This window comes from Bombina bombina, chromosome 5 (assembly GCF_027579735.1).
Source record: "Bombina bombina isolate aBomBom1 chromosome 5, aBomBom1.pri, whole genome shotgun sequence".
Lineage (NCBI taxonomy): Eukaryota > Metazoa > Chordata > Amphibia > Anura > Bombinatoridae > Bombina > Bombina bombina.
In genome coordinates this window covers 70,767,077-70,911,255 of record NC_069503.1, presented here as the reverse complement: position 1 = coordinate 70,911,255, position 144,179 = coordinate 70,767,077, and the positions used below count along the sequence as shown (strand labels likewise).

Genomic DNA, 144,179 nt, shown 5'->3' with positions numbered 1-144,179 from the left:
TACATTTATTAGAGAAGTGGTGAGGTCCGCTCTGCAGATTAGGGGTTAATACTTGAAGTTAGGTGTCGGCGATGTTAGGGAGGGCAGATTAGGGGTTAATACTATTTATTATAGGGTTATTGAGGCGGGAGTGAGGCGGATTAGGGGTTAATAACTTTATTATAGTAGCGGTGAAGTCCGGTCGGCAGATTAGGGGTTAATAATTGTAGGTAGGTAGCAGCGACGTTGGGGGGGGCAGATTAGGGGTTAATAAATATAATATAGGGGGTCGGCGGTGTTAGGGGCAGCAGATTAGGGGTACATAGGGATAACGTAGGTGGCGGCGGTGTGCGGTCGGCAGATTAGGGGTTAAAAAAATGTAATCGAGTGTCGGCGATGTGGGGGGGCCTCGGTTTAGGGGTACATAGGTAGTTTATGGGTGTTAGTGTACTTTAGAGCACAATAGTTAAGAGCTTTATGAACCGGCGTTAGCCCAGAAAGCTCTTAACTCCTGTTTTTTTTCTGCGGCTGGAGTTTTGTCGGTAGATTTCGAACGCTCACTTCAGCCACGACTCTAAATACCGGGTTAGAAAGATCCCATTGAAAAGATAGGATACGCAAATGGCGTAGGGGGATCTGCGGTATGGAAAAGTCACGGCTGCAAAGTGAGCGTTAGACCCTTTCCTGACTGACTCTAAATACCAGCGGTAGCCCAAAACCAGCGTTAGGAGCCTCTAACGCTGGTTTTGACGGCTAACGCCAAACTCTAAATCTAGCCGTCAGTTAATTGTCTATGCTGATTTTTCTTAAAGGGACATGAAACACAAATTAAATAAATCAAACAACTGCAACCACAATCGTAAATTATCATAAGATCACTGCTTCTTGCCTTCTCAAACCATCTCAAATATTAGATAATACAGTTAGTGAACAAACAATGAAAGGGTCAATTTATTAGTACTGAAATGCTCAGCGTTGTATCTCATATGTAGCTAATACTTTGTTAATATTATGTAACTGTTTACAACTAAGTTCTGTTAAAATAACAATTCCCATTAATAAAAAACATAATATAATGCTGTATCCTGAGATATTTTAGGACACAACAGAAAAATCTCTCACTTTTAAATAAACAGTTTGTTTCCTCCTTACTTATCCATATGATAATCACACCCTGAGGGGGAGGCAGGGACTCTGTATTCATGTGACACCAGAGGGGACAATAGACATCTATATGAGAACAAAAGTCCAGGTGTGACCCTCTCATTGTCTCCCAACTGACAAGTTGTACTCATGTGAGTCACACAGAGAAAGGTGACACTCCCACATTAGTATAAATATCTGTGTAACACTCAGTGATATCACAGGAGGAACCAGAGAGACTTCATACTTACAGAGCTTCTGCTAAACGGTAATGTTCAAACCCTGACATAAATCTTTATTAACAGCCTCACACTGTTGTGTTTTATATAATGATGAGAAAATATTGTTCTGGATTTTGTTATGACAAAGATAAAATATTTCACTTCATATAAAAAACTGAGTTTAAGTACATTTGAGTTTTTTTAATTTAATTTGTTTTCTGTATTTAAGTTCTTTCATTTAAAAAGCCCAATTTAATACATAAAGATTTACAGCAGTTTGTAGCAGAACCAACCCATATTTTCAAGCTTGAGGAGCTGTGTCCAATAATACATTTGTGGGGGGTTGTTCCTGTTATCCAATGAGCAACATACCCTTAAGTATCAACCAACCTGAATCCTGCATTTCCCTATAGGTTATAATTAACTGTAGAGCCCAGATAAACCATTTTCAATTAATATTAGTCTGAAGCTGCTATTTGCTCCAGTAATAAATATCACTCAGCTTATAGCCCTGTTGTATCAGTCTCATCACATATACTGATCTAATCATAAATATCTTGTGATCTGCATATTATTTTATTTCTAATGAGGTTATTTTATAATACATTTCTTATTTCTATTAGCTGCACCTGTTCATCATCAGAACGTTTAGCCCACTGATCTGTGACTGATTCTTGTTGTTAGTAAAGACCTTAGTAAGTGTATTCTGCACCTTCAGCTGCTGCTGTTTATGTCACATGATCACAGACTTAAAGGGACAGTGTCCTGTAATTTTAATTTTCACTTAAACAAGAAACCCCAAATATTTTTCATTATATAAATAGAACATATAATTTAACAACTTTACAATTTACTTATATTATGATACTTGCATTATTCTCTATGTATCCTTTATTGAAGCAGCAATGCACTACTGGGAGCTAGCAGAGCACATAAGGTGAGCCAATGGTAAGAGGCTTGTATGTGTCACTAATCAGCAGCTAGTGCTCCATAGGGCATTATAAGCTTTGTCACAAAGGTCCCCAAGGGAATAAAGCAGATTTGATAATAGAAGGAAATTGTAAAGTTGTTTAAATTTGAATCATAAAAGTTTAATTGTGACTTTGCTGTCCCTTTAATGTGTTTCTAATGACTTGTTTTACCGGTGTATAAAATAGTATAAAGTGTATGGGAAATTTCACCTTTAGCTTTATTTTTATTGAAAAGAGTTCTGGCATACAGCATGTAAACAATTACATACAGATAGTTTGGTATTATTCAAGGTCACACTTAATAAATTTAAAATAGATATTGTCAGAAAAACACGTTATACAACATATGAACATAGGAGACATTAACTTCAAGAGTATATCATTATGAGCGACACAATTATATGCAAATAAGAGGTGACTTTCCAAGATGTGATAAATTGAATTATGAAATATGGGCATATGGTATACAGGTATACGATATGTTCATTGCACTTATTTACCTAGGCTTTCCCACTGTCTGTTGCCCAAACTCTCTCATTTTTAACTAAACTAAACAAATCAAGTTCCAAATAGGTCCAGAAGTATGTGAGCAGCTGTCTTAATAGGACAAAATCGCAACTAGATAGTTCTCCGCTAGATATGAATGATATGTGTAGATGGGCGTGCTACTCAGCACTGAAAAATATGTGTGGGAGGGGGTGTTAGATAATAATTCACTGAAATAATATCCCTGTCAAGGTGTGTCTGAAAGAAACAATAGTAGGGAGGGTCATCTTGTTAACTGTTGAAATATTCTGCCAATAAACATCAGTCTAGTAGCTGACTGAACAAATGAACCAGCCAAGACAAAACAGATGAAACTCAGAGTTAAGTGAGCAACTGCCTCAATGAGAAAGTTTTGCATTATCACAATGGATCCCTAAAGAGTATTGATGATGTATGAGGTTAATTAAAACATAAGATACATGTGGCTATAAATCATAGCAGAGATGTTGTACTGCACAGAGATACGTCTGATAAAAGTATTATTCGCAAGGGGCATATTGTTAATTGATAGAATACTATTCTGAGCAGAGTGCTACTAGTAGGACATCATTCCCTTTGCCAAATTCCACCTCAGACCATTACAACTGTGGCATGCAGAGTCAGTGGAACGGCGATCATCGAAATCTGTCTCAACAGATTTCTCTGGACTGCCGGTCGAGGGAGTCTCTCTCTTGATGGCTTTGTCCAGATAATCTGTCCTGAGGGACATCATTCCTCAGACCATCCTGGGTGATTGTAACCACGGTCGAGAGTCTGTCAGGATGGGGAGCTGTTTGGGGTTCCAAGAAGGCTCAGGGCCTGTGGAGTCAGGAGGAGAGTTCTCTCCCAATCAACAACCTAGAACTTCGAGTGATCCTCAATGCTCTAAAGGATTGGCCCCTACTGGGTGCATACCAGTTTATCAGATTCCAATCATACAACATAATGTTAGTGGCTTAAATCAACCATCAGGAGGGTACGAGAAGTTCCATAGCAATGAGGGAGGTATCTCAGATTCTTGATTGGGCAGAGGCCCACAACTGTTTGTTTTCAGTGATCCAAATTCCAGGTGTAGACAACTGGGAAGCGGATTTTCTCAGCAGACAATCTTTCCATCCTGGGGAATGGTCTCTCCATCCCAAAGTGTTTGCAGAGATTTGCAGCAATTTGGGGACACCAGAGATAGACCTGATGGCATCCCGTCTCAATACCAAGCTACCCAGATATGGGTCGAGGTCCAGGGATCCCCAGGCAGAGCTAATAGATGCATTAGCAGTGCCATGAAGGTTCAATCTAATTTATCTGTTCTCGCCAATCCCACTCCTTCCTCGGGTGGTGGCTCAAATCCGACAGGAGCAGGCGTCTGGGATCCTGATTGCTCCGTGGTGGCACGAAGGATATGGTTCGCAGATCTAGTTAGGATGTCATCTTCTCTTCTGTGGAGGTTACCTTGTCGCAGGGATCTCCTGGTACAAGGCCCCTTCCTTCATCAAAATCTAGATTCTCTGAGGCTGACTGCATGGAGATTGAATGCTTAGTCTTAGCCAAGAGATGATTTTCAGAAAGTGTTACTGACACTCTCATTCAAGCTTGTAAACCGGTTACTCGTCACATCTATCATAAGGTGTGGAGAACCTACCTATTCTGGTGTGAAGAGCATGGATTTTCCGGGCACAAGGTAAGGGTTGCCAGGATCTTTTCTTTTCTCCAGGATCGACTGGAGAAGGGCCTATTGACTAGTTCCTTGAAGGGACAGATTTCAGCCCTATCTGTTTTACTGCACAAGAGGCTCGCTGAGCTTCTTGACCTGCAGTCTTTTGTTAAGGCTCTGACCAGGATCAGGCCAGTGTATAGATCTACTGCTCCTCCTTGGAGTCTGAATCTTGTTATTAAGGTTTTGCAGAGGGCTCCGTTTGAGTCTATGCATGAGATTGACCAGGCCCGGACTGACCATTGGGTATAGCGGGCAAATGCCCGGTGGGACGTCGGCTCCCTTAGCCCGCCCACCTATTAATTTCCCCACACTCTTTAAAAGCTAGTTGGTGTATTACTTGTGGGCAGACAGTAACTAAGTGCTGCCCACAATGTTTTGAAAGTGGACTGAACAGAGGAAGTGGGTGGAGCAGATGATGATCTGCAAGTCCTCGTGAGCTGTAAAGCGTGAAGAAGATTGCAGGTATCAGTCCCAGTATAACGGCACAAATGCAGCATTTTTTTTTTTTTTTTTAAACCTCAATAGTAATAATTAGAGTGGGCTCAGGAACTAAGCAGCTTGATGCAGGACAATTAAGACTGCCTTGATGACAGTGTTAGTGCCGGGTACTGGTAGTGTCTGTGTAGGCTCGCATATAATTTTATTAGCTTTCAGCTTGCTTAGATGTAGAGAACTGTGTCGTGTGGGGAGGTTAGACTTAAGTTTTGCCTGCTCATATGACCTGCTGAACGGTGCTCTTGCTGTAACGTAAATCACTCCCTCTGGAATGTTGGCTTCTCAGTTCCTGCTACTTTCCAAAAAAACAAACAAAAAATAGGGCTTTCTCTAACATCCTCTCCCCGCATGGTGCTGCTGCCCTGTCTGGCTGTCATATCAGCACACTGCCGTAATTAAGGTCCAAGAAAAAAACAAAATGCAACAGCACTACACTGGTGATGTGGGAGATGCCTATACTTGGAAAGGTATTACATTTTCTTGGACTAGAGTGCTGATGCAAGTACAAACTGATGTAGATTTGTCAAATAAAGTGAATTTGGCAAAAAGCTGCATCTGAATAGCACTTCACACTCCCTTTAACTTATAATGAATATGACATCATTATCTGGAGATGTGATAAGATGATGTGTTAATATAGTTTACATATTTAATCTAGATTCTATAACTATAATTTGAACTGCAAGTCAAATCTCGGCAAACATATCTCAAATTCTGTTTACAATGTAACAGCTATACCAGTGATATATTATTTTACAGTGAATCCTGAATACACTATAATTGCAGGACTTCTTAACAGTATACATTACAGTTACAATATAAACAGCTGACAAGTAACTTCAGCCAAACTATATATATTAACAGATATACTTAATCAATATTTAAGTGGTTCAAAAGGACAGTTTATTATATTCCTCTATATTTATTTATTCAATGAGATAAAAATTTACACTAATGTTACACCAGATATCAGTGGTGGCACAGAGCAATTAATCACAGTATATGCTGTGGGCCTGACACACAGGCCTGATGGAAAATGAAATTAGATTACACTAGCAAACTGATGTAAAAGTTTTAGTTTTTTTTAATTTACACTAATGTTACACCAGATATCAGTGGTGGCACAGAGCAATTAATCACAGTATATGCTGTGAGCCTTACACACAGGCTGACAGGCAGGCAAATGCAATTAGACTACAAAAAACAAAACAAAAAAAACACTGAAGTTCTAGCCCTAAAAAGGGCTTTTTGGGCTGAAGTTCTAGCCCTAAAAAGAGCTTTTTGGGGTGCTGTCCTTACAGCAGAGATTAGATGAGTCCTTCAGGACTGTAGTGGACACTGAATACACTAGCCTAGCTATCAATTTCCCTATAAAATCACCAGCAGCAGCACTAAACCTCCTCTCACTAACAATGCAGGATCGTAATTAATCTAAAATGGCTGCTGCCCAGTAGCTGGGAGGGTCTGGGAGGGGATGTCTGCTGCTGATTGGCTGAAATGTGTCTGCAGACTGTGAGACACAGGGTCAAAGTTTCCTCAATGATGACGAATAGGGGGCGGATCGAACATCCCATATGTTCGCCCGCCGCAGCGAACAAGCTAAGATCGCCGGGAACTGTTCTCCGGCGAAATGTTCGCGACATCACTACATACAGATGTACTTATTAAATCACACTATAAAGCCTGGGTACATATACACACAGATATGTACTTTTAAAATCACACTATAAAGCCTGGGTACATTTACACACAGATGTACTTATTAAATCACACTATAAAGCCTGGGTACATTTACACACAGATATGTACATATTAAATCACACTATAAAGACTGCGTACATTTACACACAGATGTACTTATTAAATCACACTATAAAGCCTGGGTACATTTACACACAGATATGTACATATTAAATCACACTATAAAGCCTGGGTACATTTACACACAGATATGTACATATTAAATCACACTATAAAGCCTGGGTACATTTACACACAGATGTACTTATTAAATCACACTATAAAGCCTGGGTACATTTACACACAGATATGTACTTATTAAATCACACTATAAAGACTGCGTACATTTACACACAGATGTATTTCTTAAATCACGCTATAAAGCCTGGGTACATTTTGCTGTTTGTTTAATATGAACCAGTATTTTACTTACAAAAGATTCCTGCTTTAATAGAATGTATTAGGGACAAACTGTTGAAGTTCCTTACGGCTAGATTTAGAGTTCTGCGGCCAAAGGGGTGCGTTAGCTACGCTGGCTTTTTTTCCCCTGCACCTTTTAAATACCGCTGGTATTTAGAGTTCACAGAATGGCTGCGTTAGGCTCCAAAAAAGGGAGCGTATAGCATATTTACCGCCACTGCAACTCTCGATACCAGCGGTGCTTACGGACGCGGCCAGCTTCAAAAACGTGCTCGTGCACGATTCCCCATAGGAAACAATGGGGCTGTTTGAGCTGAAAAAAAAAACAAACACCTGCAAAAAAGCAGCGATAAGCTCCTAACGCAGCCCCATTGTTTCCTATGGGGAAACACTTCCTAAGTCTGCACCTAACACCCTAACATGTACCCCGAGTCTAAACACCCCTAACCTTACACTTAACCCCTAATCTGCCGACCCCGCTATCGCTGACCCCTGCATATTATTATTAACCCCTAATCTGCCGCTCCGTACACCGCCACAACCTACATTATACCTATGTACCCCTAATCTGCTGCCCCTAACACCCGCCGACCCCTATATTATATTTATTAACCCCTAATCTGCCGCCCCCCGCTATCGCTGACACCTGCATATTATTATTAACCCCTAATCTGCCGCTCCGTACACCGCCGCAACCTACGTTATCCCTATGTACCCCTAATCTGCTGCCCCTAACACCGCCGACCCCTATATTATATTTATTAACCCCTAATCTGCCGCCCCCAACGTCGCCTCCACCTACCTACAATAATTAACCCCTAATCTGCCGACCGGATCTCACCGCTACTCTAATAAATGTATTAACCCCTAAAGCTAAGTCTAACCCTAACACTAACACCCCCCTAGTTAAACATAATTTTAAATCTAACGAAATAAATTAACTCTTATTAAATAAATTATTCCTATTTAAAGCTAAATACTTACCTGTAAAATAAACACTAATATAGCTACATTATAAATTATAATTATATTGTAGCTATTTTAGGATTAATATTTATTTTACAGGCAACTTTGTAATTATTTTAACCAGGTACAATAGCTATTAAATAGTTAATAACTATTTAATAGCTACCTAGTTAAAATAATTACAAAATTACCTGTAAAATAAATCCTAACCTAAGTTACAATTAAACCTAACACTACACTATCAATAAATTAATTAAATTCAATACCTACAAAATAAATACAATGAAATAAACTAACTAAAGTACAAATAATAAAAAAATATTTACAAACATTAGAAAAATATTACAACAATTTTAAACTAATTACACCTACTCTAAGCCCCCTAATAAAATAACAAAGACCCCCAAATTAAAAAAATGCCCTACCCTATTCTAAAATTAAAATAGAAAAGCTCTTTTACCTTACCAGCCCTGAAAAGGGCCCTTTGCGGGGCATGCCCCAAAGAATTCAGCTCTTTTGCCTGTAAAAAAAAACATACAATACCCCCCCCCAACATTACAACCCACCACCCACATACCCCTAATCTAACCCAAACCCCCCTTAAATAAACCTAACACTAAGACCTTGTCTTCACCGATCGATCCAGAAGAGCCTCCGATGTCTTGATCCAAGCCCAAGCGGGGGGCTGAAGATGTCCATGATCCGACTGAAGTCTTCATCCAAGCGGGAGCTGAAGAGGTCCATGATCGGGTTAAAGTCTTCTATCAAGCGGCATCTTCAATCTTCTTTCTTCCGGATCCATGGTCATCCCGCCGATGCGGAACATCCATCTTCACCGACGACTTCCCGACGAATGACGGTTCCTTTAAGGGACGTCATCCAAGATGGCTTCCCTCAAATTTCCGATTGGCTGATAGGATTCTATCAGCCAATCGGAATTAAGGTAGGAAAATTCTGATTGGCTGATGGAATCAGCCAATCAGATTCAAGTTCAATCCGATTGGCTGATCCAATCAGCCAATCAGATTGAGCTTGCATTCTATTGGCTGTTCCGATCAGCCAATAGAATGCGAGCTCAATCTGATTGGCTGATCCAATCAGCCAATCGGATTGAACTTGAATCTGATTGGCTGATTCCATCAGCCAATCAGAATTTTCCTACCTTAATTCCGATTTGCGGATAGAATCCTATCAGCCAATCGGAATTCGAGGGACGCCATCTTGGATGACGTCCCTTAAAGGAGCTTCATTCGTCGGTAGTCCGTCGGGCCAGCAGGATGTTCCGCGTCGGAGGTCTGCAAGATGGATCCTGAAGAAAGAAGATTGAAGACCCCGCTTGGAAGATGACATCGCCCGGATAGAAGACTTCTTCAGCGCCGCCTGGAGGATCACTTCATCGGATGGAAGATTTCTTCAGCGCCCCTTGGAGGATCACTTCTGCCGCTCCGGATCTCCTCTTCGGTTCCATCGGTGGGTCGGCTGGCTGAAGACGACTCAAGGTAGGATGATCTTCAGGGGGGGTAGTGTTAGGTTTTTTTAAGGGGGGTTTGGGTTAGATTAGGGGGTATGTGGGTGGTGGGTTTTAATGTTGGGGGGGTTGTATTTTTCTTTTACAGGCAAAAGAGCAGTTTTCTTGGGGGCATGCCCCGCAAAAGGCCCTTTTGAGGGCTGGTAAGGTTAAAGAGCTTTGAACTTTTTTAATTTAGAATAGGGTAGGGCATTTTTTTTATTTTGGGGGTCTTTGTTATTTTATTAGGGGGCTTAGAGTAGGTGTAATTCGTTTAAAATTGATGTAATATTTTTCTAATGTTTGTAAATATTTTTTTTTTTGTAACTTAGTTCTTTTTTATTTTTTGTACTTTAGTTAGTTTATTTCATTGTATTTATTTGTAGGTATTTTATTTAATTTATTTATTGATAGTGTAGTGTTAGGTTTAATCGTAGATAATTGTAGGTAGTTTATTTAATTAATTTATTGATAGTGTAGTGTTAGGTTTAATTGTAACTTAGGTTAGGATTTATTTTACAGGTAATTTTGTAATTATTTTAACTAGGTAGCTATTAAATAGTTATTAACTATTTAATAGCTATTGTACCTGGTTAAAATAAATACAAAGTTGCCTGTAAAATAAATATTAATCCTAAAATAGCTACAATATAATTATAATTTATATTGTAGCTATATTAGGGGTTATTTTACAGGTAAGTATTTAGCTTTAAATAGGAATAAGTTATTTAATAAGAGTTAATTTATTTCGTTCGATTTAAATTATATTTAACTTAGGGGGGGGTGTTAGTGTTAGGGTTAGACTTAGCTTAGGGGTTAATACATTTATTAGAGAAGCGGTGAGGTCCGCTCTGCAGATTAGGGGTTAATACTTGAAGTTAGGTGTCGGCGATGTTAGGGAGGGCAGATTAGGGGTTAATACTATTTATTATAGGGTTATTGAGGCGGGAGTGAGGCGGATTAGGGGTTAATAACTTTATTATAGTAGCGGTGAAGTCTGGTCGGCAGATTAGGGGTTAATAATTGTAGGTAGGTAGCAGCGACGTTGGGGGGGGCAGATTAGGGGTTAATAAATATAATATAGGGGTCGGCGGTGTTAGGGGCAGCAGATTAGGGTACATAGGGATAACGTAGGTGGCGGCGGTGTGCGGTCGGCAGATTAGGGGTAAAAAAATGTAATCGAGTGTCGGCGATGTGGTGGGGGGCCTCGGTTTAGGGGTACATAGGTAGTTTATGGGTGTTAGTGTACTTTAGAGCACAATAGTTTAAGAGCTTTATGAACCGGCGTTAGCCCAGAAAGCTCTTAACTCCTGTTTTTTTTCTGCGGCTGGAGTTTTGTCGGTAGATTTCGAACGCTCACTTCAGCCACGACTCTAAATACCGGGTTAGAAAGATCCCATTGAAAAGATAGGATACGCAAATGGCGTAGGGGGATCTGCGGTATGGAAAAGTCACGGCTGCAAAGTGAGCGTTAGACCCTTTCCTGACTGACTCTAAATACCAGCGGTAGCCCAAAACCAGCGATAGGAGCCTCTAACGCTGGTTTTGACGGCTAACGCCAAACTCTAAATCTAGCCGTCAGTTAATTGTCTATGCTGATTTTTCTTAAAGGGACATGAAACACAAATTAAATAAATCAAACAACTGCAACCACAATCGTAAATTATCATAAGATCACTGCTTCTTGCCTTCTCAAACCATCTCAAATATTAGATAATACAGTTAGTGAACAAACAATGAAAGGGTCAATTTATTAGTACTGAAATGCTCAGCGTTGTATCTCATATGTAGCTAATACTTTGTTAATATTATGTAACTGTTTACAACTAAGTTCTGTTTAAAATAACAATTCCCATTAATAAAAACACAATATAATGCTGTATCCTGAGATATTTTAGGACACAACAGAAAAATCTCTCACTTTTAAATAAACAGTTTGTTTCCTCCTTACTTATCCATATGATAATCACACCCTGAGGGGGAGGCAGGGACTCTGTATTCATGTGACACCAGAGGGGACAATAGACATCTATATGAGAACAAAAGTCCAGGTGTGACCCTCTCATTGTCTCCCAACTGACAAGTTGTACTCATGTGAGTCACACAGAGAAAGGTGACACTCCCACATTAGTATAAATATCTGTGTAACACTCAGTGATATCACAGGAGGAACCAGAGAGACTTCATACTTACAGAGCTTCTGCTAAACGGTAATGTTCAAAACCCTGACATAAATCTTTATTAACAGCCTCACACTGTTTGTGTTTTATATAATGATGAGAAAATATTGTTCTGGATTTTGTTATGACAAAGATAAAATATTTCACTTCATATAAAAATCTGAGTTTAAGTACATTTGAGTTTTTTTAATTTAATTTGTTTTCTGTATTTAAGTTCTTTCATTTAAAAAGCCCAATTTAATACATAAAGATTTACAGCAGTTTGTAGCAGAACCAACCCATATTTTCAAGCTTGAGGAGCTGTGTCCAATAATACATTTGTGGGGGTTGTTCCTGTTATCCAATGAGCAACATACCCTTAAGTATCAACCAACCTGAATCCTGCATTTCCCTATAGGTTATAATTAACTGTAGAGCCCAGATAAACCATTTTCAATTAATATTAGTCTGAAGCTGCTATTTGCTCCAGTAATAAAATATCACTCAGCTTATAGCCCTGTTGTATCAGTCTCATCACATATACTGATCTAATCATAAATATCTTGTGATCTGCATATTATTTTATTTCTAATGAGGTTATTTTATAATACATTTCTTATTTCTATTAGCTGCACCTGTTCATCATCAGAACGTTTAGCCCACTGATCTGTGACTGATTCTTGTTGTTAGTAAAGACCTTAGTAAGTGTATTCTGCACCTTCAGCTGCTGCTGTTTATGTCACATGATCACAGACTTAAAGGGACAGTGTCCTGTAATTTTAATTTTCACTTAAACAAGAAACCCCAAATATTTTTCATTATATAAATAGAACATATAATTTAACAACTTTACAATTTACTTATATTATGATACTTGCATTATCTCTATGTATCTGTTACGGGTTACCCTTAGTCCTCGCTGAGAGATGGACCGCTTAGTAGCCTGGATCCCTATTGCTAAAGAGGGGAGAAGCTGCTTTCCATAGTATTCTATATGAGTCTCGCAAATATAGAATAATCTCCCTTAGCTGCAGTACAGCTAGGATACCCTTCTGCCCACAAAAACGAGTCAACGCTGCGATTGAGGGTCAAACAAGAACTCAGGACTGGGATGCCCAGCCTGCTTTTTATAAAGGTTACATGCACACAGGGCACTCCCAGGGGGAGAGGGGGGGAAGCACAAAATCCCCCATCACACATTTAGATAGAGAGCACTGTCCTTTGACAGGCCACAATAGGATTACAGTACTTAAGATAACAAGTTTACAAGTTCATCTTATCAATTAGCAGTCTGGCTCCAGAGGTGATTAGACAATGGGATTTGTTATCACTAAACTTAGAGCTGCGGCCAGCAAACGTGTAATTAGACAATAGTTTTCTAAAAGCTGAAAAAAAAGAGTTAACTCTTTATGAAATGATACTTGTTACGGCTTTCTTGGAGCCCTTCATAGGCGCTGGCTTGCTGGTTCAGGCATTGCTGCTGGGACATAAGCTCTGCACAACAAAATAACTAATGCTTCTGTAACAGTGCTCCCTTTCTGTGGAACACTCTGGCAGACACGGTCTGACCCCTTTTCGGGCAGACTAAGGCTGTCCAGACCGCTGGTTATGCGGGGGCTGAGGTCGGTTTGTCTGGACAACCCGTCGGCGTTGCCATTCTGTTTCCCAGGTCTGTAAGTAATGGTGAAATTGAAGGTTGCAACGATAAGCTCCAACGTAATAGCCTGCCGTTATCTCCAGAGACCCGGTTCAGCCACACCAACGGGTTATGGTCGGTGACCAGGAGTGAACTCCTGACCATATAAATAGGGAGTCAATTTCTTTAATGCCCACACCAAAGCCAAACACTCCTTTTCGACCGCTGCATAGCTGACTTCGCGGGGGCAGGAGCTTCCGCTGATGTAGGCAACTGGTATGCTCCCCTCCATCTTCGCCTACTTGGCTGAGGACGGCTCCCAGCCCGAACATGGAAGCATCTGTATGGACGATAAAACGTTTGTTAAGGGCTGGGGCCGCCAAGACAGGAGCGTTAATTAGAGCATTTTTGAGAGCCTGGAAAGCCGTTTCACAGTGGGGAGACCACAGGACCTGTCGAGGTAAGTTTCTTCTTGGTCAAGTCAGTCAGGGGTTTGGCAAGTGTGCTGTAGTCTGTACGAACCGTCTATAGTACCCTGCCGTGCCCAGGAAGGCTAGGACCTGAGTCTTAGTGATGGGGGTGGGCCAATTGGCGACAGCTTCTATTTTGGCCGGCTCTGGTCGCTGGCTTTCCACACCCCACCCGGTGACCCAGGTACTGACATCGGCCATCCCAAAGTGGCATTTTTCTGGCTTCAGAGTCAGGCAGCAGCCCGGATCTGATCCAGAACCATTCCCACATGAGCTAAGTGGTCCTCCCAGGACTCACTGTGGATCGCTATATCGTCCAGGTAGGCGCAAGCAAAACTCTGGAAGCCATCCAGGAGCCTATCCACCAAGCGCTGGAATGTAGCTGGGGCATTCTTCATCCCAAACGGCATTACCCTAAACTGATATAAGCCGAATGGGGTGACGAATGCCGAGCTAGGGGATAGCCTCCGGGGCCAGGGGAATCTGCCAGTAACCTTTGCAGAGGTCAATAGTGGTCAGGTAATTTCCCCTGGCTATACGATCGAGTAGCTCGTCTACCCTGGGCATAGGGTAAGCGTCCGTCACAGTATTTTCATTGAGCCTCCGATAGTCTACGCAGAACCGGTGGTCCCATCTTTCTTGGGGCACCAAGACAACTGGGGAGGCCCAGGGACTATCGGAGGGCTCAATTACCCTGAGCTGGAGCATCTCATCGATCTCCTTCTTCATTCCTGTCCTAACTGCTTCGGGGATTCGGTACGGAGCCTGGCGCAAGGGAGCTTGTCCCGGAGTATCTACCTGGTGGGTGGTTAAAGTAGTGTACCCTGGCTTCGGGGAGAAGGTGAGGTGTTTGGACTGGAGGAGTTTGGTTGAGCTGCTCCCTTTCAGTGGGGCTAAGTCGGTCCCCTATCTGAACCTGCGCCACTATACCTGTGGGGAGGCTCTTTTCTAATAGGTCTGGAATGGGTAAACTGTCGGGGTCTTCCTGAGGGGAACAACATACAGGCCGTCACGTTCTCTGGTCGCTCAAAATATTCCTTGAGCATGTTTACATGGAATGTCTTTCTAAGATTGTTGTCGTGGCAGCTAGCTATCACATAAGTGGTGTCTCCCCTTTTCTCTACGATCTGGTAGGGACCCTGCCAGGACGCCTGCAATTTGTCTGTCTTCACCGGCTTAAGTACTAACACCTTTTGTCCTATGGTGAAGATTCTCTTTCGGGCCCCCCCGATCGTACCATACTTTCTGTCTTCTCTGGGCCAACTGGAGATTAGCCCGCACGGATTTGGCTAATTGCTCCATTCGGTCCCTGAGTTCCAGCACGTATGGCACAATGGGGACACCGTCAGCCTCCATCTCTCCCTCCCAGTGCTCCCGGATCAGGTTTAGGGGTCCCCGTACCTTTCTTCCGTAGAGCAACTCGAAGGGAGAGAACCCTGTCGTTTCCTGGGGCACCTCCCGATAAGCAAATAGGAGGTGCGGCAGGAAGCGTTCCCAGTCTCGGTATTCCTGAGTGAACGTCTTGAGCATTTGCTTGAGGGTCCCATTGAACCTCTCACACAGGCCCGTTCGTCTGGGGGTGGTATGGGGAGCTCAGGAGGGACTTAATTTTGCAAACCTGCCAGAGTTGTTGGGTCAATTCAGCCGTAAATTGGGTGCCTCGGTCGGATAGGATTTCTTTGGAAATCCTACCCGGGAGAACACCTGTACTAGTGCATTCGCTACCGTATCCGCTTGTATGTTGGATAGGGCGACAGCCTCTGGGTACCTGGTAGCGTAGTCCACTACGGTAAGAATGTATCGCTTACCGGAGGGACTAGGGGTAGCCAGTGGTCCCACTAGGTCAATAGCAACCCGGCTGAAGGGTTCCTCTACAATGGGCATATTTACTAGCTGGGCTGTGGGGTGATCGCCTCGCCTTCCTACTCGTTGACACACATCGCAGGTGTTACAGTAAGTTCTAACGTCAGCGTGCACCCCTGGCCAAAAGAACGTGTGAGTAATGCGGTGTAGGGTACGGGTAACGGCTAGGTGGCCTGCTAAGGGGATGTCGTGGCCTATTTTGAGGATTCTTGACGGTATTTGTGGGGCACTACCAGCTGTCGCCTACGCTGTCCCCTTTTCTCTGTCCAGCGGTATAGTTTCCCTTTTTCCCATAAGAATGTTTCGTTATCTGCCCCGCCCCCTCCGGTCTCTGCTCGTTCCCGGTACTTTTGTAAGGTTGGGTCAGTCTTAGACTCTGCCTCGAAAGCATCTGGGTGTCCCAGGGTATGGGGCCTAACCTGTCAGGCAAGGTCGGGGTAGGTCTTACCTGTGTCTCCCGCACTGGTGAGAGCTCTCGCTCCGTCCGGGCTTGGGCCCGTGTAGTCACTGGGTCCGCCTCGTTGTTGCATACTGGAGCATAGGCAGAAGTCATGGGGGCCCAAATCGTTGCCCAGTAGTACTTCGGCAGGTAAATTATCCATTAGGCCCACGTTCACAGCCCCCTTTCCCGCTCCCCAATCAAGATGCACTTTAGCTGTTGGAATTTTGTACACATCCCCCCCCGCCACTCTAACGGCCACAGTCTGTCCGGATCGCTTGTGCTCTGGCACCAAATGACTCTGTACCAGCGTGATAGTAGCCCCTGTGTCTCGCAATCCCTCGGTAGATCGCCCCTCGAGCCATACCCTCTGCCGATGGTGCTGGCGGTTATCTGAGGCAGCATATACAGGGTCTGCCTCGTGAAGCGGCCCCACATATCCCTCCATAGGGGCCTCTTGGTTAACACAGAGGCCCGGGCCGGACGATAGGACCCAGAGGGGTAATTGTAATTCCTGGGTGTCTGGTGCGTATTAAGGGGCAGCTAGCCATGAAATGCCCTGGTTTGCTTGCATCGGTGGCAAGTCGGTCTGGGACGCTCAGAGCTGTTTTTGGGTGGTCCTGAGTGTCGGACGGGCCCTGTGGGCACCGGAGCTCGGAATTCAGCACGAGGGGGTGCACGGTAAACCTCTCTGGGTTCGACCCGTGCTGGAGCTCGGTAGTTCATGGTTTCATGAAGACGGGAGTCATAATGTTCATCGGCCAATTTGGCTGCTTCTTCTAAGGTAGAAGGCCGCCTGTCTCGCAGCCATTCCTTCCCTTGCTGTTCCATGCCATTATAAAAATGTTCTAAGAGAAACAATTGTAAAATTTCCTCCCCAGTCACCGCTTTACTTCCGCTCAGCCAGTGATTTGCCGCTCTCCGCATTCGGTGCGCCCATTCCATATGGGTATCGTTAGGCTTCTTTTCCGTGCCCCGAAACTGTCGGCGATACGTGTCCGGAGTTACAGCGTACCGTCGCAACAGTGTCTCCTTAACTAGCTCATACTGTGTCACTTCCTCAGCACTCAGAGTACGAAAGGCTTCCAGGGCTCGCCCGGATAGTTTCCCAGACAATATCGTGGGCCACTCTCTGTTGGGAATCTGGTGCAGGGCACATTGCCTTTCGAAGTCCGCCAAATATTCATCAATCCCTGGTCTCGCTCTCTAGGAAGGGTCGAAATTGCCGGCATAGGGTATCTTGGGCCTCCCAGGCATTTTCGACAGGGATGATTACCTGCGGGGCTTCAGCATTGCGGTGTGCGTTCGCTAGGTTGAGTTCGTGGGCTCGAGTCTCTCGTATATCCTCGTCCGCCTCCGCCATCAACTGCTGTACCAATTCCATGGAGGGGTTCGGCCCGTATAATGAGAGCCTTTCCCGAACAATCCTGGTTTTTTTCGTCACTAATCGTGGTCGGTGTTTCCGCCATTGTGAAGCTCTGATCCAGTTCGGTCAATTCTGCGATCAGCGCTCTCCTCGGCCGGTGCTGCATACCCCCCTCTGCTTTCAAGTAAATCCTTTAGGGTTGTACGCTTCAATTTTTCGTAAGCGCTCTCCATCCGTTCTGTACCTCTCCTAGGAAATCCAGGAAAATCCCGCCGCTGCCCGCCAAATGTTACGGTTACCCTTAGTCTCGCTGAGAGATGGACCGCTTAGTAGCCTGGATCCCTATTGCTAAAGAGGGGAGAAGCTGCTTTCCATAGTATTCTATATGAGTCTCGCAAATATAGAATAATCTCCCTTAGCTGCAGTACAGCTAGGATACCCTTCTGCCCACAAAAACGAGTCAACGCTGCGATTGAGGGTCAAACAAGAACTCAGGACTGGGATGCCCAGCCTGCTTTTTATAAAGGTTACATGCACACAGGGCACTCCCAGGGGGAGAGGGGGGGAAGCACAAAATCCCCCATCACACATTTAGATAGAGAGCACTGTCCTTTGACAGGCCACAATAGGATTACAGTACTTAAGATAACAAGTTTACAAGTTCATCTTATCAATTAGCAGTCTGGCTCCAGAGGTGATTAGACAATGGGATTTGTTATCACTAAACTTAGAGCTGCGGCCAGCAAACGTGTAATTAGACAATAGTTTCTAAAAGCTGAAAAAAAAGAGTTAACTCTTTATGAAATGATACTTGTTACGGTTTTCTTGGAGCCCTTCTTAGGCGCTGGCTTGCTGGTTCAGGCATTGCTGCTGGGAAATAAGCTCTGCACAACAAAATAACTAATGCTTCTGTAACAGTATCCTTTATTGAAGCAGCAATGCACTACTGGGAGCTAGCAGAGCACATAAGGTGAGCCAATGGTAAGAGGCTTGTATGTGTCACTAATCAGCAGCTAGTGCTCCATAGGGCATTATAAGCTTTGTCACAAAGGTCCCCAAGGGAATAAAGCAGATTTGATAATAGAAGGAAATTGTAAAGTTGTTAAATTTGAATCATAAAAGTTTAATTGTGACTTTGCTGTCCCTTTAATGTGTTTCTAATGACTTGTTTTACCGGTGTATAAAATAGTATAAAGTGTATGGGAAATTTCACCTTTAGCTTTATTTTTATTGAAAAGAGTTCTGGCATACAGCATGTAAACAATTACATACAGATAGTTTGGTATTATTCAAGGTCACACTTAATAAATTTAAAATGGATATTGTCAGAAAAACACGTTATACAACATATGAACATAGGAGACATTAACTTCAAGAGTATATCATTATGAGCGACACAATTATATGCAAATAAGAGGTGACTTTCCAAGATGTGATAAATTGAATTATGAAATATGGGGCATATGTATACAGGTATACGATATGTTCATTGCACTTATTTACCTAGGCTTTCCCACTGTCTGTTTGCCCAAACTCTCTCATTTTTAACTAAACTAAACAAATCAAGTTCCAAATAGGTCCAGAAGTATGTGAGCAGCTGTCTTAATAGGACAAAATCGCAACTAGATAGTTCTCTCCGCTAGATATGAATGATATGTGTAGATGGGCGTGGCTACTCAGCACTGAAAAATATGTGTGGGAGGGGTGTTAGATAATAATTCACTGAAATAATATACCTGTCAAGGTGTGTCTGAAAGAAACAATAGTAGGGACGGTCATCTTGTTAACTGTTGAAATATTCTGCCAATAAACATCAGTCTAGTAGCTGACTGAACAAATGAACCAGCCAAGACAAAACAGATGAAACTCAGAGTTAAGTGAGCAACTGCCTCAATGAGAAAGTTTTGCATTATCACAATGGACTCCCTAAAGAGTATTGATGATGTATGAGGTTAATTAAAACATAAGATACATGTGGCTATAAATCATAGCAGGGGTGCTATATGTGGATAAGTGTTAAGTAGTGATTTGCAGAGATTTTGTACTGCACAGAGATACGTCTGATAAAAGTATTATTCGCAAGGGGCATATTGTTAATTGATAGAATACTATTCTGAGCAGAGTGCTACTAGTAGGACATCATTCCCTTTGCCAGATTCCACCTCAGACCATTACAACTGTGCATGCAGAGTCAGTGGAACGGCGATCATCGAAATCTGTCTCAACAGATTTCTCTGGACTGCCGGTCGAGGGAGTCTCTCTCTTGATGGCTTTGTCCAGATAATCTGTCCTGAGGGACATCATTCCTCAGACATCCTGGGTGATTGTAACCACGGTCGAGAGTCTGTCAGGATGGGGAGCTGTTTGGGGTTCCAAGAAGGCTCAGGGCCTGTGGAGTCAGGAGGAGAGTTCTCTCCCAATCAACAACCTAGAACTTCGAGTGATCCTCAATGCTCTAAAAGGATTGGCCCCTACTGGGTGCATACCAGTTTATCAGATTCCAATCATACAACATAATGTTAGTGGCTTAATCAACCATCAGGAGGGTACGAGAAGTTCCATAGCAATGAGGGAGGTATCTCAGATTCTTGATTGGGCAGAGGCCACAACTGTTTGTTTTCAGTGATCCAAATTCCAGGTGTAGACAACTGGGAAGCGGATTTTCTCAGCAGACAATCTTTCCATCCTGGGGAATGGTCTCTCCATCCCAAAGTGTTTGCAGAGATTTGCAGCAATTGGGGGACACCAGAGATAGACCTGATGGCATCCCGTCTCAATACCAAGCTACACAGATATGGGTCGAGGTCCAGGGATCCCCAGGCAGAGCTAATAGATGCATTAGCAGTGCCATGAAGGTTCAATCTAATTTATCTGTTCTCGCCAATCCCACTCCTTCCTCGGGTGGTGGCTCAAATCCGACAGGAGCAGGCGTCTGGGATCCTGATTGCTCCGTGGTGGCACAAAGGGATATGGTTCGCAGATCTAGTTAGGATGTCATCTTCTCTTCTGTGGAGGTTACCTTGTCCCAGGGATCTCCTGGTACAAGGCCCCTTCCTTCATCAAAATCTAGATTCTCTGAGGCTGACTGCATGGAGATTGAATGCTTAGTCTTAGCCAAGAGATGATTTTCAGAAAGTGTTACTGACACTCTCATTCAAGCTTGTAAACCGGTTACTCGTCACATCTATCATAAGGTGTGGGAGGACCTACCTATTCTGGTGTGAAGAGCATGGATTTTCCGGGGCACAAGGTAAGGGTTGCCAGGATCTTTTCTTTTCTCCAGGATCGACTGGAGAAGGGCCTATTGACTAGTTCCTTGAAGGGACAGATTTCAGCCCTATCTGTTTTACTGCACAAGAGGGCTCGCTGAGCTTCTTGACCTGCAGTCTTTTGTTAAGGCTCTGACCAGGATCAGCCAGTGTATAGATCTACTGCTCCTCCTTGGAGTCTGAATCTTGTTATTAAGGTTTTGCAGAGGGCTCCGTTTGAGTCTATGCATGAGATTGACCAGGCCCGGACTGACCATTGGGTATAGCGGGCAAATGCCCGGTGGGCCGTCGGCTCCCTTAGCCCGCCCACCTATTAATTTCCCCACACTCTTTAAAAGCTAGTTGGTGTATTACTTGTGGGCAGACAGTAACTAAGTGCTGCCCACAATGTTTTGAAAGTGGACTGAACAGAGGAAGTGGGTGGAGCAGATGATGATCTGCAAGTCCTCGTGAGCTGTAAGCGTGAAGAAGATTGCAGGTATCAGTCCCAGTATAACGGTTACAAATGCAGCATTTTTTTTTTTTTTAAACCTCAATAGTAATAATTAGAGTGGGCTCAGGAACTAAGCAGCTTGATGCAGGACAATTAAGACTGCCTTGATGACAGTGTTAGTCCCGGGTACTGGTAGTGTCTGTGTAGGCTCGCATATAATTTTATTAGCTTTCAGCTTGCTTAGATGTAGAGAACTGTGTCGTGTGGGGAGGTTAGACTTAAGTTTTGCCTGCTCATATGACCTGCTGACGGTGCTCTTGCTGTAACGTAAATCACTCCCTCTGGAATGTTGGCTTCTCAGTTCCTGCTACTTCCAAAAAAACAAACAAAAAAATAGGGCTTTCTCTAACATCCTCTCCCCGCATGGTGCTGCTGCCTGTCTGGCTGTCATATCAGCATACTGCCGTAATTAAGGTCCAAGAAAAAAAACAAAATGCAACAGCACTACACTGGTGATGTGGGAGATGCCTATACTTGGAAAGGTATTACACTTTCTTGGACTAGCCGTGCTGATGCAAGTACAAACTGATGTAGATTTGTCAATAAAGTGAATTTGGCAAAAAGCTGCATCTGAATAGCACTTCACACTCCCTTTAACTTATAATGAATATGACATCATTATCTGGAGATGTGGATAAGATGATGTGTTAATATAGTTTACATATTTAATCTAGATTCTATAACTATAATTTGAAACTGCAAGTCAAATCTCGGCAAACATATCTCAAATTCTGTTTACAATGTAACAGCTATACCAGTGATATATTATTTTACAGTGAATCCTGAATACACTATAATTGCAGGGACATTCTTAACAGTATACATTACAGTTACAATATAAACAGCTGACAAGTAACTTCAGCCAAACTATATATATTAACAGATATACTTAATCAATATTTAAGTGGTTCAAAAGGACAGTTTATTATATTCTCTATATTTATTTATTCAATGAGATAAAAATTTACACTAATGTTACACAGATATCAGTGGTGGCACAGAGCAATTAATCACAGTATATGCTGTGGGCCTGACACACAGGCCTGATGGAAAATGAAATTAGATTACACTAGCAAACTGATGTAAAAGTTTTTAGTTTTTTTTAATTTACACTAATGTTACACCAGATATCAGTGGTGGCACAGAGCAATTAATCACAGTATATGCTGTGAGCCTTACACACAGGCAGACAGGCAGGCAAATGCAATTAGACTACAAAAAACAAAACATAAAAACACTGAAGTTCTAGCCCTAAAAAGGGCTTTTTGGCTGAAGTTCTAGCCCTAAAAAGAGCTTTTGGGGTGCTGTCCTTACAGCAGAGATTAGATGAGTCCTTCAGGACTGTAGTGGACACTGAATACACTAGCCTAGCTATCAATTTCCCTATAAAATCACCAGCAGCAGCACTAAACCTCCTCTCACTAAGAATGCAGGATCGTAATTAATCTAAAATGGCTGCTGCCCAGTAGCTGGAGGGGTCTGGGAGGGGATGTCTGCTGCTGATTGGCTGAAATGTGTCTGCAGACTGTGAGACACAGGGTCAAAGTTTCCTCAATGATGACGAATAGGGGGCGGATCGAACATCCATATGTTCGCCGCCGCAGCGAACAAGCTAAGATCGCCGGGAACTGTTCTCCGGCGAAATGTTCGCGACATCACTACATACAGATGTACTTATTAAATCACTCTATAATGCCTGGGTACATATACACACAGATATGTACTTTTAAAATCACACTATAAGCCTGGGTACATTTACACACAGATGTACTTATTAAATCACACTATAAAGCCTGAGTACATTTACACACAGATATGTACTTATTAAATCACACTATAAAGACTGCGTACATTTACACACAGATGTATTTCTTAAATCACGCTATAAAAGGCCTGGGTACATTTTGGCTGTTTGTTTAATATGAACCAGTATTTTACTTACAAAAGATTCCTGCTTTAATAGAATGTATTAGGGACAAACTGTTGAAGTTCCTTACGGCTAGATTTAGAGTTCTGCGGCCAAAGGGGTGGCGTTAGCTACGCTGGCTTTTTTTCCCTGCACCTTTTAAATACCGCTGGTATTTAGAGTTCACAGAATGGCTGCGTTAGGCTCCAAAAAAAAGGGAGCGTATAGCATATTTACCGCCACTGCAACTCTCGATACCAGCGGTGCTTACGGACGCGGCCAGCTTCAAAAACGTGCTCGTGCACGATTCCCCCATAGGGAAACAATGGGCTGTTTGAGCTGAAAAAAAAAACAATCACCTGCAAAAAAGCAGCGATAAGCTCCTAACGCAGCCCCATGTTTCCTATGGGGGAAACACTTCCTAAGGTCTGCACCTAACACCCTAACATGTACCCCGAGTCTAAACACCCCTAACCTTACACTTAACCCCTAATCTGCCGACCCCGCTATCGCTGACCCCTGCATATTATTATTAACCCCTAATCTGCCGCTCGTACACCGCCACAACCTACATTATACCTATGTACCCCTAATCTGCTGCCCCTAACACCGCCGACCCCTATATTATATTTATTAACCCCTAATCTGCGCCCCCCGCTATCGCTGACCCCTGCATATTATTATTAACCCCTAATCTGCCGCTCCGTACACCGCCGCAACCTACGTTATCCCTATGTACCCCTAATCTGCTGCCCCTAACACCGCCGACCCCTATATTATATTATTAACCCCTAATCTGCCGCCCCCAACGTCGCCTCCACCTACCTACATAATTAACCCCTAATCTGCCGACCGGATCTCACCGCTACTCTAATAAATGTATTAACCCCTAAAGCTAAGTCTAACCCTAACACTAACACCCCCCTAAGTTAAACATAATTTAAATCTAACGAAATAAATTAACTCTTATTAAATAAATTATTCCTATTTAAAGCTAAATACTTACCTGTAAAATAAACACTAATATAGCTACATTATAAATTATAATTATATTGTAGCTATTTTAGGATTAATATTTATTTTACAGGCAACTTTGTAATTATTTTAACCAGGTACAATAGCTATTAAAATAGTTAATAACTATTTAATAGCTACCTAGTTAAAATAATTACAAAATTACCTGTAAAATAAATCCTAACCTAAGTTACAATTAAACCTAACACTACACTATCAATAAATTAATTAAATTCAATACCTACAAATAAATACAATGAAATAAACTAACTAAAGTACAAATAATAAAAAAATATTTACAAACATTAGAAAAATATTACAACAATTTAAACTAATTACACCTACTCTAAGCCCCCTAATAAAATAACAAAGACCCCCAAATTAAAAAAATGCCCTACCCTATTCTAAAATTAAAATAGAAAAGCTCTTTTACCTTACCAGCCCTGAAAAGGGGCCCTTTGCGGGGCATGCCCCAAAGAATTCAGCTCTTTTGCCTGTAAAAAAAAACATACAATACCCCCCCCCAACATTACAACCCACCACCCACATACCCCTAATCTAACCCCAAACCCCCCTTAAATAAACCTAACACTAAGCCCCTGAAGATCTCCTTACCTTGTCTTCACCGATCGATCCAGAAGAGGCCTCCGATGTCTTGATCCAAGCCCAAGCGGGGGGCTGAAGATGTCCATGATCCGACTGAAGTCTTCATCCAAGCGGGAGCTGAAGAGGTCCATGATCGGGTTGAAGTCTTCTATCAAGCGGCATCTTCAATCTTCTTTCTTCCGGATCCATGGTCATCCCGCCGACGCGGACATCCATCTTCACCGACGACTTCCCGACGAATGACGGTTCCTTTAAGGGGACGTCATCCAAGATGGCTTCCCTCAAATTTCCGATTGGCTGATAGGATTCTATCAGCCAATCGGAATTAAGGTAGGAAAATTCTGATTGGCTGATGGAATCAGCCCAATCAGATTCAAGTTCAATCCGATTGGCTGATCCAATCAGCCAATCAGATTGAGCTTGCATTCTATTGGCTGTTCCGATCAGCCAATAGATGCGAGCTCAATCTGATTGGCTGATCCAATCAGCCAATCGGATTGAACTTGAATCTGATTGGCTGATTCCATCAGCCAATCAGAATTTCCTACCTTAATTCCGATTTGCGGATAGAATCCTATCAGCCAATCGGAATTCGAGGGGACGCCATCTTGGATGACGTCCCTTAAAGGAGCCTTCATTCGTCGGTAGTCCGTCGGGCCAGCAGGATGTTCCGCGTCGGAGGTCTGCAAGATGGATCCTGAAGAAAGAAGATTGAAGACCCCGCTTGGAAGATGACATCGCCCGGATAGAAGACTTCTTCAGCGCCGCCTGGAGGATCACTTCATCGGATGGAAGATTTCTTCAGCGCCCCTTGGAGGATCACTTCTGCCGCTCCGGATCTCCTCTTCGGTTCCATCGGTGGGTCGGCTGGCTGAAGACGACTCAAGGTAGGATGATCTTCAGGGGGGTAGTGTTAGGTTTTTTAACGGGGGGTTTGGGTTAGATTAGGGGTATGTGGGTGGGGGGTTTTAATGTTGGGGGGGTTGTATTTTTCTTTTACAGGCAAAAGAGCAGTTTTCTTTGGGGCATGCCCCGCAAAAGGCCCTTTTGAGGGCTGGTAAGGTTAAAGAGCTTTGAACTTTTTTAATTTAGAATAGGGTAGGGCATTTTTTTATTTTGGGGGTCTTTGTTATTTTATTAGGGGGGCTTAGAGGTAGGTGTAATTCGTTTAAAATTGATGTTAATATTTTTCTAATGTTTGTAAATATTTTTTTTTTTGTAACTTAGTTCTTTTTTATTTTTTGTACTTTAGTTAGTTTATTTCATTGTATTTATTTGTAGGTATTTTATTTAAATTTATTTATTGATAGTGTGTGTTAGGGTTTAATTGTAGATAGATTGTAGGTAGTTTATTGAATTAATTGATTGATAGTGTAGTGTGAGGTTTAATTGTAACTTAGGTTAGGATTTATTTTACAGGTAATTTTGTAATTATTTTAACTAGGTAGCTATTAAATAGTTATTAACTATTTAATAGCTATTGGTACCTGGTTAAAATAAATACAAAGTTTGCCTGTAAAATAAATATTAATCCCTAAGAATAGCTACAATATAATTATAATTTATATTGTAGCTATATTAGGGTTTATTTTACAGGTAAGTATTTAGCTTTAAATAGGAATAAGTTATTTAATAAGAGTTAATTTATTTCGTTAGATTTAAATTATATTTAACTTAGGGGGGGTGTTAGTGTTAGGGTTAGACTTAGCTTTAGGGGTATAATACAATTTATTAGAGAAGCGGTGAGGTGCCGCTCTGCAGATTAGGGGTTAATACTTGAAGTTAGGTGGTCGGCGATGTTAGGGAGGGCAGATTAGGGGTTAATACTATTTATTATAGGGTTATTGAGGCGGGAGTGAGGCGGATTAGGGTTAATAACTTTATTTAGTAGCGGTGAAGTCCGGTCGGCAGAATTAGGGTTAATAATTGTAGGTAGGTAGCAGCGACGTTGGGGTGGGGCAGATAGGGGTTAATAAATATAATATAGGGGTCGGCGGTGTTAGGGGCAGCAGATTAGGGGTACATAGGGATAACGTAGGTGGCGGCGGTGTGCGTGTCGGCAGATTAGGGGTTAAAAAAATGTAATCGAGTGTCGGCGATGTGGGGGGGGCCTCGGTTTAGGGGTACATAGGTAGTTTTATGGGTGTTAGTGTACTTTAGAGCACAATAGTTAAGAGCTTTATGAACCGGCGTTAGCCCAGAAAGCTCTTAACTCCTGTTTTTTTTCTGCGGCTGGAGTTTTGTCGGTAGATTTCGAACGCTCACTCAGCCACGACTCTAAATACCGGGTTAGAAAGATCCCATTGAAAAGATAGGATACGCAAATGGCGTAGGGGGATCTGCGGTATGGAAAAGTCACGGCTGCAAAGTGAGCGTTAGACCCTTTCCTGACTGACTCTAAATACCAGCGGTAGCCCAAAACCAGCGTTAGGAGCCTCTAACGCTGGTTTTGACGGCTAACGCCAAAACTCTAAATCTAGCCGTCAGTTAATTGTCTATGCTGATTTTCTTAAAGGGACATGAAACACAAATTAAATAAATCAAACAACTGCAACCACAATCGTAAATTATCATAAGATCACTGCTTCTTGCCTTCTCAAACCATCTCAAATATTAGATAATACAGTTAGTGAACAAACAATGAAAGGGTCAATTTATTAGTACTGAAATGCTCAGCGTTGTATCTCATATGTAGCTAATACTTTGTTAATATTATGTAACTGTTTACAACTAAGTTCTGTTAAAATAACAATTCCCATTAATAAAAACACAATATAATGCTGTATCCTGAGATATTTTAGGACACAACAGAAAAATCTCTCACTTTTAAATAAACAGTTTGTTTCCTCCTTACTTATCCATATGATAATCACACCCTGAGGGGGAGGCAGGGACTCTGTATTCATGTGACACCAGAGGGGACAATAGACTTCTATATGAGAACAAAAGTCCAGGTGTGACCCTCTCATTGTCTCCCAACTGACAAGTTGTACTCATGTGAGTCACACAGAGAAAGGTGACACTCCCACATTAGTATAATATCTGTGTAACACTCAGTGATATCACAGGAGGAACCAGAGAGACTTCATACTTACAGAGCTTCTGCTAAACGGTAATGTTCAAACCCTGACATAAATCTTTATTAACAGCCTCACACTGTTGTGTTTTATATAATGATGAGAAAATATTGTTCTGGATTTTGTTATGACAAAGATAAAATATTTCACTTCATATAAAAAACTGAGTTTAAGTACATTTGAGTTTTTTTAATTTAATTTGTTTTCTGTATTTAAGTTCTTTCATTTAAAAAGCCCAATTTAATACATAAAGATTTACAGCAGTTTGTAGGCAGAACCAACCCATATTTTCAAGCTTTGAGAGCTGTGTCCAATAATACATTTGTGGGGGTTGTTCCTGTTATCCAATGAGCAACATACCCTTAGAGTATCAACCACCTGAATCCTGCATTTCCCTATAGGTTATAATTAACTGTAGAGCCGAGATAAACCATTTTCAATTAATATTAGTCTGAAGCTGCTATTGCTCCAGTAATAAATATCACTCAGCTTATAGCCCTGTTGTATCAGTCTCATCACATATACTGATCTAATCATAAATATCTTGTGATCTGCATATTATTTTATTTCTAATGAGGTTATTTTATAATACATTTCTTATTTCTATTAGCTGCACCTGGTTCATCATCAGAACGTTTAGCCCACTGATCTGTGACTGATTCTTGTTGTTTGTAAAGACCTTAGTAAGTGTATTCTGCACCCTTCAGCTGCTGCTGTTTATGTCACATGATCACAGACTTAAAGGGACAGTGTCCTGTAATTTTAATTTTCACTTAAACAAGAAACCCCAAATATTTTTCATTATATAAATAGAACATATAATTTAACAACTTTACAATTTACTTATATTATGATACTTGCATTATTCTCTATGTATCCTTTATTGAAGCAGCAATGCACTACTGGGAGCTAGCAGAGCACTAAGGTGGAGCCAATGGTAAGAGGCTTGTATGTGTCACTAATCAGCAGCTAGTGCTCATATGGGGCATTATAAGCTTTGTCACAAAGGTCCCAAGGGAATAAAGCAGATTTGATAATAGAAGGAGAATTGTAAAGTTGTTTAAATTTGAATCATAAAAGTTTAATTGTGACTTTGCTGTCCCTTTAATGTGTTTCTAATGACTTTTTTACCGGTGTACTAAAATAGTATAAAGTGTATGGGAAAATTTCACCTTTAGCTTTATTTTTATTGAAAAGAGTTCTGGCATACAGCATGTAAACAATTACATACAGATAGTTTGGTATTATTCAAGGTCACACTTAATAAATTTAAAATGGATATTGTCAGAAAAACACGTTTATACAACATATGAACATAGGAGACATTAACTTCAAGAGTATATCATTATGAGCGACACAATTATATGCAAATAAGAGGTGACTTTCCAAGATGTGATAAATTGAATTATGAAATATTGGGCATATGGTATACAGGTATACGATATGTTCATTGCACTTATTTACCTAGGCTTTCCCACTGTCCTGTTGCCCAAACTCTCTCATTTTTAACTAAACTAACAAATCAAGTTCCAAATTGGTCCAGAAGTATGTGAGCAGCTGTCTTAATAGGACAAAATCGCAACTAGATAGTTCTCCGCTAGATATGAATGATATGTGTAGATGGGCGTGCTACTCAGCACTGAAAAATATGTGTGGGAGGGGGTGTTAGATAATAATTCACTGAAATAATATACCTGTCAAGGTGTGTCTGAAAAGAAACAATAGTAGGGACGGTCATCTTGTTAACTGTTGAAATATTCTGCCAATAAACATCAGTCCCTAGTAGCTGACTGAACAAATGAACCAGCCAAGACAAAACAGATGAAACTCAGAGTTAAGTGAGCAACTGCCTCAATGAGAAAGTTTTGCATTATCACAATGGATCCCTAAAGAGTATTGATGATGTATGAGGTTAATTAAAACATAAGATACATGTGGCTATAAATCATAGCAGGGTGCTATATGTGGATAAGTGTTAAGTAGTGATTTGCAGAGATTTTGTACTGCACAGAGATACGTCTGATAAAAGTATTATTCGCAAGGGGGCATATTGTTAATTGATAGAATACTATTCTGAGCTGTGCTACTAGTAGGACATCATTCCCTTTGCCAGATTCCACCTCAGACCATTACAACTGTGCATGCAGAGTCAGTGGAACGGCGATCATCGAAATCTGTCTCAACAGATTTCTCTGGACTGCCGGTCGAGGGAGTCTCTCTCTTGATGGCTTTGTCCAGATATCTGTCCTGAGGGACATCATTCCTCAGACCATCCTGGGTGATTGTAACCACGGTCGAGAGTCTGTCAGGATGGGGAGCTGTTTGGGGTTCCAAGAAGGCTCAGGGCCTGTGGAGTCAGGAGGAGAGTTCTCTCCAATCAACAACCTAGAACTTCGAGTGATCCTCATTGCTCTAAAGGATTGGCCCCCTACTGGTGCATACCAGTTTATCAGATTCCAATCATACAACATAATGTTAGTGGCTTAAATCAACCATCAGGAGGGTACGAGAAGTTCCATAGCAATGAGGGAGGTATCTCAGATTCTTGATTGGGCAGAGGCCCACAACTGTTTGTTTTCAGTGATCCAAATTCCAGGTGTAGACAACTGGGAAGCGGATTTTCTCAGCAGACAATCTTTCCATCCTGGGGAATGGTCTCTCCATCCCAAAGTGTTTGCAGAGATTTGCAGCAATTGGGGGACACCAGAGATAGACCTGATGGCATCCCGTCTCAATACCAAGCTACACAGATATGGGTCGAGTCCATGGATCCCCAGGCAGAGCTAATAGATGCATTAGCAGTGCCATGAAGGGTTCAATCTAATTTATCTGTTCTCGCCAATCCCACTCCTTCCTCGGGTGGTGGCTCAAATCGACAGGAGCAGGCGTCTGGGATCCTGATTGCTCCGTGGTGGCACAAAGGATATGGTTCGCAGATCTAGTTAGGATGTCATCTTCCTCTTCTGTGGAGGTTACCTTGTCCCAGGGATCTCCTGGTACAAGGCCCCTTCCTTCATCAAAAATCTAGATTCTCTGAGGCTGACTGCATGGAGATTGAATGCTTAGTCTTAGCCAAGAGATGATGTTTCAGAAAGTGTTACTGACACTCTCATTCAAGCTTGTAAACCGGTTACTCGTCACATCTATCATAAGGTGTGGAGGACCTACCTATTCTGGTGTGAAGAGCATGGATTTTCCGGGCACAAGGTAAGGGTTGCCAGGATCTTTTCTTTTCTCCAGGATCGATCTGGAGAAGGGCCTATTGACTAGTTCCTTGAAGGGACAGATTTCAGCCCTATCTGTTTTACTGCACAAGAGGGCTCGCTGAGCTTCTTGACCTGCAGTCTTTTGTTAAGGCTCTGACCAGGATCAGGCCAGTGTATAGATCTACTGCTCCTCCTTGGGAGTCTGAATCTTGTTATTAAGGTTTTGCAGAGGGCTCCGTTTGAGTCTATGCATGAGATTGACCAGGCCCGGGACTGACCATTGGGTTATAGCGGGCAAATGCCCGGTGGGCCCGTCGGCTCCCTTAGCCCGCCCACCTATTAATTTCCCCACACTCTTTAAAAGGCTAGTTGGTGTATTACTTGTGGGCAGACAGTAACTTAAGTGCTGCCACAATGTTTTGAAAGTGGACTGAACAGAGGAAGTGGGGTGGAGCAGATGATGATCTGCAAAGTCCTCGTGAGCTGTAAAGCGTGAAGAAGATTGCAGGTATCAGTCCCAGTATAACGGTACAAATGCAGCATTTTTTTTTTTTTTTTTAAACCTCAATAGTAATAATTAGAGGTGGGCTCAGGAACTAAGCAGCTTGATGCAGGACAATTAAGACTGCCTTGATGACAGTGTTAGTCCCGGGTACTGGTAGTGTCTGTGTAGGCTCGCATATAATTTTATTAGCTTTCAGCTTGCTTAGATGTAGAGAACTGTGTCGTGTGGGGAGGTTAGACTTAAGTTTGGCCTGCTCATATGACCTGCTGAATCGGTGCTCTTGCTGTAACGTAAACTCACTCCCTCTGGAATGTTGGCTTCTCAGTTCCTGCTACTTTCCAAAAAAACAAAACAAAAATAGGGCTTTCTCTAACATCCTCTCCCCGCATGGTGCTGCTGCCCTGTCTGGCTGTCATATCAGCATACTGCCGTAATTAGGTCCAAGAAAAAAACAAAATGCAACAGCACTACACTGGTGATGTGGGAGATGCCTATACTTGGAAAGGTATTACACTTTCTTGGACTAGAGTGCTGATGCAAGTACAAACTGATGTAGATTTGTCAAATAAAGTGAATTTGGCAAAAAGCTGCATCTGAATAGCACTTCACACTCCCTTTAACTTATAATGACTATGACATCATTATCTGGAGATGTGATAATGATGATGTGTAAATATAGTTTACATATTTAATCTAGATTCTATAACTATAATTTGAACTGCAAGTCAAATCTCGGCAAACATATCTCAAATTCTGTTTACAATGTAACAGCTATACCAGTGATATATATTTTACAGTGAATCCTGAAACACTATAATTGCAGGACTTCTTAACAGTATACATTACAGTTACAATATAAACAGCTGACAAAGTAACTTCAGCCGAACTATATATATTAACATATATACTTAATCAATATTTAAGTGGTTCAAAAGGGACAGTTTATTTATTCTCTATATTTATTTATTCAATGAGATAAAAATTAAGAGACTCTCTACTTATATCAGTCGCTTGAAACAATTGTGAACCAGCTATACGCAATTATTAGAAAATCTTACAATCCTCAATCCGTGCGCACCAACAGTACATTTCAGTATCTATCTAACTCTAGAATTTTTTTCACATATTAGCCACTATGTATAAACTGTGAAATTGTTACAAGTAAAATATTAATGCAAAGTCCTTTAATTGCAATGGTGTATATACTAACATAATATTTCATGAATCATTCAGAATTATAGGAGTTAAATCGGCAATATTAACAGTTTATAAGATACAATTATAATTGCTGCAAGGTATTGTGAATTAATTCAAACTAACTTTGAGATGTGCTTTGTTATTGAGCAGTACATATAGATAGTCACATCAAGAGCAGCTGACAAGAAAACCTATTGTGGAAACTATTTACCACAGACCAATATTTAAGCCAATATCACAGTGACCTCACAGATGCATTCATTACACCTTAAAGGGACAGTCTACACCAGAATTTTTATTGTTTTAAAAGAAAGATAATCCCTTTATTACCTATTCCCCAGTTTTGCATAACTAACACATTTATAATAATATACTTTTAACCTCTGTGATTATCTTGTATCTAAGCCTCTGCAAACTGCCCCTTTTTTCATTTCTTTTGACAGACTTGCAGTCTAGCCAATCAGTGCCTGCTCCCAGATAACTTCTCGTGCACGAGCACAGTGTTATCTATATGAAATACCTGAACTAACACCCTCTAGTGGTGAAAAACTGTTAAAATGCAATCTGAAAGAGGTGGGCTTCAAGGTCTAAGAAATTAGCATATGAACCTCCTAGGTTAAGTTTTCAACTAAGAATACCAAGAGAACAAAGCAAAATTGGTGATAAAAGTAAATAGGAAAATTGTTTAAAATTACATGCTCTATCTGAATCATGAAAGTTTATTTTGGCCTAGACTGTCCCTTTAAGCCTCTATGTAATGAGATACTAATAAACAGATCTTTTTATTTATATCAGCCATCTGGAATAAACTGTGAATTAGCCACAGATAAATATCTGTGCAATAGATATAAGCAATAGATCCTCTGCTCATATCAGCTATTTAAAGCCAACTGTGCACAAGCTACTACTCTGTACTTGAGGGAATATTCACAATCTTTATTGTGTATGCACAATTGCTATATATTTTTTATATCCAACCAATCTACGATTTTTTGCTCATAATATCCATCTTAAACATTGTGAATTTGTTACAGCAAATTATTGGTGACATTGATATTATTTTCCCAATGTTACACAAAATCTATGAATAATAGTAATTATAGAATATCAGGGACCGACAATACTGACCAGTTTCCTGATAGATTACGTCATATAATTTTTACCCACTTCATAGATGTGTAGGTCCTACTATAATATTGGACCATTTATTTGATTGGAAAATTACAGCTAGATAGTACAACAGTGTTTATCTCAACATCAGGATAATTAGAACTTTCACTGGTCTAAACACTCTAATGTGTTTTTAATATTTATGTTGTTTGTGTTCTATAATTTTAATATAGACCAATAAATGTTAAATTTTAACACATCATCTTATCACATCTCCAGATAATGATGTCATATTCATTATAAATTAAAGGGAGTGTGAAGTGCTATTCAGATGCAGCTTTTTGCCAAATTCACTTTATTTGACTAATCTACATCAGTAATTAAGGTCCAGTCTGCAGATCAGGTTACAGTTAGGACAGGGTGAGTCTGTATATGGCAAGTAATATGTGGCTCTGATTTTGCGACACAAGTTACTGGGATCCTGTTGCTAAAGTAAAAAAAAAAATTGTCTCATACTTATAAATATCAAATAGTAATTAAACCATCATTACCCTGACCCTTCATTTAAATCTATCCTTATTAATTTAGAAACTTGGGTAAATCAAATAGGATGGCTTATTTATCTGTTTAAAATATTGATTCCTTATCATTACTCATTTTAAATGCTACATTTATCAGGTTTGCAGCTTTTAGAAAATAAAAGCCATTAATAAACTACTTTGTAGATCCGTGTCGGCAAGTGTGAAAGACACTAAATTATCTGTTCAATACAATATATACACAAATTCAGTTATTGCATTGATTACGACATGCTTGCTATCTTTTGCTTCCCCCCCCCCGGAAATATTCCTGCAGATGCCCGTGTGTGTGCAGTGTTTGTAGTGTGTAAAGTGAGTGCATTGTTTGTGGGGTGTGTGTGTGTAGTGTTTGTGGAGTGCGTATGTGTGTGCGTGCAGCTTTTTTGTGTGTCTGTCCCTGACTGACTGTGTGCCTGTCTATTTCTTCTTCAGATGTCATCAAGCTGAGGCAAAAGTCGCTCCTTAGGTAAGAAAATGTTTATATCATTAATAGGTTTATAACTATATACAAAGTGTTTTATTGTTAATACAAATGTGTAATTAAAGTGTATAACTGGGTATTACAAGTTTACGTATGACACTGTGACAATTTTGAGTTAAAGTGGGACTTCTAAGAAATTTCATGGGACCACTAGCTTTTGGACAACTTTTGAACCCCTGATTATGCATTTTGCTGAAAATGTATGACTGTAACATGCTACTGGTTTTATTCTTAGCTCTAAGCACAAATAAAGTAGTCCTGGCTTTTAAAATTTGTTTTATATCCTGATTCCTAGTTAAGTAAGATTATATATTGTTTTGTTTTGTGTGTGTATGTGCTGTGTGTGTGTGGTGTCTGCATGTATGTGTGTGATGTATACACAAGACTTGCTTTAGAAGAGTGTAGTAGTGGCAGGTATGCTAAATGATTTCCTCTACAGATATGTTGACAGCCTTTCTAAAATGTAATCGAATAACGCTTGGTAAAATAAAATTCCTTTTATTCCATCATTTAAAAAATATAGCGATGTGACTCACGTGCAGTAAAAAATGTGAAAACAAATACAATCTCACAGACTTAACAGATCAGTCTGACGCGTTTCGGCTGACTGCCTTATTCATGGACTCATTCTACTAGCGTTACCTGTGGAGTTTTATACGCTCCCTCACATTCTCATTGGGATACCTGTGTCTGTGTGCTCTCCTCCCATCTATTGCTATAGAGTGCAATGGAACTCCATCCCCACTTCAATCACCAAATACCATATATATTTCCTTGAGAAATACTTTTAACAGTCGTACACTTCCATAATACATAACTGCCTCTTTACATCATCTTTATGTCATCATTGTATTATACTCAACCTAAAGGGAAACAAGAACATGGATATACCTATTGCTTTGACCTGTGTTGCCTATTGCGTATAATAAAATCAAGGTCTTGTATGTAATCAATTTTAACTTTTGCGCAGGTCTTTCAATTTGTATTCTATATGCTCTTTATTGATTGATGTTTTAAATTTTTAATTTTCAATTTTTGATACTGGAAACATATACACTTGTATACTTTAATTAGCTACCATATCTACTTCTAGTATTATCATTCCTCTAATTCTTTTAATCAGTTTAACTATGGCATCTTATGATACTGTAAATAATATATTATTTCCCTAAAGTGTATTGTATTATATAGTTGAGGAAAGCAATTAGAATCCTTATCTTGATAGTCTATTGTTGACTTCATTCCCAAAAGTTGATATCTTCACCCTCAATATTCATACCCATCGGTTTGCGAGTGTTAAGGGTGAAGATCCAATAAGCTTCTCTACGAAACATTTCTTGGACTCTATTACCTCCTCTAGGCTTTTTGTTAATAACATCAATTATCATCCATCTGAATGAATCTACCACTCCTTGATGTTCATAGAGAAAATGTTTGGCTGCTCCAGTGGTGGTCTTTTCATTATCTATATCATTTAGATGTTCTCTAATTCTGACTCTAGCCTCCCTAGAGGTGCAACCTAAATACTGTATATTACATTTGTTACACTGTATCATGTAGATAACAAATTCTGTCCTACAATTGGTGCATTGTTTACTTTCATACACCTTTTGTGTGTATGCAAACTGAAAGATCTTACTCACCAAAGTGTGACTACACGCTATGCAACTTCTTGTGCCACATTTGAAGTGTCCCTTACAACTTAACCAACTACTCACCTTCTTAGGATTTCTTAAAGCACTAGGGGAAATCATGTTCCCTATGGTCAAATTCCTTCTGGATGTAAATCTACACCCCTTATCTACAATATTTTTCAAAATATCACCCCCCCTCAGAATCAGGATATTCTTTTTAATTATATTGCAAATGCTCTTATACTGACTTGTATAAGTTGTCACAAAAGTAATTTCACTCTTATCTTTATTACATTGTTCAATTTTCTTTGACTATAATAAGGTGGACCTAGGTATTAACCTCACATCATTAAGTGCTTTATTAATGGGACCTTCTGGATACCCCCTATCTCTCAATTTGTTCAATAATACCTTACTTAATTTGTTCAATAATACCTTACTTTCTGCTTGATAAGCTGTTTCATCAGAGCAATTATGTTTTGCCCTAATGAGCTGTGCCTTAGCCAGGAAACGTCCTTCCTTTCAAGTATCAGAGGACTGGTTCATTATTGAATGGAACGATATACTCACTGAGTGTTCCCTAAGGTTAATGGGAGTGATTATAAAATACAAGAATCAGAAGTTAGAGGAATGACTAATTAAAGACATACAAAAAGATCTCAACACTTTCACAGACTATGAACAATATGAACACTTGGACAGTATACTTAGAATGACAATAGACAACCTTAAAAAGGAGGTAGACAAATTGAAATACCGGAAGTTCACTAGGGACTCTGATGATTAAAATTAACAACAGGGTATATCAGTGGAACACACAGTCCTCCAAGAGGAATAGACAACCAAGGAAATTCAAGAAGGGACATGTATCTGGAGTGAGAAACCAGACTATAGAACAAAGGAAAAAGCAAGTGACATTTTCAGACACTGACTCTAATGAGGATAATGATATTTGTAATTTTTTGGACTATACTACCAGTGGGGGCTCCTCAGAAGAAGAAGGCCCGACTAATACTTTTAATGAGCGTCCCACGACAGTTCCATTCAACACTAATGAAGGTCACACTCACCCATCCACCACCACTACCAACACCACCCAGGCAGGGACTATAGGCATCCTCAAGACAGGGGGTAGGGGTAAGAATACAGCTAATAGATATATGATAGCTTCAGGCAGCATACTGCCGCCCCCTACAAATTTTCCCTCAGTAGAGACACAGGTTTTTTAGGAGGAAGAGGCCAGGGAGGTGGAGGAGGAAGAGGCAGAGGAAAGGAACCACTAGCCAAGAGGGAACAGTATACCCTCAGGAGGGGCAAGCAAAACAAATACAAAATATGAGGGTCATTAATCTTTCAGGAGTAACACTGAGCACAGAAGAGATCAAGGTATTAGAGTTAGGTCTCAATTTTGTACCTTCAACTGATTTTGATGTTTTTGATACACTAATGGATGTGAACAGATTTGTACAGGCACTCGCTGTAAAGAAATTTTATTATGGTGAGGCTACTTCAGAGTCTATCAAAACATCAGAATCAGAAGGAAGGAATGTGGAACATGATTACTTCAGGTTTACAGACGCAACTGACTTTCTTACACTAAGCCACCAAGAAAAGGAAAGTAGCATATTAACTAATCCTAAGACCACACATGTAGGGTTAAAGAATAAATAAACATTTTATCCCACCCATTTTAGGGGGGGAGGTATTGGAGAGTTTCCATTAAAGGGATGAAGAAGATTTGGTAAAGCTCAAACTAGAGAGCAACAAACATAAGTACAATCTCTCACATATTGAAAGTCAAGGCCTTAAGAAACTAAAAGAAAGGAAAGGCATAATTATTAAAAATGCGGATAAGGGAGGTACTATTGTTGTTATGGATGAGTTATCTTATGTGCAGGAAGCAAACGGACAGCTTAATGACAGAGAAATCTACCAGTGTCTACCCTAAGATCCAGCTATGCAATTTCAGAAAAGGCTCAAAGATCTGTTGGATGACGGATTAGAGGCAGGGGTGATGGACTTGTCTACCTTCGAGTATCTTTATGTTAAAGAACCAGTGGTACCGATATTCCATCATTTGCCGAAGGTTCACAAGTCCATCACCAATGTCAAGAGGAGACCAATCGTTTCGGGGATTGGCTCCCTTTTAGAAAATCTATCAAATTGGATAGAGTCACTTCTGCAACCGCTTGTTTGGAAACTCCCATCCTTCCTAAGGGATACCAGTGACGTGCAGTCATTAGAGGCAGGTGAGGCAGTGCCTCACCTGTCCTAATGACTAAAAACATTTATTTTTAGAATTATTATTATTAAAAATAAAAAAAAAATTTTGTTTAAATTTTTTCCACCCCCCCGGTCCGGCATACATGGTATCATCCATGTTGCGTAATAGAAGGTAGGCAGTGAGCTGGTCCGCTGCCCTCCATCCATTGCACAACATGCCTGCCTGAGCCACAACTGAGCCAGCGCCACCCACTGGTGCCTAAAAGCTGAGCCCATTGCTACCCATATGCTCCCATTTGAGGCTGCTCTTCTAGCAGCCTCGGGGAGCCAATCATCAGCAGTCTTGTCAGTCACGTCACGTGACTGCTGATGAGGCGGAGCAGTGTGCTGAAGTGCTGGAGGGAACCTTGGAGCCCTCAGCCGAGTCACGTGGACACTAGTGCACTTTGAGAAGCCAGGCTGCTGGAAGGAAGATCCAAGAAGATCTGACGCAATCAGTGGAGTCAAGCAGCCAAGGAGGGAGCAGCACCCGCTGAGGACCGTTACTTGTTGTTGGCATTAGGTAACTAATCTATTCTACTACACTGTTTATCCTGATGAGCCGACCACCGCTTGAGAGAGTAAGTTAAGAGAGTAAGTTACACTATGGTACTGTACTGGTGCTGGTGTAATTTTATTTTCTCAACTTTTTTTTTTAACTTTTTTTTTTTTTTTCTTGCGCCCCCCCCCTCCACCCCGCAGCCCCCCTCGACCCCCCGCGGCCCCCCTCGCCCCCCCTCGGACCCCCCGCGGCCCCCCCTCGCCCCCCCACTGGTACATGACAGTTTTAAATCAGAGCATTGCCATGGTAACCTGGGACAACACTCTGATTTCAAAATGTCATTTCCTGCTGAGAGGGAAAGAAGCTGCCTGTGTGTGTGTAATGCAGTTGCCCGGTGCCGTAGTGTGAAGTGCTCAGTCAGACAGTGTCACCATGTCTAGCAGAGCTGCAGATTAAAGGTATGTGCACTGCTCAATTTGCTTGGTAATGGTACACCACTGCTGACTTCAGAACATGCCTTCCATTTCATCCCCTGTGTCTCCCCCCCACCCCTCCTCCCCTGGGTCTCCCCCCCCACCCCCCCTCCCCTGGGTCTCCCTCCCACCCCCCTCCCCTGTGTCTCTCCCCCCCCCTCCCCTGTGTTTCTCCCCCCCTCCCCTGTGTCTCCCCCCCCTCCCCTGTGTCTCCCCCCCTCCCCTGTGTCTCTCCCCCCCTCCCCCTGTGTCTCTCCCCCCCTCCCCTATGTCTCTCCCCTGTATGTTTCTCTCCCCTCTGTCTCTCTCTCTCTCCCCCCTCTGTCTCTCTCTCCCCTCTGTCTCTCTCTATCCCCTCTGTCTCTCTCTATCCCCTCTGTCTCTCTCTCTCCCCTCTGTCTCTCTCTCTCCCCTCTGTCTCTCTCTCTCTCCCCTCTGTCTCTCTCTCTCCCCTCTGTCTCTCCCTCTCCCCTCTGTGTCTCTCTCTCCCCCCCTCCCCCTGTCTCTCCCTTTCTCCCTCCCCCTGTCTCTCCCTTTCTCCCTCCCCCTCTGTCTCTCCCTTTCTCCCTCCCCCTCTGTCTCTCTCCCCTCTGTCTGTCTCTCTCTCTCCCCTCTGTGTCTCTCTTTCTCTCTCTCCCCCTCTGTCTCTCTCTCCCCTCTGTCTCTCTCTCCCCTCTCTCTCTCTCTCTCTCTCTCTCTCTCTTCTCTCCCCTCTGTCTCTCTCTTTCTCTCTCTCCCCCTCTGTCTCTCTCTCCCCCTCTGTCTCTCTCTCCCCTCTCTCTTCTCTCTCTCTCTCCCCTCTGTCTCTCTCTCTCCCCTCTGTCTGTCTGTCTCTCTCTCCCCTCTGTGTCTCTCTTTCTCCCTCTACCCCTCTCTCCCCTCTGCCTCTCTTCTCTCTCTCTCTCCCCTCTGTCTCTCTATCCCTCCCCCTCTGTCTCTCTATCCCTCCCCCTCTGTCTCTCTCTCTCTCTCTCTCATTGCATCTCTCTCTCTCCCCCTCTGTCTCTCTATCCCTCCCCCTCTGTCTCTTTATCCCTCCTCCTCTGTCTCTCTCTCTGTCTCTCTCCCTTCTGTCTCTCCCTTTCTCCATCCCCCTCTGTCTCTCTCTCCCCTCTCTCTCTCCCTTCTGTCTCTCCCTTTCTCTATCCCCCTCTGTCTCTCTCTCTCTCTCCCATCTGTCTCTCTCTCTCTCCCCTCTCTCTCTCCTCTGTCTCTCTCTCCCCCTCTGTCTCTCTATCCCTCCCCCTCTGTCTCTTTATCCCTCCCCCTCTGTCTCTCTCTCCTCTCTCTCTCTCTCCCCTCTCTCTCTCTCCCCTCTCTCTCTCTCCCTTCTGTCTCTCCCTTTCTCCATCCCCCTCTGTCTCTCTCCCCCATCTCTCTCTCTCTTTCTCTCTCTCTCTCTCCCCTCTCTCTCTCTCCCTTCTGTCTCTCCCTTTCTCCATCCCCCCTCTGTCTCTTTCTCCCATCTCTCTCTCTCTCCCCTCTCTCTCTCTCCCTTCTGTCTCTCCCTTTCTCCATCCCCCTCTGTCTCTCTCTCTCCCATCTGTCTCTCTCTCTCCCCTCTGTCTCTCTCTCTCTCCCCTCTCTCTCTCTCTCTCTCTCTCTCTCCCCTCTGTCTATCTCTCTCTCTCCCCCCTCTGTCTCTCTCTCTCCCCCCTCTGTCTCTCTCTGTCTCTCTCTCTCTCCCCTATGTCTCTCTCTCTCCCCCCATGTCTCTCTCTCTCCCCCATGTCTCTCTCCCCCATGTCTCTCTCTCTCCCCCTGTCTCTCTCCCCCCTGTCTCTCCCCCCTGTCTCTCTCTCTCTCCCCTCTGTCTCTCTCTCCCCTCTGTCTCTCTCTCTCCCCCTCTGTCTCTCTCTCTCTCCCCTCTGTCTCTCTCTCTCTCTCTCTCTCTCTCTCTCTCGCTCTCTCTCCCCTCTGTCTGTCTCTCTCTCTCCCCTCTGTCTCTCTCTCTCTCTCTCTCTCTCTCTCTCTCTCTCTCTCTCTCTCCCCTCTGTCTCGCTCTCTCTCCCCTCTGTCTGTCTCTCTCTCTCCCCTCTGTGTCTCTCTTTCTCTCTCTCCCCCCTCTGTCTCTCTCTCCACTCTGTCTCTCTCTCCCCTCTCTCTCTCTCTCTCTCTTCTCTCTCTCCCCTCTGTCTCTCTCTTTCTCTCTCTCCCCCTCTGTCTCTCTCTCCCCCTCTGTCTCTCTCTCCCCTCTCTCTTCTCTCTCTCTCCCCTCTGTCTCTCTCTCTCCCCTCTGTCTCTCCCTTTCTCCATCCCCCCTCTGTCTCTCTCTCTCTCCCCTCTGTCTCTCTCTCTCCCCCTCTGTCTCTCTCTCTCCCCTCTGTCTCTCTCTCTCTCCCCTCTGTCTCTCTCTCTCTCCCCTCTGTCTGTCTCTCTCTCTCCCCTCTGTGTCTCTCTTTCTCTCTCTCCCCCTCTGTCTCTCTCCTCTCTCCCCTATGTCTCTCTCTCCCCCCCTCTCTCTCTTCTCTCTCTCCCCCTCTGTCTCTCTCTTTCTCTCTCTCCCCCTCTGTCTCTCTCTCCCCCTCTGTCTCTCTCTCTCTTCTCTCTCTCTCTACCCTCTGTCTCTCTCTCTCCCTTCTGTCTCTCCCTTTCTCCATGCCCCTCTGTCTCTCTCTCCCCTCTCTCTCTCCCTTCTGTCTCTCCCTTTCTCCATCCCCCTCTGTCTCTCTCTCTCTCTCTCTCCCATTTGTCTCTCTCTCTCTCCCCTCTCTCTCTCCTCTGTCTCTCTCTCCCCATCTGTCTGTCTATCCCTCCCCCTCTGTCTCTTTATCCCTCCCCCTCTGTCTCTCTCTCCTCTCTCTCTTTCTCTCTCCCCCTCTCTCTCTCTCCCTTCTGTCTCTCCCTTTCTCCATCCCCCTCTGTCTCTCTCCCCCATCTGTCTCTCTCTCTCTCTCTCTCTCCCTTCTCTCTCTCTCCCTTCTGTCTCTCCCTTTCTCCATCCCCCTCTGTCTCTTTCTCCCATCTGTCTCTCTCTCTCCCCTCTATCTCTCTCTCTCTCTCCCTTCTGTCTCTCCCTTTCTCCACCCCCCTCTGTCTCTCTCTCCCATCTGTCTCTCTCTCTCCCTCTCTCTCCCCTCTGTATCTCTCTCCCCTCTCTCTCTCTCTCTCTCTCTCTCTCTCTCTCCTCCCTCTGTCTCTCTCTCCCCCCTCTGTCTCTCTCTCTCTCTCTCTCTCTCCCCTCTGTCTCTCTCTGTCTCTCTCTCGATCTCCCCTATGTCTCTCTCTTTCCCCCATGTCTCTCTCTCTCCCCCATGTCTCTCTCTCTCCCCCATGTCTCTCTCTCTCTCCCCCTGTCTCTCTCTCCACCCTGTCTCTCTCTCCCCCTGTCTCTCTCTCTCTCTCCCCTCTGTCTCTCTCTCTCCCCTCTGTCTCTCTCTCTCCCCCTCTGTCTCTCTCTCTCCCCTCTGTCTCTCTCTCTCCCCTCTGTCTCTCTCTCTCCCCTCTCCCCTCTGTCTCTCTCTCTCTCCCCTCTGTCTCTCTCTCTCTCCCCTCAGTCTGTCTCTCTCTCTCCCCTCTGTGTCTCTCTCCCCTCTGTCTCTCTCTCCCCTCTCTCTCTCTCTCCCCTCTCTCTCTCTCTTCTCTCTCTCCCCTCTGTCTCTCTCTTTCTCTCCCCCTCTGTCTCTCTCTCCCCCTCTGTCTCTCTCCCCCTCTCTCTTCTCTCTCTCTCTCCCCTCCGTCTCTCTCTCCCCTCTGTCTGTCTGTCTCTCTCTCCCCTCTGTGTCTCTCTTTCTCCCTCTACCCCTCTCTCCCTTCTGTCTCTCTTCTCTCTCTCTCTCTCCCCTCTGTCTCTCTATCCCTCCCCCTCTGTCTCTCTATCCCTCCCCCTCTGTCTCTCTCTCTCTCACCGCATCTCTCTCTCCCTGTCTGTCTCTCTATCCCTCCCCCTCTGTCTCTTTATCCCTCCTCCTCTGTCTCTCTCTCCTCTCTCTCTCCCTTCTGTCTCTCCCTTTCTCCATCCCCCTCTGTCTCTCTCTCCCCTCTCTCTCTCTCCCTTCTGTCTCTCCCTTTCTCCATCCCCCTCTGTCTCTCTCTCTCTCCCATCTGTCTCTCTCTCTCTCCCCTCTCTCTCTCCTCTGTCTCTCTCTCCCCCTCTGTCTCTCTATCCCTTCCCCTCTGTCTCTTTATCCCTCCCCCTCTGTCTCTCTCCTCTCTCTCTTTCTCTCTTTCTCTCTCTCTCTCTCTCTCTCTCTCTCTCCCCTCTCTCTCTCTCCCTTCTGTCTCTCCCTTTCTCCACCCCCCTCTGTCTCTCTCCCCCATCTGTCTCTCTCTCTCTCTCCCCTCTCTCTCTCTCCCTTCTGTCTCTCCCTTTCTCCATCCCCCTCTGTCTCTTTCTCCCATCTGTCTGTCTCTCTCTCTCTCCCCTCTCTCTCTCTCCCTTCTGTCTCTCCCTTTCTCCATCCCCCTCTGTCTCTCTCTCCCATCTGTCTCTCTCTCTCCCCTCTCTCTCTCCTCTGTCTCTCTTTCCCTCCCCTCTGTCTCTCTCGCTCCCCTCTGTCTCTCTCTTTCTCCCTCCCCCTGTCTCTCCCTTTCTCCCTCCCCCTCTGTCTCTCCCTTTCTCCCTCTGTCTCTCTCTCTCCCCTCTGTCTGTCTCTCTCTCTCCCCTCTGTGTCTCTCTTTCTCTCTCTCCCCTCCTCTGTCTCTCTCTCCCCTCTGTCTCTCTTTCCCATCTCTCTCTCTCTCTTCTCTCTCTTTCTCCCCTCTGTCTCTCTCTCTCCCCTCTGTCTGTCTCTCTCTCTCCCCTCTGTGTCTCTCTTTCTCCCTCTCCCCCTCTCTCCCCTCTGTCTCTCTCTCTCTCCCCCCTGTCTTTCTCTCTCTCTCTCTCTCTCTCTCTCTCTCTTTCTCTCTCTCCCCTCTCTCTCTCTCTCTCTCTCCCCCCCTGTCTCTCTCTCTCTCTCTCCCTGTCCCTCTCTCTCCCCCTGTCTCTCTATCTCTCCCCCTCTGTCTTTCTCTCTCTATCTCTCCCCGCTCTGTCTCTCTCTCTCTCCCCTCTGTCTCTCTATCCCTATCCCTCCCCCTCTCTCTCTCCCCCTCTCTCTCTCTCTCTCTCTCTCTCCTCTGTCTCTCTCTCCCCCTGTCTCTCTCTCTCCCCCCTGTCTCTCTCTCTCCTCTGTCTCTCTCTCTCTCCCCTCTGTCTCTCTCTCTCTCCCCTCTGTCTCTCTCTCTCTCCCCTCTGTCTCTCTCTCTCTCCCCTCTGTCTCTCTCTCTCCTCTGTCTCTCTCCTCTGTCTCTCTCCTCTGTCTCTCTCTCCTCTGTCTCTCTCTCTCTCTCTCTCTCCCTCCCCCTCTGTCTCTCCCTTTCTCCCTCCCCCTCTGTCTCTCCCTTTCTCACTCCCCCTCTGTCTCTCTCTCCTCTGTGTCTCTCTTTCTCTCTCCCCCTCTGTGTCTCTCTCTCTTCTCTCTCTCTTTTTCTGTCTCTCTCTCTCTCTATCCATCTCTCTCTCCCTGTCTCTCCCACCCCCTCTGTCTCTATCCTTATGTGTCTCATTCTCCCCCGTGGTCTCTTTCTCTGTCTCTCTACCCTCTGTCTCTCTTTGTCTCTCTCTCTCCTCTGTCTCTTTGTCTCTCTCTCCCCCTCTGTCTCTCTTTCTATCTCTCTCTCCCTGTCTCTCCCACCCCTTCTGTCCAATTTACATCTAATATCTAATTTCCTTCATTCTCTTGATATCCTTTGTTGAAAATCATATCTAAATATGCTCAGTACCTGCTGATAGGTGGCTGCACAATAGATACCTCGTGATTGGCTCACCCATGTACATTGCTATTTCTTCAACAAAGGATATATAAAGAATGAAGGCATATCCTAGCCAGTGCCTCACCTGCCTCTGACCTCACTGCACGTCACTGAGGGATACAAAGCATTTGCTCAATATTATGGAAGAATTTACTTGGTCACCTGAGTTCGGATGGCTCACAGTAGATGTGGTTGGCCTTTATTCGGCCATTCCTCATGACAAGGGGCTGGTAGCCCTGAGATACATGATGGACCTTATGAGTGACTATGATTTAGGACTAAAGGACTTCATTTTGAGAACAGTATAGTTTTTGTTATGTCACAACTACTTTGAATTTGGTGGTAATTATTATCTGCAAAGACGTGGTACAGCAATGGGTGCAAAATTTGCCCCAGCCTATGCCAACCTTTTTATGGGTTGGTGGGAGCTGTCCCACGTCTTTGCAGAGACCTATCCGTTTGGGGGCCTAGTGACACGTTATAAACGGTACATAGACGATCTGCTGTTTGTATGGAATGGCACTAAGATCAATTTGTAGCATATCTGAATAGTAACGATGTTGGTCTGGAATTTACATACACTTTTGATAGATCGAAAGTAGACTATTTGGATGTTACATTAACAGGTGACATTACTGATATGAAGGTTAAATCCGCACTATATACCAAACCGATTTCAGCTAATGCCTTGATACATGCCTAGAGCTGTCATCCACGCCATATGCATTATGGCATGGCTAAGGGACAGCTCATTAGGGCAAAATGTAATTGCTCTGATGAAACAGCTTATCAAGCAGAAAGTAAGGTATTATTGAACAAATTGAGAGATAGGGGGTATCCAGAAGGTCCCATTAATAAAGGACTTAATGATGTGAGGTTAATACCTAGGTCTACCTTATTACAGTCAAAGAAAATTGAACAATGTAATAAAGATAAGAGCGAAATTACATTTGTGACAACTTATACAAGTCAGTATAAGAGCATTTGCAATATAATTAAAAGGAATCTCCCGATTCTGATGGGGGGATGATATTTTGAAAAATATTGTAGATAAGGGGGATTGAAGTGGGGATGGAGTTCCATTGCACTCTATAGCGATAGATGGGAGGAGAGCACACAGACACAGGTATCCAATGAGAATGTGAGGGAGCGTATAAAGCTCCACAGGTAACACTAGTAGAATGAGTCTATGAATAAGGCAGTCAGCCGAAACGCATCAGACTAATCTGTTAAGTCTGTGAGATTGTATTTGTTTTTACATTTTTTACTGCATGTGAGTCACATCGCTATATTTTTTAAATGATGGAATAAAAGGAAGTTTTATTTTACCAAGCGGTATTCGATTACATTTACTTGCAACCAGCCTAGGAGAGGGCTGGGGTTTACTGCAACAGGGCAGTTAGCCCGCCCATTGGAGCTCCGGGGACGGCAGTGCAGACATAGCTGCCAGGATCAGTAATTCAGTTACAGGACAGATGGAACAGCACCAAGCTCACACAGACTTCCCCCATTGGCTGCGAACAACCACGTGTCTTAGACATGACGTCAGACGCCATCGGAGGATCATCAAGCCATGGATTAGGTGGAGAGGATACGATTGAGTATGGATGGAGAGTTACTTGCGGCGCGGGTAAGTCTGTAACTGTAACTGTGAATTTGACCGGAGTTGGCAGAGGTGAAACCGTCTTATATTTCCCCTGACACTGTTAGCAGCTAGGACACTTTGAACCACAACGTTACCACGTTGACTTTATTAGCCTTTCTAAAATGTTCAGTTACTCTTTTCTGAATAGCAAAATTGTGTGTGTTTGTGTGTGTGTATGTGTGTATGTATATATATATATATATATATACTCAGGGGTTAGGTTTCAGAAGAATGGTTGTAAATCGAAACTGTAAGTCAAAGGGAAGTGAGGGAGTTGGGTTCCAGGCCCCTCTCTAAATTGACATAAGTAAAACCTAATACATTATTTTTAAAGCTTTGAAATGAAGACTTTAAATGCTAAACAGCATTATAAACCTAATTAAATAATCACACAACAGACTGTATCATCAAACTAAAAAAAAAAAAATGTTTTTACTTGCATTTTTCTGCAAACAGTTCTCTGCATTGTTAGCATGTTAGATAATATTGGGTCTGCACCTTTTCTATGCATTTCAATCTGGAGTGATTGATAGGCAGTTAGGCACCCTCACCTCAAGTAGCTGGGCAGGAAGATAATAGGGAAGTGGCTGCTAGATCTTGTTGCTCGATAGCTAAGGTCTGTTCTGTGTACACAGATTAATTTAAGTCTGCTAAGCTTGCATAACATTGCTGCAACACAAGCAGACAGCTCCACCTACTGGCTATTTTAATTAGTGCACTGCTTTCAATAGCAGTCACATGACTGAAAAAGAAGGTTGTTATTCTGAAACGGCACAAATTGAACCGGCGTAAACTAAGGGCCACCTGTATATATAATGTGTACATACACACACCCACAAATATTCTGTATGGATTTATGACTTTTAAGTCCAAGAGCATTGCTATTCTGGGCTAAAAAATATGATTTATGTGTCATGTGCTTGCATATAAGTGTGTAAGTGGGTGTATGCATGGTGTGCTTGCAGATAGGTGTGTAAGTGGGTGTATGTGTGATGTGCATGCATTATGGCATAAGTGGGTGTATGTGTGATGTGCGTGCATAATGGTGTGTGTATGTTGGGTCTGCAAGTGTATTTCTGTAGTGCTGGATGTCACATATTGGGGTGAATTTACCATCCCAAAAGGCAGACAGGTTTACTAGCAGGGAAAAATTTAACATGGCACAAGAGGATTCTTGTGCAATGCCGTCCCCTGCTCTGTTGGGCCTAGAGCACAGCATGTCAATCACCCCAAACAAGCTGTGTTAAATAAGAAACCGGGGGGGGGGACTGCTTTCCCTTAAAATGCCTGGGCCTATTTTTGGTCCCAGTCCGGCTTTGAGATTGACATTGTTATTGTCTTGGAAGGTTCTTTTTCTTTTTGCTATTGCTTCTGCACGCAGGGTCTCTGACATTGCTGGACTGCTATGTGATCCTCCTTATCTGGTGTTCCATGCCGATAAGGCTGTTATACAAACTAAGGTTGGTTTTCTTCCTAAGGTTGTGTCAAATTGCAACAATTATCAGGAAATCGTGATCCCTTCTTTAAGTCCTAATCATTCTTTGTGAAGGAATGTTTACTGCGTAATCTGGATGTGGTCCGTGCCTTGAAATTCTATCTTCGGGCTACGAAGGATTTCAGACAAACTCATTCTCTGTTTGTTATCTATGCTGGGAAGCGTACAGGTCAGAGGGCCTCTGCAGCTTCCTTATGTTTTTGGTTGAGGAATATCATCCGCTTATCATATGAGACAGCGGGACACAAGCCTCCTCAGAGGATTATGGCTCATTCTACGTGAGAGGTGGCTTCCTCTTGGGCCTTCAAAAATGAGGCCTCTATGGATCAGATATGTATGGTGGCTACCTGGTCCTCCTTACATACTTTTTCTAAATTCTACAAGTTTGATGTTTTTGCTTCTGCTGAAGTGGCCTTCAGAGAAAGGGTTTTGCAGGCTGTGGTGCCCTCAGTTTAGGGGCCGCCTCCCTTTTTATCCTTCCGTTAGCATTCAGTGTCCTCTGGAGCTTGGGTATAATTTCCCAAGTAAGGAATGCAGCTGCGGACTCCCCTGTATCAAGAAGGAAAACATAACTTATGCTTACCAGATAATTTCCTTTCCTTCTGTACAGGGAAAGTCCACAGCTCCCACCCGTGTTCTCCGATGGGCGGCCCTAAATTTTAATTTCTCCTTCTGGCACCTTTTTCACCCTGATATTTCTCCTACTGTTCCTTGGTCCCTCGACAGAATGACTGGGGGATGAGGGGAGTGGGGGAGGTATTTAAGCCTTTGGCTGGGATGTCTTTGTCTCCTCCTGGTGGTTCAGTATTTCCTACAAGTAAGGAATGCATCTGTGGACTCTCCCTGTATGGAAGGAAAGGAAATTATCTGGTTAGCATAATTTGTTAATTTTTTCATTCACTAGATATCCTTTATTGAAGCAACTGCAATGCACTACTGGGAGCTAGCTGAGCACATAAGGTGAGCCAATGGCAAGAGGCTTGTATGTGCCACTAATCAGCAGCTAGCGCACCATAGTGCATTATATGCTTTGTCACAAAGGTCCCCAAGGGAATAAAGACGATTTGATAAAAGAAGGAAATTGGAAAGTTGTTTAAATTTAAATAATAAAAGTGTAATTGTGACTTTGCTGTCCCTTTAATGTGTTTCTAATGACTTGTTTTACCGGTGTATAAAATAGTATAAAGTGTATGGGAAATTTCACCTTTAGCTTTATTTTTATGTAAAATAACTGTTTGCTGTTTGTAATTTATTTTCATTATTAAATTGTACACAGCCTTTTAATGACCTGAGGCTCCGGCTCCTACTTAGCATATGCAGGAGATCACATTATATAAAAATATGAGTCTGTTATTGGCTGATAGCTGTCACATGTTACAGGAGTCTGTTATTGGCTGATAGCTGTCACATGGTACAGGTGCAGAACTACATTTATCAGAAAACAATCTATTGCTCTTTTAAATTCATAGTAAGTTTTATTGCATTGTATTTTTTAAAAAATATGCATCTGTGGTTTTGTAATTCTATATTTTATGGTCCTTTTTAAATGGACTGAATTTGCCAAAAGAACAGATTATATATATTATATTATCACTATATAAACACAAATTCTTTATTTTCTTAACTCTATACAAGGAAACAATTGAAATTAACATTTTAGTGCCTATCTCTCCCACATCCCATTGCAATGTGATTTACGACAACTCTGTATTGACCAAGAGAAGTTAAAGGACTAGGGGTGGAGCACAGGACAAAATGTCTGACAGTGAGAATTAGTAGGAAGTACAATACCAATACTGCAGTATACAATTTAACATATTTAAACAACTGAAATCTAACATTTCTTTCAGGAGAAAATATTGTTTCATATAAATGATAAAAACAAAGATTATAATATATTTGTAAAGTTGTGATAGGGCCCCACTTAAATAGATTTTCTTCCATTATGTTGTATAGATCTGATTCATATTTAAGGGGCAATTATAACACCCACAGAGCTAACTGTACTAAATGCTTGTGGTGAATCAGCATCACATATGTAATAACCTAATCAGCTGATCTGTATCACATGAATTGTTATGTGTGCCTTTAATTATACCATACGTACAGTTAATCAGAACCATTATTTATTATTATCTGTCTAAACCATTTAATATACTTTTTACAGATACAGCCAGAGCACTGAGAGATATCAGGTATTGATGTAACTGGAGTGAATAAGGGAACCTTCTTCTTGAGCACAGACATTGGAGCCTGTTATCAGCATGAACTCATATGTGTTAGGTGAGTAAAATAGATATTATGCTGACTTTAATTACTGGGAAATAAGAATAGATAGCTCATTAAACAAATATAAACTATTATATTTATATCTGCATCTTTAAGAGTGTTTGTGTCAGTGACGTTATAAAGAAGGAGCAACCCCCATTGGGCTGAGGAGGAGGGTAAAAAATACTACTCCCATCTCTGTCCTTTTAGACAGATCATGTCCATCAACTCCCTAACCTCACCCCTTGACCTGGTTCATTACTCAGAACACTGGCAACTCCACCTTCCTCTGCCCTGACCTTGCTCATGGAACACCCATAACTACACTTATGCTTACCTTTTCACTTGTGTGGAACACCCACAACTCCCCCAGTGTTCCCCACACCAGAACCACCACTAGTTTGTGTGCTTAATTTTACAGTAAGTATTATTAAACTAATAAAGTTTTTGGCTGTTTATATAAATTGAACAACCACCGCCAAAAGCTAAAGATTATCATAAGGTCACTGCTTCTTACTCTCTCAAAACATCTCACACTGATTATTAGTCTGTGATGATTAAGACATCATGTTCTCGCACAACTGGTTGAGCATGAGCCGGGCAGGGCTGTATATGCAGTTGCTTGTGCAATGTTATATGAGGATGGTGAATGTCACTTCTCTTGCCCAGAATACAGATGTACTTGTTCCCTGGCTGAGAACATTATCCACACACACTTTGTTTAATGCATAGTTTTACTATGATGTAGTAATGTTTACATTCTATGTCATGCTTTTTTAATTTGTGATTTACAGGTGAATAACTTTAAAAATACAAAACGGAAGACATTTTTGAGTGTAAAAAAAATGTTTTTTAATTGAGATGGATTATATTATAATGAATAAACATTCTTATTTTTCTTTATTCCATTTCTTTTTATGTAGACAAACACGTGAATAGTTCATATCCATCCTTCACTACAGGAAGCATCAGAATTATACCGCAAACTGGAATAGTCTTAGACACTAACGACTATTCACAAACATTGGGGATATCACAGCAGATGTTTAAAGGAGATGATGAATTGGCAGGAACTGGGCAGCAATCATTATGTACAGAGAGTAATTTAGTCATCAAACAAGAGGACAACATTTCTGACTTATCTAGTGAAATTATTATCCCTGAGGACAAACCACACATATTTACTGAGCTTTCAAAACATATTGAAGATAGGAAAAGTCTACAGTCTAGCCAAATGATTCATACAAAAGAGAAACCTTTTAAATCTACAGAACACCACAAAATTCACACAGGTGAGAAGCCACACACATGTACTGAGTGCAGCAAATGTTTTACACAAATTAGTAATCTGAAAACTCATAAAAAGATTCACACAGGAGAAAAGCCTTTCACATGTACAGAGTGTGGAAAAAGTTTTACACTAATGGGTAATCTGAAAACTCATGAAAGGAGTCACACAGGAGAAAAGCCTTTCACATGTACAGAGTGTGGAAAAAGTTTTACACAAAAGAGTGGTCTGAAAACTCATGAAAGAAGTCACACAGGGGTAAAGCCTTTCACATGTACAGAGTGTGGAAAAAGTTTTACACAAAAGAGTGATCTGAAAACTCATGAATGGATTCACACAGGGGTAAAGCCTTTCACATGTACAGAGTGTGGAAAAAGTTTTACACAAAAGAGTGGTCTGAAAACTCATGAAAGAAGTCACACAGGGGTAAAGCCTTTCACATGTACAGAGTGTGGAAAAAGTTTTACACTAATGGGTTATCTGAAAAAGCATGAAAGGAGTCACACAGGGGAAAAGCCTTTCACGTGTACAGAGTGTGGAAAAAGTTTTACACAAAAGAGTGATCTGAAAACTCATGAAAGGATTCACACAGGGGTAAAGCCTTTCACATGTACAGAGTGTGGAACAAGTTTTTCACGAATGGATAGTCTGAAAAATCATGAAAAGACTCACACAGGAGAAAAGCCTTTCACATGTACAGAGTGTGGAATAAGTTTTATAAAAAAGAGTACACTGAAAACTCATGAAAGAAGTCACACAGGGGTAAAGCCTTTCACATGTACAGAATGTGGAACAAGTTTTTCACGAATGGATGGTCTGAAAAGTCATGAAAGGATTCACACAGGAAAAAAACCTTTCATATGTACAGAGTGTGGAAAAGGATTTACAGAAAAGTGTATTCTGAAAAGTCATGAAAGGATTCACTCAGGAGAAAAACCTTTCACTTGTACAGAATGTGGAAAAAGTTTTACAGAAAAGAGTAAACTGAAAATACATGAAAGAATTCACACAGGAGAAAAGCCTTTCACGTGTACATGTGGAAAAAGTTTTACACATAAGAGTAATATGAAAAATCATGAAAGCATTCACAAGGGAAGAAACCTTTCACATGTTTAGAAAGTGGAAAAAAGGTTTTTATTGATATCTGATATCACAAACCACCAAATATTTACACACAAATAAACTTTTATATGCACAATGTACAAACCTTTTTACAATTATCCTAAAGAGGACAAGCTCTCTAAATAGATGCATCAAAAAAGTATATTTTAAATATTACTTTCTAAATCCCAGTTTGACTAAGGGTTGATAGCCCGAAATGTAGTCTTGTATTTTGTACCTGCTCCTGGTGAAAAGGAATAAAGAAAGTTTGAAATAATTGGTTGTGCTGCCTTTCTTTGGAACTTTTGAGGTATTGCAAGGTATGCAGTAACCTTTTTTGACGTGCACAACCTGACGGCTTGAGTGGTGGAACTCATTTGACATTAAATTCCAGTTATAAAAGCCCCAGATTGGAAGTGCTCTACTGCTGTCCTTTGTTCTTCTATATATGTGCAGCTCAGTTTCTCTCATATAAATGTGATAGAATCCAAACACCACACAGGAATATACAGATCTGTCCTCATAGTGACCAGTTTACACAACCATTTACCACCAAAGCACCCCCAGTGTTGTCTATTAATATGCCAGTGTTAGGAGTTGTACGTTTTGATTTACATAGGGGAGGAAATAATTACATTTACAGAATAAAGGAGTCTTTATATGAATAGAGTGTTAGAGAATTATATAAACAAAGACATCAGTCTAAAATGATTGACATCTGGGAGATATATTTAATGTGCACATCATGTGGACAAACCTTTTCTTATAGCAATAGATGCGTAGCATTGTACATGTTATATACCAGAGGAATTACTGAGGGGGAACTGATTTTATTTAATGAGACACAATATCAGTAACCGGTACATACGTGATCATAATCAGTTTAATTTAAATGGCTACTATAACCTACATGTATACTGGGTATGTAATATGTGTGTCATGTGATCATAATCGGTTTAATTTAAATGGCTACTATAAGCTACATGTATACTGGGTATGTAGTATGTGTGTCATGTGATCATAATCAGTTTAATTTAAATGGCTACTATAACCTACATGTATACTGGGTATGTAATATGTGTGTCATGTGATCATAATCAGTTTAATTTAAATGGCTACTATAACCTACATGTATACTGGGTATGTAATATGTGTGTCATGTGATCATAATCAGTTTAATTTAAATGGCTACTATAACCTACATGTATACTGGGTATGTAATATGTGTGTCATGTGATCATAATCAGTTTAATTTAAATGGCTACTATAACCTACATGTATACTGGGTATGTAATATGTGTGTCATGTTCTGTAACTTGATATTATGTCTGTTAGATGTTTTCATGTTAGTTAGAAGCCACAAGAACTGATAATAGCACATACTGTATATATAAAGGGAACATTATATGTCTGATAAATCCCTTTGTATCAAGAGCACAAGTGTTAGGTATATTTATACCATTGTGTGCATATATCATGTAATGCTGCTGTTTACTATATAATGATATACAATGTTTTTTCATGCAAATAAAAAGTGATTTTAATCCAGACCAGTATTATTTTTTTTGTATTATTAAAAACCCAATATCACAGAGTAATTAGGAATAAATCATCAAAAACAAAAGCTAAATCTGATGGTGAAAGTTAAATGCTGATAACTCAGAGCAGCAATTGTTTCCATCTTTCCAATTTACTTCTATTATCTAATTTTCTTTGTTCTTTTGGTATCCTTTGTTATAGAGTAAACTTAGGAGGCTGATATTATATGAGCTTAGGGGCGTGCACGTGTATTTAGCACTCTGTGCAGCAATGTTTGTAACTATGTATAACAATGCTATAAATGTTCTTGCAAACTCTGCTGTCTGAAGATACGTGCACGCTCCTGAGTTAACCTAGGGTTACTCTTTAACAAAGGATATTAAGAGAACTAAGCACAAATTATAATTAAGTAAAATGGAAAGTTTTTGAAACATAATTTTCTATCCAATCCATTTAAGTTTAATTTTGACTTTACTGTCTTTTTAACAGTGCATAAAACAATATCAAATTAACCCCCTACTTACACCAACCCAGATTATTAATCACCAGCAAGACTTTATACACAGGCATTTTCTGTTACTTAAATCTTACTTAAAGGGCACTTTCATGATTCAGATTTAGGGGGTGAATTATCAATCTCCGAATGGAGCTTGATGCCCCTGTTTGTGTGAGAGCCTTCAGGCTCACCAGAAACAGCAGTTATGAAGCAGCGGTCTAAAGACCACTATTCCATAACTTGCCTGCCTGCTCTGAGGCTGCAGACATCAATCCGCCCAATCCTATACCATCAGGCTGATTGACACCCCATGCTAGTGGCCGATTGGCCCTGAATCTGCAGGGGCAGCATTGCTAAATGCTTACAGCATATGCTTTATCGTATCATGTCCGCTCGCACTGTCATAGGTCGGCCCCAGAATGTACAATTTTATTCTCTTTTAATTTCACTTCTGTTATCAAACTTATGTTATCCTGGGAACTGACTGCTGATTGGTGGCTACACACATGTGCCTCTTGTCATTGGCTCACCAGATATGCTCAGCTAGCTCCCAGTAGTACATTCCTGCTCTATAGCTGACTTTGCAGGAGTTAAACACATAGTTATATACAATCAGTGGTACAACAATAAACTGATCTAATATATTTAAACATTATTGCACCTCTAAATCCCTTTAATTAATATCAGAGATAATTAATAAAATTATATTCTAGGCAATCAATATCTTGGTAAATTTGTCACAATGTTATCTTCATTAAACACGGATTCATAACAAGATAGCACAAAGCTAGATCTGACTAAAGTGACAGTAAACACCTTGAGAATGTAATATAAACTGACTAATTATTCCTAGGAAAACAACTTTACCGTATACTTTCATTGTCTAATAGTATTGTTATATCAGCTGTGTGCCGGGATATTATCTGTGTGTCACAGACGTACAATGACTAATAATGCAATAAACACATAGAAATAACTTCACTGACTCACTATTTAATGTCTAATAGTATTGTTATATCAGCTGGGTGGCGGGATATTATCTGTGTGTCACAAACGTACAGTGACTAATAATGCAATAAACACATAGAAATAACTTCACTCACTCACTATTTAATGTCTAATAGTATTGTTACATCAGCTGTGTGCCGGGATATTATCTGTGTGTCACAAATGTACAGTGACTAATAATGCAATAAACACATAGAAATAACTTCACTCACTATTTAATGTCTAATAGTATTGTTATATCAGCTGGGTGCTGGGATATTATCTGTGTGTCACAGACGTACAGTGACTAATAATGCAATAAACACATAGAAATAACTTCACTCACTCACTATTTAATGTCTAATAGTATTGTTATATCAGCTGGGTGCTGGGATATTATCTGTGTGTCACAGATGTACAGTGACTAATAATGCAATAAACACATAGAAATAACTTCACTGACTCACTATTTAATGTCTAATAGTATTATATCAGCTGTGTGCCGGGATATTATCTGTGTGTCACAAACGTACAGTGACTAATAATGCAATAAACACATAGAAATAACTTCACTGACTCACTATTTAATGTCTTATAGTATTGTTATATCAGCTGTGTGCTGGGATATTATCTGTGTGTCAGACGTACAGTGACTAATAATGCAATAAACACATAGAGGTAACTTCACTCACTCACTGTTTAATGTCTAATAGTATTGTTATATCAGCTGTGTGCCGGGATATTATCTGTGTGTCACAGATGTACAGTGACTAATAATGCAATAAACACATAGAAATAACTTCACTGACTCACTATTCGGCCGCTCCGGACACCGCCGCCACCTACATTATACTGGAGTCAAAAGCCATGGCCAACACGGGTAACCATTGTCACCTAAACAATTGAAACAAAAATATATTTTGAAACACATCTAAAAAAAAACCCTCATATTGATGGATATATATATGGACATGTAAAAAAAACACATAATTTATGTAAGAACTTACCTGATAAATTAATTTCTTTCATATTGGCAAGAGTCCATGAGCTAGTGATGTATGGGATATACATTCCTACTAGGAGGGGCAAAGTTTCCCAAACCTCAAAATGCCTATAAATACACCCCCCACCACACCCACAATTCAGTTTAACGAATAGCCAAGAAGTGGGGTGATAAGAAAGGAGCGAAAGCATCAACAAGGAATTGGAATAATTGTGCTTTATACAAAAAAATCATAACTACCATAAAAAGGGTGGGCCTCATGGACTCTTGCCAATATGAAAGAAATTAATTTATCAGGTAAGTTCTTACATAAATTATGTTTTCTTTCATGTAATTGGCAAGAGTCCATGAGCTAGTGACGTATGGGATAGCAAATACCCAAGATATGGAACTCCACGCAAGAGTCACTAGAGAGGGAGGGATAAAATAAAGACAGCCAATTCCGCTGAAAAAAGAATCCACAACCCAAATCAAAAAGTTTTATTCTTATAATGAAAAAAACTGAAATTATAAGCAGAAGAATCAAACTGAAACAGCTGCCTGAAGAACTTTTCTACCAAAAACTGCTTCTGAAGAAGAGAAAACATCAAAATGGTAGAATTTAGTAAAAGTATGCAAAGAAGACCAAGTTGCTGCTTTGCAAATCTGATCAACAGAAGCTTCATTCTTAAAAGCCCAGGAAGTAGAAACTGACCTAGTAGAATGAGCCGTAATCCTGAGGCGGGGATTTACCCGACTCCACATAAGCATGATGAATCAAAAGTTTTAACCAAGAAGCCAAAGAAATAGCAGAAGCTTTCTGACCTTTCTTAGGACCAGAAAAGATAACAAATAGACTAGAAGTCTTTCTGAAATCTTTAGTAGCTTCAACATAATATTTCAAAGCTCTTACCACATCCAAAGAATGCAAAGATCTTTCCAAAGAATTCTTAGGATTAGGACACAACGAAGGGACAACAATTTCTCTACTAATGTTGTTGGAATTCACAACCTTAGGTAAAAATTTAAATGAAGTCCGCAAAACCGCCTTATCCTGATGAAAAATCAGAAAAGGAGATTCACAAGAAAGAGCAGATAATTCAGAAACTCTTCTAGCAGAAGAGATAGCCAAAAGAAACAATACTTTCCAAGAAAGTAACTTAATATCCAGAGAATGCATAGGCTCAAACAAAGGAGCCTGTAAAGCTCTCAAAACCAAATTAAGACTCCAAGGAGGAGAGCTTGACTTAATGACAGGCTTGATACGAACCAAAGCCTGTACAAAACAACGAATGTCAGGAAGATTAGCAATTTTTCTGTGAAACAGAACAGAAAGAGCAGAGATTTGTCCTTTCAAGGAACTTGCGGACAAACCCTTATCCAAACCATCCTGAAGAAACTGTAAAATTCTAGGAATTCTAAAAGAATGCCAAGAGAACTTATGAGAGGAACACCATGAAATGTAAGTCTTCCAAACTCGGTAATAAATCTTTCTAGACACAGATTTATGAGCCTGCAACATAGTATTGATCACTGAGTCAGAGAAACCTCTATGACTAAGCACTAAGTGTTCAATCTCCATACCTTTAAATTGAATGATTTGAGATCCTGATGGAAAAACGGACCTTGAGATAGAAGGTCTGACCTTAACGGAAGTGGCCAAGGTTGGCAACTGGACATCCAAACAAGATCCGCATACCAAATCCTGTGTGGCCATGCTGGAGCCACCAGCAGAACAAACAAACGTTCCATTATGATTTTGGAAATCACTCTTGGAAGAAGAACTAGAGGCGGAAAGATATAAGCAGGTTGATAATTCCAAGGAAGTGACAACACATCCACTGCTTCCGCCTGAGGATCCCTGGATCTGGACAGATACCTGGGAAGTTTCCTGTTTAGATGAGAAGCCATCAGATCTATTTCTGGAAGCCCCCATATCTGAACAATCTGAAGAAACACCTCTGGGTGAAGAGACCATTCTCCCGGATGTAAAGTCTGGCGACTGAGATAATCTGCTTCCCAATTGTCTATACCTGGGATATGAACCGCAGAGATTAGACAGGAGCTGGATTCCGCCCATGCAAGTATCCGAGATACTTCTTTCATAGCCTGAGGACTGTGAGTCCCACCTTGATGATTGACATACGCCACGGTTGTGACATTGTCTGTCTGAAAACAAATAATCGATTCTCTCTTCAGAAGAGGCCAGAACTGAAGAGCTCTGAAAATCGCACGGAGTTCCAAAATATTGATTGGTAATCTCGCCTCTTGAGATTTCCAAACCCCCTGCGCTGTCAGAGATCCCCAGACAGCTCCCCAACCTGAAAGACTCACATCTGTTGAAATCACAGTCCAGTTTGGATGAACAAAAGAGGCCCCTTGAACTAAACGGTGGTAATTTAACCACCAAGTCAGAGATAGTCGAGTATTGGGATTTAAGGATATCAATTGTGATATCTTTGTATAATCCCTGCACCAAAGGTTCAGCATACAAAGCTGAAGAGGTGTCATGTGAAAACGAGCAAAGGGGATCGCGTCCGATGCTGCAGTCATGAGACCTAAAACTTCCATGCACAAAGCTACTGAAGGGAATGACCGAGACTGAAGGTTCCGACAAGCTGAAACCAATTTCAGACGTCTTTTGTCTGTTAGAGACAAAGTCATGGATACTGAATCTATTTGGAATCCTAAAAAGTTTACCCTTGTCTGAGGAATCAAGGAACTTTTTGGTAAATTGATCCTCCAACCATGTTTTTGAAGAAACAACACAAGATGATTCGTGTGAGATTCTGCAGAATGTAAAGACTGAGCAAGTACCAAGATATCATCCAAATAAGGAAACACCGCAATACCCCACTCTCTGATTACAGAGAGAAGGGCACCAAGAACCTTTGAGAAGATCCTTGGAGCTGTTGCTAGGCCAAAAGAAAGAGCAACAAACTGGTAATGCTTGTCTAGAAAAGAGAATCTCAGGAACTGATAGTGATCTGGATGAATTGGAATATGAAGATATGCATCCTGTAAGTCTATTGTGGACATATAATGCCCTTGCTGAACAAAAGGCAGAATAGTCCTTATGGTCACCATTTTGAATGTTGGTATCCTTACATAACGATTCAAAATTTTTAGATCCAGAACTGGTCTGAAAGAATTCTCTTTCTTTGGTACAATGAACAGATTTGAATAAAACCCCAGACCCTGTTCTAGATATGGAACTGGCACAATTACCCCAGATGACTCCAGGTCTGAAACACATTTCAGAAAAGCCTGAGCCTTTACTGGGTTTATTGGAATGCGTGAGAGAGAGAACCTTCTCACAGGCGGTCTTACCTTGAAACCTATTCTGTACCCTTGAGAAACAATGTTCTGAATCCAATGATTTTGAATTGAACTGATCCAAACATCTTTGAAAAATCATAATCTGCCCACTACCAGCTGTGCTGGAATGAGGGCCGGACCTTCATGCGGACTTTGGGGCTGGTTTTAATTTTCTAAAAGGCTTGGATTTATTCCAGACTGGAGAAGGCTTCCAATTGGAAACTGTTCCTTTAGGGGAAGGGTCAGGCTTCTGTTCCTTATTCTGATGAAAGGAACGAAAACGGTTAGCAGCCCTAAATTTGCCCTTAGATTTTTTATCCTGAGGCAAAAAAGCTCCCTTCCCCCCAGTGACAGTTGAAATAATAGAATCCAACTGAGAACCAAATAATTTATTACCTTGGAAAGAAAGAGATAGCAATGTTGACTTAGAAGTCATATCAGCATTCCAAGATTTAAGCCATAAAGCTCTTCTAGCTAAAATAGCTAAAGACATATACCTGACATCAATTCTAATGACATCAAAAATGGCATCACAAATGAAATTATTAGCATGTTGAAGAAGCTTAACAATGCTATACACATTATGATCTGGTACTTGTTGCGCTAAAGCCTCCAACCAAAAAGTTGAAGCTGCAGCAACATCAGCCAAAGAAATAGCAGGTCTAAGAAGATTACCTGAACATAAATAAGCCTTCCTTAGAAAAGATTCAAGCTTCCTATCTAAAGGATCTTTAAAAGAAGTACTATCTGCCGTAGGAATAGTAGTACATTTAGCAAGAGTAGAGATAGCCCCATCAACTTTGGGGATTTTTTCCCAAAACTCCAATCTATCAGCCGGCAAAGGGTACAGTCTCTTAAACCTTAAAGAAGGAGTAAATGAAGTACCCAAACTATTCCATTCCCTAGAAATTACATCTGAAATAGCATCAGGAACTGGAAAAACCTCTGGAATAACTACATGAGGTTTAAAAACTGAATTTAAACGTTTACTGGTTTTAATATCAAGAGGACTAGACTCCTCCATATCTAATGCAATCAACACCTCTTTTAGTAAAGAACGAATAAACTCCATCTTAAATAAATATGAAGATTTGTCAGTGTCAATATCTGAGGCAGAATCTTCTGAACCAGATAGATCCTCATCAGAGATAGATAAATCAGAATGTTGGCGGTCATTTAAAAATTCATCTGATTTATGAGAAGATTTAAAAGACCTTTTACGTTTATTAGAAGGTGGTATAACAGACAGAGCCTTCTGAATAGAATTAGAAACAAATTCTCTTACATTAACAGGAATATCTTGAACATTAGATGTTGAAGGAACAACAACAGGTAATGGACTACTACTAATGGAAATATTATCAGCTTTTGAAAGTTTATCATGACAACTAACACAAACTACAGCCGGAGGAACAGTTACTACAAGTTTACAACAAATGCACTTAGCTTTGGTAGAACCGACATCAGGCAGCAGCTTTCCAGAAGTAGATTCTGATACAGGGTCAGATTGCGACATCTTGCAATATGTAATAGAAAAAACAACATATAAAGCAAAATTATCAAATTCCTTAAATGACAGTTTCAGGAATGGGAAAAAATGCAAACAGAACAAGCCTCTAGGAACCAGAAGCAAAAAGAAACTGAGACTTAAATAATGTCAAAAAAACTGGCGCCAAGTATGACGCCCACAATTGACAAATTTTTTGGCGCCAAAAACGTCTGCAACAAACATGAGCGTCATAGATGACGCAACTACGTGAAAACTCTCGGCGTCAACTACGACGCCGGAAATGACGTCATAAACGTCAACGAACGTAATTTTCGCTCCAAAAATGACGCAATAAATTATAGCATTTTTTGCACCCGCGAGCCTAACAGCCCGCAATTTAGAAAGAAAAGTCAATTTGAAAAATTTTCAGGTAAGAAAAAAATGTATTCATATGCATTTCCCAAAAAATGAAACTGACAGTCTGAATGAAGGAAATATACTGATTAACCTGAATCATGGCAAATATAAGTATAAAACATATATTTAGAACTTTACATATAAAGTGCCAAACCAAAGCTGAGAGTGTCATAAATAAAATAAGACATACTTACCAAAAGACACTCATCTACATATAGTAGATAGCCAAACCAGTACTGAAACGAGAATCAGTAGAGGTAATGGTATATAAGAGTATATTGTCAATCTGAAAAGGGAGGTAGGAGAAGAGATCTCTATGACCGATAACAGAGAACCTATGAAATAGATCCCCAATAGGATGACCATAGCATTCAATTGGCAATACTCCCTTCACATCCCTCTGTCATTCACTGCACTCTGAGAGGAAAACCGGGCTTCAGCATGCTGCGAAGCGCATATCAACGTAGAAATCTAGCACAAACTTACTTCACCACCTCCATAGGAGGCAAAGTTTGTAAAACTGAATTGTGGGTGTGGTGGGGGGTGTATTTATAGGCATTTTGAGGTTTGGGAAACTTTGCCCCTCCTGGTAGGAATGTATATCCCATACGTCACTAGCTCGTGGACTCTTGCCAATTACATGAAAGAAAAGATATTAAACTTTAAAAAACAATTTTTTGGTAAATGAAAGTTCTTTTTTTTTTTTTTTTTTGCTTTTTAATTGTTAATAATCCTTGATGTACATTGAAGTAAAGGTCATCTACATCTATGTTTAATGAAATAAACCAAAAAATAGGTATATGAAAAAATGTAAAATAGAAAAATGGTTACATTTTCATTTATGTTTAAATATTTTTATTATTTTAATATTTCTTGATCATGTACAAAACAGAAAGATTTTAGGAACAAGTTGTACAATATTATCATATAACAATTCCAACATTTCTAAATGTTATGCCTCCATCTCCATCTATAAATCTTAATACTCTGCATATTTCCAGGGGACATATCATGAGTGTAGAGGGTTCTGCCAAATACCTCAATTATCAAATTCTACAAATCGGTTAACTGTATTGGAATTTGCTCTAGACTGGTTGTTACTTATTTATCTCTTTATGAACCTTATAAACCGTGAGAAAGCAATAAAAAAAAAAAAAAAAAAATAGAGTATGGTGAGAGGTTCTTATCTCTAATAATGATCATATAAACACGGCTCTAGAGAGAGCAGAGGCGGGGGTGGGGGGGAAGAGGGGAGTAGACAGTACTCCCACTCCCAGCGGTCCCCCAAAGCCTACAGGAGATGCTCAGACTCGGTGCTCAGGAATCAAATTGGGTTACGTGTTCCCTTCTGGGGGGTATTGAATTGCTAATCCAATAATACCATATTTTCTGGAATGAGGTCCTGTTATTTAAAGTGTCCGCTGCAGATTCATACATGGTATAAGTGTAACATATCTTATTGTGTATTTCTGGCCATGGAGGGGAGCCCACCCTCCAATATTTCGCAATACAGACCCTTGTCACTGTACAGAGAATTCTAATGAACGTGTTAATATATTTATGGAATTTGTCTATGTGTTCGTGTAGCAACGCCTGTTGGATAGTAAGAGTAACCTCTTCTTCCAGCAGCTGACTGATAAGAGTGGAGAGTCTCTGCCAAGTTCTTTGTATCTCCCCACAGTCCCACCACATATGTTTGTATGAACCCAATTCACCACATCCTCTATAGCATAAGTTACTACCATTTGGGTACATATGGGCTGTCCTCAGTGGGGTAAGATACCATTTAAATATAGTCTTTGTGACATTTTCTTTTAAATCCATGCTAATTAATCCCTTATCAGCTTCCTGAATCATTTCTTCCCATTCCTGTACCTTTAAGTATATTCAGATCTTTCTCCCATGCTATTATTACCGGGGATTTGGTTCTGTTTGGAGGTGTCTGCAGTGTTATGTAAATTCTCGAAATGTTGTGTTTGGTCCTTGTCAAGCTCGTACCACATGTCTCTAACACCGTTGGTTGTCTATTATTTGATTCCCTAAGGAAGATATACAGGGAGGAGCGCAATTGGAGATAAAGGTACCAGTGGAGCTTTATGGGTGTAAGAATTGACTGCAGCTGGGTGAAAGGAAGTAATTGCCCCCCCTTCATCACGTCCGCCACCCTGTAGAGTCCCTTGTTTTCCCATTTGGCAACCAGCACGCGAGAGTCACCCGCTAGCAAACATCTAATTGGGGTCATCAAAGAATGCTTGGGAAACAAGTCTGTTCTCTTAAGTGTCTGTTTCCATGTCTTTGTAGTCAGGTCTGAAGTATATGCCTTGGTATGTGTCTTGACTAAGTGAATAGGATGTGAGTCCCATAGGACTGAGTCTCTGTCTTCCCATCCTCCCAACTCCATCTCCAAATACACCCAGGTAGCTTCTTCCGATCTCCTCATGAAACAGGAGTCTTGGGCTAGCCTCGCAGCTTTGTAATATTCCAGAAGATCCGGTGCACCCACCCCCCCCGCCGCTCTGCTTCTGCAAATCACCTGTTTCGTTATTCTAGCTGATTTCGGTCCCCTTATAAAAGCTAATATGTCAGCCTGTAATTTAATAATATCTGATTTGATCAGTTTAATAGGGAGGGCTCTAAAAAGATACAAAATTCGCGGCAACATGTTCATTTTAACTAATGCTACTCTCCCCATCCAAGAGAAACCACATAGTCTCCACTTCAAGAGGTCTTTTTTGAACTGATTAAGGAGTGGGGTGTAGTTATACTTGTATAAAAGTTGCATCTGGACTGGAAGATTAATGCCCAAGTATCTAAGTGTTTTGGCGACCCATCGAAACTCAAAATTAAGTTCAATTATTTTTTGTGTATGTAAGGGGATGGCTACCGGTAGGAGTTCGCTTTTTTCCATATTTATTTTATATCCTGATATGCTAGAGAAATCGGTTAATGTCTTGTTCAAATTAGGGAGTGATATAAGCGGTTTAGTAATAGTAAGTAGTATGTCATCCGCAAATAAGGATATTTTGTATTCAGTTTTGGCTACCCGAATTCCCGATATATCTGGGTGGGCTCGAATTTTGGCCGCCAGCGGCTCAATGCAGAGGGCGAATAGTAAGGGCGACAGAGGACAGCCCTGTCTTGTCCCATTTAGTATGGGAAAGAGACTAGACCTATAACCCCCTGACGTAACCTGGGCCCGCGGGTTTGAGTATATTGCCTGTAAAGCAGTCATAAAAGTGTCATCAAAACCCATCTCCCTCAAAACCACAAGCATATATTTCCAGTCTATTCTGTCAAACGCCTTCTCCGCATCCAGTGATAGGACCAGAGAAGGCGTCTGTGTACTTTCCAAATGGTGGATCAAGTTAATTATTCGCCTTATGTTATCCGGGGCTTCCCTATTCTGTATAAACCCCACCTGATCAGGATGAACCAGGTGTGGCATAATTGGCTTAAGGCGTCCGGCTAAGACTTTAGTAAAAATCTTAAGGTCCTGGTTGATCAATGAGATAGGGCGGTAATTCTGGCATTTTTTGTGGTCTTTATCTGGTTTGGGGATCACCACTATCTTTGCATCTAATAATTCTTGAGGGATAGGGTTGCCTTCCAGGATAAAGTTACAAAATTTAGTCAAGTGAGGAACAAGTGTGCTTTTGAAAAGTTTATAATATTCCCCTGGAAAGCCATCGGGGCCAGCCGCCTTCCCCGGTTTCAAGTCTTTAATAGCTTTTAAAATCTCCACTTTATCTATCGGGGCATTAAGGATATCTTTTTGTTCTGTCGTGAGCGAAGCCAGCTTGCAGTCACCCAAAAATTCCCCCGTTTGAGTCATAGTTTCTGTATTGTGGGTCACCTTTTCCCCATCATAAAGCTTGCCATAGAATTTTGCAAAAGTGTTCACTATCTCCTGGGGATGGGAGGTAAAGTCCCCCCCCTCCGTCTCTATCGAGGCTATAGCCGATGCCCTGCATCTTTCCCTAATCTTATGTGCCATAAATCTGTCTGGCTTGTTCGCATAGATAAAGTAATGTGATTTAAGACGTTGCGCTGCTCTTACTGCTTGTGAATTTAATATTGTTGCTAAGGATTGTTTTTTGTCTTGGAGAGTTCGCAACGTCACTGGATTTTTGGTCAATTTGTGTTGTCTCTCTAGTATTTCAATCTCTTTGTAGAGTTGTTCTCTGTGGGTTCTATTTTTCTTATTAATTTTGGCTTTGAGTTGAATTAATAATCCCCTAACTACTGCCTTATGAGCAGCCCATGAGTATATTGGATTTGTGGTTGAATCAGTATTAATAGTCCAGAATTCTGTCATGGAGCGTAATATATCCCTATGGTCTTGGTCTCGTCTTAATAGGGTATTATCGTATGTCCACGTCCTACATCTGTTAATATCCCTTAGTCCTTCCAGGTCAACTGAAACAATAGAGTGGTCCGACCACACACAGGTGTGTATGCTCGAGCTCCGCAACATAGGCAGCAATATCTGGCTCAGAAAGATATAATCAAGTCTGATGTATGTGTTATGTGCGGCTGAGTAGAAGGTGGTGTCTGTGGTTGAACCATACAACGTGTACCATGTGTCCCTAAGAGTATGTGGCGCAAGCGACTCTTGTATTGCCTTGACAATGCGGTTGTGTCTATGATGTTTAGGAGTCAATTTTTTACTGTGGGAGGGTTGAATTGGAGCCATGGTTATATTAAAGTCCCCCGCTAATATAATCTTAGTTTGTGACCAATCTGTTATGAGATGGGCAATGTGGGCAAAGAACGCGTGCTGATTGTCATTTGGGGCATAAACATTACACAGGGTTACCTCAGTGTCCTGAATTCGCCCCCTCACTATCAAGTATCTACCCTCAGGGTCAGCCAGTGTGCTATTATGAGAGAAACCTACTGATGAGTGAATTAAAATAGACACCCCACGAGTCTTGTTGGGTGCAGTGGCATGATAATGTGTAGTGAATTGCTTGGTCCAGTACTTTGGTAAACTATCTTTGGGAAAGTGTGTTTCCTGCAGAAACACCAAGTTGGCGTTCAATGTCCTATATTGGTTCATTGCTAATCTGCGCTTGATATCAGTATTTAGACCACGAACATTATGGGACACTAATCTAATCCTAGTGTGCATAGGCATGTGTATTGGTCTGTGTCATTATGTGGCATAGACTGTGTGCAGGTATGCAACCTGTAAAGTGGATTATCTTACCCCAGCACCTCTGAACTGATATGGTATATTGCACCTTATGAGTCTTTATCCCGGGGGGACCGCTGAGAGAGGGAGAGAAGAAAACAAGTGAGAAACAACAAAACATCAAACATTCAACAATTAACTGGTCCCCAACAAAGGGACATCTTAACAATGTTTGAAAGTATCTAGGCGTATGAGTGGTTGTCATTCAACCCTAGACATTGGGGGGGCATCTACCTGCCCCTATTGAATGGCAATATAGCGAGCGCTGTCGCAGAGTGTGTCCATCTCCTGGACAATCTGGATCAGTGATCGTAAGGAAAATGTCTATTTTATGACCCAACACTGAATATGCCCAGTTCAAGTAGGTATTGAGGACTATTCCATCAACATAAGTAGCTATAGTAGAATAACAAAGTGTCATATCTATAAAGAACCATGTTGAGGTCCTCAATCTCTATATCTGTGATTGTATAGAGATGAAAGAAAACAGAAAGAGGAAGGCCACTTCACGAGACCTTGTCTCTGATTTCACTTGTTTTTTGCTTCTTGTGGCTGACCTTCTGCCATGTCCTCTGGATATTAGAGCCCGTGGAGTTGCCCCCTCGTGATGTTGATGGCTGTTGCTCCGACAGAGCCGGGGGCTCCAGGCCTAGTATGGCACATACCTCTGGAATATCCTCTTGATTTTTGATGGTTATGGTTTTGGAATCTTTGAGAATGCTTAGGACAAAGGGAAAACCCCATCTATAAGGGATCTGTTGTTTGCGTAGGATGGTAGTTAATGGTCTCAATGAGCCTCTTCGTTGTAAGGTACGCAGGCTCAGATCCTGGAAGAATTGTATTATATTCCCCTGGAACTTAAAAGTTGGGTTCTTCCTGGAGGCCTGTAGTATCTTTTCTTTATCAGGGAAGAAAGTCAGTTTAACTATCACATCCCTTGGGGGAATTCCGTTCTTGGTTTTGGCTTTAAGAGCTCTATGTGCCCTTTCTACATGGAATGTATACTCAGGAGTGGAGCCTGTTATTTGGCTGAAAAGTTGCGCAATGTATGCTGGAATGTCCTTGGTTGTTACATCTTCCGGGATCCCCTTTAATCTGATATTATTTCGTCTGCTCCTGTTCTCCAAGTCTTCCATCTTGTCTTGCATTTCCTGAAGAAGCTGTTGTTGATCGGATACTGTTTGAGTTATCTCATCTACATTTTCCACCATTGCATCCTTTTGGTCTTCCAATATATCAATTCTATTTCCCATATCCGTGAGGTCAGATTTAAGCTCAGCCAAGGTGGATGTTACCGATGTATGTATGGAATCTATCTTTTCCCATAGTTTTTCAAAATTGTCCGTTAGGTCTTTCTTGGACACTAGGGATTGTAAGTCTGCTTTAGTAATAGGGGACTGATTTTCAGCAATTGGTGATGAGGGTTGGTTTGTTTCGTCTCCTGTTTCCATGTCCTTGGTGACTTTAGATAGATGGGAGGTTTTGAAAAAAGAGGACACTGAAGAAGGTGTATTTGGATGTATTATTTTCTCTCCCTTCCCACCTCTTCTCGTAGTCATTGTTTTGCTGTAATGACTTTTGCAGCTGCGGGAGGTAGCTGCTATCTGCTTCTATCTCAGGATGTAGTAAAAGTAGAAGGGCAACTCCAGGAGCAGCAGCCTATATCAGGCCGGGTTAATGTTTCAAGAGGCTTGATGTGGGTTCAGAAAGTACAGAGGTATGCTTCAATGGCTCTTCTTCATTCAGAGGACATATGTAGTTCTGCTGCGACTTTTTGTTGCAGATGGGAGGGCAGATGTCCCCTCACTTTGTTTCTACAAATCACATATTGCCACACTGGGGTTTAGGGTTATATCCAATCCCCTCCCTTTACAGATAGTTGAGAGAGGTATTCAACAGGATAGTGATCAGTCTCCAAGCGTAGCGGGAGGCGGGTTTTGTTATTCTTATATCAAAGATGTCAGCATTCAAATTGCTAGGGAAACTGTCTGTACCCCTCTATTGTAGTGTCCTGGGCAAGGTACAAGACAGTGGATGGTCACACTCTCCCCGGGGAGGTTGCCTTCACAAGGCGATCGCGGAAAAGGGAAGTGGGGTATGACCCACCGTCCTACGGGCGGCAGGAAAAGGGAGGGGAGAGTGGGTTCTCTTAAGCCTGGGACCAAGCACCAAGATGCAGATTATTTAGTTCCTGGTAGTTTACTGTTGTTATCTCAGTTATTGCTCACCACTGACCAAGTCCATTAGATGTATTGCAGAGTGATGGTAGCGATCAAGTACAAGTGGGTGATTTTTATGGCTACTGTTAAATCTATGTCATGAAATGCAGAAAAGGATATTAGCAATATACACCCTGCGGAAGGAAAGGTTTAATTAAAACACCATAAAATATAACACTACACCTTGGACCCTGGGCCCAAAGACATTTACGCTGACGCAGCAGCTATGAATAAGTAAAATGAATTTGATCACAGCCTAAGTGGCAGCAAGCTATACCAGGGTGGGTTGTATGTAACTTGTCAGTGGTGGCCTTATGAGACCTCTGCAGGTTCCTCTGTCTCAATGTGGGCTAGTATAGGTATAATCACACCCAAATGTACTGCAGAGAACAACCAAAAGAAAAGTACAGTTCCTTCAACCCACTTGACTTTGTTGCTGTCCCTTTAAGAGGTGGATCTGGTCAGGTTATAGTGGAGAGTTACCCTGCTCTGGCAATATTCAAAGTGAAGCAAATTAAATTTTCCCACTAACATTCGCAGAAAGTGAGATGATTTTTATTTGTGTTTGTCTGCCATCCAAGTTGTGGTTTCCCAGATCTCTTTAGGAAGGAGGTATAATAACAGTGTTCAATGGGTGATCAGCTATTATGTTGGCTCAGGGTTATATTGTGTACAGAATTGTTTTAGGTTACACTATCTATACAGGATTGTTTGTTTGTTATTCTGCTTCCTGAAATCAGTGCTGCTTGGAAGCGTCTCCCTCCTCTGCTAGCTAATTCTCTGACCCACAAGTTGGAAAAGAAAAGAAAAAAAAATGGCGTCTTTTCGCGCCTTTTATTGATTTAATTTCAGTGTGTCCATGCAGCTATCTGTGACTCTGTGTTTCCCTCTATCTTTTGAGCTTGACCGGAGTATCAAACATTTAGGTCAACATTTAGGTCAACTAGAGAAGCTCCCGGTCACTACTCTGGTGTGTATATACCCCACGCTGCACATTCACTCTAGGTCTCCAAGATGGCGCCTCCTCCCCTGCAGTCCCACAGAGCTCCCGGGACCGGACTCGGTCACAAGTGGGGGGATCCCTCAACTCAGGTGAGTCACCCGTACCCCTGGGCCCGGCTGCTGCGGGGAGTTACCTGGGTCGGGAGGTCTATAGGTGTCTCCGCTGTCGTTCAGCTCCCTTCAGGTATGCGGCGTCGTTACCGGGTACACCGGTTCTCCCTCCTCCGGTGTAGAAATCGGCAGCGATCCGCTTGATATCAGTCCAGCGGGCTGCTTGTTGTTACTGGCCCCTAGTGTCCCAGTCTCTGAGGTGTCTTTGCACTGCCTCTTTCAGTGATGGACTCCATATATCAGGAGTGTTGGCGTCGTCCGGTTTCTGCACTTAAAGTATGTGCTGTTATAATATACCGGAGTATCCTGGAACAGTTCAAATCTTCCTTTAGTCTTATTACAGCTCACTTTCCGCCCTTTTAAGGTTTTTGCTAGGATTTTTATTAATAGTTTTAATGAATTTTCTCTCTCCTCAGCAGGAGCTCTTCAAAAACACGTCTCCTCTGGTGTAGAGTTAGCTCCGCCCCCCTACATTTTCATTTAAAGTGACACTGAACCCAAATTTTTTTCTTTCATGATTTAGGTAGAGCATGACATTTTAAACAACTTTTTAATTTACTCCTATTATCAAATTTTCTTTATTCTCTTGGTATCTTTATTTGAAATGCAAGAATGTAATTATTCAGATAGTACTTTTAATTTTAATCAACTTTCCAATTTACTTTTATCAACAAATTTGCTTTTTTCTCAGGGTATTCTTAGTTCAAACTAAACATAGGTAGGCTCACATGCTAATTTCTAAGCCTTTGAGGGCTACTTCTTATCACATGCTTTTTAAATCTCTTTTTAACACAAAGAGACAGAAAGTACACGTGGGCCATATAGATAACAATGTGTTTGGCACAGGGGGTTATTTAAAGGGACAGTCTAGGCCAAAATAAACTTTCATGATTCAGATAGGGCATGTAATTTTAAGCAATTTTCCAATTTACTTTTATCACCAATTTTGCTTTGTTCTCTTGGTATTCTTAGTTTAAAGCTTAACCTAGGATGTTCATATGCTAATTTCTTAGACCTTTAAGGCCACCTCTTTTCAGAATGCATTTTAACAGTTTTTCACCACTAGAGGGTGTTAGTTCACGTATTTCATATAGATAACACTGTGCTCGTGCACGTGAAGTTATCTGGGAGCAGGCACTGATTGGCTAAACTGCAAGTCTGTCAAAAGAACTGAAATAAAGCGGCAGTTTGCAGAGGCTTAGATACAAGATAATCACAGAGGTTAAAAGTATATTAATATAACTGCGTTGGTTATGCAAAACTGGGGAATGGGTAATAAAGGGATTAACTATCTTTTAAAACAATAACAATTCTATGGTAGACTGTCCCTTTAACATAGGCCTGAAGAAATCTGTCCACATACTGGGAAAGATTTGCACAAAGGGAATCAATCCCAGATATGATGGGTCTTCCCAGGGGGTCTATCAGGGACATGTGAATCTTGAGAAGGAAGTAAAACACTGGTATTTTTGGGTATTTAGGTACAAGGTATTCAAATTCTTTGATGTTAATGATTCCTTTTTGTTTAGCTTTTTCTAATAAATTTAACAATCTATCTTTATATATTTCTGTCAGATTATTTTTCAGAATTTTGTAGGTGGTATCATCATTGAGCAGTCTTTCGACTTCTTTTAGGTACTCCACCTCCCTGATCTGCAGGTTTTATATTGACATTCTTATCTTTTTGTAGTTTTTTTATACTTTCTCTTTCATTCCTACTAAGGTTTTGTTTATCTTTTTCTTCTATTTTTATTTCTTCTATATCTTTGAGTACTTGTATCTCGAAAACTTCCAGATTTCTTTCCTTCTCGTGGATGGGATAAAATTTGGACTTTTCCTTTAAATTTGTGTGTATAAAAGTGTTGTTAGTAGTTCTATTTTGTGCACTAATACTTTCTAGTGGGTGTTTAATAAAATATAATTTTAACGTGAGATTTCTTACACATTTTTTTACGTCTATGTGAGTTTCGAATTTATTAATGCGTGCTGTGGGTGCATATGTGAGTCCTAAGTTAAGAAGTTTTTCCTTATCTTTTGTCAATATTTTACTGCTTAAATTGAATATTCCTGTATTCTTAGTTTCTGTATCTACATTCTCCCCCAGTTGTCGTTTTACCAATTGCCTTTCTGCCAGACCCTTCTTCCCTTCCCTCTGTTCCCTCTTTTTCTGTTTCTTGTTCTTTCTGTGTGTCTTTCCCTCTCTTCTCTGTCTTTCCATATTAGTTATTGTGAAGTGCCCTCTCTCAGAGGGCTTCTCTCTAAAAAATCAAGTTGATAATTTTCTTCCTCCTCTTGATTTTGTAGGGGCCTAAACCTATTGAACATTTAATCTCTTTCACCAAAATCCCTATGATTTCTGTGGGTTTTCCATTCTCTGTTCCTTAATTGGAAACTAGGGTTATCTGTTACATGTTTTTTTTTTTGCAATAATCCATCCTATTCTCTTGTCTTTAGTTCATATGTGTCCCTTTCTTATGATAGTAATGTCAGGGTGCCAGGAATCAGACTGAGACGAGAAGTGCAAAAATAATCACACCTTTATTAATAGCAAAAAATAATAAAAAGTCCACAAGTCAAATAACAAGCCAGGAATCAAAACCAGAGCTAGTAGTCAGAAAAGCCGAGTCAGGAGCCAAAGCGAATAGTCAGACGAGCCGGAATCAGGAACAAGGAAAACAGCAGAGTCAGGAACAAGCCAGGGATCAGGAACCAGGAAGGACGTCAGGCAGCCAGGTAATACACAGGAACTTTCACAAACAGGTCTGAGACAACGCAAAGGCAAAGCATACTGAACAGAGGCCCTTTAAATAATAAGTGATGACATCACAATTCTGAGACTGCATCCTGTCTCACATGGATGATGCACACCAGTCTGGCCATAAAAGGAAGTGCAGGAATTGAGCAGCATCCCCCACAATGCACCATAGTCAGGAAGAGAGGTGAGTAAAATGGCTGCCAGCAGCACATGGCAAACACAACAGGGAAAAAACCCTGACAGTACCCTCCCCTCAACAACCCCTCCCCCGCAGGAGGACAAAAGGCTTATTGGGGAAACGGGCATGGAAGGCACGGAGGAGGGCGGGAGCGTGAACATCAGAGGAGGGAATCCAAGAATGCTCCTCCGGACCGTAGCCTCTCCAGTGAACCAAATACTGTACATGGCCCCTGGACATACGAGAGTCAATAATGCTGCTGACCTCATACTCCTCATGGGTGTCAACAAAGATAGGACGGGGACGAGGCAACACAATTGTAAACCAATTACAAACCAATGGTTTCAAGAGGGAGACATGAAAAACATTTGAGATGCGCATAGCAGGATGAAGGTCAAGAGCGTAGGCCACAGGATTAACCCGTCGGAGTATTCGAAAAAGACCAACATAACGGGGAGCCAATTTATTGGAAGGCACACGAAGGTTCAAGTTGTGGGAGGACAGCCAAACTCTCTCACAAACCTGGTAGGAAGGTGCGGGCAGATGCCTACGATCAGCCTGGAACTTTTGGCGCTGCATAGAACGATGAAGGCAATCCTGAATCTGCACCCACATGGAATGGAGTTGCCGGAGATGCTCCTCCAAAGCCGGAATACCCTGAGACATGAATGAATCGGGCAACAAGGATGGTTGAAACCCATAGTTCGCCATGAACGTGGATATCTTGGAGGAAGCATTAATAGCACTATTACGAGCAAACTCTGCCCAAGGTAACAGTTCAGACCAATTATTGTGGTGATCTGAGACATAGCAATGGAGGAACTGTTCCAGAGCTTGATTAGACCGTTCCACAGCCCCATTGAATTAAGGGTAATATGCCGAGGAGAAGGAAAGCTGGATCCCCATTTGAGCACAAAAGGAACGCCAAAATCTGGAGACAAACTGGCTACCCCGGTCTGACACTATCTCCTTGGGTAACCCATGTAAACAGAAGACCTCCAGGGCAAAAATTGAAGCAAGCTCCTGAGCGGTAGGCAGCTTCATCAAGGGAATGCAATGTGACATTTTAGAAAAACCGTCAACCACCATAAGGATAACAGTATTGCCATTGGAAACAGGGAGCTCGACAATGAAGTCCATGGAAAGATGTGTCCAAGGATGCTCACCATTAGCAATAGGTTGAAGAAAACCCACAGGAAGACGTCGAGGAGTCTTATTCTGTGCACAAACTGAGCAGGAGGCAACATACGCAGCAACATCAGATTGAAGACCTGGCCACCAGAATTGTCGAGTGACAGACCAAATCATTTGGTTCTTGCCTGGGTGACCTGCGGCTTTAGGATACTGGTAAGTGTGCAAAAGTTTAGTTCGAAGATTCTCAGGAACAAAACACTTACCACTAGGTTTCTCAGGAGGTGCATTGGTTTGTGCAGCCAGGATCTCCTCCCCCAAGGGAGAAGTCAAATTAGTAAGTATGGTAGCCAAAATATGATCAGGAGGTATAACAGGAGTAGGTACAGACTCCTCCTTGGACAGAGGTGAAAATTGTCGAGAGAGGGCATCAGCCCTAACATTCTTACTACCAGGCAGGTAGGAGACCACATAATTAAACGGAGACAAAAATAGCGCCCATCTGGCCTGTCGAGGCGACAAATGTTTTGCTTCAGATAGATAAGTTAAATTCTTGAGGTCAGTAAGAATGAGCACTGACACGCAAGTACCCTTGAGAAGATGCCTCCATTCCTTAAGTGCCAAAATTATGGCCAGTAATTCCCTGACGCCAATTTCATAATTGCACTCTGCTGGAGACAATTTCTTAGAGAAGAAACCACACGGATGCAAGGAACCGTCAGGCGTAGGACGTTGAGACAAGAGGGCAGCTACTCCAGTCTCAGACGCATCGACCTCAAGAACGAAAGGCAGGACAGGGTTAGGATGAGCCAGAACTGGAGCAGCAGCAAAGGCAGTCTTAAGACTATCAAAGGCCTTGATGGCAGTAGATGACCAATGGAGTGGATCAATCTCTTTACGGGTCATGTCTGTGATAGGTTTGACCAAGGAAGAAAAGTTTTTAATAAACTTTCTATAGTAATTGGCGAACCCCAAAAAACGTTGAATAGACCGAAGACCAACTGGGCGAGGCCACTGAAGAACTGCAGATAACTTGTCAGGATCCATGGAGAACCCTGCAACGGAGGAAGGTTACTTGAGTCTGATGGAACTCACATTTCTCGAGTTTACAAAACAGGCCGTTCTCACGTAGTCTCTGAAGAACCCGTGTAACATCAGAACAATGAGCCTCAAGTGTGGGTGAGTGTATGAGGATGTCGTCTAAGTACACCACAACACACTGTTGCAACATATCTCGTAGGACATCATTAATAAATTCCTGAAAAACAGCAGGAGCATTACATAGGCCAAAGGGCATTACAAGATACTCATAATGCCCGCTCCTGGTGTTAAAAGTTGTTTTCCATTTGTGGCCCTCCTTAATCCTAACGAGATTGGACGCTCCGCTCAAATCAAGTTTAGTAAAGACCGTAGCTCCCTTGAGGTGGTCAAAGAGTTCCATAATAAGCGGAATAGGGTAAGCATTCTTAATGGTAAGACGATTAAGACCCTATAATCGATACATGGTCTTAACTCGCCACCCTTTTTCTTCACAAAGAAGAAACCAGCCCCTGCAGGAGAGCAGGATTTGCGGATCATCCCCCGCGACAGAGCATCAGCAACATACTCCTCCATAGCACAATTCTCTGCAACAGACAGAGGGTACACCCGGCCCTGAGGAGGAATGGCTCCGGGTGACAGGTCTATGGCACAATCGTAAGACCGGTGAGGAGGCAACGTACCGGCACGCACCTTGTCAAACACGTCTAGGAACTCTTGGTACTCCTCTGGCAATTGAGAAACCGAAAAGTGCACAAGACTTTAACTGGTTTCCGAAGACAAGTGGAAATACATTGCGGGGACCACGACAAAATTTCGGACCTGCGCCAGTCGAGACTGGGATTGTGCTTTTGGAGCCAGGGATTACCCAGAACAACCGGAAAATGCAGAGAGTTTATCACCTGGAACTGGAGGGTTTCAAAATGGAGAGCCCCAACAGCCATGGACAACGGAGCCGTTTCGTGAGTAATGATTGCGGGCTGAAGGGGCCTGCCATCAATGGCCTCAATAGCAAGCAGAACGGACCGAGGCAAAACAGGAATGGAGTGCTTTGATACAAAAGCACTGTCAATGAAATAGCCCACAGAACCAGGTCAACAAGAGCCTGGGTGACTATGGAGGAGTCCACCCAGGAAAGGACAACTGTGACCAAAGGTTTCTCCTTAAGTAGTTTCGGGGACGAGGATAAACCACCCAAGGTCTGCCCCCGACAGGACCTTAGGTGTGAGCGTTTCCCGGCCGTGTAGGACAAGACTTCAAAAAGGTGGCCCTGTAACCCACAATAGAGGCAGAGCCCCTCCCTCCTCCTAAAGGCCCTCTCCTCCGCTTAGAGCCTCGTGAATCCCAACTGCATTGGCTCAGCAGTACCTGGTGACTCGGGACTAGGAGGCATGAGAGAAGAGGGAGGCATGGGTGGGTATGAACACATAGGAGACAATGGAACAGGAGGCTTCCACAAGCGCTCCTTGACAGAGGGCCTCTCTCTGAGTCTGATGTCAATTAGGATAAAAAAAAGACACCAATGCCTCGAGATCCTCTGGTAAATTTCTGGCAGCAACTTTGTCTTTAATCGCATCAGAGAGCCCATGAAAGAAGGCGGCAATAAGGGCTTCATTGTTCCAAACTACCTCTGCGGCAAGCATACAGAACTCAATAGCATACTGAGCAACAGATCTTGTACCTTGCTGAATGGACATAAGTCATTTAGCAGCAGAGGAGGAGCGAGCCGGAACATCAAATGTTCGAAAGGAGGCCACAAATTCAGGGTAATTTGAAATCACAGGTTTATTAGTCTCCCACAAGGGATTAGCCCAGGCAAGAGCTGTGTCAGAGAGTAACAAGATGAGAAATCCCACCTTAGCTCTGTCAGAGGGAAACGCCTGAGGTAACATCTCAAAGTAAATGCCCACCTGGTTCAAAAACCCTCTGCACTGAATAGGATTGCCTCCATATTGCTGAGGTAGAGGTGCAGAACCGGACATGCTCCTGGTAGGACTAGGTGCAGCAGCGGAAAAAGGAGCAGCCATAACTTGCGGAACACTTTGGTCCAAATGTGCAGTGCGAGTCAGCAGAGTTTGCAGGGCTAGTGCAAATTGATCCAAGTGGTGATCCTGTTCATCCATCCTGGAAATGATGGCAGGTAAAGGTGGATTATTAGCACCATCAGGATTCATGGCCTTTGCGTAATGTCAGGATGCCAGGAATCAGACTGAGACGAGAAGTGCAAAAATTATCACACTTTTATTAATAGCAAAAAATAATAAAAAGTCCATAAATCAAAACCAGAGCTGGTAGTCAGACGAACCGAGTCAGGAGCCAAAGCAAGTAGTCAGACGAGCCAGAATCAGGAACAAGGAAAACAGCAGAGTCAGGCACAAGCCACGGATCAGGAACCAGGAGGGACATCAGACAGCCAGGTAATACACAGGAACTCTCACAAACAGGTCTGAGACAACGCAAAGGCAAAGCATACTGAACAGAGGCCCTTTAAATAATAAGTGATGAAATCACAATTCTGAGACTGCATCCTGTCTCACACGGATGATGTACACCAATCTGGCCATAAAAGGAAGTGCAGGAAATGAGCAGCATCCCCCACAATGCACCAGAGTCAGCAAGAGAGGTGAGTAAAATGGCTGCCAGCAGCACATGGCAAACAAAACATGGAAAAAACCTTGATCGTCAGAGAGTGAGGAGGGGGCTGTGTGTGAGGAAGAGGGGGTCTGAGAGAGTGAGGAGGGGGCTGTGTGTGAGGAAGAGGGGGTCAGAGAGTGAGGAGGGGGCTGTGTGTGAAGAAGAGGGTGTCACAGAGTGAGGAGGGGGCTTTGTGTGAGGAGGAGGGGGTCTGAGAGAGTGAGGAGGGGGTCTGAGAGAGTGAGGAGAGGGTCTGAGAGAGTGAGGAGGGGGCTGTGTGTGAAGAAGAGGGGGTCTGAGAGTGAGGAGGGGGCTGTGTGTGAAGAAGAGGGGGTCTGAGAGTGAGGAGGGGGCTGTGTGTGAGGAAGAGGAGGTCAGAGAGTCAGGAGGGGCCTGTGTGTAAGGAAGAGGGGTTCAGAGAGTGAGGAGGGGACTGTATGTGAGGAAGAGGGGGTCTGAGAGATGGGGTCTGAGAGGGTGAAGAGGGGGCTGTGTGTAAAGAAGAGGGGTCTGAAAGAGTGAGGAGGGGGCTGTGTGTGAGAAAGATGGGGTCTGAGAGAGTGAGGAGGGGGCTGTGTGTGAGGAAGAGGGGGTCAGAGAGTGAGGAGGGGGCTGTGTGTGAAGAAGAGGGGGTCAAAGAGTGATGAGGGGGCTATGTGTGAGGAGGAGGGGGTCTGAGAGAGTGAGGAGGGGGTCTGAGAGAGTGAGGAGGGGGCTGTGTGTGAGGAAGAGGGGGTCTGAGAGTGAGGAGGGGGCTGTGTGTGAAAACACCTCACCAGGTAGGCAATCCACTCTCCTTACTGCTTATTTGTTTCAAGCAGTCGCAGCGTTATAAATTCTGGTAAGGTAAGCGCAGAATTTATAACGCTGCGACTGCTTGAAACAAATAAGCAGTAAGGAGAGTGGATTGCCTACCTGGTGAGGTGTTTTCGTCTGCTTGTGATATATGCTGAGAATCTGGGATAAGTAATAATTAACTCAGTAAGCTGTATAGACACACAAGAATATTAAGCTGTGACTGTGGGATTACAAATATCCGTGAGTGTTTAAACACCTTGCCATAATCTCCCACTGAAGATTGAAACAAAGTAAAGAAGTGTGGTGCAAAAGTTACACTTAATAGCAGAGTGGAACGTTATAACTATCCTTTTAAAAGGAACTCTTTTTTCCATGTTTATATTTTTAAGTCAGCTGACTCATTTTGGTATACCAAATCGTTGAAGTGGGCCCACACTTATCTTTATACATGTAATTTCAACCTGTGCAATCTCCTGTTGCAATAAATACTTAGTATAATTATGTATTGGCTTGTATATCTTTTGTATAATATGAATGTATAACTGCTGAAATGTTGAGGAGTTATTAAGGAACCAGATTGGAGTGTGTTAATTTCTATATTGATACAGTTATAATTTAGACCGTATGCTCTGGTGCTGGATATAGGGAAGCAAGCTTTCTCTTTAGGTAAAACAATTCATGTTTTTTTTCCCCTGTGCACTATTTTTCCTGATATATATTGGGATAATCAGGGAATTTAAAGGAGCGGGTCATATATATATATATGAGTAGTGCAATTAGTTGCTATTATATATATATATATATATATATATATATATATATATATATATATATATATATATATATATATATATATATATATATTCACTTATTATGGCTTGCTAATTTTAAGGGAGATGTCCCTGAAGTTTTATATTGGCATGAATGCAGTGTGTCTGATTTTAATTAGTATCATTAACGTGTATATATTTTTGACTTTTTACATCCTGTGCATCTCTCCTTATTTATATCCGTGCTTGATGAGCGCTGCCTGTTCTGTTTTGTGCATTTATTTGTGTTTTTCCAGAGGGGATTAACTGAGTAGCAGCAGGATTTTCTGTCTCCTTAGGCGCTCCTATCCTTCTTACTCACATTAACCCTTTCAGTGGGTGTCCCAGCCTAACCTCATCAACAGAGCTAAGCTGGGAACTTCTAAGTAAGTTTTTAAAAGGTTTTATACTGGATTTTTAGATCAGTATCTGTGCATATTCTTCTTTATAGTAGTGTCTATTACATGCAGTTATATAAAAATTGGTGTATACTGTCACTTTAAATTGTTTTTCTCCCATTTTTCATCTTTAAAATGGTGGGGATGGGGCTTGGAATGGGTGGAGTTGTGGTGGGCGGGGATGGGGCATGGTTAGGGCAGGGTTGGGGGCAGGGGCAGACAAGGGGCCCCATTTTGTCATCCTGCCTTGGGCCTTGCAATGGCTAGGGCCGGCCCTGGGAAGAGAGCTGTTTGAGGGGGGTCAGGGAGGGATCAGGGGATGTGTTAGGTGGGAGGCTGATCTCTACACTAAAGCTAAAATTAACCCTACAAGCTACAAGTGTGGTGCACAGCGGCATTTTGCAGCCTTCTAATTACCAAAAAGCAATACCAAAGCCATATATGTCTGCTATTTCTGAACAAAGGGGATCCCACAGAAGCATTTACAACCATTTGTGCCATAATTGCACAAGCTGTTTGTAAATAATTTCAGTGAGAAACCTAAAGTTTGTGAAAAAGATAATGATTTTTTTTTTTTGATCGCAATTGGCGGTGAAATGGCGGAATGAAATATACCAAAATGGGCCTAGATCAATACTTTGGGTTCTCTACTAAAAAAAATATATACATGTGAAGGGTTATTCAGGGATTCCTGACAGATATCAGCGTTACAATGTAACTAGCGCTAATTTGAGGGAAAAAAATGGTTTCAAAATAGCAAAGTGCTACTTGTACTTATTGCTAGGGTGACCATTTTGCCACTTTAAAAAGGGGACACATGAAAAATACATAAGTCAACACTGTTTTTAGAGCTGTTTAAAGAAATGTTTTGTGTAAGAACCCTGATATATGTATTTTTCATATGTGTCCCTTTTTAAAGCGGCAATAGGGTCAGCCTTGTTATTGTTCTATAACTTGCAAAAAAAAGCAAAGAACATTAAAAAAAATTATAGTATATGATATATTATGAAGAAAATAATGGTATCTTTAGAAAGTCAATTTAATGGCGAGAAAAAAGGTATATAATATGTGTGGTTACATTAAATGAGTAAGAGGAAAATTACAGCTAAACACAAAAAACGCAGAAAAGTAAAAATAGCCCTGGTCTTTAATGGTAAGAAAATTGAAAAATTGTCTGGTCTCTAAGGAGTTAATTTAAATGTATGCAGCTTTACAGGCATTTAACAATTTGTATGTAGTTTTTTTTTTTTTTTACTATTTTCTTATTTTTAAAAAAAAAAATGCTATATGATGCTTATTATAACAAACCACAAAACTGCAGGTCTGTTATTTTAGAGATTCCTGCAAAATGTTATATTTTAGGCTTTTGCAAAGTATGGATTTATGTTAAAAAATGACAGAGCAATATGTTTTGTGTATATGTATATAAGTATATATTATATGTATGTAAGTATATATTATATGTATATAAGTATATATTATATGTATGTAAGTATATATTATATGTATGTAAGTATATATTATATGTATGTAAGTATATATTATATGTATGTAAGTATATATTAAATGTAAGTATATATTATATGTATGTAAGTTTATATTATATGTATGTAAGTATATATTATATGTATGTATGTAAGTATATATTATATGTATGTAAGTTTATATTATAAGTATGTAAGTATATATTATATGTATGTAAGTATATATTATATGCATGTAAGTATATATTATATGTATGTAAGTATATATTATATGTATGTAAGTATATATTATATGCATGTAAGTATATATTATATGCATGTAAGTTTATATTATATGTATGTAAGTATATATTATATGTATGTAAGTATATATTATAGGTATATAAGTATATATTATATGCATGTAAGTATATATTATATGTATGTAAGTATATATTATACGTATGTAAGTATATATTATATGTATATAAGTATATATTATATGCATGTAAGTATATATTATATGTATGTAAGTATTATATGTATGTAAGTATATAATTCTGCACTCCCTGTATATGTATGTAAGTATATATTATAAGTATGTAAGTATATATTATATGTATGTAAGTATATATATATGCATGTAAGTATATATTATATGTATGTAAGTATATATTATATGTATGTAAGTATATATTATATGCATGTAAGTATATATTATAGGTATATAAGTATATATTATATGCATGTAAGTATATATTATATGTATGTAAGTATATATTATACGTATGTAAGTATATATTATATGTATATAAGTATATATTATATGCATGTAAGTATATATTATATGTATGTAAGTATTATATGTATGTAAGTATATATTATATGTATGTAAGTATATATTATATGTATGTAAGTATTATATGTATGTAAGTATATATTATATGTATGTAAGTATATATTATATGTATGTAAGTATATATTATATGTATATAAGTATATATTATATGTATGCAAGTATATATTACAGGGAGTGCAGAATTATTAGGCAAGTTGTATTTTTGAGGATTAATTTTATTATTGAACAACAACCATGTTCTCAATGAACCCAAAAAACTCATTAATATCAAAGCTGAATATTTTTGGAAGTAGTTTTTAGTTTGTTTTTAGTTTTAGCTATTTTAGGGGGATATCTGTGTGTGCAGGTGACTATTACTGTGCATAATTATTAGGCAACTTAACAAAAAACAAATATATACCCATTTCAATTATTTATTTTTACCAGTGAAACCAATATAACATCTCAACATTCACAAATATACATTTCTGACATTCAAAAACAAAACAAAAACAAATCAGTGACCAATATAGCCACCTTTCTTTGCAAGGACACTCAAAAGCCTGCCATCCATGGATTCTGTCAGTGTTTTGATCTGTTCACCATCAACATTGCGTGCAGCAGCAACCACAGCCTCCCAGACACTGTTCAGAGAGGTGCACTGTTTTCCCTCCTTGTAAATCTCACATTTGATGATGGACCACAGGTTCTCAATGGGGTTCAGATCAGGTGAACAAGGAGGCCATGTCATTAGATTTTCTTCTTTTATACCCTTTCTTGCCAGCCACGCTGTGGAGTACTTGGACGCGTGTGATGGAGCATTGTCCTGCATGAAAATCATGTTTTTTCTTGAAGGATGCAGACTTCTTCCTGTACCACTGCTTGAAGAAGGTGTCTTCCAGAAACTGGCAGTAGGACTGGGAGTTGAGCTTGACTCCATCCTCAACCCGAAAAGGCCCCACAAGCGCATCTTTGATGATACCAGCCCAAACCAGTACTCCACCTCCACCTTGCTGGCGTCGGACTGGAGCTCTCTGCCCTTTACCAATCCAGCCACGGGCCCATCCATCTGGCCCATCAAGACTCACTCTCATTTCATCAGTCCATAAAACCTTAGAAAAATCAGTCTTGAGATATTTCTTGGCCCAGTCTTGACGTTTCAGCTTGTGTGTCTTGTTCAGTGGTGGTCGTCTTTCAGCCTTTCTTACCTTGGCCATGTCTCTGAGTATTGCACACCTTGTGCTTTTGGGCACTCCAGTGATGTTGCAGCTCTGAAATATGGCCAAACTGGTGGCAAGTGGCATCTTGGCAGCTGCACGCTTGACTTTTCTCAGTTCATGGGCAGTTATTTTGCGCCTTGGTTTTTCCACACGCTTCTTGCGACCCTGTTGACTATTTTGAATGAAACGCTTGATTGTTCGATGATCACGCTTCAGAAGCTTTGCAATTTTAAGAGTGCTGCATCCCTCTGCAAGATATCTCACTATTTTTGACTTTTCTGAGCCTGTCAAGTCCTTCTTTTGACCCATTTTGCCAAAGGAAAGGAAGTTGCCTAATAATTATGCACACCTGATATAGGGTGTTGATGTCATTAGACCACACCCCTTCTCATTATAGAGATGCACATCACCTAATATGCTTAATTGGTAGTAGGCTTTCGAGCCTATACAGCTTGGAGTAAGACAACATGCATAAAGAGGATGATGTGGTCAAAATACTCATTTGCCTAATAATTCTGCACTCCCTGTATATGTATGTAAGTATATATTATAAGTATGTAAGTATATATTATATGTATGTAAGTATATATTATATGCATGTAAGTATATATTATATGTATGTAAGTATATATTATATGTATGTAAGTATATATTATATGTATGTAAGTATATATTATATGTATGTATGTATATATTATATGTATGTAAGTATATATTATATGTATGTAAGTATATATTATATGTATGTAAGTTTATATTATATGTATGTATGTAAGTATATATTATATGTATGTAAGTATATATTATATGTATGTAAGTTTATGTTATATGTATATAAGTATATATTATATGTATGTAAGTCTATATTATATTATATTCTTACTTAAACAAGAAACCCCAAATATTTTTAATTATTTAAATAGAACATATAATTTAACAACTTTACAATTTACTTATATTATGATACTTGCTTTATTCTCTATGTATCCTTTATTGAAGCAGCAATGCACTACTGGGAGCTAGCTGAGCACATAAGGTGAGCCAATGGCAAGAGGCTTGTATGTGCCACTAATCAGCAGCTAGCGCACCATAGTGCATTATATGCTTTGTCACAAAGGTCCCCAAGGGAATAAAGCAGATTTGATAATAGAAGGAAATTGGAAAGTTGTTTAAATTTGAATCATAAAAGTGTAATTGTGACTTTGCTGTCCCTTTAATGTGTTTCTAATTACTTGTTTTACCGGTGTATAAAATAGTATAAAGTGTATGGGAAATTTAACCTTTAGCTTTATTTTTATTGAAAAGAGTTCTGGCATACAACATGTAAACAATTACATACAGATAGTTTGGTATTATTCAAGGTCACACTTAATAAATTTAAAATAGATATTGTCAGAAAAACACGTTATACAACATATGAACATAGGAGACATTAACTTCAAGAGTATAGCATTATGAGCGACACAATTATATGCAAATAAGAGGTGACTTTCCAAGACGTGTGATAAATTGAATTATGAAATATGGGAATATGGTTATACATTCAATACAGGTATACAATATGTTCATTGCACTTATTTACCTAGGCTTTCCCACTGTCTGTTGCCCAAACTCTCTCATTTTTAACTAAACTAAACAAATCAAGTTCCAAATAGCTCCAGAAGTATGTGAGCAGCTGTCTTAATAGGACAAAATCGCAGCTAGATAGTTCTCTGCTAGATATGAATGATATGTGTAGATGGGCGTGCTACTCAGCACTGAAAAATATGTGTGGGAGGGGTGTTAGATAATAATTCACTAAAATAATATACCTGACAAGGTGTGTCTGAAAGAAACAATGGTAGGGAGGGTCATCTTGTTAACTGTTGAAATATACTGCTAGGCAAACTTCTTCCAATAAACATCAGTCTAGTAGCTGACTGAACAAATGAACCAGCAAAGACAAAACAGAGGAAACTCAGAGTTAAGTGAGCAACTGCCCCAATGAGAAAGTTTTGCATTATCACAATGGATCCCTAAAGAGTATTGATGATGTATGAGGTTAATTAAAACATAAGACACATGTGGCTATAAATCATAGCAGGGTGCTATATGTGGATAAGTGTTAAGTAGTGATTTGCAGAGATTTTGTACTGCACAGAGATACGTCTGATAAAAGTATTATTTGCAAGGGGCATATTGTTAATTGATAGAATACTATTCTGAGCAGAGTGCTACTAGTAGGACATCATTCCCTTTTCCAGATTCCACCTCAGACCATTACAACTATGCATGCTGAGTCAGTGGAACGGCGATCATTCGAATCTGTCTCAACAGATTTCTCTGGACTGCCGGTCGAGGGAGTCTCTCTCTTAGTGGCTTTGTCTGGAACATCTGACCCAGGATGGTCATTCCTCAGACCATCCTGGGTGATTGTAACCACGGACGAGAGTCTGTCAGGATGGGGAGCCGTTTGGGGTTCCAATAAGGCTCAGGGCCTGTGGAGTCAGGAGGAGAGTTCTCTCCCGATCAACAACCTAGAACTTTGAGTGATCCTCAATGCTATAAAGGATTGACCCCTACTGGGTGCGTACCAGTTAATCAGATTCCAAGCAGACAACATAACCTTAGTGGCTTAAATCAACCATCAGGAGGGTATGAGAAGTTCCATAGCAATGAGGGAGGTATCTCAGATTCTGGAATGGGTGGAGGCCCACAACTGTTTGTTTTCAGTGATCCAAATTCCAGGTGTAGACAACTGGGAAGCGGATTTTCTCAGCAGACAATCTTTCCATCCTGGGGAATGGTCTCTCCATCCCAAAGTGTTTGCAGAGATTTGCAGCAATTGGGGGACACCAGAGATAGACCTGATGGCATCCTGTCTCAATACCTGTCTCAATACTACCAAGAGGTAGTAGCAACAAACACTGTGGGGGACTTTAAAAATGCATGGGACAAGCATAAGGCTATCCTACGAAATAGATAAGTTTATACTGTTAGGAAAGGTCGGGCAGACTTGCTGGGCCTATGGCTCTTATCTGCCATCAATATCTATGTTTCTATGTTTCCACCAAGCTACCCAGATATGGTTCGAGGTCCAGGGATCCCCAGGCAGAGCTAATAGATGCATTAGCAGTGCCATGAAGGTTCAATCTAATTTATCTGTTCCCGCCAATCCCACTCCTTCCTCGGGTGGTGGCTCAAATCCGACAGGAGCAGGCGTCTGGGATCCTGATTGCTCCATGGTGGCACAAAGGATATGGTTCGTGGATATAGTGAGGATGTCATCTTCTCCTCTGTGGAGGTTACCTTGTCGCAGGGATCTCCTGGTACAAGGCCCCTTCCTTCATCAAAATCTAGATTCTCTGAGGCTGACTGCATGGAGGTTGAATGCTTAGTCTTAGCCAAGAGATGATTTTCAGAAAGTGTTATTGACACTCTCATTCAAGCTTGTAAACCGGTTACTCGTCACATCTATCATAAGGTGTGGAGGACCTACCTATTCTGGTGTGATGAGCGTGGGTTTTCCTGGCACAAGGTAAGGGTTGCCAGGATCTTTTCTTTTCTCCAGGATCGACTGGAGAAGGGCCTATTGGCTAGTTCCTTGAAGGGACAGATTTCAGCCCTATCTGTTTTACTGCACAAGAGGCTCGCTGAGCTTCTTGACCTGCAGTCTTTTGTTAAGGCTCTGACCAGGATCAGGCCGGTGTATAGATCTACTGCTCCTCCTTGGAGTCTGAATCTTGTTCGTAAGGTTTTGCAGAGGGCTCCGTTTGAGTCTATGCATGAGATTGACCAGGCCCGGACTGACCATTGGGTATAGCAGGCAAATGCCCGGTGGGCCGCCGGCTCCCTTAGCCCTGCCCACCTATTAATTACCCCACACTCTTTAAAAGCTAGTTGGTGTATTACTTGTGGGCAGACAGTAACTAAGTGCTGCGCGCAATGTTTTGAAAGTGGACTGAACAGAGCAAGTGGGTGGAGCAGATGATGATCTGCAAGTCCTCGTGAGCTGTAAAGCGTGAAGAGGATTGCAGGTATCAGTCCCAGTACAACGGTACAAATGCAGCATTTTTTTTTATTTAAACCTCAATAGTAATAATTAGAGTGGGCTCAGGAACTAAGCAGCTTGATGCAGGACAATTAAGACTGCCTTGATGACAGTGTTAGTGCCGGGTACTGGGCAGTGTCTGTGTAGGCTTGCATATAATTTTATTAGCTTTCAGCTTGCTTAGATGTAGAGAACTGTGTTGTGTGGGGAGGTTAAGACTTAAGTTTTGCCTGCTCATATGACCTGCTGAATGGTGCTCTTGCTGTAACATAAATCACTCCCTTTGGAATGTTGGCTTCTCAGTTCCTGCTACTTTCCAAAAAAACAAACAAAAAATATGGCTATATATATATATATATATATATATATATATATATATATATATATATATATATATATATTATACAGGTAGCCCTCAGTTTACTCCGGGCTTAGGTTCCAGAAGGAATGGTTGTAAATCGAAACTGTAAGTCAAAGGGAAGTGAGGGAGTTGGGTTCCAGGCCCCTCTCTAAATTGACATAAGTAACACCTACTGGCTATTTTAATTAGTGCACTGCTTTTCGATAGCAGTCACATGACTGAAAAAAATGTTGTTATTCTGAAACGGCACAAATTGAACCGGCGTAAACCGAGGCCACCTGTATATATAATGTGTACATACACACACCATAAACATTCTGTATGGATTTATGACTTAAGTCCAAGAGCATTGCTAATCTGGGCTAAAAAATATGATTTATGTGTCATGTGCTTGTATATAAGTGTGTAAGTGGGTGTATGCATGGTGTGCGTGCATATAAGTGTGTAAGTGGGTGCATGTGTGATGTGCGTGCATTATGGTATAAGTGGGTGTATGTGTGATGTGCGTGCATAATGGTGTGTGTATGTTGGGTCTGCAAGTGTATTTCTGTAGAGCTGGATGTCACACATTGGGGTGAATTTACCATACCTAAAGGCAGACAGGTTTACTAGCAGGGAAAAATTTAACATGGCACAAGAGGATTCTTGTGCAATGCCATACCCTGCTCTGTTGGGCTAGAGCACAGCATGTCAATCACCCCAAACAAGCTGTGTTAAATAAGAAACTGGGGGGGTGGCTGCTTTCCCTTAAAATGCCTGGGCCTATTTTTGGTCCCAGTCCGGCCCTGAGATTAACATTAAGTTATTGTCTTGAAAGGTGCTTTTTCTTTTTGCTATTGCTTCTGCTCGCAGGGTCTCTGACATTGCTGGACTGCTATGTGATCCTCCTTATCTGGTGTTCCAGATAAGGTTGGTTTTCTTCCTAAGGTTGTGTCAAATCGCAACATTAATTAGGAAATCGTGATGCCTTCCTTATGTCCTAATCATTCTTTGTTGATGGAATGTTTACTGCATAATCTGGATGTGGTCCGTACCTTGAAATTCTATCTTCGGACTACGAAGGATTTCAGACAAACTCGTTCTCTGTTTGTTATCTATGCTGGGAAGCGTACAGTTCAGAGGGCCTCTGCGGCTTCCTATCTTTTTGGTTGAGGAATATCATCCGCTTAGCAAATGAGACAGCGGGACACAAGCCTCCTCAGAAGATTACGGCTCATTCTACAAGAGAGGTGGCTTCCTCTTGGGCCTTCAAAAATGAGGCCTCTATGGATCAGATATGTAAGGCGGCTACCTGGTCCTCCTTACATACTTTTTCTAAATTCTACAAGTTTTATGTTTTGGCTTCTGCTGAAGCAGCCTTCGGAGAAAGGGTTTTGCAGGCTGTGGTGCCCTCAGTTTAGGGGCTGCCTCCCTTTTTACCCTTCCGTTAGCATTCAGTGTCCTCTGGAGCTTGGGTATAATTTCCCAAGTAAGGAATGCAGCTGTGGACTCCCCTGTATCAATGTGAAAGGTATATAGGAGCGCCAAAGGCTTAGGTATACAAGCAGGTTGCGAGTATTAATACACCACTGTGTTATTGGGGTGTGTCTAAAATTCGATATCCCAACCAGCAATAAAATCTTTGGACTAATGGATTAAAAATTGAGATCTAATATTTAATCAACATGTGTTAAAATCATGAAAACAGGGCAGACCAATAATTATACATAAATACAAAAAAATGGATTAAAATGAATAAAATACAATTAGACAATGGAGGAAGTGGATTTTACTGAATCCATAAGCTTCAATTGATAAGTGGTTAGATATCCAAGATGAGCTAAGTGATAAACACCATTAAAAATCAATATATAGCTAGAAAAAATCTAGTGTACAAAAAGTAAGTGATAAACACCATAAAAGATCAGTATATAACTTGAAAAAATCTAGTCTGCAAAAAGTGGGTATCCCCAAAAGTAGGGGAAAAAGAGAAATCAATACCGGTATGATCAAAAAAGATGTGTAAAAATATTTAAAATACAAATATCAGTGATAAAAACTCAATTATCAGTGATAAAAATACAGAAAACAGTGATAAAAATATATATCAGTGTGGATAGTCGACTGAGCAACTTATACCAATTTAGTTAGAAAATTGATAAATACATGAAAAAACAAAACCCATAAGTGTCTAATACAAGAGATAGTGGCCCTAAATGCAAACGTTAATCAAATATGAAATAATATAAAAAAATGAAAAAAATGCTAAACAAATTGTTAATAAACAAATAGAAAATAATATTATAATGTCCAAAGGGGATCCAGTTGGACCTAAACATCAAACTGTCCAAAATAAAGTCCCAATATTTCAATAGATTCCAAGTGATAGAATTGTAACTGAATCCAGGGTATAAACAACGATAATCCTTAAAGTCCATAGTGTCCAGTCCTGTGTCCCAATCCGGTATCAAGACAAAGACCTATAGAAAGAAATAAAAAAACGCTATACAAAATGCCTTTGGGATAGAGTCTAATGGTAAATTGACTCACCCAAATGACGTGGTCCTAGGAGTATGTTGAGCCTCACAAATCTTATTCCAACTTCGTCTACGCGTTTCAGCCCTATATTAGGGCCTTTTTCAAGACATATTGAGGCTCAAGAGATACTAACCTTATATACATATTATCGAGGGAGTGACCTGTATTTTTGGCGCCAAAATTGGTTTTGCCGCAACAGTCGGAGTTCCCGCCGCCTTCACCGCTAACACACGACACATCCGTTTCCTTTGCCGGATGTCGTTATGTCCGGTGCTTCCGGTTGCATTACTTCCGGTTATACGGGGGCATTTTGGTAATGGGCATATTCGGAATAAGTGTCTAAATCTGATACTAATGGTTATACTTTATATCAGGATGTTTATTATGATTTGATCCGATACTCATAATTGTACTTAATGAGTCGTAAGCTTAGAAAATTCGCATATAAATAAGCTGATTTTATGAGCTGATTTTAATTGTGTTATTGTGGGTATAGAAAGTTAACTATGTATAGAATGAATTATATGTTGTTTCTACCAACATACGGAATATCCTAATTTTTAAAAAATTGACAACCTTATCCCAATTTTTGGGTATTTTTTTTTTTTTTTTTTAAAGTTTTCTTTATTGATAGAAATCAAACAGTTACAGCTGTAAAACAATAATACAGTTCAGGTCTCAGTTAATACACAGGCAATATATCAGCAGTGTCGTTCTATTAATTCAAAACTGGGTATATGTACAGAGTTGGTATTCTTGAACAGGTTAGTGTCTAAGGCATTTTAAGTTCTTTACTTTTTCCAGCATACAAATATTCCTCCCATATTAATGCAATAGAATAGTATTCTTCCAGTTTGTTCACTAAACCATAATGGTATTTCTCTAGGGATAATGTTAAGGTTATAGAGTTTATCCATTCCTCTCTAGATGGAACATCAACACTTTTCCATCGTCTTGGAATTAACTGTTTAGCACAATTCAGCATTATATTCAGTATTACCGCTCTAAGCCTACATCTAATCTTGGTTGGCTTGTGGAATAAACACGTCTGTGGGTCTAAGGATATGTTGTGGTGCGTGGCTTTGCGAATCTCAGAGGTCACCAGTCTCCAAAATTCCTGTATTTTTGGACAGTGCCACCACACGTGGAGCAGTGTACCTGTCTGGCCACAATTTCTCCAGCATAGAGCTGGGGTGTTAGGGTAGATCAGGGATAACCTATGCGGTGTTAAATACCATCTACTTAATAACTTCATGTTTGTCTCCCTGAATTTCATAGATGTGGTGGAAGAGTTCATGTGTTTAATTATGGTAAGCCAATCCTTCTCTGTAAGTGGGGAGTTTAAATCTTTCTCCCACTTCTCTGTATATGAGGGTAACTTACGTGAGTGATAATTTAGTAATTGTTGGTAGGTCATAGAGAGGTGGCCCTTAGTTGCCATTTGTGAGAAACATATATTTTCAAATGGTGTGCGTGCTCTAAGAATTTGCTGCTTATCAGGGTGTGTGCTAATGTAATGCTTGAGTTGGAAAAACTTATACCATTGTTGAAAGTGATCAATATTATATTCTATTAGCTCTTCTTTTGTACATAGGGTGTGTCCCCTTAAAACCTTACTAAATGGAATTAGAGTGTGAATCGTGCTATCGGTTTTACCAATACTTTTGTACTTTATTTGGAAAATAGGATTAGTGATAATTAGGGATAAGGGGGATGGAATGGATGATATAGAAGGGAAATGTTTAAGAGCATAGTGCCAAGATTTAAAAGTTTCTCTTGTGAGTGAGGATATTGACGTAGTATATTTTTGTTCAGTTGGGGATATCCAGCAGGCGCTACCTAGATTGGGAAAAGAGGCTAGTGAGTGTTCTAGTGTAATCCATTCCTTATTTATGCCGTTTTTACACCAGTCTATGATTCGTACCAGCTGTGTTGCTAATCTATAGAGTGCTATGTTTGGGGCCCCTAATCCACCTCTATCTTTAGACATATACAACGTGTGCATAGGAACCCTTATCATATGTTCAGACCAGATAAAAGAGTTGAGAACCTTTTGTAGAGTGCGTATATATGAGTCAGGAAGTTGTATGGGGAGGGCTTGGAATGTGTATAGTATCTTGGGGAGTACCATCATTTTTATTGCGTTTATACGACCTATCCAAGATATAGTTTTATGTTTCCACTCATGTAGTTCCTTTTTAAGTGTCTGCAGTAATGGGAGGTAATTTAATGAAAATATTAATGACTTATTTTCAGGGATTTGAATACCTAAATATTTAATTGATTTTGTATTATGGTGATACCCAAAGTCTGTTTGTATCTTATCCACCAAGTTGGGGGGGTTGTAAAAGCTGATAATTTCTGACTTAGTTTCATTAATTTTGAAGAAAGAATACTTGCTGTAGTTTGAGAGCTCTGACGATAATGCTATGAGTGACGTGGCAGGGGATGTTAATGTGAGCATTACATCGTCGGCATATAATGCCATTTTATACTGATTGCCTTGAACCTCAATTCCTTTTATATCTGAGTTCTGCCGGATTCTGGATGCCAAAATCTCCATTGCCAGAACAAACAACAAAGGCGAGAGCGGGCAGCCCTGTCTCGTGCCATTGGTTATAGTTATTGGGGGGGTTAGGGAATCATTTAATCTAATTCTAGCCGAGGGGGAATTATACAGTGCAAATATTTTTTCAACTATTGTTTGTCCAAATCCAAATTTATATAAGGTGGCCTTCAGGAATTTCCAGTTTAGTCTATCAAAAGCCTTTTCGGCATCTATTGATAGGAATATAGTTGGTATCTCATTAACTGTGACGTAGTCGAGAAGGTTAAGTAGTTTTATTGTATTATCCCTGGCCTCACGGGAGGGGGTAAATCCTGCTTGGTTGACATGTATTAGTGTAGGGAGAAGTTTGTTAATACGGGAGGCAATAATCTTAGCGTAAAGTTTTATATCTGTATTAATTAAGGAGATAGGGCGGAAACTTGATGGGGTTGTGGGGGGTTTATCAGGTTTAGGTAGCACTGTTATATGAGCCTCAACCATGTTTTTAGAAAATGGGTTCCCCTCCCCCACCTCATTAAAAAGTTGTAGAAGGAAAGGGGACAAAATATCTTTAAAGAATTGATAGTAATTCACTGAAAAGCCATCTGGGCCTGGGCTTTTACCCTTATTCATTTCCTTAAGTCCTCTAAGAATTTCTTGTTGGGTAATGGGTAAGTCTAGCTCAGTTCTCTGTTCGGGAGTCAGGGAAGGCAGGGTACAGTTCTGTAGGTAGTGTTCTAACTCTGAGTCTTCAATGGATTTAGCGTTAGCAGGAGCGATGTTATATAATTTAAGGTAGTATTCCCGGAATTGTGTACCTATCTCCGGGGTAGTTTGCACCTTTTGTTTTTGAGGGGTGATCAGGTGGTGGATATATGATTTCAATTTTCTCTTTTTAAGAGCTCTGGCCAACAATTTCCCTGCCCTATCACCTTCATAGAAGAATTTTTGTTTAACTTTATGAGTGATAGCCTGTTGTTCTTGGGCTAGGAGAGATTTCAATTGGTTTCTCGTGCACATTAAATCTTGTAATACTTGAGGGTCAGTAGGTGTTTTTTTATGTTGTAGGTCTAATTTAGATAGTGATTTAGCCAATTCAGTATATCTTAAGCGGGCTATTTTTTTATTCTGTGCCCTAATTTTTATGAACTCCCCTCTCATGTAACACTTATGTGTTTCCCACAAGGTGGAGATATCAATGTCAGGGGTGCTATTGATTACAAAAAATTCCTGCAGGGAGCGTGTTAAGGCCTCTGTGTGTTCAGTCTTGTGTAATATTGTATCGTCCAACTTCCATATGAATTCAGTATTCCTAGAATTGGGCCAGTTTAGAGAAAGTAATACAGCAGAATGATCAGACCATGTGGTGGCTTTGATTTGGGTGTTTGAAAGGTGAGGGAGACCTACTTGGTTTACGAAAAAATAGTCTAATCTGCTGTAGATTTTTGTGGGGGCTGAAAAGAATGTGTAATCAATCTTGTCCCCATGGAAGTATCTCCAGGAGTCATAAAGATTGTGTTCCCTTAAGTTTTTCCACAAAAATTGTGCGGTTTTCTTAGAAACGCAGACATTGATATTTGAACTATCTTTTAGTGGTTGAAGAGGGAAGTTAAAGTCTCCCCCCAGTATAACAATTCCTTTGGCCATGTCTACAAGTTTCTGGAACATTCTACGAAAAAATGGGATGTGCTGAACATTTGGAGCATATATGTTAATTAATGAAACTGGGGTTCCATATAGAAGTCCAAAGACTCCCAGAAACCGTCCTTCAGTATCTTTGGTGGTTTGTATGTGATGAAAGGCTGTGTTCCTATGGAATAAAATGCTAACCCCTCTCTTTTTTTGTAGATCGGAACTGTGGTAGTGCTGAGTGAAATGGGGGCCTAGATATTTAGGTTCTCTGTGCCTTTTGAAATGTGTCTCCTGTAGAAACAAAATATCTGCTTTCCCCTAACGTTTTGTGAGATTATTTGTAGTGTGTGTGTCATGGTAGCATATGCCTAACTTTATACCAGTCATTTGAAACTATACCAGAATTGAAACCCTGTAGATACCAATAACCTGCTTTCTTTTGAGTGTAGAAGAAACCTGAGAAAATGAGACCTGCATTGAAAACATAATAAAAAAAAAAAATACAAATACAAATAATAACACATGCCTTAACAGTAAACGTGCAATAATTAGCATCAATTTTCTAATAACACAAACTCAGGGGTATCCTAGAGAAACCGCGAGTATTCTTATCATAATTACTATAAGTAAGTAACACCAGATAACTTAATTTTGCCACCTAGGTGGCCAACAGGAATGTCTTTGACTTAGTCCTGAAACAAAGTCTCTCTATAAAATTATAGGAATCTTCGCCTAAAGGTGATAAACAGGATCATGGAATAATATCACACATAAAACAACTTTACTCACGAATCCAAACAGTCTCATTCACAGAGATTCTGGTTCTGAGTCCTCTTCATCCTTAGATGAGGTAGGGGACCCCATCTCCCCTCGCTGTGAGGGTGTAGCTGTAGAGTTCTGTTTTTGTGAGAGTCTACCTTTTTTTTTAGGTTGAATAGTGCTCCATGTTTCTTTTTTCTTCTGCGCTTGAGATTTTGCACTCTCCGACGGGTGTTCCTGCTGAGTAGATGGTATAGGAGGGGGATCCAAGTCCAGCAATTTACAAAACTGTGGTATTTCTTATGGGCTTGAGCAGTTGACCCATCTGTTATTATGAATAACCATGAGTTGAAATGGGAATCCCCATCTATACGGGATCCTCTTATTTCTAAGGATGGTTGTGATTGGAGAAAGTTCTTTTCTACGTTGTAGGGTGCGGACTGCCAGATCTGCATAGAATTGTAGAACAACACCGCGGAACCTGACGGGTTGTTTTTTCCTTGACGCGGCCATAAGGTTTTCCTTTTCTTGGAAGTTTTTAAATTTAATGATGATGTCTCTGGGGGTGCTGTATCAGATGGTTTGGGCCTTAGCGCCCTATGTGCCCTCACCCATTGTATGGTAGCTGCATTAGGGTAATCCAATAAATGCTGAAATAAAGCTGGTAAATATACTGGAAGGTCCTTAGGGAGAACTGATTCTGGGGCGCCTCTAATTCTTATGTTTTTCCTTCTATTCCTATTCTCCATGTCCTCCATTTTATCTTGCAGCACTACTATCTGTTCTGATTGCTGTTCAATTGTTTCTTGTATGGCTGTCACATCTACTTTAATCATATCTTGGTTATCCTCTAGAGCACAGCTTTCCAAACTTTTCATGTTGGTGACACACTTTTTAGACCTACATCATTTTGCGACACAGTAATTCAGTTGTACCAGCAAACAGGAGGTTAAACTAACTTGTTTTAAGAGATACGGACACAAACATAAATTATATAATAACAAAATGTATTTACAAGTAACAGTATGTATGTGCAAGAATGAAAAAAAAACGTTTAAGAACACTAATAGCTACAAAACATTTTTTTTCAATCCACATTTTTTTTGCTGAAGCTGGGACACACCTACACACTGCCGCCGACACACTAATGTGCCATGACACACAGTTTGGAAAGCACTGCTCTAGAGCTTCCACCCTAAAGCCCACTGTATGTAGATCTTGCTTTAGTTCCATCAGCTCTTCTCTGATACATGTTCTTACTATTTTAGCAATGTCCTGCGTAGAAGCCAGAGAGGAAAGAATATGTGTAGGTATTTGAGTATGCTCCTTATTAGATGTTTCTGGAGAATCTTGTGAAGGGACTGTGAGGTGCGGGGATATAACAGTTGTTTTAAGGCTTTCCAGTTCCTTCCTCTCTGATGGGCTAAAGAATGAGCTGACTGAATGTCCTTTAGTCTGTTGTGGTTTGATTGTTTTAACCGGTTTTACATTTCTCTTAGTAGCCATGATGTGGCAATTGTAGTATATGGCAGATTGTAAATATTCCCCTTCTCGAATGATATTAAGCCTGAGTTGTATTAGTGCAATGGGTTTTGTTTATGCTATTGTGACTGGTGTCTTTAGTGGGTGAGAGAAAAATAAAAGGGAGAACAGAAAAACTCCAGCACTGTTTCCAGTTGCTTGTTATAATCAGGCACTTACTATCTTATTTTGTCCCCTTCCAGCAGCTTATTTCACAATTTTCAACATTCCTCAGACCTTTCCCCACACTTGTCTGAAGTTTTCTTGGGCATAGGACTTACGCCAGCAAGGTCTATTCTGTTCAGATTAGAGGATCGTGTGATTCTCCTGTGAGTGCTGCGCCACTCGATTTCCAAGATGGCCGCCGGACTGCAGTTCTAGAAATCTGTAGAAGTGAGCTAAAGTGCTTATTTTTTGCCCATGTAACTCCGGAGTGGTACCGGAGTGTTCTCTGAGAATTCCCAGCTCTGTTCCATCCAATTCAGTAGTGATAGGTTCATATGAACCTACTGTAGGTCCGGTGTTTTGCGGCTCTCAGTAAGGAGCTCTGGGCTTAAGCAACTGTCATCGTTGCGGCCGACTCCGCCCCCTCCTTTTGGGTATTTTTTATCCTTTGGGGATTTTAGGCTCAAAATACTCCAGGACTTATATGATAAACATATTCTCTATATGTAACGTTAAAAAATAAAATTTTAAAAAATACTAGTTTTTGAATAATTTCTTGAACACATAATCACTTAATTTTGACATACATTCTCTTACACTTTAAACAAATTTGGCAGCTAGTAGCTAATGTGTTTGGGTCTAATATAAATTAGTTTACAACCCTTAATTAGGAGGAGTCCTAATATAGATTTAGTTTACAGCCCTAGTTTCGTAGGGCTATCCTGGGGTTAAAAGACTTTTATTCCTGTCAGAAGGTACGCATTAATACTGTGGGACTAGTGGTTGTTTTAGAATTTAAGAGGGGGGTGGGGGTATTATATGGTTATTGGACAAGAATTAAAACAATTTTATTTAGCTTGAGAGTATTTCTTAAGTTCTTTGTATTGGTGATTTTTAGAATAAATGGACCATTTCAAAATTAGCATTTAGTCCTTTAGGATGGATGCAATCTAAATTAAAGATCCATTTTGATTCTGTCCTTAACATCTTCAGTTCCATATCACCTCCTCTCCAGTCCTTTGTTAATTTACTTATCCCCATATATTTGAGACTTCTGTCACTCCCTCCATGTACTTCCTTAAAGTGTCTGTAGATAGGCAAATCTACTTTCTTCCACTTAATCTGTAACAGGTGCTCTCGGATCCTATCTCTAAGTTTTCATGTGGTCTGGCCCACATATTGTAGGCCACACCCACATTCAATGAGATAGACAACAGATTGATCTGTGCATCTTATGGTTTGCTTGATGTTAAACATTTCATTAGAGACCTTGGACTTGAACGTATCTGATTTCATTCCATGTGTACATGCCTTACAGAGATGACACGGATAGAAGCCATGTAGCTTCTTACCCATGATTCCCATAGAGTTTGTGGATGTCTTATTCTTGGGAATGCTGAGAGCTAGGATCGACTTGAGGTTGTTGGCTTTCCTATAGATGAACTGAGGTTGTTCTGTAAGATGTTCTCCTATAATGTCATCATTCTTTAAAAGGTGCCAATGTTGCTTTATTATATCTTCGATGGATTTCTTACTTTCACTGTATTGGGTATTGTACGGAACTTTCAGACCTTCATGGATACCTTTAGCTTGTTTCGATTTGTAAGTGAGGAGAGTGTCCCTTTTTATACTGCTTATCTCTTGGATGGTTTTATCTATAAATGAATCATCATAACCCCTTTCCAAGAATCTGGCTTTAAGTACCAGGGATTGTTCCATCCACATGTCTTCACTTGAACAGTTCTTCTTTATTCTCATCAATTGTCCCTTGGAGATATTTGAGATCCATTTCTTGTGGTGGCAGCTCGTCTGATGTATATAATTATTGCAGTCCACTTCCTTGAAGTGGGTTGATGTTTCAATTCTTCCGTTTTTCACTCTGATATCCAAATCTAAAAAGGTTATGTGATCTTTGCTGAAAGTGTGGGTAAATTTCAGGTTCAACTGGTTTAAATTCATAACCTCTAGAGTGTGTCTTAGATCTTCCTGACTGCCTATCCAGACTATAAGGAGATCATCAATATATCTCTTGTACAGGACCAGGTCTGTGCCAGCCGGGCAGGAATCCCAAAATATAGTTTCCCATCTGCCCATGTAAAGATTGGCATAGCTGGGTGCGAACCTGGTCCCCATAGCTGTACCACATACTTGACGATAAAACACTTTCTCACAGTAGAAGTAATTATGTTTAAGTATATAGTCTATACCATCAAGTATAAACATCCTCTGAGCTTGAGGCATGTTATCGTCTTTGTCCAGATAGTAGCCCACAGATTCCAGGCATTTTTCATGTGGGATACAGGTATACAGTGATGTCACATCACTGGTTACCAGGATGTAACTGTCGTCCCACTCCATATTTCTTAGTAAATTCAAAACTTCAGTGGAGTCCCCTCAGGTAAGATGGTAAAGTTCTAACATATAGCTGCAAATTCTTGTCTATATACTGCGATAGATTACTGGACAAGGAGCCTATGCCCGATATTATTGGTCGCCCAGGTGGATTGACCAAACTTTTATGGATTTTGGGCAGATAGTAGAACACTGGAATCTTAGGATGTTTATTTGTCAGATATCCAAACTCTTTATCATTTAGGATGCCCATATTGTTGGATCCTGTGAGTAAATTGTCCAGTGTTCTCTTGTAATCACATGTGGGATCAGACCTCAAGATGTCATATGTCTCCTTGTCTTCCAAGATTCTCTTGGATTCCTTAAGGTAATCGATCTTGTTCAATATCACTATCCCACCACCTTTGTCGGCCGGTTTGATAACGATGTCATTGTTATGTTCAAGTTTCGATATTGTATTGAGTTGTTTTGCACTAAGATTCTTTTTGTATGCATTTTTAGACTTTAGTTTCTTAATATCATTACAGACCATAGTTTCAAATGTTTCAATGGCTGGTCCCTTACAATGGGTGGGATAGAAACGAGACTTAGGTTGGAGGTCTGAATGTACATACTGGTCTCTATTCTCAGATCTTTGTGTGGCAGAACCGGTCCTTTCTACTGGAGATTTTAGAAAATATCTCTTAAGGGTGAGTTTCCTCACAAATTCCTTAGTATTGAGATATGTTTGGAATTTATCTAGTCCTCTTGATGGGGCATAGGAGAGACCCAACCCTAATACCATCTTCTCTTCTGGTTTCAGGGTGGTGTCACTCAAATTATATATACCCTTCACTTCGTTTTCAATTTGACCAATATTGTCGTTGGGTCTATCATTCTCAGATCTGGCTATTGACTGTTCCAATTTGGGTCTGTTCTTGAAATTTGACCCTGATCTTCTTCCTCGATATAGCTTCTTTTTATCGGGGTATCTACATTCTCCAACATTATCGGTTTTCTTTTTCCTTTCGGGTCTCTCATTGGCAGGTTGTTATGACCCATCCCTATAAAAGATGAGGATGCTGTATTGGTACCTTCCCTAGGGGACTCTCTAGATGTATCATTCATTTCCCTTGATGTGAGAGTAGCTAGGGAAGAGAATCTGTTAGGCAGCCCCCTATAATTCTCTTTCCACTCTTGTGGTTGTCCCCTATGGCCCCCATGGGGGTAATATTCAGTATTCTGACTGTTATATTGTCGTTGTCTGAACGGGTTTCTCTGTTGGTATTTTGTCATAGTCTCTCCCTGATGGTCAATCTCGAAGTTATCGAATTGTTGTTGGTGCTGTCTATGATCTTCCCTAATCTGACAGGGTTGGGAGAATCTATTTCGATACCCATTGTTATAATTTGATGTGTATTGTCCCCTTCTAAAATCATACTCCCCTGTATCAAGAAGGAAAACATAAATTATGCTTACCAGATAATTTCCTTTCCTTCTGTACAGGGAAAGTCCACAGCTCCCGCACGTGTTCTCCGATGGGCGGCCCTAAATTTTAATTTCTCCTTCTGGCACCTTTTTCACCCTGATATTTCTCCTACTGTTCCTTGGTCCCTCGGCAGAATGACTGGGGGATGAGGGCAGTGGGGGAGGTATTTAAGCCTTTGGCTGGGATGTCTTTGTCTCCTCCTGGTGGTCAGGTTCAGTATTTCCCACAAGTAAGAAATGCAGCTGTGGACTCTCCCTGTACAGAAGGAAAGGAAATTATCTGGTTAGCATAATTTGTTATTTTCTTCATTGACTAGATATCCTTTATTGAAGCAACTGCAGTGCACTACTGGGAGCTAGCTAAGCACATAAGGTGAGTCAATGACAAGAGGCTTATATGTGCCACTAATCAGCAGCTAGCGCACCATAGTGCATTATATGCTTTGTCACAAAGGTCACCAAGGGAATAAAGCAGATTTGATAATAGAAGGAAATTGGAAAGTTGTTAAAATTTGAATCATAAAAGTATAATTGTGACTTTGCTGTCCCTTTAATGTGTTTCTAATGACTTGTTTTACCGGTGTATAAAATAGTATGGAAGGGATATATATTTTATATCACAATATAAAATATAAATAAGGTGCGCCAAAAAATGTAGCAAAAATAATACAATTGTGTATTGTGAGGTGATGGAGTATAAATGCCTCAAAAAAATAATAAAAATATGTTTTGTGCAAAAGAGTCACACCGTGTCGCAGAAATGTTGGTGCTAATCTCTGAGTGTATCCAAGAATTCTATGCAGAGGACTTATTTGAGTGTAATGTGTGTTATAGACAAAAAATAGTGTGTCTCTCAAGATATATAAGAGAAATGGTGTAAAACAAACTGTCAAGGATATACAGTGAAAAAAGAAAAAACTATGAATTATAACCATAAAATATGTACAGCATATCTGGTGATAAAAAGTTATATAACATAGGAGAAATGTCCATACATATATTGCAAAAGCAAACCAGAAAGTTTGTTGTTTCAGGAGGATCTTCAAAGAATACAGAGATCCCGTGTTGTCAGGCTGCTTCTCATGGTGCTGGCGGTGAATCAGGTATCTATAGAGTGAAAGAAGAAAGAGAGCGCCTCATAGTGCAAATATCTCTGTGCAGTTAGAGAGTGTGGTGTTATCCGGTAGAAAGATACTCACAAGTAAAGTGGCACTTTTCGTTAAGAAAGTGCAGACAGGCAGGCTGACATTTACAGCAGTCAGTACGCTGGCAAGATCTGATGAAACGGCCAGGAGCTAGCGGCCGAGAAACGCGTTATTAGCTCCATTAAACCTGTTTTTAACCACTTAGTTTGGACTGTTTTCCATTATTTGCCAGCTTTTAAAAACCTTAGAGACGTTGCAGATACGTTTTTTATCAGCCTACACCAGTTACCCTTTTATAAAGGATTCAATCCATACTGGGACAAAGAAGTCTCTCGCGGAGCACGGCTCCTAATATCACCAGGGTCCTGTCAGTTGATACTTTGACAGCGAGACACCCACGGAACTGCAGTGCACTCTCCTTGCCAGCGTACTAACTGCTGTAAATGTCAGCCTGCCTGTCTGCACTTTCTTAACGAAAAGTGCCACTTTACTTGTGAGTATCTTTCTACCGAATAACACCACACTCTCTAACTGCACAGAGATATTTTGCACTATGAGGCGCTCTCTTTCTTCTTTCACAGTATAAAATAGTATAAAGTGTATGGAAAATTTCACCTTTAGCTTTATTTTTATGTAAAATAACTGTTTGCTGTTTGTAATTTATTTTCATTATTAAATTGTACACAGCTTTTTAAATGACCTGAGGCTCCAGCTCCTACTTAGCATATGCAGGAGTTCACATTATATAAAAATATGAGTCTGTTATTGGCTCATAGCTGTCACATGGTACAGGAGTCTGTTATTGGCTCATAGCTGTCACATGGTACAGGTGCAGAACTACATTTATCACAAAACAATCTATTGCTCTTTTTAAATTCATAGTAAGTTTTATTGCATTGTATTTTTATTATGCAACTGTGGTTTTGTAATTCTATATTTTATGGTCCTTTTTAAATGGACTGAATTTGCCAAAAGAACATGTCTCATTATATTATCACTCTATGTAAACACAAATTCTTTATTTTCTTAACTCTATACAAGGAAACAATTGAAATGAACATTTAGTGCCTATCTCTCCCACATCCCATTGCAATGTGATTTACGACAACTCAGTATTGACCAAGAGAAGTTAAAGGACTATGGGTGGAGCACATGACAAAATGTCTCACAGTGAGAATTAGTAGGAAGTACAATACCAATACTGCAGTATCCAATTTAACTTATATTTAAACAACTGATATTTAACATTTTCTTTCAGGATAAAATATTGTTTCATATAAATGATAAAAACAAAGACTATAATATGTTTGTAAAGTTGTGATATGGCCCCACTTAAATAGATTTTCTTCCATTATGTTGTATAGATCTGATTCATATTTAAGGGGCAATTATAACACTCACAGAGATAACTGTACTAAATGCTTGGGGTGAATCAGCATCACATATGTAATCACCTAATCAGCTGATCTGTATCACATGAATTGTTGTGTGCCTTATCAGAATTATTATTTCATTATCTGTCTAAACCATTTAATATACTTTTTACAGACACAGAAAGAGCACTGAGAGATATCAGGTATTGATGTAACTGGAGTGAATAAGAGAACCTTCTTCCTGAGCACAGACATTAGAGCCTGTTATCAACATGAACTCATATGTGTTAGGTGAGTAAAATAGATATTATGCTGACTTTAATTACTGGGAAATAAGAATAGATAGCTCATTAAACAAATATAAACTATTATATTTATATCTGAATCTTTAAGAGCATTTGTGTCAGTGACGTTATAAAGAAGGAGCAACCACCATTGGGCTGAGGAGGAGGATAAAAAATACTACTCCCATCTCTGTCCTTTTAGACAGATCATGTCCATCAACTCCCTAACCTCACCCTTTGACCTGGTTCATTACTCAGAACACCGGCAACTCCACCTTCCTCTGCCCTGACCTTGCTCATGGAACATCCATAACTACACTTATGCCTACCTTTTTCCATGTGTGGAACACCCACAACTCCCCCAGTGTTCCCCACACCAGAACCACCACTAGTTTGTGTGCTTAATTTTACAGTGAGCATTATTAAACTAATAAAGTTTTTGTCTGTTTATATAAATTGAACAACCACAGCCAAAAGCTAAAGATTATCATAAGGTCACTTCTTCTTACCCTCTCAAAACATCGCACACTGTTGATTAGTCTGTGATGATTAAGACATCATGTTCTCGCCCAACTGGTTGAGCATGAGCTGGGCAGGGCTGTATTTGCAGTTGCTTGTGCAATGTTAAATGAGGATGGTGAATGTCACCTCTCTTGCCCAGAATACAGATGTACTTGTTCCCTGGCTGAGAACATTATCCACACGCACTTTGTTTAATGCATAGTTTACTATGATGTAGTAATGTTTACATTCTATGTCATGCTTTTTTAATTTGTGATTTACAGGTAAATAACTTTAAAAATAGTGTAAAAAAATGTTTTTTAATTGAGATGGATTATATTATAATAAACAAACATTCTTATTTTTCTTTATTCCATTTCTTTTTATGTAGACAAACACGTGAATAGTTCATATCCATCCTTCACTACAGGAAGCATCAGAATTATACCGCAAACTCCAATAGTTTTAGTCATGACTATTCACAAACATTGGGGATATCACAGCCGATATTTAAAGGAGATGATGAATTGGCAGGAACTGGGCAGCAATCATTATGTACAGAGAGTAATTTAGTCATCAAACAAGAGGACAACATTTCTGACTTATCTAGTGAAATTATTATCCCTGTGGATAAACCACACACATTTACTGAGCTTTCAAAACATATTAAAGATAGGAAAAGTCTACAGTCTAGCCAAATGATTCATACAAAGGAGAGACCTTTTAAATCTACAGAACACCACAAAATTCACACAGGTGAGAAGCCACGCACATGTACTGAGTGCAGCAAATGTTTTACACAAATGAATCATCTGAAAACTCATAAAAAGATTCACACAAGAGAAAAGCCTTTCACGTGTACAGAGTGTGGAAAAAGTTTTTCACGAATAGAAAATCTGAAAACTCATGAAAGGAGTCACACAGGGGAAAAGCCTTTCACGTGTACAGAGTGTGGAAAAAGTTTTACACAAAAGAGTGATCTGAAAACTCATGAAAGGATTCACACAGGGGTAAAGCCTTTCACATGTACAGAGTGTGGAAAAAGTTTTACAAAAAAGAGTAATCTGAAAACTCATGAAAGGATTCACACAGGAGAAAAACCTTTCATATGTACAGAGTGTGGAAAAGGATTTACAGAAAATATTAATCTGAAAACTCATGAAATGATTCACACAGGAGTAAAGCCTTTCAAATGTACAGAGTGTGGAAAAAGTTTTACACAAAAGAGTAAACTGAAAATACATGAAAGACTTCACACAGGAGAAAAGCTGTTCACATGTACATGTGGAAAAAGTTTTACACATATGAGTACTATGAAAAATCATGAAAGGATTCACAAGGGAAGAAACCTTTCACATGTTTAGAAAGTGGAAAAAAGGTTTTTTATTGAAATCTGGTATCACAAAACACCAAATATTTACACACAAATAAACTTTTATATGCACAGTGTACAAACCTTTTTACAATTATCCTAAAGAGGACAAGCTCTCTAAATAGATGCATCAAAAAAGGATGATATTTTAATTATTACTTTCTAAATCCGAGTTTGACTAAGGGTTGATACCCCAAAATGTAGTCTTGTATTTTGTACCTGCTCCTGGTGAAAAGGAATAAAGAAAGTTTGAAATAATTGGTTGTGCTGCCTTTCTTTGGAACTTTTGAGGTATTGCAAGGTATGCAGTAACCTTTTTTGGTGTGCACAACCTGACGGCTTGAGTGCTGGATTTCATTTGACATTAAATCCCAGTTATAAAAGCCCCAGATTGGAAGTGCTCTCCTGCTGTCCTTTGTTCTTCTATATATGTGCAGCTCAGTTTCTCTCATATAAATGTGATAGAATCCAAACACCACACAGGAATATACAGATCTGTCCTCATACTGACCAGTTTACACAACCATTCACCACCAAAGCACCCCCAGTGTTGTTTATTAATATGCCAGTGTTAGGAGTTGTACGTTTTGATTTACATAGGGGAGGAAATAATTTTATTTACAGAATAAAGGAGTCTTTATATGAATAGAGTGTTAGAGAATTATATAAACAAGAACATCAGTCTCAAATGATTGATATCTGGGAGATATATTTAATGTGCACATCATGTGGATAAACCTTTTCTTATAGCAATAGATGCTTAGCATTGTACATGTTATATACCAGAGGAATTACTGAGGGGAAACTGATTTTATTTCATGAGACAAAATATCAGTAACCGGTACATACGTGATCATAATCAGTTTAATTTAAATGGCTACTATAACCTACATGTATACTGGGTATGTAATATGTGTGTCATGTGATCATAATCGGTTTAATTTAAATGGCTACTATAACCTACATGTATACTGGGTATGTAGTATGTGTGTCATGTGATCATAATCAGTTTAATTTAAATGGCTACTATAAACTACATGTATACTGGGTATGTAATATGTGTGTCATGTTCTGTAACTTGATATTATGTCTGTTAGATGTTTTCATGTTAGTTAGAAGCCACAAGAACTGATAATAGCACATACTGTATATATAAAGGGAACATTATATGTCTGATAAATCCCTTTGTATCAAGAGCACAAGTGTTAGGTATATTTATACCATTGTGTGCATATATCATGTAATGCTGCTTCTTACTATATAATGATATACAATGTTTTTTCATGCAAATAAAAAGTGATTTTAATCCAGACCAGTATTATTTTTGTATTATTAAAAACACAAAATCACAGAATAATTAGGAATAAATCATCAAAAACAAAAGCTAAATCTGATGGTGAAAGTTAAATGCTGATAACTCAGAGCAGCAATTGTTTCCATCTTTCCAATTTACTTCTATTATCTAATTTTCTTTGTTCTTTTGGTATCCTTTGTTATAGAGTAAACCTAGGAGGCTGATATTATATGAGCTTAGGGGCGTGCACGTGTATTTAGCACTCTGTGCAGCAGTGTTTGTAACTATGTATACCATTGCTATAAATGTTCTTGCAAACTCTGCTGTCTGAAGACACGTGCACGCTCCTGAGTTCACCTAGGGTTACTCTTTAACAAAGGATACTAAGAGAACCAAACACAAATTATAATATAAGTAAAATGGAAAGTTGTTTGAAACATCATTTTCTATCCAATCTATTTAAGTTTAATATTTACTTTACTGACCCTTTTAACAGTACATAAAACAATATCAAATGAACCCCCTACCTAGACCAACCCAGATTATTAATCACCAGCAAGACTTTATACACAGACATTTTCTGTTACTTAAACCATACTTAAAGGGCACTTTCATGATTAAGATTTGGGGGGCGAATTATCAAGCTCCCTCAGGCTCACCGGAAACGGCAGTTATGAAGCAGCGGTCTAAAGACCACTGCTTCATAACTTGCCTGCCTGCTCTGAGGCTGCAGACATCAATTTGCCCAACCCTATGCTATCAGGCTGATTGACACTCCCTGCTAGCGGCTGATTGGCCCTGAATCTGCAGGGGCAGCATTGCTAAATGCTTACAGCATATGCTTCATCGTATTATGTCCGCTCACACTGTCATAGGTCGGCCCCAGAATGTATAATTTTATTCTCTTTTAATTTCACTTCTGTTATCAAACTTATGTTATCCTGGGAACTGACTGCTGATTGGTGGCTACACACATGTGCCTCTTGTCATTGGCTCACCAGATATGCTCAGTTAGCTCCCTGTAGTGCATTGCTGCTCTATAGCTGACTTTGCAGAAGTTAAACACATAGTTATATACAATCAGTGGTACAACAATAAACTGATCTAATATATTTAAACATTATGGCACCTCTAAATCCCTTTAATTAATATCATTAATTATATTCTAGGTAATCAATATCTCTGTAAATTTGTCAAAATGTTCTCTTCATTAAACAAGGATTCACAACAAAATAGCACAAAGCTAGATCTGACTAAAGGGACAGTAAACACCTTGAGACTGTAATATAAACTGACTACTTATTCCTAGGAAAACAACTTTACTGTATACTTTCATTGTCTAATAGTTTTGTTATATCAGCTGTGTGCCGGGATATTATCTGTGTGTCACAGACGTACAGTGACTAATAATGCAATAATCACATAGAAATAACTTCACTGACTCACTATTTAATGTCTAATAGTATTGTTATATCAGCTGTGTGTCGGGATATTATCTGTGTGTCACAGACGTACAGTGACTAATAATGCAATAAACACATAGAAATAACTTCACTGACTCACTATTTAATGTCTAATAGTTTTGTTTTATCAGCTGTGTGCCGGGATATTATCTGTGTGTCACAGACATACAGTGACTAATAATGCAATAAACACATAGAAATAACATCACTGACTCAATATTTAATGTCTTAATAGTATTGTTATATCAGCTGTGTGCCGGGATATTATCTGTGTGTCACAAACGTACAGTGACTAATAATGCATTAAACACATACGGCTAGATTTAGAGTTTGGCGTTAGCCGTCAAAAGCAGCATTAAGAGGTCCTAACGCTGCTTTTTAACGCCCGCTAGTATTTAGAGTCAGCAAGGAAAGGGTCTACCGCTCACTTCCTTACCGCGACTCCAGGCTACTGCAGATCCCCTTACGTCAATTGCGTATCCTATCTTTTCTGTGGGATTTGCCTAACGCTGGTATTTGGAGTCTTGGAAGAACTGAGCGGTAGACCCTCTACCGACAAGACTCCTACCGCCAAAAAAAGTCAGTAGTTAAGAGCTTTATGGGCTAACGCCGGAATATAAAGCTCCTAACTACTGTGCTATAAATTACACTAACACCCATAAACTACCTATGTACCCCTAAACCGAGCCCCCCCCCCACATCGCCAACCCTCTAATAAATTTTTTTAACCCCTAATCTGCCGACCGGACACCGCCGCCACCTACATTATCCCTATGAACCCCTAATCTGCTGCCCCTAACATCGCCGACACCTATATTATATTTATTAACCCCTAATCTGCCCCCCCAACATCGCCGCTACCTTACCTACACTTATTAACCCCTAATCTGATGACCAGACCTCGCCGCCACTATAATAAATGTATTAACCCCTAAACCGCCGCACTCCCGCCTCGCAAACACTAGAATAAATTGTATTAACCCCTAACCTGCCCTCCCTAACATCGCCACCACCTACCTACAATTACCTACACTTATTAACCCCTAATCTGATGACCAGACCTCGCCGCCACTATAATAAATGTATTAACCCCTAAACCGCCGCACTCCCGCCTCGCAAACACTAGAATAAATTGTATTAACCCCTAACCTGCCCTCCCTAACATCGCCACCACCTAATCTCCCGCCGCTACCTTACCTACACTTATTAACCCCTAATCTGATGACCAGACCTCGCCGCCACTATAATAAATGTATTAACCCCTAAACCGCCGCACTCCCGCCTCGCAAACACTAGAATAAATTGTATTAACCCCTAACCTGCCCTCCCTAACATCGCCACCACCTACCTACAATTATTAACCCCTAATCTCCCGCCCGCAACATCGCTGCTACTATAATAAATGTATTAACCCCTAAACCTAAGCCTAACCCTAACACCCCCCTAACATAAATATAATTTAAATTAAATGAAATAATATTCCTATAATTAAATAAATTAATCCTATTTAAAACTAAATACTTACCTATAAAATAAACCCTAATATAGCTACAATATAAATAATAATTACATTGTATCTATTTTAGGATTTATATTTATTTTACAGGCAACTTTGTATTTATTTTAACTAGGTACAATAGCTATTAAATAGTTAATAACTATTTAATAGCTACCTAGTTAAAATAAGTACAAAATTACATGTAAAATAAATCATAACCTAAGTTAAAAATACACCTAACACTACACTATCATTAAATTAATTAAATAAATTACCTACAATTAGCTAAACTAAAATACAATTAAATAAACTAATCTATAATACAAAAACAAACAAACACTAAATTACAAAAAATAAAAAAAGATTACAACCAATTTAAACTAATTACAACAAAATTTTTTTTTTTTTTTTTTTTTTTTTTTTTTTGGTTCAGCACTATGGACAGCACTTTTTTTTTTGTGGATGAATTTATCAACCAATCAGCAAGAACAACCCAGGTTGTTCACCAGAAATGGGCCGGCATCTAAACTTACATTCTTGCATTTCAAATAAAGATACCAAGAGAATAAAGAAAATTTGATAATAGGAGTAAATTAAAAAGTTGCTTAAAATGTCATGCTCTGGCATGCTCTAGCTGGCAGAGACAGGTGGTTCCGGAGGAGGAGCTTAACGCAGGTGCTGAGCGTTTTGCACTCTAGTCCTACTGCAGCTGGTGGAGATCTCTCGCGCCGAGCCTGGATACTGGGCTAGCTTAATGGACAGCCTTTAACATCGCTATCGGAACCTGGGCAGTGGAATAACAACCCACTGTGATGGCAGAATAATTTGAAAAAAGTTTCTTTTCTACAGCTGTTGCCCTTATAATATTACTCTGAGACAGCTCCCACAGAAAGCCGGTATTTATCTCTCCCTCCTCTCCCACCTGTGCTGCGTGAGAGGAGGTGAGCACTACATGTATGCTATCAAGTTGTACTGAGTATACCCCCATCATTAAAGTCACTTGAGAGGTTGGAAAGGCAAAACACTACATACCGGGATAAATATCAGCGTATTGTCTTTTTTTCCTCACCATCTCCCTTTGCTTTCAGGAGACTTGTGCGGTAACTCTCACCCCCTCCCCTCTCTTCAGTTAATCGGAACACCTGAAACGCAAGGCTTACCTCTCCCCCTGCAGAGTCCTGACCCTGGAACGCTGTCCGAGGATCGTCTGGGGCTCTTCTCTCCTCCCCCCTTCCCCACCGGTGCTGCGCGGAAGGCGGGGGTCATCTTGCCGTGTCTTCTTTCTCGGCTCTACCCGCTGTTGACTCTACCCCCTCTCCCACCGGTGCTGCGTGAGAGGGGGCGGGCGCTACCCTGGAACTGGTGTGGCTGCGGAAAGACGCGGCGCAGGCTTTTTTTTGTCTCTCTGGGGATTATTACCCTCTGTCCTCTCCTGTACACCGCTGGTTGTGTGAGTGGAGATGGAGGCATTGCGGGCCGCACTAGAGGATTAGACTGAGACTTCGAGCCGTGAGAGGCGGTTATTGGAGAGGCTGTGCTCCTTATCGGTGCTGGCGTGGGCCCTCTGCAGGGGACTCTTTAACGGCATTTGGGGACAAGAGAAGGAGGTGAGTCCCTTAGACTTGTAAAGGAATCTGGAAAGATTACAGAGAGGGGTTGTGGAAGGGAGAGGAAAGGAAGAAATAGAGAAGAAAAAGTGTTGTAACTTTTCAGTGACAAGCAGCAAAGATTTGTCCTCTCAACATGTTTGGACACTGGGTATAAATTGATACTCCCTGAAAGGAAGAAAGAAAGAATATATACTCTTATAATTAAAGAACTTTATAAGAGCTGGGAAACATTACTTTATCTATATGGACTACCTTGACAGTCTTTTCCTGGCCTATACACCTAAAGAATATTATCTGACCTAAGACCTAGACTTGGCTGGAGAGGGGAGGGGGAAAGGAAAAAAGAAGGGGTACTGAAGGGGAAGGAAAATAACATAACTTGGGGTATTACAATGTTTTAGTTAAAGATTTACTTCTCTGGCTGCATAACTAGTAGGAAAAGGATATAGTGAACACAGAAGGAAACAAAGAGACATTGTTAACATTTGTATCTTCCTATATAGATAGCAGGCCAATCTTTGTAATACTGTGTGTTGTCAGGGAGGAAGATTGATATTGTTTGATACCTCTCTTTCTTTTTCACTGTTTATATGCCTACTTGTTTTGAGGAAATCTGACCGATTAACTAGTTGGATCTGTGAGGGAAGTTGAGGGGAGGGAAGGGAGGGGAAGGGTAGAGTAAGAAAAAAAAAAAAAAAAGAAAGATAATTGTTTTCTGAAAAGCATTGCATAGTTCATCTTTCTTTTCACTTTTTAATGTATATTTTCCCTGCATATATGTTTTGGTAACAAGAGCCATATATATACATCTGGCTCCTTCCTAATATAAAAAAAAAAAGTTGACATTTGGTCTCTTATCTATGGTTCTTTAATAAACATAAGCACAGGGGAGGCTTCTGTATCCTTGAAAATATATTGAGTAAATTATATCCACTGAGGGGATTACCCCTTAGGGTTAGAGAATAGTATAAAGAAGCTGGAGACTTGTATGTTATAGGGTTTACTCTCCTTTCCTCCACAAAATACTAGTTTTTCTTAAAATTAGCCTAATTAGGTTATCCTTGCTGGGGTTACTAAGTATTGTCTTGTTGATATACTGTGACGTAGTCACTGACACTGTGATTTCTGAGATTGGCGATCGCCACTAGTTCTGGTAAATCGTGTTGACGTAGTCTCATACATTTTGCTACCCTCTAGTTCTCGCATTCGTGGCTGGACTTCTTTACTCACATCACTAGTCTTTTTCACCCCCATTTTTTCCCCTTGGTACTGGGCCTCGTGGTGGGTTTTTTTTTTTTTTTTTTTTTTTTTTTTTTTTTTTCCCCTCACTTGATCATCACTTACACATACCTATCCTCACTGGTCTATGCAAGGGCATTCTCTTGCTCTCAAATTTAACACATAGTCACTTTTTAAGCACTATTTCTCACGTAATCTCGGCTCATTCACTCTTTTTTTTTTTTTTTTTATCTCGCTCGTAAATTCTCACTTACTGGCACATGGACAAATTTCTTCACGTTTCACCCAAGACTCCTCCGGCCATGGCAGCGAGGCAGAGAGATAGGAAAACGAAAGGCAATCAAGAGACAGTCATGGACACACATTCAGTTGCGTTAAATATGTCAGCGATACAAGAATTTACTAACATACATAGTCTTGTTGCTAGCATATCTGATGCGCTCTCTCCCAAATTTGAAGCTCTTAGAGCTGAAATTAAACAAGACTTCTGTTCTCTAACACAAGAAGTCAGCCAATTTTCCAATAGGTTACAGGAAGCCGAGCAGAGAGTCTCGGACCTGGAAGACCTAACAACAGTACACAGATCCAACTTAGAAGCTGTGAATACTAACCTACAAAAAATACAAAACAGGCTAGAGGACCTAGAAAATCGCTCTAGGAGAAATAATATAAGAATCATAGGGCTCCCAGAAGAACAACAATACGATAATCTTGTTAATTTTGTATCAGAGACTCTACCTAAAATTCTAAAATTGCCATCTACCTTATATCCTATACCTGTGGAGAGAGCGCACAGAGTAGGCTCTTTACGCCCAGAGGACAAAACTAGAACTAAGCCTAGACCTGTTATAGCCAAACTGTTAAACTTCCAAGACAAACTCACATTATTTCAGTATTATCGTAAACAACAACCAGTTAAAATTGGAGGCATTACAATCCTTATGTTTCAGGATTTCTCAGCAGACACCGCAGCAAAAAGAAGGGAACTTGCTCCTATTTGTACCAAGTTTATACAAAAAGGATATCAAGCAACTATAATATTCCCTTACAAACTAAAAGTTAAAGTTAATGATACAGTTCGTTTTTTTGAGGAGGCTCACTTAGCTGAGAGCCTCTACAAAACATTGAACTCCCCGGTCCGATGACAACAAGTTTAAATAGCAAGACCTCAGATATTGCACAATATGTGGGTTCTCTGTTTTTTTCTCAAGGTAGAAAGATTTTTTTTGCTTAGACGCAGGATTCAGTGTCTATCTTCTCTCGGTGCGGAGAGGGCTCATTTTTTTAGGGTAATTATTCATGGGTTTTTTTTTTTTTTTTTTTTGTGTTGTTTTTTTTTCTCTCTCTCCTTTCATTCTTTTTTTCCTTTTATATATAAATGAATACACTTAGTGAATGTAAAATAGTATCATGGAATGTGGGTGGCATATCCACTCCTATCAAGAGAAAGGCAATTCTTACTCAGCTTCGAAAAATTCAGACTGACATTGGTTTTATTCAAGAAACTCATTTATCTGCAGAAGAATCTTTAAAACTTAAGACGGCCTGGGTAAAAGAAATATATTTCGCACCTAGCATTAAGAGAAAGAGAGGGGTAGCAATACTAATTGGGAAAAAAATTAACACTGAAGTGATACAGTTTGAAGCTGATCCAGGGGGGAGATATGTCATGTTGAAGCTCAAGATCTTTCAGAAGATGTATACGTTATGTAATACATATGGCCCTAATGCATTTGATCCAAATTTTTGGACTTCTCTTCAGTCCAAACTGTTAGCGTACACAGAAGGGTGTTTGGTTTTAGGCGGAGATTTCAACATGGCTCCGCAAAGCCCAATCGACAGATTAAGACGAGATTCTAAACGGCTGAAACAAAAAAAAGACAACTTAGAATGTAAAATGTTTAAAAGAATTACACAAAATCTAGCATTGCGAGACGTTTGGAGACATCAAAATCCTTCTATCCAGAGTTTCACGTGTCTCTCGAAGGCGCATAAAACACTCTCTAGAATTGATATATTCTTAATTGATGAACGCATGTTAATGCACGGGGTAAAATCGGACATACTACCAATCCTCCTCTCAGATCATGCACCAATTGTGCTTGAGTTTCAGCTTTCACATTCACGCCCTGTTTCATCGCGTTTTTTCTTTCCCTATTATCTGATGTCAGAAATAAAATTTAAGAATTGGCTTGTTAACAAATATAAGGAATATGTACATTTTAATAAAGAATTTTTGAACCGCCCTGAATTATTCTGGGAGACTGCGAAGGCAGTCATGCGAGGGGAAATACTATCGTACAATATTGCCCTACAAAAGAAATTCAGATTCAGAGAAAGAGAGACATGTCAATGTCTGACCAACACTTACAATCAGTATTTGCTTGATAAATCGTCATTGAATTGGGCAAAATATGTCAGGGCAAAAAACGAGAGGGATACCTTTGTTTTGTTGCAGGAAACACAAAGAGAATTAAGAATAGAGGCTAAGCTACATAGATATGGGAATAAATCGGGTAAGATGTTGGCCAAACTAATTAAAAATGAGAAAAAACAACCTGTAATAGATAAACTGCAGGATAGAGGGCTACAGATCTCTAAACCGGATGACATTTTAAAAACATTCTACGAATATTATCAGGAATTGTATTCATTTAAAATAAGTGACTCACAGAAATCTTTGGATTTCTGGAGGGATATCAAACATCCTACAATTACATTAGAAATGTCTAACAGTTTAAATGCTCCCATCTCCGTTGAAGAAATAGAGAAAATAATATCTGAACTTTCTTTAAATAAAGCAGCAGGTCCGGATGGCCTACCCAATGAATTTTATAAGATCTTGTCAAGTGAAGCTACCTCACATCTTTCTATTCTTTTTAATAGTTTTTTCACAAAGGGCAACTTGATTCCCTCTCTATTCTCCAGTTCATATACAACATTGTTATTAAAGGGTGGAAAGGATCCCCACTATAAAGAATCTTATAGACCAATTGCTCTGTTAAATTCTGATTACAAAATTCTTACTGCGATTTTAGCATCCAGGCTTCAAGGGATCCTCTCAGAAATTATACACACGGATCAAGCAGGCTTTCTGAATAATCGTAACTCAGCTGCAAAAATTAGAGAAGCACTACTAGTGACAGAATACTTCGAGGCTATGTCTAAGCTGGGGGATGGGGGGGGGGACACACCTGACCTTGCCATTATTTCCATCGATGCCGAAAAAGCCTTTGATTCAATATACTACGAACATATTAAAACATCACTAAGACAGTTTGGTTTCAGGGGCAATTTTCTTGAATTTATTGGGAATCTTTATAAACAGCCTTCAACGAAACTGATAGTAAATAACACCATCTCGTCTTCTATCCTTTTAGGTAGAGGGACAAGGCAGGGGTGTCCTCTCTCTCCACTTCTATTTAATATCTCTATTGAGCCCCTAGCAATTAAAATTCGTCATCTCTTGGATGGTATAAAAATCCGTAGTACTGAAATAAAAATTGGCTTATATGCTGACGACCTGCTGCTTTATTTGGCAAATACTAAATTGAATTTGCCAAAACTTTTTCAGATATTGGAACAATTTGGGTCATTCTCTGGATATAAAGTAAACATGGCCAAATCAGAGATATTTTGGCTTAGGAAAAATAATACCTCCATACTGAAAACTCCTTTTCACCAAGTAACAGACTCCTTTAAATACTTAGGGATTCACATCCCGACAAGAACCTCAGATCTATATGCTTTGAATATCCCTCCGGTAATAAAAATAATTAAAGAAAAGCTTTTGATTTGGCAAAAACTCCCTTTATCACTCTCTGGAAGGATTGCTCTCTTTAAGATGGCCCTCCTCCCAAAACTACTGTATATACTTCAAAATACACCAATAATTCTCTTAGGAAAGGACATTCGATCAATTAACACCTCTCTTATTCAATTCCTGTGGCAAAATAAAAGGTCAAAAATTTCTCTCATGAAACTCTCATTACCAATAGAATGTGGAGGTCTTGCCTTACCTGACATAAGGTTCTATAATTTCTCCTTTCTAGCTCGAAACGTAGCAGACTGGATCTCACATAATAATTATGTATTGAATAACGATCTTGAATCCAGTATCTGCTATCCGTACTCTCTAGATGCGTTAATACATTTAGAACCTAAAGAAATTCCAGCAGAAATTAAAAGGTTCAAAACTATCCTTAATCCACTCAAAGCCTGGCGTAAAATAATGTATTTTCTGTCAATTAATAATAGACTTTCCTATATCTTACCTATAATAGGTAACCCTACTTTCCAAGCAGGTTTGGATTCGGAAGTTTTTAGAAAATGGCATACTGCTGGACTATCAAAGGTTATTCAAATTATAGATAACGAAAGGAAGTGTATTAAAACATTTCAGACATTAAAAACGGAATTTGACTTATCCAATAAGGATTTTTTTGCATACCTACAATTAAGACACTTTGTTCAAGATCTAGTTAGAATAGTGGGCTGGGAGTGGGGATTGGGCACATTGGAAAAGTGGCTCATTTTAACAAGGAATGGTCACATGTCGATTGCACCGTGTTACCATCTTCTGAGCATAAATAAAGCAGCTTCAGTATTGACAAATATGATAGCTCACTGGAACATGTTAATCCCGTGTAGTAATATTGGAAAAAATACTATTCAATTATCAATTAAGAAAATTGCTCAAGTAACACTATCTGCAACCTGGAGAGAGGCACACATTAAACTCCTACACGGGGCATATTTTACCCCTAAGAGAGGCTTTAAATGTACTAGTGTGGGGTTTGATAAATGTCCTAAGTGTTCGCTACAGGCGGCTGATTTAATTCACATGTTTTGGCTCTGCCCAAAGATCAAAAATCTTTGGGCCAAGGTTGAGTATTGGCTTAAGAATGTGCTAAAGATAGCAAGTTTTTCGCTAACACTATATCAGATAATATTCTGTCTTAAGAAAGATCCTGGCAGGCAAATTAATGAAAAAATAGTAATTTCTACCATCCTTGCCACCAGATACTTAATCTGTAAAAAGTGGAAAAGTCGTGTAACTCCAAGCATCTCTGAGATTAAAAATTGCATGAAAAAACAATGTATTTTAGAGCAGAGAGGTGCAGACTTAAATAATGACCAAGACATCAAAAGATTCTTTGATAAATGGGCAGTCTTTCTAAAAATATTTCCTGAGGCAGAAATGAATCACATAATCTTTCCTTTCAGGAATACAGAAATTGTTTTGCTAGGGAACTGGTAAAAACTAGGCGAGGTAGCATTATAATGGTTTTTTTTTTTTTTTTTTGTTCTCTCTGTTGTTATTTTTATGATTTTTGTTTAGTTGGATCACCTCTTTGCACCGGGGGGGATATATGCGGGGAGGGAGGGGAAGGTTTAGGGGGGGTTGAAAAGTAAAACCCCAAGCAATGTCAATGAATAAATTGATTAGACTATACCAATACGCAGATTACTTAATGTATATCTGCATCTATAGTTAAACATAGTGTTACATGAATGGATTTTTGTATAAATTGTGGTTCATGAAACTGTGGTTTATGTTATGTGTTTAATGCTGTTTTATTTGTTTTTGACATTTGGTTGGATTATAAATAAAGGTAAGAAAAAAAAAAAAAATGTCATGCTCTATCTAAATCATGAAAGAAAAAATTTGGGTTCAGTGTCACTTTAAATGAAAATGTAACCATTTTTCTATTTTTAATTTTTTCATATACCTATTTTTTGGTTTATTTCATTAAACATAGATGTAGATGACCTTTAGTTCAATGTACATCAAGGTTTATTAACAATCAAAAACCAAAAAAAAAAAAAGGAAGAACTTTCATTTACCAAAAAATTGTTTCTTAAAGTTTAGTATCTTTTTTTTTTTGTTTTTGTTTACATGTCCATATATATCCATCAATATGAGTTTTTTTTTTTTTAGATGTGTTTCAAAATATATTTTTGTTTCAATTGTTTAGGTGACAATGGTTACCCTTGTTGGCCATGGCTTTTGACCCCCGTCACATCATGCCACAAGAAGTACTACTGAGAGAACATTCTATGTGTTAAAGATGCGTTTCAGAGTGTTGGACCGTTCTGGAGGAGACCTTCAATATTCTCCAGAAAAATGCAATGATAACATTCTTGTCACATGTTGCACAATATTGCCATTGCACAAGGAAACTTAGAGGAGGTGTGTCCTAATGATCCTACAGAAGATGTGTATGTACCCCAAGACATAGTAAGCAGGCACACAACTAGAGACGGTGTGCAAAACAGGATGGAAATAATTGAGATATTTTTCATGTAAGTGGATATGGTTTTTTTTCTAAAAAATTCTTAATTGTTTAAACTAATATTTTTTTTATTACAGAAATCAAAGAATAACATAAGAGTTTTATCAACTTTGAAAATAAGAAATACCATTATTCATTTCTATAGTTTGTGATGTACTGTGAGAGAGCAACTAACCATATCTGTTTATTTTATTGTGTTTACCTTCCATCAATAAAAATAATATTTTATGAATAAAAATTTATAAGGTTTTGAACTTTTATGTATTCAATTTCTTTTTATTAATGTTAATATTGTAACCATATTTATTAGCAACATTGTTAAAGTATTTGTATACAAGAAATACTGTATTAAAAAACACTCTTTTTTTTTTTAAATAACAAATAAAAAAAAATGTTACTCACAAAACAGTAACAAAAAGTGCAGAACTATGAAAATGGAAAACAAACGTATCATGGATTTGGATATCTCCTACTCATTTATTCTATTTTATTTTGGTATTTTGGTTATTCAGAATCCTCTATTAGAATATTATTCCTTTCTTTTTGCAATTTCAACATTTCTTTAAAAAATTCTGTTTGTTCATTTTGAAATGACAAAGCCATGTCTGTTAGTGTTTAAATGACAAAGCCATGTCTGTTAGTGTTTAAATGACAAAGCCATGTCTGTTAGTGTTTAAATAACAAAGCCATGTCTGTTAGTGTTTAAATAACAAAGCCATGTCTGTTAGTGTTTAAATGACAAAGCCATGTCTGTAAGTGTTTAAATAACAAAGCCATGTCTGTTAGTGTTTAAATAACAAAGCCATGTCTGTTAGTGTTTAAATGACAAAGCCATGTCTGTTAGTGTTTAAATGACAAAGCCATGTCTGTTAGTGTTTAAATAACAAAGCCATGTCTGTTAGTGTTTAAATGACAAAGCCATGTCTGTTAGTGTTTAAATAACAAAGCAATGTCTGTTAGTGTTTAAATGACAAAGCGATGTCTGTTAGTGTTTAAATGACAAAGCCATGTCTGTTAGTGTTTAAATAACAAAGCGATGTCTGTTAGTGTTTAAATGACATAGCCATGTCTGTTAGTGTTTAAATGACAAAACCATGTCTGTTAGTGTTTAAATAACAAAGCCATGTCTGTTAGTGTTTAAATGACAAAGCCATGTCTGTAAGTGTTTAAATGACAAAGCCATGTCTGTTAGTGTTTAAATAACAAAGCCATGTCTGTTAGTGTTTAAATGACAAAGCCATGTCTGTTAGTGTTTAAATAACAAAGCCATGTCTGTTAGTGTTTAAATAACAAAGTCATGTCTGTTAGTGTTTAAATAACAAAGCCATGCCTGTTAGTGTTTAAATAACAAAGCCATGTCTGTTAGTGTTTAAATAACAAAGCCATGTCTGTTAGTGTTTAAATGACAAAGCCATGTCTGTTAGTGTTTAAATGACAAAGCCATGTCTGTTTGTGTTTAAATAACAAAGCCATGTCTGTTAGTGTTTAAATAACAAAGCCAGGTCTGTTAGTGTTTAAATGACAAAGCCATGTCTGTTAGTGTTTAAATGACAAAGCCATGTCTGTTAGTGTTTAAATGACAAAGCCATGTCTGTTAGTGTTTGGATGTCATTGGTCCTGTCTGGTAAATCTTGTTGCGCTATTACTACTTCTGGTCTTTCATGAATGTCAGAATCTGTGACCATTGGATTCTGTGATGTATCTAATTCAGGCGCAGTTTGTCCCTCTGGTGTGTCCCTCTATCTGGGTCTCATCCTCATCTTCTGGACAAATTGTATCTTCAGCAAGTGGTTCCAAAGTAATTTCAACCTCCTCTTCTGAAATTAATAAAAAAAAATATCAGATTCAAATAATATAGGTAATATCTGAATCTAATGTAAAAGAAATGGTTACATACCATTGAATAATGACATAGAACTGTATTGCATTGTCTGTAGCAATGCTCTAACACCTGTAAATATAAAAAGTATGATTAGATTTAGATTGTATCTAGACACAGGAATTCTATTTTAACTCATTTCACAGACTCTATAGTAGGGATGGTGAACATTGGAACTCCAGATGTTTCATAAATACATTTCACAGAATGCTTTTGCACAATGAAGTGCAGTCAAGCATCATGGGAAATGTAGTTTTTAAACATTTGGAGTGCCAGATCACCATCACTGCTCTATAGGCATGCTACAGCAGATCATCCATATTAAATTCTCAATACTAATAAAATCAGGATAATCAAGGTTACAAACATAAGTAAAGAAGTGTGTTTGTGTAGTTCTAGATCTAAAGATTAAAAAAATAAAATAAGTCTTATTTGAAGGCTACTCCAGTATACCTTTGCAGCTTAAGTTTCTAAAAACTGACGGCTAGATTACGAGTTTTGCGTTATGAGGGATGCGATAGGTACTTGTACGTTATTTCCATTGCATATCTTTTAATAACATAGGTGTTACGAGTCTCCAAACAACCTCGTAACGCGTCACGGTAACACGATTACTGCGTTTATTTAATAAGCATAATTACGGGCGCTTTAAACATTCTCCCATAGAGATCAATGATAAATGAAATAAGCACAGATTTTTCAGTTAACACTCGATCTTGCGAGAAATACACACTGCTCTGTCATATTACATATACCACATAATGCACCACAAAAACACACATCAAACATACAAGCAACAATCGCTCACGTAACATAGCACATACGCATTACACATTCACAATCGGATAAATAAAATAATGCACACTGATACTCAAATAATACATTTGCATTGCCAATTACGGAACATTAGTACAAATAAACATTTACACCACTTGACAAATACGAGACCATCACAAATCAACATTTATATTTACAGATACTACTTTTGGACAATGTTATGCAAAACGATCACTATGACATCATCGCATTATACACATTACACAAATACAAACTCAATATGAGCATGCGCAAATTCACACAACTAATACACATTGCACGCATACTAATTACTAACAAAGCACACCTGAACCTCCTTTACTTTGCAAACCAGTACATCATTTACATAGGGTATATAAGCATGCTACAAGCATGGCTTCTTTGACTGTGTTGCTGGAGGGTTTTGTAAGATTAGAGAGGAGAGAGATTTAGTGAGTTAGTGTTATTATGAGAGTTAGTGTTAGTGTGAGAGAGTGAGTTAGTGTTATTGTGAGAGTTAGTTAGTGTTAGTGTGAGATAGTGAGTTATTGTGAGATAGTGAGTTAGTGTTATTGTGAGAGTACGTGTTAGTGTGAGAGTTAGTGTGAGATAGTGAGTTAGTGAGCGAGAGTTCATTTGGGTGAGTGTGTTTTGTTAATACTTATATAAACACATTTACACGCAAACACATTCAATACATACATACACTTATCACTAACACTATATACACTCCACACCCCATCCCCTCTCATACTACACTCCATACCCCATTCCCTTTAAACCCATACCCCATTCCCTGTAAGCTTATACCCCATTCCCTTTAAACCCATACCCCATTCCCGGTAAGCCCATACCCATCCCATGGTTAGATTTTGTTTGATTTTCAACTTATTGTTTAGATATCCTCATTTTTGTCTTTTTCTACATATCATGTGAAATATTGGTGTAAAGTGATGTTACATTGCAAGTCGCTAGAATAAGAGGTCCTTCATGTTTTCTTGTCTCTATTAAATTTATAACACTAGTGAAGTCCCTTAGGTAGGAGGGCAATTCTTTAAAGGGACAGTCTAGTATAAATTAAACTTTATGTATTCAGATAGTACTTTTAATTTTTTTTTTTAATTTTTTTTTTTTTCAAAGAAGCTTTATTCATATCAAACAAAAGTACACATCATAAAATATATGCACATAGCACACGTCAACAAATGTTATAATACAATATGTTATTGGGTCAATGAATCACTGAGTTAATCCCCTGTGTTGACTGTTAAAGAGCATGAGGCAAATAGTACATAATGATGTCAGTCTGCAATATATACACAAAGAGGTGAACCAATATTTAAAAACTCATGGTCTAAGTCAGTGTACTTCTTTTTAAACCCTAAATTGAAGCACTTCAGACCTCTCTTGGATATTAAATTAAGTCACTTATAAACAGTTTTGGGGATATGTGCAGATAAAATTTAACATAACACACAGAAAAAACAATTACAACACAGAAGAACTTGTGTCCAGGGACACAGATAACCAGAAAAAATGTCATTCTTATATTTAATAGTACCTACAGCTATTATATTCATGTGGAGTGCGGCACTTAAGTGGGTTGGAATCAATAGGCTACAGGGGGCAACATTCAGCTGACCAACACATTAGAAAGGGTATTATTAGCAAAGGGAAATTTCAGTATTGGGGCTGTTTGGGATGTGTAATGACTAATAAGTGGTGGCGTCTCAACTATATGATATATACCTATCCCCCACCCGCTACCGCGGCCGCCAGCCACGAGTGAGGCAATAAAGAGTGTGTTTAATATGCGCGCCATTAGCATGGATGATGATGCAGCAAATAGCCTAAAAGTTATGAGCTAAAGGAATATTTGTCTCCCCCTGCCTCCAAACAACCTGATATGTCATGGGCTTCCAATAAAAAAAAAATAATGATAAAATTAATAGTGTAACAATTGCGTGGTAAACAAGTAAAACATACATGCTTTGAGAATATATTCAAAACCATAAAGCAACAAATTAAACAGTTGTAGCTGAACCGAACAACACAGCAAACCTTTTAGTTGAGTCCCCAAAATTGTCCCAAATAGAGTCTATTGGAAAAAGTTCAATAAAGGAGTACTATCAGCCCCCAAGGTATATCGGCATGTCATTCATAGCATTAGCACCTGCAAAGAGGGTAGTTGAGCAGGGTTGGGCTTCTCCCCTCGGCAGTTTAGAATGAATGATAGTGATAGCGACAGGGAGTAATGTGAAATAGTTCATAGTCCCTGGAGGGTTATACCAGAGATCAAAGTCCTACCATGTACAGTCTGGGTTGCTATCTGGAACTATGATTAAAGTAGTTGAGCTTAAAGACTCCAGGTTTGCATCCACCTCCTGGCTCCCCCAAAGCCCACGTGGCGCCCACAGCATCTCCGAGTCCTGTTTTACCCGTAGCTGTAATCTTGCTGAGTCGGTGGGGTCTTTAATCATAAAAGTAATAGGAGGTTTGCTCTGCTTACCAGTATTGACGTTCATATATGCCAAGACCCGGTTCTCCCTCTGGGGGTAGTGCAGTGTTGCTCCGTGCGCCATCTTAGAAGAAGTGGCGCTGTGTTTCCTGCTTAGCAGATCCGCCTTTAGGGAGAGGCACATAACTTGCATGAGGTGCTGATATGATGTTTCTGTTGCTCTACTTTTATTGCCTTCGATTGTTGATGAGAGTGGTATATTAGAGCAACCGCCTGGGTGTATAGCAGGTTGCTTATCCTCCCTGGGCTCTATGCTTAAATCTGGCTCACTCATTACGGGTTGCTGTAGTTCCGGCTCCGCGGCTTCAGCGTCTCCTACTCTTTCCATGAGAGAAAGTATGTCTTGTTCCGTGGGAGCTTTATCTATCAGTATTTGCATCAGGGCTTCTAATTTAGTTAATCGAGGGTCCAAGTCAGTGGAGGAATCTGTGGCCCACATTGTAGCTAGCTGTTGTCAGCGACCGCACTCACTGAGTGGCTGCGATGCCCAAAGAAGTATGCTTATCTTTGACAAGAAAGGCTGTTAATAATCGGCAGTTTGTTGTAGGTATATGAGAAAACCAGTTCTGGCTAAGTACCCCTGGAATCCAGGGGGGGGAACGTTGCCTGTAAAACCGCCGTCGCTACAGGCCTTGATCGTCCTATTCCGCTTCCGGGATCATTAATACAGCAACTAAGGTTGTGACCTTGTATGTGATCGTGAAGTAGCTTGTAATAGTATAGGGTGCTGTAGATTTAAAGCAAGAACCGGCGGGTAATTGATTTTTCTCCCGGAGCTACAGAAGAGTGCGACTGCACAGAGCCGCTGCCTGGACACGCCCCCAGTACTTTTAATTTTAATCAACTTTCCAATTTACTTTTATCAACAATTTTGCTTTTTTCTCTTGGTATTCTTAGTTCAAACTAAACATAGATAGGCTCACATGCTAATTTCTAAGCCTTTGAGGGCTGCCTCTTATTACATGCTTTTTAAATCTCTTTTCAACACAAAGAGACAGAAAGTACACGTGGGCCATATAGATAACACTGTGTTCAGGCACAGGGGGTTATTTAAAGGGACAGTCTAGGCCAAAATAAACTTTCATGATTCAGATAGGGCATGTAATTTTAAACAATTTTCCAATTTACTTTTATCACCAATTTTGCTTTGTTCTCTTGGTATTCTTAGTTTAAAGCTTAACCTAGGAGGTTCGTATGCTAATTTCTTAGACCTTGAAGGCCACCTCTTTTCTGAATGCATTTTAACAGTTTTTCACCACTAGAGGGTGTTAGTTCATGTATTTCATATAGATAACACTGTGCTTGTGCACGTGAAGTTATCTGGGAGCAGGCACTGATTGGCTAAACTGCAAGTCTGTCAAAAGAACTGAAATAAAGGGGCAGTTTGCAGAGGCTTAGATACAAGATTATCACAGAGGTTAAAAGTATATTAATATAACTGTGTTTGTTATGCAAAACTGGGGAATTGGTAATAAAGGGATTATCTATCTTTTAAAACAATAAAAATTCTGGTGTAGACTGTCCCTTTAAGATTTAGCACAAAACAATGCTAAATTTAAGACAATAGATAATAAACAGTCACAGTCATTTGATCAGGGGGCTGGAAGAAGGTTCCTAGATACAAGGTAATCACAGAGGTAAAAAGTATATTAATATAACTGTGTTGGTTATGCAAAACTGGGGAATGGGTAATAAAGGGATTATCTATCTTTTAAAACAATAATAATTCTATGGTAGACTGTCCCTTTAACATAGGCCTGAAGAAATCTGTCCACATACTGGGAAAGATTTGCACAAAGGGAATCAATCCCAGATATGATGGGTCTTCCCAGGGGGTCTATCAGGGACTTGTGAATCTTGAGAAGTAAAACGCTGGTATTTTTGGGTATTTAGGTACAAGGTATTCAAATTCTTTGATGTTAATGATTCCTTTTTGTTTAGCTTTTTCTAATAAATTTAACAATCTATCTTTATACATTTCTGTTGGATTATTTTTCAGAATTTTGTAGGTGGTATCATCATTGAGCAGTCTTTTGACTTCTTTTAGGTACTCCACCTCCCTTATCTGCAGGTTTTATATTGACATTCTTATCTTTTTGTAGTTTTTTTATACTTTCTCTTTCATTCCTACTAAGGTTTTGTTTAACTTTTTCTTCTATTTTTATTTCTTCTAAATCTTTGAGTACTTGTACCTCGAAAACTTCCAGATTTCTTTCCTTCTTGTGGATGGGATAACATTTGGACTTTTCCTTTAAATTTGTGTGTATAAAAGTGTTGTTAGTAGTTCTATTTTGTGCACTAATACTTTCTAGTGGGTGTTTAATAAAATATAATTTCAAGGTGAGATTTCTTACACATTTTTTTACGTCTATGTGAGTTTCGAATTTATTAATGCGTGCTGTGGGTGCATATGTGAGTCCTAAGTTGAGAAGTTTTTCCTCATCTTTTGTCAATATTTTACTGCTTAAATTGAATATTCCTGTAGTCTTAGTTTCTGTATCTACATTCTCCCCCAGTTGTCATTTTGCCAATTGTCTTTCTGCCAGACCCTTCTTCCCCTTCCCTCTGTTCCCTCTTTTTCTCTGTTTCTTGTTCTTTCTGTGTGTCTTTCCCTCTCTTCTCTGTCTTTCCATATTAGTTATTGTGAAGTGCCCTCTCTCAGAGGGCTTCTCTCTAAAAAATCAAGTTGATAATTTTCTTCTTCCTCTTGATTTTGTAGGGGCCTAAACCTATTGAACATTTAATCTCTTCTTTCACCAAAATCCCTATGATTTCTGTGGGTTTTCCATTCTCTGTTCCTTAATTGGTAACTAGGGTTATCTGTTACATGGTTTTTTTTGTTGCAATAATCCATCCTATTCTCTTGTCTTGAGTTCATATATGTCCCTTTCTTATGATAGTCCCCATCTCTCCTGTTTCTATTTCTCCAGCTTTTCTGGGTCTCTCTGTTAGTCTCTTTATAATCGAATTTATCCCTCCTCATTTTGCTCCATTTTGTTTTCAATAGTTCTGGTTAATTTCTCCCAAATTTTTAATAATTGCACTTTGGTACTCTTTATATTCCCTTTTTTCTTTTAATTCCTGTACATTATTCTTTATATTGGTTATTTCTTTGTTTAATGTGTCTAAAACTCTGTTTCTATATTTTTTTAAATTTCTAAAAAGTTTAGGGAAGAATTTTCAAGATTGACATCCCATTCTTTTCTTAAATCTTCATCTAAACTAAAAGTACATTTTTTTTGGAGTCTTAACCCCCTAGGGACAATTTTCAGTTCAATATATTTATCAAGAAACATCTGACCGGAAAAACCCTCCTAGACTGGCCGGGCTCCTGGAACTCCCAGTCTGCCGGCTCACAACGGACACCCGCATAACCCCTCTCAGGCAGGCCGGGCTCCTGGAACTCCCGGTCAGCCACAGAACAGCAGGACACCCGCTATATTTTCCCCTGGTCACTCCAGCGGCCCTTTGCCCCAGAGCTCCGCTCTTTTGGGGATTGATAGCCCCTAGGGTGGGCAAGAGGTGGGGGAATTACCGGAGGGGAGCTCCTTTGGGAACCGGGGGTTTTGGACACCCCGGCCCCCATAACTTCTACGGACTGTATCTCTGGTCCCCAGTAGGGAATCATGCTGCTTTTTGGACTGTGGCACCTGGGGACCAAGAGCTTTAAAGTGACACCCTGGAAGTGGTGTCCACCCGGATCACCCAGAAACCATGACCTCTGGGTACTGGGATTCTGTGGGACTGTGGCTGCTATGGAGGGGCCAGCCTGTCTGGTGGGAAATTTTGGGATTGCCCAGTGTCTTATCAAGATGAGTGGTGTGTATAAAAGATGTGTGTGTTTCTCAATAAAGGTTGTTCTTGTTTCACCTGAATGCCAGTATGTCTAGTTATTTGCATGGGCTCTTGCTAAAAAACTTCTCCGCTACATAGCGGCCCCCTTCCTGGGAGAGTTAGGACCCTCTGGCAGAGCTACCTATTCAGGGTAGCCGGAGTCTGCCACAGGGTGGGACCCTGAATACTGGTGCTGTCGGGCATCAGGGGTGGCTACAGGATGTGATCACTTGCCAGCTACATAGCTGCAGTCGGCAGGGAGGAAGCAGGACCTGTTTGGAGCTACCCAGTCAGGGGAAGCCAGGGTATCCGTCACAGGTGACTCCTTTTATTTTAATTTTTTGTAGTTTCTTGAATAGTTAAAATTTTATGATTGGGTCTATTTTAAAAAAAAAAAAACAGAATATGTGGTTTTAAAATAATAAATTTGGGGTTTATAGAAATTCACATTTTATTGCTGAATTATAAAACATTAAGTAAATGTAAATCCGTAATCGCAATCGCAATCTACGCTACAGTGATTACTGAAACTTCACAGCTCTGGTTAACTGTTACGTGGGTTGAAAAAGTGTCACAAAACACATCAAAAATACATTTATAAGTACAGTTACACTCATAATACAAATTATTTTAAAAAAATTGTAATAAAAAGGGCTAAAGGTATGAGATGTCAGGTGTTAGCAAAAAAGGGCTTTTACATAGGGATCCATAGGAACACATATAAATATAGGTATGTATATAAATATATATGCATATATTTCTATACATATGTATTAATATGTGTATATATGTATTTACAGACATATAGGCAATCAAAGAAATGGGATAGGATCCAGCTTTATGCAAATAAAATCCATCTTTATTGGCAAGGTTAAAACGCCAAAAGTGGCTCAGCAAACAGCATACATTGATAGTCAGCAGAAACCAATGTGTGAGCGTGACACCACGGCTTACATGTTTCGGCACTCAGCCGTAATCATAGCCATAGGTGTCATGCAGGTGAATGCAAGTTTAAAAAACAGTGTTACAATTGTGATTGGTTAAAAACAATAGATACAAAACACGCCCACACCAGGTGAAGGGTAGTTTGGTTAACCCTTATTATCCCAACTACGCTACAGCAAGAGTATTCACACCTCAGTATATATAGGATAATTCCTAAGAAATATAAACAAATTTCTAAAATAGAAAACTGCTAAGACTAATATAGGAACAAATGTTCCTATATTAGTCTTAGCAGTTTTCTATTTTAGAAATTTGTTTATATTTCTTAGGAATTATCCTATATATACTGAGGTGTGAATACTCTTGCTGTAGCGTAGTTGGGATAATAAGGGTTAACCAAACTACCCTTCACCTGGTGTGGGCGTGTTTTGTATCTATTGTTTTTAACCAATCACAATTGTAACACTGTTTTTTAAACTTGCATTCACCTGCATGACACCTATGGCTATGATTACGGCTGAGTGCCGAAACATGTAAGCCGTGGTGTCACGCTCACACATTGGTTTCTGCTGACTATCAATGTATGCTGTTTGCTGAGCCACTTTTGGCGTTTTAACCTTGCCAATAAAGATGGATTTTATTTGCATAAAGCTGGATCCTATCCCATTTCTTTGATTGCCTTTATCGCACCAGCTTGGATCAGCTTAAAGCCCTGACATACAAAGTATACTGTTGTAAAATCCGGGTGAAGCAAGAGCACCGCCCCCCTCACTGGAGATTCTGCAACGTCACTAACAGACATCGCAGCGCACCTGTGTTCAGCCTGAAGCGCTGCTGGAGATTCTCACATCACGCCGGCTGGTTTGGAGCAGAAAGCCCACCGAATCGATTTCGGTTTGACCGTGGAGGTCCCCCGGCATTGTTGAGTTCCTGCCTGAGGTACTGCACGACATACACAGATTTTGGGGGCGGTTAGGCTCCCTAAGGGTAAGTCCCGGACACAACAGTATTCACCTGTATGCACCTTGCACTTGCACTTATATATTGCATATTAGAAGAGGACTTCCCACATTTTCCTATATCATTTACAGACATATATACACATATAAATACAGTCATACATATGTATAGAAATACATACATATATCTCATTGCATCCTGCATTCGTTTTGGTGCGACTTGGCAGCTGTTTTTTTTTTTTCCTTCAAAATGAGGCTCCGTTAAAGTCTATGTGGGGATACAATCCTGCGTTTGTAACTTTACAAAGTTTTTTTTCTGTCAAGGATGTGACTGTAAGAGAGCAAACAATTTACTTGTGACCTGTAATACATGTGCATTGGTAAAAAAAAGTTGAACGCAGATAACGCACGTGCAGGAGCAGAAATTTGCGCTACTATTATAATCTAACCCAAAGTGCATAGTACAGGATTTAGATGGCTTTAAAATGATTGATATAGGGACGATATACAACTGTTATTCTAAACCATAGAAAAATCTATTTCTCTTGTATTTTAGCACCATTTTTTCAAGTTATCTAATACCTTAGACTTTTAAAAAAGCCATTTCTTATGAACGTTTTGTTCAGCTCAGTTCATTGGTTAATAAAACACAATTAGTGACCATCTCTTTGTCTCCCAACTGACAAGTTGTACTCATGTGAGTCACACAGAGAAAGGTGACCCTCCCACATTAGTATAAATATCTGTGTAACACTCAGTGAAATCACAGGAGGAACAAGAGAGACTTCATACTTACAGAGCTTCTGCTAAACGGTAATATGCAAACCCTGACATAAATCTTTATTAATGGGGCGGAGCCTATGCTTGGAGCTGCAGGATGTGTCTGGGTGAAGCTCCTACTTACATTTCATCAAACTAGGCTTTTAAGTCTTTTCAATCCTAATTTCTGGGAATAGAAATAATCTATCTACTGAGCTGCAGATGAGGAGTGGATAAAATGACAGACCTGACCTATGTTTTTCAAGTGAGCCATGCATAATCTTGGTTACCTAGGCCTTGGAAGATTACTAAAAGGAGACCTGTGTTGCTGCAGCTGCCGCATACCCTCCCTGATTTCTGGGTTAAAAAGTATGCAGATACTAAAATTACCTTGGAGCTCAACTTATACAAAATTGAGTAGGTAGCCACTCTACTGGAGGGTAAGAGACACACTAGCCTTAACATTATCCAGACACCTATTTGCTGTCCAATGTATTTTGAGGTAAAATAGAGAGTGATTAACTGGGACTAGTATGGAGTCAGCAGATCGTCTGGTGGCTGAGCTTACAAGCTTTATAGATTCCTGTCAAGCCAAACTGATTGAGGATTTGTGAATTGCAGTTGCAATACCCGAGGTTGCTAAGGCAGAGGTCTGTCTGTGGGTAGTCCCGGACCAGGTGGCAGAGGGAGGTTGCAGCGCTTTGGGGCCCTGGTGACAGCTTCCTACCCTCTCTAGCAGCATACAAAAACAAGGATTGGGAGACTCACACCTGCTTCAGTGGATTGCAATATCTAAGTATGACACTCCTACAAGTAAGGATATTGCGGACATGGGTGACAAGAGAGATAACACTGATTGCTATGGGCTATCTGGGGACTGGATTTGGCCAAATTAAATGGATTTACTTGATGCTTATGGGACAGCCATTGAACCTCCGATTCTGGCAATCATTCTGATGCTAAGTCAGACCTGCAACTTTCCGTGTGGGGCTAAAACCGTAAGGGACAAACCGACTTTGAATCTTTGTATAAATGTACACACGATATACAGCACAGAATTGGATTATGGCCTATGGAGTTTACAACCATGAGGTATGCAGCCAACGAGAGTCGGTTGACATGGAGGCTAGGAGTTGGTTGAATTACACCCTATATGGTGTTTGAGCACACATTTTAGTTAGCCGCAGCCAGGATTGATTACAGCCCAGCAAAATATATGGTTGTAACTTGACTTTATGAAGGATGCCCCCTGATATACCTGTCTAGTTATATATTCTTATACCCTTTTTTATCACCAGCATCGAGTGGACCCAAAAACCCAGTAAATAAAAGTTATGCTGCAATTGTTTTGAGAATAGGTAACATAAAAAATGTCTAAATTTGTAAAATGGAAAAGTTATGTACAATTTTTGATGTAAATGTAAGGTCAGAATTTTAGGTATGTGTTTGTCTATGGTCCCTATAATTTATTTTTTATCAATATCCAGAGTAATAATTTTTGGGCTTATTTCAGGTTCCTGTATTTCATTTCTAGGTTAATATCATGCAGCATATTTAATGTATCTCTACATGCCCTCATGGAAGCGTACACACTTCTACAGCAGATTTCTTAGGCATACTAGTTAGTTAATTTTTATAGAGAGGTATATTATGGCTAGGGTAAAGAGCAAACGAGCTAGGTAACAATCTTTTAAGTTCCCTTTCCTTATAGAACCATATGGTTGTGCTCACCAGCAGCGTCGAGTGGACTCAAAAATCCAGTTAATAAAAATGAAGTTGCAAATGTATATTTTATGTTTTGGGAATAGGTAACATGTAAAATGTATAAATTTGTAAAATGGAAAAGTTATGTATACTTCTCGGCGTAAATGTAAGTGCGGAATTTTAGGTATGTTTGTCTACAGTCCCTACCATGACTAGGGTAAGGAGTAAAAGAGCTAGGTAATGATCTTTCATGTTCCCTTCCCTTATAGACCCATATGGTTGTGTTTTAAGAGCTAGCTACCTACTACTTGAGTGTGAAAGTTATCAGATATTATCAATATCAGACGCTAGGTTATTTGTAAGCTAGTTATTTGTATAGGTAATAAGGCCTAAAAGAGGCCATTTCATTTACTATCTCCCCTATATTGTTTTACTTGAGCAATTGGGTCCATAAGTGACCTTATTGGACTGCAGGGGATTATATATTAGAGAATATAAATAAAAATGAGGTATCACTGTTATAATTTTATTTATGTGTTAAACTAATAGTTCATGTAATGGTGATGATATGCACAAGGTTATTTTATTTTGTTGGTGAACTGCCATGTCTATTGTATCCTGTCTGGAGAATATTTGACATTGAAATTGTATTTTCAATCTATATTGTATGTTTTAAATACCTCAATAAAAAATATTAATTTTTTTTTTATTAACAGTCTCAAACTGTTGTGTTTTATATAATGATGAGAAAATATTGTTCTGTATTTTGTTATGATAAAGATAACATATTTCACTTAATATAAGAAACTGAATTTAAATTAAAAAAACTCAACTGTACTTAATTTATTTTCTATATTTTTCATGCTGTGTTAATTAATTTATTGTTTAGTTCTTCCATTTGAAAGGCTAATTTAATACATAATGAGTTATAGCAGTTTATAAAATTAATGTTTGTAGCAGAACCAAACCATATTTCCAAGCTTGAGGAGGTCTGTCCTATAATACATTTGTGGAGGTTATTCCTGTTATCCAAATGAGCAATAGATTCTTAAGTATCAGCCAACCAGAATCCTGCATTTCCCTATAGGTTTATAATTAACTGTAGAGCCCAGATAAACCATTTTTATTTAATATTAGTCTGAAGTTGCTATTTGCTCCAGTAATAAATATCACTCAGCTTATGGCCCTGTTGTATCAGTCTCATCACATATACTGATCTAATCATAAATATCTTGTGATCTGCATATTATTTTATTTCTAATGAGGTTATTTTATAATACATTTCTTATTTCTATTAGCTGCACCTGTTTATCATCAGAACGTTTATCCCACTTATCTGTGACTGATTCTTGTTGTTAGTAAAGACCTTAGTAAGTGTATTCTGCACCTTCAGCTGCTGCTGTTTATGTCACATGATCAGACTTAAAGGGACAGTGTCCTGTAAAATTGGGTTTCACTTAAAATAACAAGAAACCCCAAATATTTTTCAGAATTTAAATAGAACATTTAATTTTCAACAACTATCCAACTGACTTATATTATGATATTTTCTTCATTCTCTAGATATCCTTTATCAAAGCAGCAGCAATGCACAACTGGGAGCTAACTGAGCACATAAGGTGAGCCAATGACAAGAGGCTTGTATGTGCCACTAATCAGCAGCTAGCGCACCATAGGGCATTATTTGCTTTGTCACAAAGGTCCCCAAGGGAATAAAGCAGATTTGATAATAGAAGGAAATTAGAAAGATGTTTATATTTGAATAATAAAAGGTTAATTGTGACTTTGCTGTCCCTTTAATGTGTTTCTAATGACTTGTTTTACCGGTGTATAAAGTGTATGGGAAATTTCACCTTTAGCTTTATTTTTATGTGAAATAACTGCTGTTTGTAATTTATTTTCATTATTAAATTGTACACAGCATTTTAAATGACCTGAGGCTCCGGCTCCTACTTAGCATATGCAGGAGTTCACATTATATAAAAATCTGTGTCTGTTATTGGCTGATAGCTGTCACATGGTACAGAACTACATTTATCAGAAAACAATCTATTGCTCTTTTTAAATTTCATAGTAAGTTTATTGCATTGTATTTTTATTATGCATCTGTGGTTTTATAATTCTATATTTTATGATCCTTTTAAAATGACTGAATTTGCCAAAAGAACATCTCATTATATTATCACTCTATGTAAACACAAATTCTTTATTTTCTTAACTCTATCCAAGAAAATAATTGAAATTAACTTTTTAGTGCCAATCTCTCCCATACCCCATTGCAATGTGAGTTTAGAGAACTAAGTATTGACCAAGAGAAGTTAAAGGGCTGGGGGTTGAGCACATGACAAAATGTCTGACAGTGAGAATTAGTAGGAAGTAAAATACCAATATTGCAGCATCCAATTTAACTTATATTTAAACAACTGATATTTAATTTCCTTCAGGAGAAAATATTGTTTCATATAAATGATAGAAAACAAAGATTATAATATATTTGTAAAGTTGTGATAGGGCCCCACTTAAATAGATTTTCTATTGTTATGTTGTATAGATCTGGGGAGATTCATATTTAAGGGGCAATTATAACACCCACAGAGCTAACTGTACTAAATGCTTGTGCTGAATCAATAGCACATATGTAATAACCTAATCAGCTGATCTGTATCACATGAATTGTTATGTGTGCCTTTAATTATACCATACGTACAGTTAATCAGAACCATTATTTATTATTATCTGTCTAAACCATTTAATATACTTTTTACAGACACGGCCAGAGCACTGAGAGATATCAGGTATTGATGTAACTGGAGTGAATAAGGGAACCTTCTTCCTGAGCACAGACATTGGAGCCGGTAATCAGCATGAACTCATATGTGTTAGGTGAGCAAAATAGATATTATGCTGACTTTAATTACTGGGAAATAGAATAGATCACTCATTAAACAAATATAAACTGTTATATTTATATCTGCATCTTTTAATAACACTTGTATCAATGACGTTATAAAGAAGGAACAACCCCCATTGAGCTGAGGAGGAGGAGGGTAAAAAATACTTCTCCCCCTCTGTTGTTTTAGACAGATCATGTCTAACAACTGCCTAACCTCACCCTCTGACCTGGTTCTGTACTTAGAACAACATCAACTTCACCTGCCCTGACCTCGCTCATGGAACTCCCATAACTACACTTAAAGGGACATAATACCCATATGATAAATCACTTGAAACTGATGCAGTATAACTGTAAAAAGCTGACAGGAAAATATCACCTGAGAATCTCTATATAAAAAAGGAAGATTTTTTACCTCACAATTTCCTCAGCTCAGCAGAGTAAGTGCTGTGTAAAAAGTTATACTTTAGCTGCTGTCCAGCTGCAGATAAAAAAAAGGAATAAATGAACAGCAGCCAATCAGCATCAGCAGTGCTGAGGTCATGAACTCTTTTATTGTGATCTCATGAGACTTCACTTAGCTCTCATGAGTTTTCATAGTAAACTTCCTTAAACGGAATAGGGAAATAAGATGAGTGTGCACAATGCTCACTCCCTGGTTTGCTGCTTAAAGCCCTTTACAATGGGATGTGAATACTTATGACATTTTGAGGTAAAATATCTTTCTTTTTTACATAGAGATGTTCAGTTGATATTTCCCTGTCAGCTTTTTACAGCTATGCTGCAGCACTTTCAAGTGTTTCAACATTTGGGTATCATGGCCCTTTAAGTCTAGCTTGTTCCCATGTGTGGAACACCCACAACTCCCCCAGTGTTCCTCACCCTAGAACCACCACTGATCCGTGTGCTTAGTTTTACTGTAAGTATTATTAAACTAATAAAGTTTTTGGCTGTTTATATAAATAGAACAACCACAGTCAAAAGCTAAAGATTATCACAAGGTCACTGCTTCTTTACCCTCTTAAAATATCTCACACTAATTATTAGTCTGTGATGATTAAGACATCATGTTCTCACCCAACTGGTTGAGCATGGCCCGGGCAGGGCTGTATGTGCGGTTGCTTGTGCAATGTTAAACGAGGATGGTGGATGCCACCTCTCTTGCCCACAATACAGATGTACTTGTTCCCTGGCTGAGAACATTATCCACATTCCACATACACCTTGTTTAATGTGGCCCTATAACATGTTTTCATCAGTAATCAGTAATTTAGGTTACTATGATGTAGTAATGTTTACATTCTATGTCATGCTTTTTTAATTTATGATTTACAGGTAAATAAATTGAAAAATACAAAACTGAAGATATTTTCGAGTATAATTTTTTTTTATTAAGATGGATTATATTATAAAGAATAAACATTCTTATTTTTCTTTATTCCATTTCTTTTCATGTAGACAAACACGTGAATAGTTCATATCCATCCTTCACTATAGGAAGCATCAGAATGATACAGCAAACTCCAATAGTCTTAGACACTAATGACTGTTCACAAACATTGGGGATATCACAGCAGATATTTAAAGAAGATGGTGAATCAGCAGGAACTGGGCAGCAATCATTATGTACAGGGAGTAATTTAGTCATCAAACAAGATGACAACATTTATGAATTACCTAGGGAAATTATTATCCCAGAGGATAAACCACACACATTTACTGAGTTTTCAAAACATATTAAAGATAGGAAAAGTCTACAGTCTAGCCAAATGATTCATACAAAGGAGAAACCTTTCAAATCTACAGAATGTGAGAAAAGCTTTAGATGGAAGTCTCATCTACTAGAACACCACAAAATTCACACAGGTGAGAAACCACACACATGTAATGAGTGCGGCAAATGTTTCACACAAATGGATCATCTGAAAACTCATAAAAAGATTCACTCAGGAGAAAAGCCTTTCACATGTACAGAGTGTGGAAAAAGTTTTATACAAAAGAGTGATCTGAAAAAGCATGAAAGGATTCACACAGGAGAAAAGCCGTTCACATGTACAGAGTGTGGAAAAAGTTTTAAACTAATGGATAATCTGAAAACTCATGAAAGGATTCACACAGGAGAAAGGCCTTTCACATGTACAGATTGTGAAAAAAATTTTTACACGAATGGATCATCTGAAAACTCATGAAATAATTCACACAGGAGAAAGCCTTTCACATGTACAGAGTGTGGAAAATGTTTTACACGAATGAGTCATCTGAAAACTCATGAAAAGATTCACACAAGAAAAGATTCAGACAAGAGCCTATCACATGTACAGAGTGAGGAAAAAGTTTTACACAAATAAATAATCTGAAAACTCATGAAAGTATTCACAAGGGAAAAGACCTTTCACATGTTTAGAAAGTGGAAAAAAATGTTTTTATTGAAGTCAGGTATCACAAAACACCAAATATTTACACACAAATAAACTTTATATACACCGTGTACAACCTTTTTACAATAATCCTAGAGAGGACAAACTCTCTAAATAGAAGCATCAAAAAGGATCCAATTGTAAATAATACTTTCTAAATCCCAGTTATAAAAGCCCCAGATTGGAAGTGCTCTCCTGCTGTCCTTTGTTCCTCTATTTATGTGCACTTCAGTTTCTCTAATATCAATGTGATAGAATCCAAACACCACACAGGAATATACAAAAATGTCCTCATACTGACCAGTTTACACAACCATTCACCATTAAAGAACCCCCAGTGTTGTGTATTAATATGCCAGTTTTAGGAGTTGTACGTTTGATTGACATAGGGAGGGAATAATTACATTTACAGAATAAAGAGTATTTTTATGAATCAGTCTCAAATGATTGACATCTGGGAGATATATTTAATGTGCACATCATGTGGATAAACCTTTTCTTATAGCAATAGATGCTTAGCATTGTACATGTTATATACCAGAGCAATTACTGAGGGGAAACTGATTTTATTTCATGAGACACAATATCAGTAACTGGTACATACGTGATCATAATCAGTTCAATTTAAATGGCTACTATAACCTACATGTATACTGGGTATGTAATATGTGTGTCATGTGATTATAATCAGTTTAATTTAAATGGCTACTATAACCTACATGTATACTGGGTATGTAATATGTGTGTCATGTGATCATAATCAGTTCAATTTAAATGGCTACTATAACCTACATGTATACTGGGTATGTAATATGTGTGTCATATGATCATAATCAGTTTAATTTAAATGGCTACTATAACCTACATGTATACTGGGTATGTAATATGTGTGTCATGTTCTGTAACTTGATATTATGTCTGTTAGATGTTTTCATGTTAGTTAGAAGCCACAAGAACTGATAATAGCACATAATGTGTATATATAAAGGGAACATTATATGTCTGATAAATCCCTTTGTATCAAGAGCACAAGTGTTAGGTATATTTATACCATTGTGTGCATATATCATGTAATGCTGCTGTTTACTATATAATGATATACAATGTTTTTTCATGCAAATTAAAAGTGATTGTAATCCAGACCAGTATTTTGTGTTTTTTGTATAATTAAAAATCCAATATCACAGAATAATTAGGAAAACAACATCAAAGACAGAAGCCAAATCTGACAGTGAAAGTTAAACGCTGATAATTCAGATAGAGCAGCAATTTTACCCAACTTTCCTATTTACTTCTATTATCTAATTTGCTTTGTTCTTTTGGTATCCTTTGTTATAGAGTAAACCTAGGAAGCTAATATTATGTGAGCTTAGGGGTGTGCACGTGTAGTTAGGAGCGTGCACCTGAAGCTGTCTCGCGCTGCGGATAAATGCCAGGTATGTTTGTCCTCGCACAGTCTCTACTGCGCATGACAGCTTCAGACAAACATACTTGTCCTTTTATTATATAGGATATGAAGTTCCCAAGAGCTAATACACAGATATAGACCTCTTCAGTACAACAGATAACTGTGCCTATGTACAGCACGTGAGAGGGGAAATAAGGTTATCAAATTTACATAGAAAAATCTAAGTCATTGTAAAACAAACAAACACTCTGAGGATGGACATTATGGTGTTGAATATCTAAAGCTCTGGAATGGCAAGATTATTTAAATGGATAGTAAAGTCCAAATTAAACTTTCATGATTCAGAAAGGGCATGTAACTTTAAACAACTTTCTGATTTACTTTTATCAACAAATGTGCTTTGTTCTTTTGATATTCTTAGTTGAAAGCTAACCCTAGGTAGGTAACTACTTTTACATAAGGATCCATAGGAACACATGTATAAATCGTGGGCGTGTTAACACATAGGCCAACAAGGCGACAGAATTTGGGGGATGGCTCTTAACCACTGCTGCACTGAATACGTGGGGCCAGGCTTTAAAAAAAAATTAAATATTGACAAGGCATATTATTTTACATTTAAAAAAAAAGGTTTTTTTTTGGCCCGGGAACTTTTCTGGGGGACGGGGACGGTGCGCGCTCAAATGTGCAGTACTGTGGAGGGCTAGGGGTATGAGCGGCAAGTGCTCTGTCTGTGGATATAGAGAGACAGTCAGTTATGAAGTGGAACAGAAGGAAGAACTTGTCTGAATTGAAGGTAACATAATGTGGCCGTGCACTTTAGCAATCCAGCCTGGGGTTGTTTAGCTCTGACTGCAGTAATCAGCACACTCAGTGAAGGAGCCTGCTGTGCAGTTGTTTTTTTTATTTTTAATTCCCCTCACCGCATGCCTCTTCTCATCCAGCTTCTGCCTGCTTGTAGTTGCCAGCCACATAACTTTCATTATGTGTGCTGTGTTAGTTAAACATTTTACGACACGTCCACCACTGCTATTTAACTAATAAATCAACTGCTGCAGAGAAACTGGCAGCAGTAGTTAGAAGCTACACATGTTGTCAAACTTAATTTGACAGGTGCCACGACCCTTTTTATGTAAATCCCGCCCCTTTCCCATCCAAGTCTCCGTCCATGTTCCTGCCCCTAGAATCCGCCCCTTTTTAATATTGATAATGATTTTGATATGGTAATGATATAGTTGCGTAATAAATAAAATTTATTTTTATGGATTGCAATGATTTTGATATGGTAATTATATAGTTGCGGTATAAATAAAATGTATTTTTATTGATTGAATAATTGTTTTATGAATGAGCGCAATGATTTTACTTTGCTGTGTTGTAATGTAATATCCAATAGTTTTTGTAGTGAATATTTTTAATACGCTTTAAATTATTTATGTTTAAGGCTATGGGCATGACAAAGCGGTAATAAACATGTTCGGACTTATATATATTAAAAAAAAACATATTTTAGTACTGGCAGACTTTTTGCCAGTACTTAAGATGGAGTTGACTATTGTGGGGTGGGGGATGGACGAGACAGGGCCGGCCTTAGGGTATGGCGAGCGAGGTGGCCGCCTTGGTATCTGCGGTTATGGGGGCCCCGCCATGCTGGTGCCAACTGTGTATTTTTTTTATTTAATATTTTTATTTTTTTCTGTGCACTGAAAAAAAAAATTTGGCGCCATTTTTAAGCGCTATTCCCCCCCCCCCCCCCCAGGAATGATAGGAAGGAGGCACTAGGCAGTTAAACATGCAAAGATCTGAATGATTGGAGGATAATGCTATAATTCTCCAATCAATCAGCTCCTTGCATGAATAAGAGAGTGATGACTGGTTATTAAGGGGCGGAGCAGTGAGGAGTAGGAGTCCTGTCTGGGTGACTGAAGAGAAGAGAGCACTGCAGAGCGGAGAGTGGTCAGCAGGTCAGTCAGTGACCAGAGTGTTGCAGAGTAGCTAGTGGGTAGACAGTGTTGTGGCTGTGCTGGCACAAACTGTCTGCTTATGCAGAAACAAAACATGGCTAATTGTAATATTCCAAAAGGTTAACTATCGCATTTTGTATATTTCTATCTGCAAATTTGAGTAAACTACTATTTGCAAATAAAAATATAAACAATGCGATAGTTAAACTTTTGGAATATTACAATTAGCCATGTTTTGTTTCTGCATAAGCAGACAGTTGGTTCCTCCTTGTGTCTGACCCCGTTGTTGGCTGTAGCAGGGAATCTGGGATAATTAAATTGTGAATTGCTTCTAGCTTCTATGTGCTGTGATAGCTCTCTGTCACCCCCTGATGGCGGCCCTGGCTTTGTGCACTGGCCCGCATGGCCAGCTCAGTTTAAAACTTCAGTTGATTATTCCGGCTGTCAAAGAGCACAGTATCTGCAATCCCCTCCCCCTCCTTCTTTCTGGCTGAGAGCTCAGTGCTGAATGTATCACACAGCAGCATGATTTAAAACACAGTCAGACTGAAATTAAAGAGAGGTAAGAAGAGGAGTCAGAGGTTATCTCTTAATGTTAAAAGTGCTGTCAGCCTCCCTCTCTGCAGAGTTGAATAGTTTATTTAACCCATTTGCTCCTTATTATTTGTGTATAAAATGTGACAGATACAGCTTCTTCAGACTCGCCATAAACAGCAGTTATGAAGCAGTGGTCACAAAGACCGCTGCTTCATAACCCTGTCCGCCTGCTCTGAGCAGACGGACAGGAATCACCCCAATTTAACCCGATCGAGTACGATCGTGTTGATTGACACCCCTGCTGGTGGCCCATTGGTCGCGAGTCTGCAGGGGGCGGCGTTGCAATGCTGAATACGGAGATCATATTGCCCTCTGCAATCAGCGATGTCTGTCGAATCAGGTCTGACAGACATATGATAAATAGGCCTCAGTGTCTTAAGCTGGTGTAGGTAAAGCCCAGGGCTATTGCCTCCTTTTTGGCTACACTGCCTTTAAATACACTTTGATTTTAACACACACTGATATTTATCTCTCTGGGGTATGCCTAATATACATCTGTGATAAATATACACAGTCCATATAGAAATCAAGTCTGTCCTCAGGTAAATGCAGTGATGGGCATCACTTATTATGGATTTATGTTTTATGTTCTTTAACCTGATCCCCATGAGCAATACTATTATTGTAGGTTGGAAGTCATGTTAGAAAAGGATATGATATTATATTTAAAAAATAGTTAATACAAGTCGGTGTGTGTGTATATATATATATATATATATATATATATATATATAAATTTTGTGTGTGCGGGGGGGGGGGGCTGAAAACTGGCTGAGTCAGGGGCCCCAAAATTTCTAGTGGCAGCCCTGGGCTCAGGTAATCCTCCAGGAGTCAGAACGAGTCAGGGGCTGGGCGGTTTGTTATGAGGAAAGACTAGACAGAAAATCAGGGCGCATTTAAAATTAAAGTTAGAATAACAGACTACAGCAGTCAGACAGAAGGAACTTAAAAAAAGGGTTGTTTTTGAGTGATCAGTGCTGTGCTGCCACATAAATATGTAGTAATATAATGTAACAGTATAGCAGGGCTGTATGACCTTTCACACATAGGACTTTTTGTTCAAAGTCTGCAAACCAAACATACAGATTTGCTCATATTAACTAAAACAATACTTAAATATTCTATATAAATATGCTTCATATCATATTAACAATATTTCATATATGTGGCGCTATTTCTTTCCATGTGTTCCCCTTCATGCCCTCAAGGATTGTTTATTTAGAGAGAGTGACTGAGTTTATGCAGTTCTGGTTAAATTATCTGGTACTCTAGTCATTTATTATATATATATATATATATATATATATATATATATATATATATATATATATATATATAAAGTCAAAGGAAAAGAGTAGCACCAATAAGACGTAGTATCTGTTGTGGTAAGAAATATTTATTGTACAATCCAATAGTAGTGTACAAACAAAGTCACAGTGGAGAACGCCTGACGCGTTTCGCGCATGCGTAGATGCGCTTCTTCGGAGGCCTCCGAAGAAGCGCATCTACGCATGCGCGAAACGCGTCAGGCGTTCTCCACTGTGACTTTGTTTGTACACTACTATTGGATTGTACAATAAATATTTCTTACCACAACAGATACTACG

The 144,179-nt window shown here is 39.8% G+C and overlaps 1 protein-coding gene across 1 annotated transcript; it reads left to right on the top strand.

The window, feature by feature from the left end:
* Window positions 1–52,176: 52,176 nt before the first annotated feature.
* Window positions 52,177–119,996, top strand: LOC128661323 (gastrula zinc finger protein XlCGF26.1-like). Its single transcript, XM_053715592.1, has 3 exons — window positions 52,177–53,107; window positions 105,864–106,398; window positions 119,978–119,996. The coding sequence occupies exons 1-3, from the start codon at window positions 52,303–52,305 to the stop codon at window positions 119,994–119,996; spliced, it is 1,359 nt and encodes a 452-aa protein (XP_053571567.1). The 5' UTR covers window positions 52,177–52,302.
* The last annotated feature ends 24,183 nt before the right edge of the window (window positions 119,997–144,179 follow it).

Excerpts from the sequence above, each read along its gene's own strand:
- LOC128661323 (XM_053715592.1), top strand. The coding sequence starts at position 52,303 with ATGATTCATACAAAAGAGAAACCTTTTAAATCTACAGAACACCACAAA. Across the intron at positions 53,108-105,863 it reads ACTGAAAACTCATGAAAGAA|AACACCACAAAATTCACACA; the intron begins GTCACACAGGGG and ends TTAAATCTACAG.